Raw genomic sequence first — 144,179 nt, forward strand, 5'->3', positions numbered from 1 at the left:
GTATCACCAAGAATGCAGATATATACCTGATTATTGATAATCTGCAGTATCACCGATAATCAGATATATTGCTAACCTCTGGACACCCAGCAAAAGAAACACAGTAATATCACAGGAGTGTGGAAATATCCACTTCACGGTAATTTCTCAGAGGTGTGGTTACCTCTGAATGGGAACCCCGTGAGTGAGATCCTCTAACCAGGCTGAGTGAGGAATCTCGACCCCTAGCAGTAATCGTCTGCTTGGGGTAGGCGTCTCAGAGATGCAAGCCTCAGAGATAACCCTCCAGTGGGAGACGTTCCACTGAAAGGAGAAAGGTCAGACAGGCAAGGGTTCGGCAACAGAGATGACGGCAGCGGTACAGGAGCGGAAGACAGAAGAGTAATCGGTAAACGGGCAGAGGTCGGCAACAAGGATCAGATAGGCAAAGGCACAAGATCAGCAAGAGATAGAGTAGTCAGGGATAGCCAGAGTCAAAACACAGATCAATATACAATAATATTCCTAAGCTAAGGTGTGAAATCCTTAGTATCAACACTAGGGCACTGCACTAAGGTCTGAGCGCTAACACAGCAGTGTATTCACGACAGCAGACAACTTGCTACTGACAGGCAAGTTGTATTTGTAGCTAGAGAGCTACTCAGCGCCACCCCAGAGCCCCAACAAATCCAGACACCTCCTGAGGTCAGCTGACTAGTGAGTCAGCTGAGCCTCCTACGTAGGAGGTAAAAGTCCTGCCTCTTTGTGCGCGTGCGTGCGACCCTTTGCTTCTGGGTAATGGAGAGGCCAGGCCCCGGGTCCGCGTCCGCCTGCGGACTGAAATCCGCCTGCCGCCATGCGAGACCCGCCGCCGCGTCGCCCGTCGCGGCGGCGTCCCTAGCAGAGTGTGCCTGCTGCTCCGCATGAGTGACGGAGTCAGCCGGCTGGGAAGCGGAGGCCGCCGCCATGTCGCCCTGCGCGGCGGCGGCGGTCCCGCTATTCCTCACACCCAGTCACTAACAGACAGAGCTTCCCTATGACACCTTTTCCTCTTTCACACTGGAATGTTCCCAGTTATATGCACTAGTATGGGGGGAGGTGAGGTGTCAGCTTGAGAGGAGGAAGGAGTCTGCTATAATTAAAGATGAGAAGCAGTAAACAAGCCAGCAAGAAAGTATTCTGGTGCCAGCATTCATCACAGATTTTGGGAAGGCAAAAGATACAGAATTGTCTTATGCTTGTTTTGACTACCCGCGACCCGACCCACACGATCAGCACCCGCAACTCGCTACCCGCGACCCGACCCACACTACCCGCAATTCGGGTACCCGCACCCGACTCGCATTGCGGGTAACCCGCGGGTACCCGACCCCGCTGCAGGCCTCTACCCTAAGTACGATATTGTCACTGTTTAAAGCACATCTATGTCACCATATGTAGTTTTAGATCTTCTACTTACATGTTCTCTGTTTTGGATGAGCTTCTTTCAATAGTAAGTAAGCAATTGTCCAGGCTCCACACCATGAAATTTCCCATCAGATCGAAGGGTCCAATTAATCATTTCCATCATGTCTGCTTCTGATCAAGAATGAAATCAGTTTTCAGATTATTACTGCCTAAAGTTCATCCCATTTTCATTCAGGGGCAGATTGGACAGGGTGGAAATTATGGATTTGACCTGTCGATCTGTGGGGAAATTGCATGGTGTGTACCAGGTATAAGTGTTCATTTACAGGAACACTTTGGCACAGATTTCTCCAGCGGTTTACCTATTTATTTACTGTTAGGGAACCAAGTGTAATAGAACTCAATGGCCCTGATTCACTATGCTACTGCTACAGTAAAATAACTGTAGAGGTGTGCAAGAGTGAAAATTAAAGTGCTTCTTGGTATTCCTAAAGTGCATTATAGAAGCAGAGCATGCATTGTGGAAATAACGCGAGTTGCACTATGTGTGCAATGCGCGGTATGTAATGGCCATTTTACCGTAGTATAGTAAATCACTACCAATGAGACCACTGGGGACAGTATACTTGGGCATTTGGAAGCTACATTCTTTCAGGGGTAGTGAACACCTTCTAATCATGCACGGTTTATTCAGCAATTCAACAGCATTCAATGTTGTGCTAGTTCCTGCATCTGCATAGGACTTGTGACGGCCAGGTAAATGCTGTGTTTGCATTGTAGGACAAAATGTGAGTAGCATTTGTGATGGCAGCAGACCATGGATGCCAACACCATCATTTTTGTCAATGTTACTAACGCCTGGTACAGACTCTCAATTATGATTAGCCAATCAATGACTAATTTTACCACCTCCATGTAGCATGATGAGGGTTTACCTTCACTATCTACTCATAGGGCCTGATTCACAAAGCGGTGCTAACAGCACGCTGGTGAAAAGCCCTTTATAACGCCCTTAACTCAGTTTAGGCATGATAAGTTTAGGCGTGATAAGTTTAGGTGTGATAAGTTTAGGCGTGATAAGTTTAAGCACCAACTGGGTTAGCACCGCAGTGCACAGCTGATCAAAAGTTTTGCACTAGCAAAGTCTGGTGCACTTCGCATAGAGTTTAATGGCGCTGCTTTGTGTGCGGGACTTTGCGAGCGATCTAAACTTATCTAAACTTATCACGCCTAAACTTATCACGCCTAAACTTATCACACCTAAACTTATCATGACTAAACTGGCTTTTGAACAGCGTGGTGCAATGGTTATCACGCCTAAAGTCTCTAACTGGGTTAGCACCGCTTTGTGAATCGAAACCATAGTATTCAATATCTGTTGACCCTAATACTACATGAAGGTGGCAAAATTGGTCAGTGATTGGACAATCAAAATTGAAAGTGTGTACCAGGCTTAAAGGGACTCAGAGTTGACATTATTAAAAGGATTTAATACATACATGGGGCTGTTATAATTTAAGTAGGCCTCAGTTACTTGGCCTGAGTTTTATGTAAAAGGCTTGTCCGCAGTGTATGCCTTTAAAATAAATAGAGGTTTTGTGATGCAGGCAGAGGCATCTCAGGGTCTGCGTGTAGCAGAGGATACACGCAGATACTGAGAACATGTTCCTAAAAGAAGGCCATTGGACTACTCTGACCTTAACACTACACCACAGGAACATAAAACATTGGCAATATTTACTAAACATCCACGTTCCTGCATATGGGTCAAATGCCTCATTGATTATTAATCAAGTAGGTGTGTATGATGACACCACGAGTGGGTCCACCAATAATCTGGTCTAGGGGGTGGCGAAGATGATGTCATATTTAACTCTTTCCTAGTCAGTATTAAAGGCTGAGGGAGCTACGAGAGCTCACTTCTGCTTCTTCCTTCCGCACTAGCTAGCAAGGCTGACTGGGACGACTTCTAAGCATGTTCTTCCTTTCTGTAATCTGATATAATGTATGCTGTACATAGGTAGTTTAGTGTAACGTAGTTAGGAAGAAGGTACCTGATAGACTTCAGCAGGGAGTCTCATCACGAGCTTGTAACGCAACATGAAGATTGGCATAGCTAGGATATGATGACTGTATCTATCTGTCTTTCTGTGACTTGAATAAATAACGTAAACATTGAAGAAGCCTGAGAAAGTCTATATCCTGTTTGCGGTGTGGAGAGTCAAGTGATCTCACAGTCTGTGAGACGATGGTGTCGAAGCAAGGTGATAAGAACAGTTTATAACAATGGTGCCGATTTAAACCCTGATTGAACACTGTCTAGCAGTACAAGCAGACAGGGGCCGGGGGCCGAAGAAGGTGTTTTCAAGAAATTCCACAGCAAAACAAGCGGAATAGATGGACGCGGACTGTAAAGCTTATCAAGCTTATACTGATAAGCTGATGTGAGTGTGTGGGAGCCGAGCACACGGGCTGCAATTCGAGGAAACCAGCGGCGACACTCGTGGATGTTAAACTTTGACTGTAAGTGCACATCAGTCATAGCCTAAACCGGATCGCAGGTGACTGGAACGCTCCGAGGCCGGCTGGCAGCTGCCGCTGGATATCGATCCGCTGAGCCAGTGTGGGTACACAGAGATGACGCTCAGGAGTTCCAGGGATCCACTCAGTGTCGTGGAAAAGTTGCCAAAAGCTGGTCGAATTCGCAGGCTTACAAAGTCCTCTGCTCAGGCAAGTATGTTTTACATTGTTATGTTGCATTATCTTTATTGTATGAGAGGAGGATAATGTGTTCTGTGTTTTGTGTTAATTGCAGCGTGGAGGCTGCGGGTTTCGCATCTTGTAAATGCAGGGTGCGGTTTTCAGAGTTTATGTGCTTTGTTTGGTTTCTTCGGATTCAAGTTTCCTGTGTTGCATATTTATGTGATGGTTATTTCTGCATTTGTTTCAGGCATGTTTTTGCTGGAAAGAAGTCGATTGGGTTTTTTTTTTCTCTTCTCTTCTCTCCCCGTCTCTACAGAGGCTGGGAAGAATGTCCAGATAGAGTAGGGGGGGGTCCCCCGCAGCAGGAGATAAGCCAGCGGTGCTTCTGTTAGTACTGGATGGGAGGGAGAGGGGATAGAAGAGGAAAGCGAGTGTCTTTCTGTTTGTGAGATGTTCTGCAAGTTTCTCGTATTTCCAGTCAGAGCTGCTAACATGCTTGTACATATCTGTATCTGTTATGTTGTTTATCCAGTTTGTCTGTTGTGCGTTTCAGCAGTACTAGCTGTTATTATTGTTTAGAGTTACGCTGCGCGCTTGAGTAGGTTTGAGTCATGGCAGAGATAAACTGCAGATGATTTGTGAGGAGAGAGAGGTTTCTACGTTCCTGGGTGATGCTAGGAGGTAATATATTTAGCATTGCAGCTGTGACGCGGTTGGTCTCAAGTTTGGCAAGCATCCCAGAGAGTATAGGTGGCGGAAGGCTGACTCTCGGTAAAATGTATCGATGCTGTGTGTAACTATGCATAAAAATGTTTGTTCTGTGTGTATTTTGTTTTCTCTCCTAAGATATAGGAAACGAGAGGCTGCTATGGGAGCAGCCATCTTAGCTGGCAGTCCAGGACTCAAAATGGCGGCAGTGGAGAGAGCCCGCCCCTGAGAGTCATGGCCCCCACACGTCATGGCAGGGGGGAGGAGGGGCTGGGGGATCCACGTCACGTCAGGCTGTGCTCGCGGCTCCGGGCAGAGCAGCTGAAAGGGAGGGGGGTAGAAATACAGAGACAGTCTACTGAGTGTCTCGGTTCTCGAAGTATTTCCCCAGAGGCTTTTCCCTGAGTCCATGGAAAGGAATGCCAGGATACGTGCGCCAAGCTATTACTGTAAGATTAGCAGGAGCACGGATAAGAAAAGTGTCCCAGCTAGGTGCAGGGACACACGTAGCAGTGCAGGTCAGGAAAGTGTCTGTACTGAGTTGCTTACGGGATTATTCCTGTAAGTGGGGCACCGTAATGGGTGGTGCAACATGAGTTCCCAATAGAGTATAGGGGGGGACAGTGCATCAGGGGGGTGCCGGAGGTGGAAAAAAGGGCGTCGCCGCTGCTGCAGAGCGGTAACGTTTTTTTCCGGTTTTTGTCGTGGACAGGGCCAGAGCTTGACTGAGAGGTCTATGCTGGGCTGGGGCGGTTTTTTGTGCGTTTTTTTTCGTCCACTGATTGGTCAAATATGTTTTTTCCAGCTCCTATTAATTGTAGCACAAAGAACATAAAAACTGACCGCAGTTCATGGGGCAATTATACAGATGATAGAATTGCCATGTACAGAGTGACAGTGTACCAGTACGCTGTTTGCCATGTGACTACCTATCATGTGGGCATTCAGGGATCTGCATACAGGCATGTGACGCTGGTATGCTTAGCCCTGCACCCTGTGTAGTTTAAGTGCAAAGTGCTCCTTCCTACAGGGAGGCAGCCGTTTTTTTTGGTAGTCTAGGTAGTGGCACGGCAAACATTGATCAGAGGGTACAACACACAGAACTTCTAGCAGAGCTGGTATCGCGATGAAGTTCTAGATAAGTAAATGCGATAATGAGTAAGAGCATTGCAGGCTCACCTGCAAAGCAGCATCAGGTGTGGCATCCGTAATCTGTGCATGCGACGGCCGCGCATGGACAGATAAGGGGGGATGTGGAGTGAGCTGCAATGGGGTGAGAGCTTCCAAAGGTGAAGCGAGCTTCCAAAGGTGAAGTCCGCGGGAGCATATTTTAAACAGGTAAGTACTGAGGATAGTACTGAGGTAGGGGGGTGAAGTTTAACTCCAATCTACCAATAAGAGTAAACAGAGTTCATGAGAACCATAAAACAACGAGATCAATTACGGTATATATTGATCATTTTAAAGTGTACAGAGTACAAGCCGCAGGGCGAATCCCAAATCATTAATAAGAATTGATTTGTTTGTATTTCAATTTCAGGTGTTTGGCAATATGGAATGGAGACAGCTGCAGTGCTGGCAGCAAGGATGGAGATGTCAGTCGGATAAGCGAAAGGTTCCAGATGCCAATCTAAGCTTGGAGAACAGCGAGATTCCTGAAATCGGAAAGAGACTAAAACACGAGATTCCTGAAATCGGAAAGAGACTAAAACACGAGATTCCTGAGATTGGAAAGAGATTAAAACACGAGATTTCGGAGATCGGAAAGAGACTAACAAAACTGACTGAGCAAAGCATAATGCAAATTGCTAATGTTTTTCTTTCCCAAGGTAGTGCTGTTATAATGAAGAGTACCGTGCTGATGGTGATCCTAGGTTGCCATTCCGTCCTAGGAGAACGAAGAGAGGACATTCTCATGTATAATAAGGGGTTAATGAGAATGCAAGGCCCAAGCATGTTGATGTTGGGTGACAAAGGTACTGATCCTTTCACACCTCCCTCTGATTGGCACAGATGGACCAAGCAGGGATGGAGGGAAAAAGCACTTGTGCCAGGAGAAAACAAAGTTCATGGCACAATGTGGGTGAAAGGTCTGAAGGGTCAGGTGTGCGGGCAGTGGGGATTGAATGGCAGTGTAAATCTGCTATTTAATACCACACTCCCAGAATCGACGCACCGATCCAAAGGTTTGTTAAAAGGTATATTGCAGTACAATGGGTACGTGCAAAAGGTGGAGTGTGTGATTCAGGGGTACCTTGTCTTGGTTATGCAGAGTGAGATGGTTCCAGATTGGAGAGGAACCAGCAGGAGGCGTCAATTCTCTTACCAGAGAGACGCAGGGGACAACATCACACTCTGGAGCTACCAACAGAGAGTGCCTCTGAAACAACTATACACACGTAAAGGCTGGAAAGCCGAGGGTGGGTGGTTCTCGAAACAAGAAGTAAAAATCGAGATCAAGCCACATTTCCAGGTGACAAAGAGGGTGGGGAGAGCGGTCGCGGGGGAGGGAAAGCCCACACAGGGAACCCCATTCACACCACACGGGTCACAACAGGGGACGATATTACACAGTCCATATGCAACAGCTTATCCTCATGATAGTTGGGTAAGTGAAGCAGTCAAGACTGAACATATACAGTATATAATTCTGTATAAACACAGAAAGACATCAGGAGTAGTGTAGTCAGGTAAGTACAGTACTTGTACTTTACTGCCATCTGCTGATCATTTTTATTTACTATTGAAAAAGTTCTACACATAGTAGAGATAATCAGTGAGATGCTAATTTTCCAAGAGCATTTTTTTGAGCTTTTAGGGATCGCTTTAAATCGCTAGCGATTTCCATAAACGCTCTGCCAAAGTAAATGGATGGGACAGATTCCCGAGATTGCGATTAAGCTAATCGCAGTCGCAGGACATGCAGCATTTTGGGAGCCTTTCCATTCTAATGTATTGCATATGAGCAAGGAAAACGCTCCCAAAAATCGCTCGCAAAGCGCTGCCACAAATCGCTAGCGATTGTGACAGCGCTTGCACTTTGTAGTGGGTCCCAGGCCTTCGGCAAGTTTGTGTAATTAGATTGCAATTTGAAATCAAGTTAGTTGAAATCTGTAGTTGTAACTTTCCTTTCTTTACATTTCAAAGTGTATGTTATTCGCATTAACACTGAGAAATTCACTTCTTATGCTGAGTAATGTTGAGCAAAACTTTCAGGCCGGCTTCACACTGCAGATTGGCGGTGCGGTCACTGCTCTGCCAAAAACAAGCTTTCACTGATTACGGCGTTAGTACACGGTAATCCCCGCCTCTCATCCGGCAAGCAGGAAGTGACACTCACTTCCTGTTGGGCAATTGAGGACATGCTCAAAAGCGTATTGCTAAAATATGCTTCCGCACATGCACGACACTGAAAACTACGGCAGGTTTTTAAATACACGCGCGTTACAATAGACTTACATGACTTCTGGTCCAAAGCAGATCGCTGCATGGTAACGTAGGTATGGATCTGCATTAGGCCTCTTGCACACTGCAAGTGATTCCGATTCAGATTCCGCTTTTTAATCAGTTTTTACATCCGATTCAGATTCCGCTTTGCAGTGTGCAGGGAGCAAACTGCAAATCGGAATCGGAATCGGATGTGAAAACTGATTAAAAAGCGGAATCTAAATCTGAATCTCTTGCAGTGTGCAAGAGGCCTTAGATGAGGCACTTTCGACCGCTCATATCTGTCGGAAACATTATTTCACTGTATTTTACTCCAACTCTTCTCCACACCTGCTATCTGTTGGTATACCACAAGGCTCCATCCTCGGATCTCTTCTCTTCTCCATCTATACCTATGTGCTGGGACAGTTATTACACTCTTTTGGTTTCCACTATCACCTCTACGTTGATTATACCCAAAATCTATCTCTCAGCTTCTGACCTCTCCACACTATTATCTTGAGCACCTGACTGTCTATCTGTTGTTTTTGAATTCATGTCATCACATTTGCTCAAACTCAGCGTGAGTAAAACAGAGATTGTGTTATTTCCTCCCCCTCTCTCTGCTCCCCCACCTATAGTTACCATTCATGTAGAAAACACCCCAATAACCTTAAAGGGATACTTAAGTCAAAAGTAAAAAATGATTTTTACTGACCTGGGGCATCCCTCGGCCCCCTGAAGCTGTATGGTGCCCTCGCAGCCTCGCTGCGATCTTCCTGTCCCCGGCGGCGGCTACTTCCGGGTTCGGCGACAGCCGCTGACAGGCTGGGAACGCGAGTGATTCTCCGCGTTCCCAGCCGCTATGTCACCCTCTATGCTGCTATAGCGTATATGTTATACGCTATAGCAGCATAGAGGGTGATATAGCGGCTGGGAACGCGGAGAATCACTTGCGTTCCCAGCCTGTCGGCGGCTGTTGCCGAACCCGGAAGTAGCCGCCGGCGGGGACAGGAGGATCGGAGTGAGGCTGTGAGGGCACCATACAGCTTCAGGGGGCCGAGGAATGCCCAGGTGAGTAAAAATCATTTTTTATTTTTGACTTAAGTATCCCTTTAATGCCTAAAGCACGCTGTGTGGGGATAACGGAGCTCCAGGCATGGGCTTTTGAGTAGTAAACTACTCAAATTCCAAATTCAAATGAAGTGTAATGTCTTCACGTGTGACGGCGGCATGGGGGGGGGGGAGAGGCTTAACTTACCCATAAGTCTTCGGGATGTCTGCGTTCCATTAAGCATCACAGGCGTAATGAAAGCCGCGTTCCACCATTCACCTCCGCGCTTCCTCCTTCTGGCTTGAAAGAGGAAGCGCAGTATTGAGTCATGCAATGAGGCTTTCATTACATCTATGACGCATAATGGAACACAGACAGCAGGAAGACTTTTAGGTAATTTAACCCCCCTATCCTGCGGTCACACGTGAAGTCATTAGACTTCATTTAAATTTCAAATTCGAGTAGTTTACAACTGGAAAGCCCATCCCTGCTGAGCTCATTCAAACCACATACCAGTGGCGTAGCTAAGGAGCTGTGGGCCCTGATGCAAGTTTTACATGGGCCCCCCCAAGCACTCTATACATAACAATTGATACGGCGCACCAAAATCTGCCAATGGCAACTACAGTGTCTGAGGTGCAAGAAGGGGATAGGGAACAGTTTGTTAATGATTACCACTATTCAAAGCATCTATAGAAGTGATTATTATGAGCACAGGACCAATAGAGAGCTAATACTGCAGTTGAGGGAGGGCCCTTCGGGGCCCCACTGGCCCAAGGGCCCCGATGCGGTCGCAACCTCTGCAACCCCTATTGCTACGCCCCTGCCACATACAGTATGTGAACTTGCATTTTAGAGTAAAAAAACAAATGTAGTATGGAAGTGCCCTCTTGTGGCTATTGTATTAAACAGCAGCAACGTTAAAAACCTTCCTGAAGATAAGAGCATTTCTACTCATATTTCTGTTTTATTAGTCGTTTACATAATTAATATGGCTGGAGTAACTGCATGAGTAAAACAATATAGACACCTAACACAAGGAAAAGTAATTTTACTTTTAATACCTTTCAGGTTTCAAACAATTTTTATTGCGAGAAAGGCAATCAAAACAACAATGATTAACTTTCTAAAAAGTAAAAAGAACCTTATCCTTAGTAGTGGTATGGATTTATCCCCAATAGGTCCACGGCTTTGAATCTGCGTCGCCTATATGTCAACCTGCAAGCTAAACATAGTAATGTCGGGACTCGCGTTCTAGTGTCATTAGACACAGAAAAAGCTTTCGACACAATAGAATGGGACTTCCTTTATGCAGTTTTAAGTAAATTCGGTTTTGGAAATAAATTCTCCTCATGGGTTCGTCTGCTTTACAGTGGCCCTGTGGCTAAGGTCAAGGTGAATGGCTGGCTGTCATCCTCCTTTATATTACAACGAGGAACACGCCAAGGATGCCCCTTGTCTCCCCTGCTCTTTGACCTGGCCATAGAGCCACTGGCAGCATTAATCAGAAATGAAGGTAGAATCAGAGGATGGGAAAAGGGTAATATTGTGGAGAAAGTCAGTTTATATGCGGACGACATGCTCCTATATTTATCAGATCCAGGTGAGTCCCTTAGAGTGTCTCTCGCTGTTATTTCTACATTTGGTCTTTTTTCAGGGCTACGCATAAATTGGTCCAAATCCTCCATTCTACCAGTAGATACTTTTGCCCCGACGAAGGATCAGCTGGAATCCCCCTTGCAGTGGGTCAGTGTATTTCGCTACCTTGGTATAAATGTATCACGATCAATAATAGAATATGATAGCCTTAATCTAGCCCCTCTACTACAATTTACGATTGCAAAGCTCCGGGCATGGGAAAAGCTACCACTATCAACTCTGGGTCGAGCCAATATATTCAAAATGATACTGCTCCCCAAGATATTATATGTTACCTGGCATTCTCCTGAATACCTCCCTCCAGCTAAATTTGCAAAATTAAATGCACAACTTACACAATTTATATGGTCCAATCACAGACATAGACTATTCTTATCAGTGTTGCAACGTCCCAAGGATATGGGCGGAATAGCATTACCTGACTGCCACTCGTATTATTTAGCAGCTCAGTTGTCTTTACTCTATGATGGATGAATTGGGGTTGCAATACACTGATCCGCTGTACAATTTATTAAAGGGCAGGAGGGGCATCTCACACTTCCGAAGGCTTCCCCCAACGCTTAAACAAATGTTTATCGTCTGGGACAAGGCACATCAAAAATCACTCCATACCAACACAATTAAACATCTCCCGCTATGGGAAAACCAAACCCTAAAAGAATTCTGCAAACTTACTGATAACACTTTTTGGATAAATAAGGGGATAAAGTTCCTTTTCCAACTGATGCAGGGGAATATGGTCAAGTCGTTTGCCCAAGTGGCTGAGGAATTTCATTTGCAAAGTACCGCCTTCTATAAATATATGCAATTAACACATGCCCTTTACAAGCAATTTGACCTTCTCCCAGCGGAATTAAAAGATACAGTTATATATGACATATTGGGGGACAGCATCTCTAAGCATTTAATAACTATGTTATATAACGCAATTATCTCCCCTGAAGCTAGTGTCAAAGCTAATTCTCGCAAGCTACTATGGGAAATGGATGTTGGCACGATAGATGATCAGGAATGGGAAGACTCGCTTGATAGGGTTTTGTTAGTATCTCCGCACGCCCCTGATAGGTTGATTTACCTGTATATCCTCCATAGAGCATTTCTTACTCCAATTCGCCTTTCTAAATTTAAACCTGGAGTCTCTCCAAATTGCCCTAAATGTATGACAGACAGAGGCACCTTTTTCCACATGGTCTGGTCCTGTCCGGAGGTTAATATGTACTGGACCCAGATAGTCAAATTCTTAAATGATTATATGGGCTGCCCAATCACATGTGATCCAAAGATCTGCTTACTTCATATTTTTCCAACTACATTTTCAGATAAAAATGCCCAACGTTTCACTTTAGAAGTCCTGCATATAGCCCGAAAGCTCCTTACTCGATATTGGATACTTCCCACAGTCCCTACTCGCTCTGAATGGATCAGCTGTGTTAACAAAGTCATCCCACTTCGAAAGGCCATTTATGAAAAAAGAGGCACTCTAAACAAATTTAATACTATATGGAGATTATGGATAGACTCCCATCGCACCCGTAGATAAACCGCCTGGCTATTGTAATAACTCCACTACGTACACCTCTCAAGACTTCTTATCTCCCTCTTTGTAATAAATTGCCTCCCCAGAAATGCCTCCCACCTCCCGGGCCTCCTCCCTTCCCCCTCTTCCCCCCCCCCCCCCCCCCCCCCACGGGTCTAATTATTACTCTTTTAGGTCTTGCTACCTATTGCAAGCAACAGGCTATGTTATGGTTGTTAATGTTGTTCATGTTGGGATTCATGTTCTGAAGGCAGATCTGGTTAAGCAACTATCAAGATTGTATAATTGTACTCCTTCATAATCCTCATTGTCACTGTTTATACATATATTTTATGTTAACTTGGACGATGTATGTTTTACTATGATCAATAAACTTGATTTGCTTTCAAAAAAAAAAAATCCTACCGGAGCAGCAGCAATGTAAATATTTACCTCCGCGGCTCCAGCACAGACGCAGTATCTGCTCTCTGCACGGAGATAAGTGGAAAAAGCTGATCTCCGTCGGGCCGCTCTACTGCGCAGGCGCAAGTCTCCTGCGCAGTAGAGCAGACCCGATGGAGATCGGCTATTTTCGCCTATCTCTGTGGGAAGAGCCTCAACAGTGCCCCCGCTGGAGCCAGAAAAGGTAAATATTGCACAGCGCGACAAATTGTCGCCTGTGCGTTCCGGGGGCTGCAGCAAGACCGCCGTGGGACACAGGAGGACGGGGAAGCCTCAATAGGGTCCAGAGGCTTCCCCTACTGAGGTGAGTACCCCCCAGAGGAACTTTTTTTCAGTACAGGTTTTCTTTAAAGCAACAACAAAAAACAACAAAACAAATACTCACCTATGGAGAGGGAAAGCTCTCGGTCCTATAGAGCCTTCCCGTTTCTCTCACAGGGCCAGATTTATCAAAGCATTACTGACTGATCTTTCTTCTTAAAGGAATACTTAAGTCAGCTAAAAAAAATGACTTCTACTCACCCAGGGCTTTCCTCAGCCCCCTGCAGCTGAACGTTGCCCTCGCCGCGTCCCTCCGATGCGCCTGGACTCGCCGGCGGCCACTTCCGGTTTGCCCGTCACCGGCCGACAGGCTGGGAACGTGGCTGATTATCCGCGTCCGCGGCCGCAATAGCATTATAGAGGGCGCTATTGCGGCCGGGGACGCGGGTAATCAGCCGCGTTCCCAGCCTGTCGGCCAGTGACGGCCAAACCGGAAGTGGCCGCCGGCGAGTCCAGGCGCATCGGAGGGACACGGCGTGGGCACCGTTCAGCTGCAGGGGGCTGAGGAGAGCTCCGGGTGAGTAAAAGTCATTTTTTTTTGCTTAAGCTGACTTAAGTATTCCTTTAAACAGTTCTAACCAGCATAGGAACTGTTCTGCATGGTAATAAGAAACTTCTCAAATCCTACATAATAGCGGCAATTTAGCATGGATTTCTAGAACTGCACTACAGTTAAGAAAAGTGCAAATCCATCCCTAAATTGCTGCAGATTGAGAAGTGCTTAATAGCACTTCTACGGAGTGTGCAGCAGTGAAGGCTAGGCATGATTTGTGAAGTGCTCCTCCCCTATGCTTCCAGGTGTCCTGTAACCCTTCCAGTGCTGGACATTGATGCAATACAATACAGCAGATGTATTGTTTACCTCGGCAACACCAATTTCCCTCACACACTGCTCTGTGCTGCAACGAGGGGGCCTCAAGAGGAACAGGAAGGCTTTATAAGACCCAGAGCCTTCCCTTTCCATCAGTATCTGTTTTTTTTTCTGCTTCAGGCTTGCTTTAAGGAAGTTTAATTTCTTTCTTTCTTAAATATTTTGTCAGAGTAAGGACTGATATTTAACAAGACTGGGCAACAATCTAATGTATTTGTGGGCATACTGCACTGGTTAATTAGGGACTAATGACTGGCCTTAAATTGTTTTTACTGATGCCTGGATGCAGGAATTGACTGACAACTGAAAGCCTACAGAAAAGGGAGAAGGAGTAGAAAGTAGGACCTGCAGGCGAGAGCTGTAATAACAGCGCAGATTTGGGCGCAGCCATAGACCGTAATAGGAATTACAGCTATAGCAGTGCACAGTGAGTAACTTCGGCACCGTCAGAAGACAGAGCTTTAGTTACTTTTAAAACACTGTAATTCCCTACCATCCACATCGACCTGGAAGGGAAATAGTAATTAACGCCACCGGGACATGTGCAGGAGCAGGGTAAGCCGTATATCGGCTGTATCCTGCGCCCAAGTCTCCCAGCGGCTATTTCATACGTATGCCCTGCAGGGAGCTGAAGAAAAACATCCCTGCAGCTATATGTGATTGTTCATATTGCTCCGTGTCATGGCTCAGGAGCCATTTAGACAAGATGTGGTGCAATAAAAACATTGCATCTGGGTGCATTTTGAGCCAAAGGAGAGATCAGATCACATGACTACTATATTCAACTTGAAATTCAGGTATAAGGACAGTTATGTATGTACCATAAATAAAAACAAAAGTAAAGTCTGGGAAGAGTAAGAGCACTTAAAAAATAGACTTTCTATAGGCCTGATGCACCAACTTCATCAGAGGACCACCAGATTGTGCAAGAGTGCAAAAAATAGTAGACAAAGCATCTCCCCAACAAGTTATTATCTTTTGGCTTTGACCACAGCAGCATGCAAATACAGTGACGCACTTTACTCTTTTAGCTCGGTCTACTTATTTTTGCACAATCTGGTGGTCCTCTGATGAAGCCCTTCTTAGGGTTAAACATGTTATGAATTAGGGTTGTTTGCTGAGTGCATTTGCATCTACTCTGTACTGTCCTTGTGAATCAGTGCAATTTTCCTATCTGGCTATTCTAAATTGCATGCTGGGGGACTTTGAGGTGGTCTTGAGGCTCACTGATAAAAGGTACAGCATTTGCCTGATTGGCATGCCCTTATCCTAAAGTCCGCTTAGGGCCCAGTAACTAATACTTGGTGAACATCCCTTATTACACCGGCCTGTAGTGTCATTATCTTTTCCGTGTTACTTGTTCAGGCATTGTTTTAGCCATATTCTAATGCAGTGAAAAAGTTATTTTTTACCAGTACGAATAGGGCCTTCCCTTTTGGGAACGTGTTTGCAATTGATACTCCCTATGTACCTATTATTTTGTGTTTCATTGTATGTATAGTGACCAAGGTATTCAAGGCTTGGGCTCTAAAGCTGCCTATACACTAATGTCCCAACATAGCCATGCGATCATAATTTTGATTGATTTCTGTCCAGAATCAATTGAAATTATTGATCACTTCTGATGGAAAGATCCTGTTCGAAAGGGTAAGGCAGCATCACAATTCATTGGCAGCCAGCTGATGGGCCCTCAGGTCTCCGACCATCTAAGTGATCCCCCATGGTCTCTGCAGAGTGCTTACAGTGGAGCACATTCATCTGTCCATCGGCGTGCTCCCTCGTGTGTCCTTCTGCCTTCAATCATGCCAAGCAAAAAACCCCAAAAAGTTAAAACCTGTGTACTGTAGACAGCAGCTGCGTCTGGCTGCTCTCAAAGATCAAGGCATGTTCTGCTAAGGACTTAGTAGAAGATGTCACTCCCAATATTGCCCAAGGTGCATTCAGTACCAGCGAACGGTTGTAGTTGCATGTCTGACATCTTTTAAGCAATGTTTGTGTCACCCATTATCATGCTTTGACAAGATGACAGATACTGCAATTTACAAACCTGGTTATATATCATAGACAAGATTCTATTTTCTTCTACTTACAGCATTTAGAGAATTAACTTAATGATAGTTTATATCATTTATTAAAAAAAAAATGGTAACCATAGTTTATTTAAAATAAATAAATAAACGACCTGCATGGGAACCAAGCCAACAGTATTTTAAACCAGGTTGGTGTTAAAGCAAACCCGAACTGAAAATTAAAAGTCAAAATAAACATACACAAGTCATACTTACCACACGTGTAGTCTACTCATCAATCTGTTTCTCCTCTCCTGCGTCCTGTTTGTCCACTGTGATCAATGGAATTTTCCATCCTGGCCACTAACCCATAACTGTTTCCTGGTCAGCACACTGTTAAACTGTAATTTCGTCCACGTGAACCATAGTGAAACATGGACATTATCTTGCTCAACGGTTGCCCTTTTACTTATAACTGACAGCAACTGATATATTTCAGTTCTGACAAAATCTTGAAGGAATCGTAAGAAGAAAATGGTGAGCTTCTGAGAGGAACTGACGGCGGGGTAAGTATGTAATATTCATTTGCAGGTGCATAGTGTTTATTTAAAATAATTGTACTTGGTTCAGGTTCCCTTTATGTACAGTCACATAGCTCTCTCTGAGAAGATCCTCTCAGTAACCCATAGCACCATGATGGTGTAGGTGGAGAGATTCAGAGCCCATCGAATTACTGCAGGGGGGTTGGAGGTTGTGTGTAACTTTTCTACCATACTCTGTGTATATTATTTATACCTCAACAATTCAGGATAATCAATAGGTTTACCCACACACCCTTAGTATATAGGCCAATATAAGGCAACTGCTCAATTCCAATATTCAGGGGGATGATTGACCCTACCCCCTTTCATAGTCTATATACAATGCAACAATGCTGGCACTTCCTCAGTTATCATGTACTTTATTCATGCAAACACTAAGCCAACGTTTTGAGACACGCAAGTCTTTTCTTTAGGCAAATAGGTATGTCAAGTACATCTAAAAGACATGAATCAGGACTTATAGCCTATACACTCGCCTGCAAATAATGTGTCTAGTTCAGAGGCCACACCAGCAGTGCCCCAGGAGACACTCCTTGTGGGCCCTGGGGGAGTACATTTTAGATGGGGGACACCTGGGGGCCTCGGCAGTCGACCCTACACTGTGACGGTAGCTCCACTTATTGTTAATAGATTTCAAGGTGACATTTATAAAAAAAAATCTATTTGCAGTGTGTCACGGTAACAAGATTCCTGTGATTAGATTTCGATCAGGGAGGGATCTATCTGTGAGTCAAATCTATTAGCCATCTGCCAGTGTATGGCCACCTTCAGACATCTGGCTCTCCCTGCTAGCAAACCTCCCACTCAAATGTACTTCTTCACTTTTAAATCCCACACTACATGGCATTATTCTGCTATACAGTTTTAATAACTGTAATTAGGTGTGGAGGTAGGTATATCGCTTTTATCTAATTTCTCTGCTCTCTAGTTGTATAAGCAAGATTCATCAAACCCTTCCTATAAGAAATGCTTATTCACATCCTAAACTTAATGTAACAATATATAATTTTTCAGCCAGCTTTATGCATAGTTTGTGAAAATTATCTATGAAAAAAAATGACAGCCTCCATTTAAGATAACCATAGACAATTTATTTGTTTCAAAACGGAACAGCTGCATTTTTTTGGGTACAATTATGAGTACATAATTTAGGCACATGCATTACAATGCAGTCAATTTTTAATACAAAGTCAGAGAATGCCTGATTGCAAATTTAACTTCAAATAACAGGAAGATGTTTTCCAGGCATGTGCAAATAAGATCACCTAATTAGAACCAACAATTCCTGAGCAATACGATGAAAACACATTCAGAGTATGCAACTGAAGAATGTGGTTTTATAGAAAAGAAATCAAACTATGGTAACTTGCACTGTCCACAGTACAGTAAGTTTAAAATTCACCTTTCTACTTGAACATCCACACGGAATATGAGATCTAGAATTAGACTGACTTATACAAAAACAAAGACTTACCAATGCGTGCTTCTCGTTTGCACAAATTATTTCCTTCTCAGCCCAGGCTGGTTTTCCATAAAAGAAGAGACTCAAAACATTTCACTATCTTGGCCAGACCCCCTTCCCTAATGCTGGGAATACACGGTTCGTTTTTGCCTTCGTTTAAACCTTCGATTCGTTCGGTAAACGAATCGAGTGTTGAGAACGTATGTGAAAATAGTCATAATCTCATTATAGTTTCGATTAATAGACCCCAAAAACGAACGACTAGTGATCGAACATGTTTGATATTATCTCTCTTTATCTATCTAATCGAGCCATTGGTAGGCTTGATGGCTGTTCAGATCGATTATATATTCGTTTATGCTAGTCCGTCCCTGTAAAAAGGGATTTTCGTTTCGTTTCTTTGCAGCCTTCGATCATTGGAAAAACGAAACCATCAGAATCGAAAAAAAAACGAAACCGTGGGTGGTGATATTAACCGTATGACCGATTATTTCGGGATCGAAAAGGACAAAAGGCACAATCGAAACGAAGGTTTAAACGAAGGCAAAAACGAACCGTGTATTCCCAGCATTACAGGAACATGCTCAGACACTACAATAGTGCAGGGACCAAAGTATGATTTCAGGTTTGGAGACACGTTCTGTTCACCAGAAAGTGGAACAGCGCAGAGGCTAATCCAGAATCCCAAACAGCCAATCAATTAACCATCAGCTGTGTAAATATGTTGGACACTGGTCAACCAGTCAGCAGTTCAGGATTCATATCAGTCTCAGCACTTAGTGGTTTCCATTGAATAATAAATTAGCATATAACAAGAATGTTTTGCTTATCTCAACACTAGACCCACAGTTGGAGCACAGGTGTTGAACTCCAGACTTTAAGGGCCATATCCGTGTCAGTGTTTAGGATGGTCTGAGAAATGGAGAAATGTGTTCTACTTTATGACCCACACCTTTTTTGTTTTAGTCCCATCAATTAATTTAAGCTGTGCCAAAAATGTGAGAGGACCTATGCCCTTGAGGACTGTAGTTCGACATCCCTACCTTAGAGAAATACATTTTTAGCAAAACAAGAACACAAACTGGTAAGGTGGACTGCAAGTAATCTGCCCTACTGGGTCTTTGATTGTTTTGTCCACAGTTAAGCTCTTCTTTAATTTTATACAACATGAATATAAAATTAATATTTTATATTAATTATAAAATATAAGCACACAATCAAAACAATGTTTTGGACACATAAATAGATGAACACAACAAATACGAGACCATAATGGAGGACTTAAATATATTGTTCTTTCACAGACATAATGAAGTCATTATTGTTCCCCTGCATTACCATCAAGCATAGAAGCCATGTGTGGGTACTGCATAGAATAGATTCTTTTAAAAAATGATAATATGTGGTTGTTATAGTGACACTACTGGGTACAAAAGATGAACATAGTTTAATCTGAGGGTAAACCTTTCTTTGAGGCAGAACGCCAGGTTCAGTGGTTCAGGAATTAGAAGTTATAGAGCATATACCGACGATTGTAGCTCAATCCAAGTTACTAAGCTACAGATTTCCCATGTCTTACAGAAGAACAGTTTTGTGATGATGGTACTGTCGCCCATTGACTAGTTATATCACATCATTGAGGACTCCCTAGGAACATTTTTGCACTTAGTGAAGCTGGTAGCTAATTTGTAGTTTACTCTGAATCAAATTGGGGGCATGACTGCTTGCTTCCTGCTAACCCCAAATATAATGGACTGCTGAAGTGACCCCCTCCCCCCATCAAAGCTTACACATAACCTTCATGAGGTCCAGTGACTTACAAAAAGCAGTAAGTAAATATAAATTATTTATCTTAATGAAATAATGAGTGAAAGATTATATATAACTGAATAAACTCTCAAGAGAAGGTCATTTGTTATGATAATATGGCAAGTATCTGCTTTGCAGGCCATGTGCAAACTGAGGTGTCGACTAGGTCTAGCAGGGGAGAGGCAGGGCAAATGAAATTGTAGAGAATATTTAGATATACTACGGAACATGAAATCTCTGTAATACTTCTATCTGCTCTGAAGGAGATGTTTTTTATATTTCCCCAAACTACACTAGCAACACTCTGATGTTGCTTCCCATAAATGTGTGACATCAGTGGATTCCCCATATATAAGAATGTAATGGTAAGGCATGTTTAATCAATTTCTAAATCTTTGATTCAGTGACATCACAAAAGAGTTAGGTGTTGTCTGGAAGAAGGTGTGTGTGCGCGCACTAATATGTGCGCTGTGCTCTGCTAAATTTATTTCCCATCACTGGTTAAGAAACAAAACTTATCCTTTACATACCTACCACCTCTACCCATAAGTATTTATAGCTTTGTTTGACAGGTGATTCAAAAATGTGTGCATGAAACATACCTTCCAGTAGGGTTTTAACCCTGAAGGTTGTTTGCTGGAGTTCTCCCCGCACTTCTACTGCTACGGTACAACTAACTTCTTGTCAGTCAGTGGAAACAGCATAAACCTTCAAAACTGCTTTGGTAGCACAGAGACAAGGGGAAGCAGACTGAAGCAACTTAGAGGAATTTATTTTTAAAGTGGCAGAGTACTTACAACTAATGTGCTTAGCATAATCAGTAATGCAGTATATCATTTTACTTCCATTCCAGCATAAAATTATATCTACTGCTTCTGCTGACATAGCAGAAATGACTGGCAACACCCATTATCCATACATATGTTATCAGCACTTGGACAGAGATAACTGAGTGTGTAAAGTCATTCTGTTTCATAGTATAGTTTGAAGGGAACCTTAACTGAGAGGAATATGGATGTTTCCTTTTAAACAATACCAGTTGATTGTCAGTCCTGCTGATCTCTTTGGCTGTAGTAGTGGCTGAATCACATACCTGAAACAAGCATGCAGCTAATGCAGTCTGACTTCAGTCAGAGCACCTGGTCCGCATGCTTGTTCAGGGGCTGTGGCTAAAGGCGGATCGCTCAAGACCAGTCTTATCAGCTGAACGACGGACTGTACACACGCCCGATTTGGCGTCCGAACGACTGGACGTCCAATTGACCCGTCGTTTAAAAATATCCGACGTGTGTATGGGCCTTAAAGCTATTCGAGACACAGGATCAGCAGGAGAGTCAGGCAACTGGTAATATTTTAAAAAGGAAAAATCCATATCCTTCTCAGTTTAGGTTCCCTTTAAAGTCTATGCTGTGTATACTGTGGTTGACAGGTCTATATCATAAAATATCAATAAAATAAATGATGTATGTATATTACATTATTGATCATACCCTCTTTTATATTATATAAAAGCACACATCCTTATAAGTACACTGTAGAGTATTGTACTGTATTAACCATCAGTAAAAGCAGAAAGTTTTGAATCAGGATGATACCATATTATTTATTGGTTAGCCGATAAATGGTATCACCCTGATTCAAAACGTTCTGCTTATAAGTACGCTATCACTTTAAGGCAATAAATAAGTAACTGTGCACACCAAATCCTTTAATCACTGCATACAAAACTAAAATCATTTTAGGTGCAGTTCTTATTCAGTGAGTCTACAACATCACTGGGTTATATATTAGGTAAAAATTGTGCCTAAAAAACAACAGGGTAGACAAGTTTGCACAGTTTGTTTTAAACCCACAGCAAGGAAGACACATACAATGCATTGTACATTGTTGGAGAGTAACAAAGGCATTAAAAATGGAGGAGCTATGGTAGGACATCCATAGGATGTGGATCTCTTTGCCAAGCGAATTGTAGTAAGCAAGACAATTGTATTAAATAATTATGGAAGTATGCAAAAAGAATGAAAATGTGTGTAGCTGTACACTCTGGTTTGAAATCATGGCTGAGAGTCATGGTACGCATGTGTACATACACAAAGCTTGCAATTGCGGACGGAGGCTTAACCCATTTTTAGTACAGGCACAAAGTGTTGAAAAAATGCTGGTGTTTTGAAAACAAAATCTTCCGTTCAATAATACATACGTATCCGTACTGAAAAATCTGTTCAAAAGTTACAATCAGACAGAAGATCTGTAGATGACTTGAGAAAACATAGCACAGTAAGCCATAGCAATCAGTGAATTGCAGTCATACTGTTGTGGGGCGTTGTGGATTACAATGCATAAATGCATACTGCTAAAATAATATTTACTTTTTGGAGATTAAAGTGTACCTGAAGTGTTATATAACATGATGAGATACACATGTATGCTCACTCCCAACCCTACTTAGAACTAGACTATATTCTATTTTTTACTGTAAGGGTTATGAATCCAGGGCTCTAAACAGCGGTATTCTGGAGTCAGATTGCAACATAACTCTTGATAATAACAAAAAGTTCATGATTTGTTCATATGGGAACCGAGTAACATTACTAAAACCATCCTCATGTACCTGAGGCAGACAAAACTTTAATTGTAGGGTTTAACCTTTAAATATAAAATAAGACTGGGTGATTTTAGGAAAAAACTGTACAATCTATCCCATCAGTTTATTTTCACTTCAGGTTTCCTTTAATGATTAATAGTGAGCATCATGGCACTCTGAGAATAGGAGGAGGCTTATACACAACCATGCAGGAATCATACATCCTATTTCAAGATGTAAGAATGGGCAGACAATTATCTTAACATGCAGATCTCTAATGACCAAAGAAATGGAAGCTCTGCTAGCAAATGCAAGCCGCTCAAATGCTGCCAATCAATTGGCTGCTGTAGTAATTAGCTAAAAGGTCAGCAGCTAGTAGCCCTCACTTCTTGGACCACGGGAGATTTTCATGTTAGGAGAGTATTCCACCTATTTATACACATCAGATATAAATTAAGAGTGCACACAATTTGACAACGGTAGCAAATTGAAGGTTGTTTAGATAGTAAAACAATACAATTATAGAATTCTCTCACACTCTTCTTAAGAAGGGTACATGATGAGGGAAGAATCAGTAAGACTAAGATATTATGGCAGATCAGTTTAGTACTTGGAGCAATGGTCCTCATTCTCCATTCTCTAGAGCAGTGGTTCCCAACCTTTCCCGGCCCGGGAAACACTTTCTGACCAAATTTTTCTCCGGGGAACGGCCGGGGGGGGGGGGGGGAGGGGGTCGCCGGGTGTTTGCGCGGCCTAGTGGACAGTGCCGTGCGCAGCAGGCTATGGGGGGGGGGGGGGGGCTGGGGTGCGGCTGCATAGCTAGCATAGTTGCCCCAGTATAGGGAGTTTAGTTGCCTCAGTATAGCTAGTATAGTGCCCCAGTATAGCCAGTATAGTGCCCCAGTATAGTGCCCCAGTATAGCCAGTATAGTGCCCCAGTATAGCCAGAATAGTGCCCCAGTATAGCTAGCATAGTGCCCCAGTATAGTGCCCCAGTATAGCCAGTATAGTGCCCCAGTATAGCCAGTATAGTACCCCAGTATAGTGCCCCAGGATAGCTAGTATAGTGCCCCAGGATAGCTAGTATAGTGCCCCAGGATAGCTAGTATAGTGCCCCAGTATAGCCAGTATAGTGCCCCAGTATAGCCAGTATAGTGCCCCAGGATAGCCAGTATAGTGCCCCAGTATAGCTAGTATAGTGCCCCAGTATAGTGCCCCAGTATAGCCAGTATAGTGCCCCAGAATAGCCAGAATAGTGCCCCAGTATAGCCAGTATAGTGCCCCAGGATAGCGCCCCAGTATAGCTAGTATAGTGCCCAAGTATAGCTAGTATAGTGCCCCAGGATAGCCAGTATAGTGCCCCGGTATAGCTAGTATGGGTAGGTGGTGCCCCCGCCCGTCCCCCCGCTGTTATTACCTTAACAGCGGCCGCTCTCCCCTCTCCGGCGCGTGTATTTATTCAAGCAGCGTATCTCCCGGCTGCTCTGTGTGATGCGGCAGGAAGCAGAGCAGCGGCTTCCTGTAACGGCGATATGTATCGCCGTTACTATGGTAACCGAGCCCTGCTTCCTGCGCATCACACACAGAGCAGCCGGGAGATACGCTGCTTGAATAAATACATGCGCTGGAGAGAGGAGAGCGGCCGCTGCTAAGGTAATAAAAGCGGCGGCCGCGGGGACGGGCGGGAGGGGGGAGGAAGAGGACAGTCCTGCGTCCCGCGGACCACAGGTTGGGGATCCCCGCACGGCACACCAGGCAACATCCCGCGGCACACTAGTGTGCCGCGGAACAGTGGTTGGGAAACACTGCTATAGAGGACAAGTACATTACATGCCTGGTGTCAAATAAAAGCCACTTGAATGCATATTTAGATCATCTACTCAAAGACAAGATCAGACAGGTACTTAAAACTGCATATTATTATTTTCAGTGCCACATTTTCATTTTTTTTTTTAAAGCTCTCCAATCTAAGGGGTAGAACGGTCCTTTAATCAAATATCTCTTTAATGTAGCACAGTGTGTACATTTCAAAATTGTAATCAAAGAAATTCTCAGCACTGAAAGTACCTATGCGACTTTACCCTGAAGGAGGGCTTATTAATGGGCGAGTAAAGCCACAGTCCCTCCCTCAAAGGTTACAGTATCATAGAATACTATAAAAGAGAAGAGAGAGATCAAATTCACAAGGGTGACAAGGTTTCTAGAACACTAATGCGGATTGGTCAGAATGTTACAGTCTACTCTATACAGGGAGGCAAAGCTCAAGGTTTATTGGGGTAAGACAAAGTAGCAGTGTCTGCAGTGGACCCATACTGACTGTCTTGGATTGCAATATATGATTTAATGTGTTTTTATCATTTGTCTTTGTTAAAGCAAACCCGAGCCGGCTACAGAAAAAAAGTAAGGGACCTGGATAGTCTTGGGGGTATCCAGAGGTAAGTATGTAAAATTTTTTTCCTGCTGCCCCGGGTTCACTTTAAGTTTTTGAACTAGCTCAGTTGAATATACTCTTCTCAGGCTATACTCATAACAAGCTATCTCTCCTTCATACTATGCTCCTATGCTCCATGATGGGGAGTTGAAAAATTAAATGTATTGTAATACAAGTTTTAAGTCCATTTCCAGGAAAAATATTTTAGATTTCAATAGTGTGGAAAGTAGTTTGGAACTTTGGATGCGTTTGTTCCTATCTGTGTCCTCCCTGGACAGGCTTTCCCTCATTTCCTGTTCTTCAGCCATCAGTGGAGCTCTTTGGCTTTAATATGAAAACTGCTAAGGAAGGATGGTAATACAAACTAGATTGTAACTCTTCATTACTATACAAAATTTTGAGTGGCAGATTCTGTCACTTCTGGAAGGATTTCCCCACTTCCTTTCTGGACAGGAAGTGATGGGAATTCTCACAGATGGGGACACATGATAGCTACAAAGATTCAAATGAGGGTCTGACCCCTCACCTCTCTATCCCAATCTAAAATAAATGTTCTGCCCTTTAAATTGGCTTCAACTTGGTGAAATAAATGAAACACTCTATATGGTCTTTGATAACAGTATTCCTTGTAGTGTAGAAAAATTCCAGAATACAGCTATAAATAATTTTCCCCTTTAAAAACCCATCTGTCTGCTATGTCTAAGTTCATCCTGCAGCAATATAAGCCTTACAAAATCCAGTTTTATTTCAAAGTAATACAAAAAAAAAAAAAGATTTTAACTGTAATGAAGAGAAAAAAGTAGTTTATCTTAAGCGCAGGTTTTCCAAATGATCCGTCTGCATGCTACTACATATTAATTTAGCTAACAGACACTTCTGTATTAAAAGCTCTTAATGTAAAGATAGGGATATAAATCTAACAGTTATTACAAAACTGCTATAAGCTGACTCACTACTGCAAAATGATGTCTGTTCTGACCCTAGTCTACATGACAATACTCATTTTACCAAGACAGAAATACATTAATCTGTACTCTAATAGATTAGATGCTACATTTGATAAAAACATCAAACCTAACAAAAATCTATTGAAAATAAAGGTCCCTGTCAATCAATGAGGGGAACATGGTATAAGAGAGAGGCTGCATTAGTTTTGCACTGCAAAACAAAGCTTGTGGCTGTGGCAGGCTGCAATAATCCAGTCTCTGCTAAGAGCTCATCTAATATGGAATGGGCACTGTGGCAAGCAATCAATATCAGGTAGATATTGTTTTCCAAAACCTACCTTTGCTTGCTTCCAGCACTCAGTTTGGAGTTTGATCTTTGATCTGGACACGTGACCAGCACACCACAAGCTAACAAAGCTAAAATCCTTAGTTCATATCACACAACATACTTTATATACACTATGCAGGAGGTGCTAGCAGGAGCTTTGCAAGTCTTCCAAATGATTTCTCAGGACACTATTAATATCAGTTTCAAATACATGAAAATATGCATGTAAAGTTAAATGTCAAGCTCAGCTCTACTGACTGCTATGAAATGTCATTTAATTTTGAACTCTGCATTGCTCTACAGGAGCCCAGAACACCCTCAGACATTAATGGCACATATTTGAAATGTCATCTTTGGTCTAATGGGGTTATGAATATTTGATCTCTCCCCGCCTACTTCTAAAACATCTCCAAACTGCACATAACTGTAAAAATACATGAGGCAAATGGCTACCAACTACATGAGATGAAGACCTTATGGTAGCTTAAGTCCTGCTTATTGCCCACAGGGCTACAAACATAAACCAGGTAGAAATGTTGTTCATTCGTTGACACTGCACAGCATTCACAGAAAGAGAAAGGGGAAAATCCCAGAATGTCCTAAAAGTGTCTCTCAGTGCAGAAGTCTTTGCTTAAAGGAAAGTATCAGTCATAGAGACAGGTGGAAACCGCTGTCATCTTGGTCTTTTGCGGGTGACAAATAATAAAACTCGTCTGATGGCATGTAGACGATCTTTCAAAGAGGTCATGGCCAGGATTGTTAACTGTGCCTTGTTTTCGAGTGGAAGCACCGCCAGCATCCACCAACACCAAGCTGGGCCACTTGGACTGCTCTGCAAGAGAACACCATTTCTGTTTAGCTCTGTCACACACAGGTAAGTAAGCATGTACAGTACACACACGGCAAAGTATGTGCCTACAGACAAGACTTATAGATATAGCATTTTTTATGTCTTCAAAAATAAGAAAAGACATTAAAAGATAATCTAAAAGGGTGAATAATGCCAAACTAGGGCATACTATTCTATTCAGCGTATATGTACCTGTGGGTTAGGTTCTTTGTTTGGCATTGGCCCAAAATGATTAAGGATCTGTGCTTTGAGGTTGTCCTTCAAAGAAGCAAACCAGGCGAAGGCTTGATCATAGACAGAATTATGTAGCGCAAGCAGCTCTTCATATTCTGGTCCTTCCACCTATTTGGCAAAAGAAAGAACTGCTTCAACATTTTTTCTATATGGTATAAACTACAAACATCATAGAAAGTGATAGGCATTAAAATAGTATCTTACAATCTCTGTTGGGCACTTTAATTAGATTCAGTAATGTCAGGATCTCTCCTGTAGCATGTTCTGTCGGTTGCAGTGGAACTGCAACCGGGCAGTTCTGACTTATCTGCTTGCATTCGGTTGCGCATTCGCAATAAGTCTCATTGTCAATTGCAATCACTCTGCAGTTCAGAGCAGCTCAGGATGCTGTCATCATTCCTCCTATTGCTTGCTGCAGTCAAACTGCATCCAGATAGCCCTGGATTTCCTACATGCATGTTGTTGCATAATATTGCATGTATTTGTTATGAGAGTCCTTTTTCACAGTCAGCTAGCAGCTTGAAATCAAGACAGCTAAGGGTTGAGTAATTACCATTCAGCTGTGTGGGAATTTGCATGCCTGCATTCATTGGCTGACAGCGACATAAAAGTCTGCCTCCCATTTCAGACTCCGCCCAACATAGCGTACAGCTCCCTGAGTTGTTGTTGTGTCCATGTTGTGAAAGTACGTAACTAAAGCAGCGGTTGCCATTAGTTACGATCCTACCTGTTTGTCTTGTCTATGTCAGTGTGAATGTTTGCAGTGGCAGCGACTAGATTGGCAAAGCATTCCGTCTGTCTGACTGTTGTTTGTCTTGTTACTCAGCCTGAGGATTAGTGCGGCGTCACACTAAGCAGCCATTGGCCTTGATTCACTAACCAGCGCTAAACTGGTTAGTGTGCTTTAAGACCTAGTGGGTGCAAACAACGGAGGTAAGTGGTTTGCGCCCACACATCGCGCACAGCCCAGTGCAGTGCGCACGCAGCCGGTAAGGCCCGGTTCACATTAGCGTTCGCTGTCCGGATTCGCCTGATCGGATCCGGACCGTATACTGTACAAACGGAACGTACGCTCCGCATAGCAATGTAAAGTCTATGCGGACCTTCACACGCGTCCGTTCCGTACAGAACGGAGCCGGATCGGATCCGGACACTTTTCCAACATGCTCTATTTTTTGGGTCCGGATCATCCGGCCCACGCACCCGGACCGGAGCCTGACTGCACCATCCGGAAATAGAAACCAATGGGGAATGGAAAGCACAGAACACACTGGCTAATAAAACCGGACGTTCTACCCCACTTCCTATGCGTATTCTAGCGGCCATTTTGGATAGGGACACATGGGCCCAGCATTTCTGGAGTGGAGCAGCAGTGACTTTAGTGCTGGAGCTGTTGGCAGTATGTCGGACGTGGAGGTTAGGCCCGTAAACAGCGGAGGACCTGATTGTACAGGTGCACCTTCTGCTGACCTCCCACACCCCAACAATTTTAATAGTTTATTTATCTATTTTTACCAAACAGATCCGGATGGCAGCCGTATTCATGCCTGATGCAAACGGACCCAATCGGAACCGGTCCGGATCCGGTCCGTTTGCATCCCAGAACGCAAGTGTGAACGGGGCCTAATAGTGATAACATCGCACCCGCTGCCCTGTAAATGAAAACGGTGCATCGGGTTCCCCCGAAGCGGCGCACTGATGCGCCGTTTTCGTTTACAGGGCAGCGGGTGCGCCGTTATCGTCGCACCGTGCACTATTAATGGCTGTGTGCGCACTGCCCTGGGCTATGCCCAATGTAGCTTTGCACGGCTATTAGTGCCCTCAAAACTACATTTCGGGCACTAAGTGGCTTTTCACTCTGGCGCAAATACTTACCGCCGGTTAGTGAATCAAGCCCATTGTATATTAATGCGACTTTCATTACTCAATTAATGTATTTCAATGTGACTGCCAGACTGACTTAGATACGACCTTAGCTTTACTGACCATTCTCTCTCCTAGTCCTTTTTACCGCAGCCATCTGATCTAACGTGTATGACCTTAGCCTGTTACCGACTCTGATTCTGTCTAGTCCACTATACCACTGCCATCTGATCTATCGTGTATGACCCAAGCCTGTTACCGACTACGTCTGTTGTGTATTGTATCACATAGCATCTGGCGTGATAGGCGGCCCAGAGCTGCAGTTGCTCTGGGCAATTTTGCTCCCTTGTTCATTACTCCTGTGGCCACCTGTGAAGCCTCTTCCATTACCTAGCTACATAGTCTTGAGCACACACGCTGACTCAGAAAGTATACCCCCCAAGCATCACAAGTAAACAATATAACTAGTATTTAGCAGCCCTATTACCCCGATTTTTGCATCTGGTGCTGAAGTACCTTTTTATCTTCCAAATATTCAATATTTGCAGTGTTGTAGCCATCCCTTTGTCCATGGCTCAAAACTTTAAATCTGTTCAGGCCAACAGTGTCAACCACCGAGCGACCATCTGGAAAAAACTTCACATCTCTCACGTGTAACATACAGCCATAGTCAGCAAACCTGAAAAACACCAGAAAAATCTTAATGTAAACTGAAAAAGTCAGACTCAGTATAAAAGGCATAGGCAGTCAAAGTTACACTAGCATAGTCAGGGAAACTTTATGCGAAAAAATTGCAAATACTTTCTGTTTTAAGAAGGGAAATGTGTGTTTTGCATTGCATTTTTTTTTTGTAAAAGGGCTTTTTGGTCCTTTTTAGCCCCTTACACAGTCTTAGGAGTTCTGGTTCACCATAAGCTTGCTGGGTACCTTGTAACTCTGTGTGTTTCAAGCCCCTCCCCATAGAGCCACATTAATCCATGCCATGTACTGATGAGTGCCAACCAGTCTAAATCAGTCTGTACGCATGCATGTTGAATTAGTGTGGCTCTGTAAGAGGGCTTTTTGGTTACATCTGAGTGCTGGTTCACCATGAGCTTGCTGGACAATCTGCATATCTTATCAGCATAAACACAATCATAGACTGCACATACTCACCCTTTAAGCTCATCTGCTATGCACATTCCAAACTGTTTTGTTCCAGTTTCCATACTCCTTCTGATCATTAGGCGATAACGTGGCTCAAATACATGCAGTGGACAAGGGATTGTTGGAAAGGCCATGGTACAAACAAATATAGGGACATCTTTACTCAGGCTGTAGAAGAGAAATGAAAGCAAAATATATTTATAAGATCAACAGAATAACCAGATGGAATTATTTATAAATAGGCTAGGTATTATAAACAGGTTGAGAGAAGAACACCCAGAACTGACTTACTATATGCATAATTTACCAACATACAGTAGGTCTAGCCGATATACAGTACTTTATGGAAGTATACTCCCCTGCTCCCCACCCTACTTTTCCACATTGATGTATTACAGAAAATTAAATAATTCCTACTATAGTATTACCATGACATACTTAAAAAGGGACAAGTGAAACTCCACACATTGGAAATTGCTAAAAACATAACAGTGCTCCACAAGACTATTTGTAAGTTGAGGTTATTGAACAATATATTTTCATTTGCAGCAAGCTATACATTTCCAAAAGTGACTGAAGCTGAAACTGCACTAATTTGCCAGCCTTGAATCTGTACTCTGTTTGCTTAATTCATAATGAAGTATTATTAAAATGTGTCTGCACACCTAACCTACCTCACTGTTCTATGCCTGCATTTGTGTGCATGTAAAAAAGGCAGCAGGAAATTTGGGTGCAGGGTGAAACCGAAAGACAGCTCACCCTGCTCTTGCAAATTTTCCATATATTTCCAATACTGTTACCCTGCTGATAACCTAATTGGTAGGGGGGCATAATTGGGCTCTGGCTACTTCCGGCTCCTAAATTACTCAGTAAGCCCCGCTATAACCCCGATTCCTATTACGGCCTATGGTGGCGCCCAAATGACCTGTCTCACTGCAATCTTACACTCAACCTAATCCCTTCTATACAAAAACATAACCCAGCAACATTTATTGTGCCACACATTACTGCTAGTTCATATTTGGGATGAAGTATGATTTCCTCTGAAAAAAAATTGTTGCAAAAAGAGCCTTTTCCCTCCCTCCATTGCAAATACATGCAGTTATGTAATACTGATGGACCTCTGTGGAAGGAACATGTCAGAAAAGGCTCACATCTGAAATGAATCTTACCAGTGATGCATCTGGTGTGTATTAATGATGATAACCAGCTATTTATAGATTGCACAAGAGTGCACATATTCATTTCAGTTGTAAACCCCTGCAGAAGTCCGCGCTGCCCTATATTTCCAGGATTCTAGCCAACCTCTAAAAAATGCTGCTAAGATTTATGTGTGATTTTATGAGTAGTAATTGGAGTCTACCAGATCCTATAACTACGCACAAGTACTTCAGTGCTTCTGTATCTTTTCAGCCTGAGAATGGTCACAGGCAATCACCATTACCTGAATCCTTAAATCTAGTGTGTGTATATCGATGTATTCTACAAGATCCACTGTTATTACTAAATGTACTACTTACAGTACTGAATAAAAAAGTCCATTAGAGAAAATCAAAAGAGCTTACTTAAACATACTGGTTATTGAATTGTGCAACGCCCCCCCCGAAAAAAAAAAAGCCATAGACTATGTTAGGGATATTAGACTGACTATGTTAGGGATTAGATTATACGATTTTCCAATAAACACACAAGAATAATAATATTATTAATAATAAATACATGGTAGACATCTCTTTATTATTACTCATGTCTGTACATTCTGTACATTCATTTAACTGCCTCAAATTAACATTACTGGCACATTTGAAGAGGCACCAAAATAACATATAGGAAAATTTTATGTATATAGTTTTTATAATGGTAAACACTGTCTTTGTCATTTAGAAAGTAATACTGGAAAAAATATGCAATTTTATTCATTAAGTTATATTATGTTCCTCTTTAAATAAGATAGTTCATCTGTTGTTAGAACATAATCCAATTGCCTGCATCATGCTCTACATATTTACAGACTAGAAAAGCATCCCGGCACATGGACTTCCAAGTAGTAAAACTGCTTTACCAGGAACATACTCATTTGCATAATGTCAGGAGACAGTAGATTATCAGTACTGATAATCCATTTTCCATGTCCTGTCTTTAGCCAGGTTCAGCTTTACAACCTTTACAAAAGAACATACCCTGAACTGCAAAGCCACAATGGGGTTGATTCAGGAAACCATGGTAAAACTGCAGTACGTACAAAACACACGTCAATTTCACTGGTGTTTATGTAACATGCGTTGCGTACATACTGCGTAACCTGATAGTGTGCATGATGCGGCTTGCTCTATGCACACAACACACATAGGGCTTGATTCAGTAAACTGTGCTAACTGTTAGCACGCTTGTGAAAAGCCCCTCTTCAAGCCTAAAATCACTTTGTCCGCGCTAACTAGCATTCACGCGCAAAGTAGCATGGTGCGCGAAACGTCGCATCGCGGTGTGACGATAACGGCACACCCGATGCGCCTATAAGGTCGCATGGGGTGCGACCTTAATGTCGCATAGTGTGACGTTAAGGTCACACTAAATGCGACCTTATAGGCGCATCGGGTGCGCCGTTATCGTCGCACCGCAATACGCCGTTTCGTGCGTGCAAAGTTTTGCGGTAATTTCACTGGTGCGTGCTAAGTACTTAGCACCCTAGTTAGCATGCCCAAATCCTTTAGGCGTGCTAACTAGGTTAGCACCGCATATTGCATCAAGCCCCTTGTGTTTCTGGCATAATTTTACGGAGGTTTTGTGAATCATCCCCAATATGAGGAAAGCACAGACAGAAGTGACTATTGTCCACCTCTTCTGTATAGGATTATCAGAAGCACTGACTTCAGTGGCAGCTATTTTTGTAGTAATAGCCTACTGTTACTCTGAATTGGAGTGCATACTTTGTATGAAGCACATCTCTGCCATCTTAGTACTACAGACAGCAAAGGTGTTCAGTAAGCCACACCACCTAACCTTCACCAGCTTATAACAAGTAAAGCTAGTAAAAGTCAATTAATTTTTTATTTATGTATAATATGGATAATAAAGGTCATTTTCAGAAAACCTTTGGTTTCATTTTGGATATGAGGGTAAAGGAGATGACTCCCAATTTAGTCAATCAGAGAATATAGGACTGTGGCATGGGAGCAAACATATACACAGCAAGGAATATTCCATCAGCCAATGCTTTCACTTATGATTGATGTCACCTTCTCCTTTCTATCACCACTGGTCCTTAGAACGAGTGATGAACAAAAAGTAACGGGAGGACACCTCAGTCGGGTAAAAGCAAAAGTGGTTGTATATACATTCTTTTGTGTATAAAAACAGTATGCGTTTACTCACATTAAGGATCCTAAAACCAGTTTTTTAGGACCTGTTTCATATGCTTGCCTCACACTCAGACGTAGTACAGTGTTCTGTAATCAACCCGAGCAGTTTCCGTTATGGAGGTGAAACTAGAGCATCAGCTGGTGGAATATTCCTTGCTGTGTTATATTTCAGCCAGTTACAGTACTTTAAAGTCATGAAGATCCATGAAGGTTCCAGGAGCAGGAAGTGAGGGAAAAATCTTCCCAGATAGGGAAACAATCAGTAACTTTATCTCCCCAGTTCTATTAAAGGAATACTATCGATTCACATATTTTTTTCAATTGACACAGGAATTGTTTGGGAAGTGCTGCTAAGTACTGGTGTATACATTTTAGTAGCAACTTCTTTGTTTACAGTTATCAATATACATTAAAACTTTTTTTTTTGTAACACTGTTTTTATTGAACGTATATTGTATCATTCAAACTTTTGAAAATGTCAATATATGTCCATATTAGCATAGAGATACATATCTTGTTTACAATACAATAAAGTTGAAGATATGAAAAATGGTTTATCTTATGAATTTGTATTGTCCAACTTTTCCAATTATCCATAGAACCAAAACAAAATACTAGAAAAAGACAAAATAATAATAAAATATAAGCTTAATTAACATATGAGTATTTGTTCCTGTGGTCTGTACTTCAATGCGGATAAGAGAGCGTACCAATTATGAAGTGAGTTGTGCCACACTAAGGAGGGGAAGCAAGAAAAGTCATGGATCATTATAGTACATATTAGTTAGGCCATTCATAGTAGTCTGTAGAATCCCAGGTAAGAATTGTTTCCCGTCTAATGTCCCATAGGTCATTTCAATGGGGGTTAGGAGGCACGAACACAGATCAGGAAGGAATGTAATTGAGAAAGTATGTTTCCCATGGGTCCCATATTTGTTTAAATCTCTCTTCTGTATCTCTCAGAAGAGAAGTGAGATATTCCATAACCTTAGTCCAGCTGATTTTTGTAATAACTGCATAGATTGTAGGAGAGAGGTGTTTACGCCAATGAGATGCTATAGATATGCTCTAGAGAGCCTGTCTGATTACATCCCCTCCAACATTGATTGGATACATCAGGATATATTTTTGATAGTACTTCCGGTGTTCTATACCACCGAAAAATCACCTTATAAATATTTTCTTTTACTTGTGTGCATATAGATGTTTTTTTTTTCGCATTCTCTTATATTGAGACCCAGTCTTCCAGTTCTAGGGATTGTCCAAGAGCTTGTTCCCACTTGTTCATATATGAGTGTTTGGGTTTGATAGTACCAGAATTGTCTAGGAGTAGCACATAAATAGCCGAGATAAGCCCTTTTTGGTGACCGTTATTGTGACATAATGTTTCATGTAACATGGGAAGGAGATCTATTCCCCTAGTGAGAGTTCTAAGAAAATGACTAATTTGATTATACTCCATAGACAATTGTGGCGTGAAGGTTATCTTTTCCTCTAATGCAGTTTTGGTGAGGAGTTTTCTGGTTAGAACATTCGTCCAGTTATAAAGATTAGTATATTTAAGACTAAACCATCTGCCCATGAAACTTTCTATCATCCCCGGAATAAAAGCAGGGTTTCCTAGTATGGGATATAGAGGAGATATTGAAGATCTGAGATTCGCTTTCAGAACTGTTGAATGCCATATTTGGAGAGTAAATTTAATTGTAGGAAGGAGTTTAATATGGGGTAGTTTGGGAGGAGATGAAGACCAAATCAAGGAAGCTAAAGAGGTTGGGTAAATACTGAATGCCTCGATAAGGCCCTATTTAGTATATGTCTTCAGGTCCGACCATTCAGGGAGTTGGCGTAAGTGAGCGGCCTGGTAATACAATTTCAGATGAGGTAGACCTAAGCCTCCCTGTTCTCTAGAAGCTAATAGAACAGAGGAGTGGTATACATTAAAACTTTACTGACGCCAAAACTGACGGCTGACTGAGCCATGAGGAGAGGGGAAATTCCCCTCACACTTGATCAGTTAACTCTATGTGTAGCTCTGTGTGTGACAGAGAAGAGAGCTCCCAACAGCTGCAGCTCCTGTGTCCTGTGTTTCTGACTAACCTGTTTGAAGAGAGCAGAGGAAATGTAACTAATTGTCACAGCTTTTCACACTGTTTTTGCTTTCACAGTTTGATATGTTTGATATTTGCTTTCTGTAGTCTGATATGCAAGTCTGGCTGTGCATTGAAGCAAACACCCCTTCTGCAATTGATTTGTCCCAATATAGCTAAATCCTACCCTCAATAAAATTACAGCTTTTGCCTCTGATATTTAACATTAAAAGTAGGAAAATGTTTACACAGCTAGTTAGACATTATTTGCACACTGTCATTTTAGAACACTTGGGTATCGATAGTATTCCTTTAAGCAATAAGTGCACCTACAAAACTACACAAAATGAGTGTAGTCATAAGCACTAGTGATTTAGCCTTTTGTAGAGATTTAAAAAATCCCCTGGCTGACAATAGTGTACATGTCTTTCTTTCTACCAGCAGTTTGCATACAGACACCAGCAGGTCTGACAGCGTCACCTTTCCCCTCACTGCAAGCCTCATCCTCTCACATCTGTACAAGGCCATGTCATTCCTACACAAGGTCTAATCAAAATTCTTAGAACAGTCATGAAAGATATTTGATTAGTTTGCACTTGCTTGAAGTGTTAGCATACTTATACTTAAAGCACATCTAAAGGCAAAATGTCAAAATTTACAATAGGGCCAGTGCAGTGATTGTAGCACTGCCCTGGCTGTCTTACCTTAGAGAACAATCATTTTTCCTGATGTAGTTTTCTCCCAACTCCACTGTTTGCCTACAACTTTGAAGTTCACATCATACACAGCTTGCTACTCCAAGTTCTTTCTATAGGCAAGGAGATGCATGTGTGCAAACATGCCAACTTAGCATTAGTCTATGGAGAGCCCAAACTGGTCTGCAGCAGCAGTAGAGTGTGAGCTAAGCTCTGAAATTACAGGCAGGTGGTGTGGAAGGGATAATGCTACATACCATTATACCATGGAAAATCACTGTTCTAGCATGTAAGACAGTAAGGGAAATGCTATAGGGTGTTAAAGACCCATATGTTCACCGTTGCTTACCTGCCATCTTCATAGCTCCATCTCCCTTCCCTGGTTTTACACCCCACTACTCTTCACGGGTCCCTCTCCCCCACTCCTTAGATTGTAAACCTACAGTGGGTTGCAAAAGTATTCGGCCCCCTTGAAGTTTTCCACATTTTGTCATATTACTGCCACAAACATGAATCACTTTTATTGGAATTCCACATGAAAGACCAACACAAAGTGGTGTACACATGAGAAGTGGAACGAAATTCATACATGATTCCAAACATTTTTTTTTACAAATAAATAACGGCAAAGTGGTGTGTGCATAATTATTCGGCCCCCTTTGATCTGAGTGCAGTCAGTTGCCTATAGACATTGCCTGATGAGTGCTAATGACTAAATAGAGTGCCCTGTGTGTAATCTAATGTCAGTACAAATACAGCTGCTCTGTGAGGGCCTCAGAGGTTGTCTTAGAGAATATTGGGAGCAACAACACAGTGAAGTCCAAAGAACACACAAGACAGGTCAGGGATCAAGTTATCGAGAAATTTACAACAGGCTTAGGCTACAAAAAGATTTCCAAAGCCTTGAACATCCCACGAAACACTGTTCAAGCGATCATTCAGAAATGGAAGAAGTATGGCACAACAATAAACCTACAAGGCAAGATCTGAAAACTGCTGTTCACAAACGCTGTCCATCTAATCTGACTGAGCTGGAGCTGTTTTGCAAAGAAGAATGGGCAAGGATTTCAGTCTCTAGGTGTGCAAAGCTGGTAGAGACATACCCTAAAAAGACTGGCAGCTGTAATTGCAGCAAAAGGTGGTTCCACAAAGTATTGACTCAGGGGGCGAATAATTACGCACACCCCACTTTGCAGTTATTTGTAAAAAATGTTTGGAATGATGTATGATTTTCGATCCACTTCTCACATGTACACCACTTTGTATTGGTCTTTCACGTGGAATTCCAATAAAATTGATGCATGTTTGTGGCAGTAATGTGACAAAAATGTGGAAAATTCCAAGGGGGCCTTTTGCAACCCACTGTATATGGCAGGGCCCTCCTCCCTGTGTGCTCTTCTCCTTCACTACATGGAACCAGTGACTTGTATGCTATATTTATCCAATCAGAAAAGCATCACTATTTTAGAATTCTGACAGATCTCCAGTATGTGCAATATAGAACAGAATGCAAATCTCATATTCCTTAAAAAAGAGGCTCCAGTATGCCCACTGAACACATAACACAATACTTTAACCAGTTCAGGACCACAGGCGTTAAACCCCCTAAAGACCAGGCCATTTTTCACAAAAATGGCCACTGCAGCTTTAAGTGCTCGCTGTAGGGCCGCACAACTCAGCACACAAGTGATCCCCCCCCCCCCTTTTCTCCCCACCAACAGAGATCTGTTGGTGGGGTCAGATCGCCCCCTCGGATGTTTGTTTATTTATTTATGAATATTTGTTTATTTTTTAATAAATGACCTTTTTTAAAATTTATTTATGTATTCCCTCCCCCCGCCAGCCAATCAGCGTGATTGGCTGTCATAGGTTTCAGCCTACGACAGCCTATTACTTCTCTGCTTATGGAGGGGACAGCCGTGTCACACGGCTGTCCCCAGTACAGTGCTGCCTTAGATCGCAGCACTGTACAGGGCAATTAGATGGCAATTTCGCTGTCTAACAGTCTCAGGGTGGCGAGTGCCGCTGGGAGACTGAAGGCGGAACTGAGCTCCACCTACCAAACAGAGATGTGCGTGTAATCTTCTGCAAAAGCCAACCCCAGGACTTTACACCGATCAGCATTAGACAGTCCTGGGGCTGCTGCCGCGGTCACGCCCTTCGGGGTAACATGGTCCTGAGCTAGTTAAGATCACTCCTGACCAGAGCTCTACAAAAGGTGCTCCTGCTGCACTGACAAATTAATAAGGACAAACCTAAACAGGCCAGAATTAAGTATGGCCCTTTACTCCAGCTCCTATCTCACACTCACGCCAACTTAGGCTGTATATGGTATTGGAAGTGTAACTGAAAGTGATTGTACCGGATCTTCATTTTCTGCAACCTTGAAACCGTAACTCACTTTGATAATTCCTTTATTTCTTCATCATATATTTTCTTTCGCTCATTCACCTCTTCCGGTAGGTACCGAGTAATCAGTTCCTCTGTCAAAAGGGTCTTCTTATAGGCTCTGCTTGCCAGGTACTACATGAAAAACAATCAAAGTCACAATCATTTGGTTTTTGGATCCATTTTTAATTTCAAACTTTTTTTTCAGGTTGATCTGAAATGTACTGACCATCCAAGCTAGCTTCCTCCGCTTTTGGCTGATGCTGAATAATTGTATTTCTACTTTCTTTTGTTTACCAGGATTTCCCATTGGGGAGAGCCCTATGCAGAAGCTGTGTCTCCAATTAAAATGACGTATGTTTAACAGACTTGTATTGTCCAAAATTATCATTTAGGATAATTTCAGCCAACAGACTATTGAGTATACAGGTGTCCCTGGATGCTAAGAATGGCCGGAAAAAGCCGATACAAATGGAGGTTGAGGGAATCAATTGTAACCTATAAGAACAGACAGTGTCCATTCTCACTAGGCTGACCGCCACATTTCGAAAGGGAGCATTCTCATTGGTTCATTCTGTGGTGGTACTCAGGGAGGATTCCCATTGGTCTTTTGCAATATAATAGAAGTCTGATGCTTCTGTTGGGTACCCCTGAGATGTATACCAGCGTTTCTTCTGTCCAGAGGACTTGAGCAGCGGCGCCAGCAGTATGCTATGACATTATGCATGGCACATATGGTAATGCATAGAGAGAGACATAATTGTTAATAAATATTTTTTTTTAACAAACTGCAATAGCTTTCTGAATTACCTTAACCACTTCAGCACCACAGGGTTTTTTGCTTAAAAACCTGAGCAATTTTCACATTTCAGCGCTCCTCCCATTCATTCACCAATAACTTTATTGCTACTCATCAGATGTAAATGATCTATATCTTGTTTTTTTTGCCACAAATTATGCTTTTGTGAGGGTGATATTTGCTTTTAGTAATTATATTATCTGTGCATTTTAAAGGGAAAAATGGGGAAAAAAAGAAAAAACACACTATTTCTCCATTTCCATCCACTATAGTTTTCAAATAAACAAGGTTACCATAGGTAAAACCCACACATTGTATTTGCTAATTTGTCCTGGTTATCTCAACATTTAAATAATGTTCCTAGTACAATGTATGGCGATAATATATTAGTTTCTGGTTTGTGTTTTTTGTTTTCTCATTGTACTGTATCAGTAATTAAAAGCCCTTATCTTCATGATTAACAGTAATACACTCTCATGGCATACATATTTTAAAAGCTAAGTCCCTAGGGTAACTATGTATTCTCTTTTCAATGCTGTCACTTTTGTTTTTTTTTTTTTACAAGTATTTATTTAGGGGTATAGAGTATATGAAAATAACAGTTTTATTGCTTTTCATTCAGTTTTCCGGTAAAAAAAAAAAATCACATGACTTAGCTCTTAGTTGTCAAACAACACAAAATCTATTCTCTCACTTGTCACGGTTAAAATGATACCCTATATACATAATCAGATAGCTTATTGGGCATATAGCACACTGTTTACCACAAGTACGCCTATCTACTCCCCTGAGCTTCAGATGAAGTTTTGTGGGGAGTAGATAAGCGTAGCAAGGGATTCAAAGTGGTTAAAGCGGACCCAAATCAAACGTTTTTTTAAATTCAAAATATTTAGTTGCACCACTCGGACACATACAAAGATAAATAAACACTCCTTCAAGCCTATGAGCATTTCAGTGCATGCTTTTCACTCTTCTCTCTTCATAACTAGGGTTATACAGGTGGCAGCCATTAGCAATTCCTCCTTTGCCAGACACCACCTACTCCACCAGTTTGCCTGATTCTGTCCCGGCAATAAAAAAGGAAGGGAGGGGTTCCTCGAATAAATGTAAAATATTTTATATGTGTCATCTTGCGGCTGAAAAAAGGCTGCTATTATTTATTATAATTTAGAAAATAGATTTTCTTTCTGAAATCTTGTATTTTTAATTTGGGTCCACTTTAACTCCATACTGTCATGTCATATTAGAGCAAACATAAACAGTTTCTTCCTCAAGCTGCTTTAGTTACTATTTAATGACATTTTGTGTATCTGCTGAGCAAAAACACATTTGCCACCTCATCTTATGTAAATAATATCCTGAGAACAACAGTACTTGGAAATACCTGACGATCAGGGCGGAGCACTCCCGATTCAGGAAACAAGATTAAAAAAGATCTTAACGACATCCTGGAAAACTATAGGGTTACCTACTTAAAGCAGAATGTAGTTGTGCAGCATGGTAGTGAAGTTTGTTTCACAGCCTTAAAAATGTAATGACTGGGTGTACACAATCGCTTTAAGTTTTATGTATCAGTGATCTTAAAATCTTTACTAATTAATTATTTATGTTTTATAAATTTGGTATCATGAAAGAGCCTCTGCAAACGTCTGGCACTCCCTCAGAAAGTCATACATTATTATTATTTATATAGCACCAACATCTTCCGCAGCGATGTACTGAGCATATTGTCTTGCCACTTAATTGTCCTGCAGAGGGGGCTCACAATTTGATCCCTGCCATAGTCATATGTCTATATTATGTAGTGTATGTATCATAGTGTAAGGCCAATTTACAGGGAAGCCAATTAACTTATCTGTATGTTTTTAGGATGTGGGAGGAAACCCAGGCAGAACGGGAAGAACATACCAACTCCATGCAGATAGTGCCCAGGCTGGGATTCAAACCGGCACACCCAGCACAGCAAGGCAAGAGAGCTAACCTTTACACCACCATACTTTTTGAATAAGCAGGAGTCATTGTTGGTTAGCCCACCTGTGTACTGTTTTAGGGCCCCTGGTATCTGGTTGCCTTGTATATAAGTACACGAACATACTTTTTATCTATTAGACCCATTTTGTAGGCAGTCATTTTGTGGAAGTGTGCTGTATTTTCAGGTTTATGAGCATCCGGCTGTTATCATATGCACTTGACCCTATGTCATATGTGCTGCATAGCCCCTGGAATTGTTTATACATATGCATCTAATAATAGCATTGTGCAATGGGGAGGGGAGTCCAAGTCACAGATCCCTTGTTATGATAGTAGGAGTTATTTAGCTGTGGATGTCTGTGAAGGGTAGGCGGTGAAACACATTGTGACCATGTGATGTTAGCTATGTTTGTGCAAACATGTATGTCCATTTTTTATCAACAACACAATTTCTGCATACGATCATGGTGGTTCTTCATACAATAGTTACATAGTTACATAGTTATTTTGGTTGAAAAAAGACATACGTCCATCGAGTTCAACCAGTACAAAGTACAACTCCAGCCTGCTCCCTCACATATCCCTGTTGATCCAGAGGAAGGCGAAAAAACCCTTACAAGGCATGGTCCAATTAGCCCCAAAAGGGAAAAATTCCTTCCCGACTCCAGATGGCAATCAGATAAAATCTCTGGATCAACATCATTAGGCATAACCTAGTAATTGTAGCCATGGATGTCTTTCAACACAAGGAAAGCATCTAAGCCCTCTTTAAATGCAGGTATAGATTTTTGAATTATGTATTAGTATCTAGATTAGCTGATAGCGTCACATGTATCCCTGTTATATAAGGGGAACTTATATCACATAGATTATAACTGTGTTACTTGATGAATGGTGAATATCACCTGGCAGTTTTGCAGAATGTCATAGTTCCTGAATTAAAATGCACCTTTTTTTCAGCAAAAACAGCCCTCCTTGCCACTATACATCAAACAAGCAGAGGTTTTTGAATGACATTCTGCTGGGGCTGGACCAACTACAGTGTCACCCTGTGTCACCTAACCCATTAGACTAATTTTTGTGGGGAAAAGTCAGAGCAGTAACCTGCTCATCAAAGACACACTTTGTAGATGAGCTTACAGTCAGACTCATAAGAGCAAATCCAAGCAATTGCTGAGCAGCAACTGAAGAATGTTTTCAACAAGTTAGAAAACCGGTTTGTGAGATTTATCACAGAAGGTGGGGGTCATGTTGGAGGCTTGAAATGTGAGCTGTAGGCAGTGAAACCTTAGAACCGGTGCTTCCATATGCAGTTTACTGTCTATTTCTATCATGCGTACATCCAAGCTTATGTTTAAAGTTACACAAGGACTTTATAAACACCATAAAGGTGATCACTTCTGTTTATTCAAAATGCGACAATTATGATGCATAACTTCATGACAGAGGCAAGAGCCGTTCAAATTATTCCTCTGTAAGCTAGGCAAGCATATTACTATGTAATATATTATCAACAAAGAAGTTCCATTTGTAAGATAAGGAGCTTCTCTCTGTTTATATACAGGAACAACGCATGGGGACAGCAAGTAATTTATACACCATGTAGAGGTAAAAGATATACTACATATGCACTAGTAATATCTTCTCTATAATAACAACTTGCTGCCCGCATCTTCTGGTGTGGGGACAGGAGTGCATCCAAAACCACTGGTTTACAATACGTCTATAGCCCTTTATTACAAGTATTCATTAATCAAAATTATATGACGCTTTTTCAAGCTATTTGTCCCTCTTGTCCCTGCAAGGTATGGATTTTAAGAATTCTGTATTTGTATGGTTTGGCTAAAGTAGAAACACATGGGGCTTGATTCACAAAGACAAATAGCATGCCTTATCAAAGTTAGCACGCCTTATCAAAGTTAACATGCCTTATCAGAGTAGCATAGCGAGTGCTACAAACCCGCTGGGGCTCAGGGCAGGATGAGTGGAGCTCTCGTCATTGCCAATCAGCAGGCATAAGTTCGCTATGCCACTCTGATAAGGCAGGCTAACTTTGATAAGGCATGCTATTTGTCTTAGTGGATTAAGCCCATGGTACCCAATTGAGTTATGAAGATCCACAACCACTAGGAGTTTATGTAGTGTACGAATGATGCATTAATCAGTGTATTACCAAAAAACAATATCAAGTGTCTTTTTTATGCATATAAAACATAGCATTTAATTCAAAACAGTAGTTTGTAAAGTCCATTAACAACACATTTAAAATCAATTAGACAATGTCAACAATTGTCAAGATCATAGTAGTATTAATCACATTCTATTTTAAGAAGATAATACCAAACTTTGCAGTGGTTTAGTAGAAAGCTTTTAGGTTCATTTTAGTTTGCTACATTATGAGTCAAAGACTTCATATTAGTCCTTCCTAAACATTCACAAATGCTCTCACCTGAGACAAGTCTTCCTTGCAGAGGGGACAGTGGGGGTTGTGGTCCAGGCAGCGCTCAAGGCATTTGAGGCAGAATGTGTGCCCACATGGGGTGGCGACAGGCTCATAAAATAACCTGCAAAAGATGTGAAAGAAGCAGATGGTACAATTATAAAGACGGTTCCACTGGTATATTGGACAAATCTGGCAAACTGCAAAATATTCATGCAACTGGTCAATATTATCAAAGAGCGAAAGAGTGAATTCTTATTCAAACAAGACCGGTGGTTCCATGATGTCATCCAATAAGCTTCCATGATAGGGTTTAATATGAAAGAGAACATTGTTAGGTCCCAGATAACCACTTTCGTTCAGGTACATTTCATGATAAATGTAACCCACAATGGTTAATGAACCTGCAGTAAAGCCCATTAACTAGAATATTCATTAAGACAGCAGAAATTCTCACCAATTGAATCCTGCTTATATAAAACACAGCTGCCTCATGACACACTTTTGCTGTTGTAATGCTTACATATATGACTAATTTCCTTGAAATCAGAGGGTGGCACAGTTTCAAAACCACTGCAGAATAACACAACCACACCTCAGTTAGTGTGTCGGTGTTACATAAAAGTATGAACTGAACTGAACTTTAGGTGTTTGCAATTTTCACTGTAGAAAATATTGGGCAATCGTATTCTATTCTGTACATTAATGTGAGGCTTACAGCAGACTGCCATCTGAGTTTATTTCTGATCCCAAAACAAAGAATCCACCATGACCATTCCATCTCATTGAAACTTCTGAGGGGGGGGGGGGGGGGGGCGGGGTTCTTTACAGAACTAAACTGAAAATGTATTATAGCTTGAGACACTGTGATAACAATATAGTGCATTGTCAAATCACTAGGTTACCTTCTGCTTGGACTCCCCATACAAGTGTACATCTATGAGTGCATGCATGAGAGCTGTGGCATTATGTTCAGCTGCATGCAACATGGAACTGTAGACATATATGTCTTTATGCAGGCCTGCAAGCCCATGACTTCCTGTGTTGGGGTTATGCCCACAGTGCTTTAAAAGATCTGTTATGGCAGTAGGTTAGTGTGGGTAGTTCTGATCAGCCGTTGATAGTGTGATAATCTGTAGTTTTGCTCATCCTCACCTAACCTAGGTTTTGGCCATCAGCTCCTACCCCCCCCCCCCCCCCCTTAGATTGTAAGCCAGGCTTTCTTAACCCTGGGTTACCATGGAATTCCAGGGTTCCTTGAGTACTCTGCAGGGGTTCCTTGACATTTCCCCTCATCGTGGGGGAAGTATAATAGAGCACATTATAATAGGGGGTACTGTAAAAAGAAGCATTACATTTGGGGTGTGAATAATAATGAACACATTAATAAAAAGCACTAGGGTAAGGAGACAGTATAATGAGGGGCAGTGTAATGGGGGGTAGTGACATAAACAGCCACACATACTTTTAAAGACCTTGGCTCCTGCAAAATAAATTCAGGGGTTCCTTGAGATAAAAAAAATTGTTTGCAGGGGTTCCTTGAGATCCAAAAGTTATTTGCAGGGTTCCTCCAGTGTACAAAGGTTGAGAAAGGCTGTTGTAAACCTTTGGCAGGGTCCTCTCTTCCGTAGTGCAGTCTACATGATCTTGTGCTACTTTCCTATGACAGCCTGTACTTGTATTACTGGGCCTACCTAACCAGCCCAAAATCACATGATCATGTATCTTGGACCCTGTTTTCCTTGTATAACTTTGTCCTCTGTTGTATGAACTTTTTACGTCTGTCATCCTTGTATCATTGTACATATTTATTGTCCAGCTCTGCGTAATATGTTGGTGCTTTATAAATACAATACATAATAATAATATTTGATTCTGTCCTGACCTCGGTTTGATTCCCAATTCTGGTTACTGTAAAGGGGCCAATACACTTACACGATTTCCTGCCGATATACAGCAGATTCGATCACTGTGATTGAATCTTCTGTGAAATTGTTGCACAAACGCTGACAGAACGATCGATTTCTGTCCAAAATCGATTGTTCCCGTCAATCTGTCCGTGCGGAAGATTTTGCTCGATCGTCGGCGGGTCGGGAGTGCGTTGATAGCGGCGTTTGAATGTCCGACAACCGACGATAGCGGCAATACATTACCTGTTCAGGCAGTTTGAAAGCTCTTGCAAATGATATTTCCCTTCTCGTCCCTTAAGTTTTCCTGAGGAAAGAGTCATGGTGGGAACAATGATCTCCTCCAGTGAGATTCTCAGGCCTTAGCTCTCTAGTTTCTCAAGCAAATAAATCAGATGCAATACCACCTCCTTCACTGTAGCTTAGTGAACTCTAAACTGACTTCAGCCTCACCTCTACAGCATAATGAACAGTATGGAAAGAGGTCAGTGAAAGAGTATATTTCTGCTTTCCAGAGTTGAAGCAATAGCTTCTCTATGGCACCAACTTCATTCAGGGCTGCAAGAGAAGCTTAAAGCATACCTCCAGTGTAAAAATAAAAGCCTCACTATTAGTATAGTAGAAGTTATAAGAGAGTAGCAGGAAAAAATGTCTAAAAACGGATTACTTATGCCATAAAATCCAGGTTCTGTTGGTTAGCCAAGTCTTTCTGAAAAGCTGCCATGGAAGTAGCATCATAGTGTGGCCTAAAGTGTACTTTGCTTCTACTTGTGCCACTGAGCACGCCTATCTCAAAGAGAGGTGAAGAGAGATGTAGTGCAGTGCTGGCCACAGCAAGTTGCATTCCAGAACTGCCACAGTGCATCCCTGCTGCTTAATTAATAAGTCAGGTGTTCCAGCCCTAGGCAAAAAAAAAAAAAAAAAGACGGGAAGAGAGGAACAATTATAGTAAGACAAAGCCTGGCTCTTTTTCACTTTGAAATTTACAATGGAGGTCCACTTTAAGGATTAAACTGTTCCTAATAGGAACAGTATTTATTATCTTGGTGACAATAAAGAGCTAAATGCTCTGAGGAAAAGGATAGAAGGAAGAATCTGGGTTTGAACTGTCAGACTTGGTGTGGCTTGAAACATAGATTATCCTTCTAAAGCTAAGCCATAGGTTTATTGGCCCTTTTCCTTTCAAGTAGTGAGTAATTCAGTAGGCTTTAACCACTTGAGGACCAAAGGTTTATACCCCTCTAGTGACCAGGCCATTTTTTACAATTCGGCACTTCACAACTTTAACGGTTTATTGCTTGGTCATACAATTTAGAGAAAGGACCAGAACTGAGCTTATCAAAAAGATCACCACAAAGCAAACATCTTCTGACTATCAACAAAACCCGTTGCTACCTGTTGCAAAAACTGTTGCTACAAGTGACTTTAAGTTTCTTTTAAACCCATGATTAAGGTATTAATCCGCTTTCCTGATCAGAATGATTATTTTGACTAGACGAACACCAATAGGAATTTCTTTCTCGAATTATAAAATATCTGCCTTAATGTTTTGTACTACAGGCTTGCATGTTTTTCAAAGCATATTGTGTAGAATATATCATAATTTGCAATGCGCAAAGTTTCCCCTTACCTCACTCACCTCCTTGTGATGCTGATTATTATGAATTAATATAGCGCTGACATCTTCCTCAACGCTTTACAGACTCATGTCACTAACTGTATATATAATTATCTCCCACAGTCTTAACTGCTTAAAGCGGAACTGTAAATTCGTTAAAAGCAAACAGTTTCACAGTTTCACTTACCTGGGGCTTCCCGAAGCCCCCAGCAGCCGTCCTGTGCCCTCGCCGGTCCTTCCCGAGCTTCCATTCTCCCGTGGGAGCTACTTTCATTACTGCCGACTTGCAACTGCGCCTCCCGGGCAATGTGACGATTTCTTCGCGTTCCCGCCCGCTATAGCTGCTCTAGTGGGTGGGAACGCGAAGAAAGCGTTGCATTGCCCGGGGCGCGCAGGCGCAGTTGCCGTTGACTTGTAAGTCGGCGGTAATGAAAGCAGCTCACGCGGGAGAACGGAAGCTCGGGCAGGACTGGCGAGGGCACAGGACGGCTGCTGGGGGCATCGGGAAGCCCCAGGTAAGTGAAACTGTTTGCTTTTAACGAATTTACAGTTCCGCTTTAATACTATCAGCAGTTTGCTGGAGACGAAGTGCAAAAGCTACCACTCCTCGTAACACCACTGGCTCTCCAGTCTTCTGTCACTTGCATGGTTTGGGTCCCAGCTGCTGTATCTTTTGGGTCCTGTACTGCTGAAGTTCTAATGCCTGGTATACACCATGCATTCACCAACAGATAGACAGGTTGAATTGATTATATCCGACAGGTCCGATCTGATTTTTGATTGATTTTCTGATCCCTTCTATACAAAATCATTCAAAAACAAAACACGGGAAATCAGATTGGATGGATACATCGGAAATAATCGATTCGAAACGTCTATTTGATGGGAAATTGCATGGTGTGTACCAGGTATTAGGCCTTGTTCTAGAGACTCTGCCATCTATATTGACTTGATTGTCAACAAAAATGTAATAACTTTTAACATTAACAGTAACTCCTTGGCACCAGTACTGTAGCTAATGTTCAGTGGAGTGTTATCTTTATGTCCTTTCTGTCCATGTAAACAAATCCTGCACTTTCATCTCTTCATGGGTTCAAAATCAGTACTGCAGTATATCTGCTTTAGTTGTCAGTGACCTTTTCAGGCTTTTTTTATTGTAAAGCCAACAAAAGTCAAATCTTAGCACCCAAGTATTTTAAAGTATGCAAAACAGAGAGAAAAATATACAGTAAGAGTATGAAATACATGAGTGCTTAAATCTTTGCAATGCACTCAACACACCTTGAATAGATGTTTGTCAATTATAAAGAGGTGTCACCTGGGTAATGTGCTATTTCAGAGTAATGTAGTGTACAACCAGTATGAGAATGAAGGCAAGACTAGGATATTCTGAAAGCATACCTCATACAGAGCGAGCATTCAAAATCAGAAGCATCCACCAGATCCATGGGGATCACCCTCACTTGTGACTGGGAGACAGATTCTGCATACTGGGACTCATCATCTGGGGAATAAAATGTTAGGTTATCCTATTGCAAACATACGAACGTTCAAAATAAATAGGTCAGTTTGTGTTCTGTCAGCTTAGAAATGCAACTTTGGGGCAAGGACTTGTAGCTACATTTATTCTAAAGGCGCGCACACACACCTGATTTCTTCAAACGACGGGTCAAAAACGGCTGATCGGTCAAAACCAGCCTTATCAGCCTGCCGACAGACTGTACACACGGGGCAACTGTCGTCAGTACGGCCACCCTGTGGACGGGTCTGACGACCCGTCGTTTGAAGAGATTAGGCGGGTGTACGCAGCTTTAGGTATTGGTTGTGCAATTCGATTTACAGCTATGGTGCCTACTACATGGTGCTGCAGGACACACCAGCCACAATTACAATATAGAGCAGTTACTTTTCACACTAGGGGTTTTATTCACAAAAGCTTGATAACTGCTATCACAGCAGTTATCACGCGATCTGCCGCGCGCGTAAAGCATTACGTCGCATGAAGCAAACGGTTGTTTATCATGCGATGTAATGCTTTACGTGCGCAAACTTTCGCGCGTGGCAGATCGCGTGATAACTGCTGTGATAGCAGTTATCACGCTTTAGTGAAACAAGCCCCAGATGTGGCAGCCAGAAACTTCGAAGAACCACAAGCTCATGTTGCATTACCCCATCGAAACCAGTGGAGAAAGTTCAGGTACAAGAGAAGTAAGGAGAATGTGGCTTTAGCACCATCAATGCAATCTATTCATTTTCTCCACTGGGATTTTAAGATATTTACTACCTCCATAATATAGTGTTCTTCTGGTAGAATTATACTGCTCCTGCTGACTACAATTTGCATCTAAGCAGGGCTACTTTAGTCTGGCTGCCACCTATGGAAAGATCACAATCCACCTACATGCTTTAAACTGCTATTCTTTCTTCTTTGCCAGTCTAGCTCAATTGTGGTTGCATTCTAACAGCTATTTTTTTTTCTTTTTTTTTTTTTTTAACCTCAGTACTGTCCATTTTTTCTTGACCAATCCTGAGAGGTGCCAAGGCCAAATTTTGCAGTCAAGGAGGACGCTGCAAACAGCTGCACTCAAAAAAGGCTATTATTTACTACATTTCAACTTAGACTAAGGCACTTTCGCTTGCTAATTCAACTTCCTCCATCTACCAGAATTCTACCCAGTGTCACGGGGATATCTTCACTAAACCCAGATAAACCTATTGTGTACTACCTGCACACGTTTTGTGTAAAGGGAATTACGTAAATAACGCAACTAGTTATGTATCTTGCGTTACATATGCAACTCCTGTGTTACCTGTTACACAACATTAACGAAGGTACTGCATATTCAGGTAGTCCCAGACTTACGAATGACCAGCTGATATGAACAGCCTGAAAATGCTTCATTCTTTAGGAACAACTCAACATTTTTTTTTTCTCAAAAAGGTCTTGTCGTCTTTTTCTGTTATTTTAAATAATTCAAAGACACCTTTTATGTTACACAGGTATGCATCACTTGTAACAATTTTGTCACTTAAGGTTTACTTTAAACAATAGGAGCCCAGAGAGATTAATAGTGAACAATGATAATAAAGACATATCAGTCATTACAATCTTAAACTTCAGTAACAGATAGAGATGGTTAATGAGATGCAGGACCAATTGAATCCCACCAAGGTGTGGGCAGAATGTGGGCTATGGCAACAGCACTAAGAAGAGGCTGGGCAAAATAAGGTGCCATACATTCTCTGGACACCCTCTACATTATACAGGTAAGCATCATTTATAAACATGTTGTCACCTCAGGTTTACTTCAAGGAGGGTGCCTAGCATAGGTACGTCCAGACACTATACACTGTCTTGCTATTTGGCTGGTCATCTTTCTTACCAGTTGCAAATTCCCTTTTCATACATACATGTTTATGCTATAGGTTATAGGCTAAATCTTGGAGCAGTAGAATAATCATCAGCAATGAAAACAGAAGGTGAATGGTGGGGGGAGAAGAGTTCATAACACTGTTCAGTCTAGCATTGCCACAGCAGTCTCCTGAGCTCATATGTTTAGAAGTCTTTAGCCTTTTAGTAGCCTTGAGTATTGATTTATGAGCTAATACAAAGTGAATGGCAGAAGCAAGAGTCTAAGGCCTCATTCACACTATTTTATACGTTGCTGTATGCCAGGGATCTCAAACTCGCGGCCCTCGATACAATATTTTGTGGCCCTCGCTGGCAAAAGCTTCCTTATAGTTCGCTTCAGTGCTCCCAAGTAATCCGCCGCATCCCCGCCGCTAAACGAGGGCTGCAGAGCCCCCAAATCGCCCGGGGTGCAATCCGCCGGCATTTCCTGGAAGGGGCAGAGCTTCCAGCTGTAGCTCTACCCCTCCTGACGTCAATCGCCGCACGGATCGCCGCCTCTCCCTCTTCCTTATGCGGCCCAGCCTCATCCTGACTTTGCCTCCTGCGGCCCCCCAGGTAAATTGAGTTTGAGAGCCCTGCTGTATGCATTTCAGCAACATGTATAGTATGCAATAAGCAAGGACATTAGAAGTGCATAGACTGCACTGTCCGATGTTCTCACTTATGCGCTGCGTGGAAGTGCATTGCAATAATGCACTGCTGCATGCTTTTTTGGCAAAATGCAGTGCTGACCTTTTCATTGTCAGTGAATGGGAATGCATTGCTCTCTGTTCCTGTCCGTTTCAGGGCTGATCCCATTCACTGACAATAAAAAGATGTTGTGTTGGATATAAACTAAGCCTTACCGTTTTTCATGACTTTAGCAGGCATCTCATTGTTCTGTGAGTCCTCTGAGGTGCTGGAAAATTTCCGTTTCAGACCAACTCCCGGAAGGCAAGAGAGGACACTTCCCAGAGTCTTTGCAGCTTTTTCATCAGACAGTTCACATATGTCAGGGCAGTCAGTGGGATTTTTTATATGAAACCCATCAGGCTTTGGAAACGATGCTTTGGTTAGTTTGAATACGGAGTCCTACAGACAAAACACAGGACTGTCAAACACATGGCGGGTGAGTTCTGCTAACTGGGGATCAAACTAGGGATTCAAGAAGCAGGGTAGATGCAAAAGTCTCTACTGCCTATCACTTATCCTGGTTGATTTGGGAATATGCAGCAATCTGCAAAAAGTAATCCCAGAAGGCTCTCCCCTATAGTGTTGATGCATATGCTATATCAGAATAGGGTAGCCCTTCCCATTTGATAAGGAACATAGATGTTCTTTTATTCTTATCCTTAATGGTAGGATCATTTTACCAATATCGTATTGGCTGCAGGGGCACCACACAGCATAAACCACGAAAAGGGTGCGACAGGTGATGAAGGTGCGTACCAACTGCTGCAGGGGACCCATGCTAAACAATCAGCCCGATGACTTGTATCTGCATTATGCGCAATAGCCAAATCTGTGATTCCCCTGTGGTCAGATGGCTTTCACCCAATTCAGGGGCTTGCTACATTGAACTGACTGCAAGTCACACAATCTCCTATAGTAGGAGCCCTCCTGAAAGGGACTGTGGGGGAATCCGGTACAATCTCCCTCAGAGTAGGATCCTTTGTCAGCTGGTTCCAATTTCTGACCATGATCTTTTTTGATTGTGTTGACAAACAAGCAGTTCAGTTCTCCATGGAAAAGAGGCCTTAAAAATGTTGGGAATTATTAATGCTGTATGTGTGTTAATCTGGTAAATCTTCTCTTGCTTCCTGTCCTGACTTCAGGGATCACAACAAATAAACCCCCATCAATTAAAAAAAACCTGTACACAGGTCTTAACCACTTTCCAGGCTATTGGAAGTAAAACCTTCTTCCCTGGAGTTGGACTTAAAATTCATCCACACAACACAAGTTCTTACCTTTGAACATCCAGGCAGAGCATCTTCTAAAGGAGAACTAGTGGAGCTGTTTAAGAAGGCCGGCTTCAATCTGGTGTAAGGTGTTGCTGCACGGGCTGAGAAACTGGCCTGCACGTTCTCAAAGGCTGGAAACAGCATCTCGCACATTAGCTGGAGAAAGAAAGCAGTCGTCTGATCAATGGCGGGTTCAATAATTCTTTGATGACGGCAGTTCTTTGTCATGCATTATATATGATATTACTACAAAGCAATAGTACTAATAGTACTAAAAGTGCACTTGTATGCTTCTGTGTATGATGCACATAAATGCATAACACACAAGTGCATGACATTATTAGCCACTGTATGGCGTATGTGCATTGTACAATGCCACAGACCAAGTGACAAAAAAAAATAAATTTAAGAAGTGTCTTAGTAAGTGAAAAAAGACCTCAATCTCATTATGTACCCTCATGTATTTCCACCAGGCCCAGATTTACACCACAGGAGCCTATAGGCACAGATGTCCTGCCACCCTAGACTTTGCCCTCCGTGAACCTACAAACACCTGCTGAACCACACCGTAAGTGTGCTGGCTGGCCGGCCTAGCTGTCACTTTTCCCTTAGTTCTCTTACCTGTCATAAGTAGCACAGGTGCCCTACAGTATTAGGAAGCCAGAGCTATCCTCAGTGTTAAGTAGCTAGAGGCAGGACTTCAACTCCTTAGTCTAATTCTTACCAGGGTTGTGTATTTGGTACAAAAAAAAATAATCAAAAAATCATCTCCCAAATCCGACTCCTCAGTTTATGAAACCACCGACTCTGACTCCAACTTCAGGTACCTAAAATTGCTCCGACTCCACAGCCCTGGCTAGAGGTGCCCCTGACTGAAGGGAGATCTGGTCAGTGGAATGTTAAAACCCGGGTGAGTAACCTCTCATTTACACTCTGCTCAGGACACTGCATAGGTAAGTCAGGAGGGAGGCGCCTGGGAAAGTGAATGAGCCGCTTTTCCGTCATCAGGCGCCTGTGGGCATGTGCCTACAGTGCCTTATGGTAAATCCGGCCCTGATTTCCACTAATACTACCTGTTCACTTGGTAGATACAGAAGAATATGTAGTCAGTTTTCTGAAAGGAGGCAAGGATGTAGCATCTGTAGCAATACAGTACTTTGGATGCTAGAAAAACTTTCATGTTCTAATAGTAAAATGAGAGTTTACAATTATAGTATACAGTTGATGAACAGTATTATCAAAAAAATAAAATAAAATATATATATATATATATATATATATATATATATATATATATATATATATATATATATATATATATATATATATATATATCTTGTCACTAACTGTCCCTCAAAGGAGCTCACAATCTAATCCCTACCATTGCCATATGTCTATATTATGTAGTGTAAGTACTATAGTCTAGGGCCAATTTTAGGGGGAGCCAATTAACTTATCCGTATGTTTTTGGAATGTGGGAGGAAACCGGAGTGCCCGGAGGAAACCTATGCAGACACAGGGAGAACATACAAACTCTTTGCAGATAGTGCCCTGGCTGGGATTCGAACCAGGGACCCAGCGCTGCAAGGCAAGAAAGCTAACCACTACGCCACCGTGCTGCCCATATTGGACTGCACATTTATCTACATATTTATCTACATATAATAATGTATGCAGATCTAATAATGCAATGCAAATGAAAAGAAGAATACCTTTTGTGCTTCAGTCTTCACCGAGCTCCATTCAGGACTTAAGGCAACACAGTATAAAAACTCCTTCAGAGATTCCTCCGTCCTTCCTAGTACAGACAGAGCTTGTGCTTTCACATAATGTCCCTGCAGACACAGCAACGTGACAATGCTTTAGATGTGATTAACTAAACATCTCGTACCACGCTTTCTAAAAATAATCCTCTCTATTAAACTGGAACGCAGGATTACATTGATGGCAAAGGACATCTCCAGAGACAAGAAAACGTATTAGTGATATCTTGCTTTCTGCTGGGACAATGGATGAACATTGAGTGGCTGATGGTCCTCAGGCATCAGCTCAGGCCAAGTCACAGAAATGACCAATTGTTTACATACACTATCAGCCATGCAAGAATTACAGCTTACCGTAACTAGCTTTGTGAGTCATGTACATTGCAGTGAGAACTGAATTGCACTTATGGAATGCACTACATACAATTCTACGTCACCACCACTGACCCCTTTCCACAGTCTCATATCCAACACTATTCATTCTTCCTTTATTGTATAATGCTTATAGGAAATCCGTCTGACAAAACATGTTATGCAGTCATGCTACATAGTAGCAGAACTCCACCACAGCTATTTTATCACTTGCTGTCACTGCCCAAATTACCGGTTGTAGCCAGTAATTTCCTAATTTAAAATGGATGCCTGTGGCAGCTCACATTTCTTTGGGACGTAAAATAATCTGCTTCATATGCTGTACTCTCTGAGCTCTGTGGCTTGCACCACAATGGTAAGGCTGGCCGTCTGCACATTGTTATCAGTTCAGATTGTTCAAGGCTTGAGAATAGTGGATAATCCAAGTAATCCAGCAAACCTGACACAGATTAATTAGTCTGTTATTAGAAGGCAAACGTCTGCAGCCCTCGCCTTGGTCATAAGAGACCATACTGAGGATTGCTGAAATGTTTAGTGATACAATAGTGGCACAACTGGAGTGACCTGCATACACCCACAGTCATATTTTTTGTAATAAATTCAGGTTGATCTAGGTTCAATAGAAAAGCTAGATGTGCATGCATGGAACTTAAATCACATAGCTGTCATTCTACCATAACAATCCTCGCTATAGTCTGCTATAGTCAAGGGGAGGGTTGTAAACCTGTAACAGCCTAATAAGCCCTTAAAAGTCAAAGCAGGTTTGTTGGCTCACTTAGGCAGGCAACACACTTGCAGGGTAGTTTTTCCCTGCAATTCCCTGGTCACCGCCGCAGTGCTTTCTCTTTTGTGATCCGTGAATGTTTCTTTGTGTTTGTTCCGGGTTTTTTCATATGCGGTGGGTGGGAAAAATGTATCAGCGCGCAGGGAAAAAGCAGAAAGCTGTACGATTTAAAAAGGTGAATGCAAATGAACAATAACGACGTGCGTTTCCCGAGCGTGGCTATTCAATAGCCAGTGCAGAATGGTCTTGTAAAATACATTTGTATTTAGAATACATGTTTACAATTACATTGGATAAAGAAATGCAACATAGGCAGTGAACAAATAAGGGTGTTTTTTCAGCTTTTAATCTTCAAATAACAAGACGGCACACCACTGGCTGCAAATCACTTGCTGTTTATTGTGGAACAAGTACACTACATGTTATGGGCGGTAGTCCTTCTTCAGGTGTAAAAAAAAAAAACGTGTGGACTGTTCATTCAGCTTCACTGATCCTTTTGGAAATGGGATTCCAGAGTTAGCGAGAGAACATTTACTTTATCCTCAAGTAATGCCAGGGAATGTATAGACAACAATAACCCTGGAGTAAGGATGAGGAATAATGGTCTTGTGAAATGGACTTTAAAAGGAACCTGAGGTGTGAAACCTATGGAAGCTGCCATATTTATTTGTGTTTAAACAATACCAGTTGCCTGGCAGTCCTGCTGATCAGTAGGGTCAGTAAGGTCTAAGTCACACGCCTGAAACAAGCATGCAGCTAATCTTGTCAGATTTCTCATAGACATCTCATCTGCATGCCTGTTCAGGGTCTATGGCTTAAAGTATTACATGCAGAGGATCGCCAGGATAGCCAAGCAATGTGCATTATTTAAAAGGAAACAAACATGGCAGCCTCCATATCCCTCTCACCTCGGGCTCCCTTTAAATACAAGAATTTATAAATAAACAGGGTAATTGAATGGAACTGGTCAGATTACACTCACTGTGCTAGAGCCTTACTATATGTTTTCTATTTAGTATAAGGTTTTTAATTCTGTATAATTTTGAGCGGTAGCCCAGTACTAAGAATTTAGATTGGCTACATGGAAGATTATCAGAATTAGAGCGCTATTACTCATATAATTATCTGATAGTTTTACACATTTTAAAGAGTCATTAAATGCTGCAATACAATACTAATGCAATATGTCGATTTTACAGCCATACAATGACATTTACAAAGCTTTCAGTCGTAGTACTGAAATATAAGGTGAAGTCTTCAAATGCAGAATCGCTGGTAAACATCTGAAGGGCTTTAATGCACAGCAAAACATGTTTAAAGTATATAGAAGAATTTATACTTACCAGGGGCCTCCTCTAGCCCCATGAACTCCATGGGCTTCCTCACCGTGCAATCTTCCATGTTGCTAAGGCTTCAGTCGGGCTGCACTGTGGATGTGCGGCATGCACACACCCAACGCTCTACCCACGCTGGGAGCGTTCTGCACCTGCACAGGTAGTACTGTGCAAGCGCAGAATGCTCCCAGCAATGGGACTGCAATGGGGGTACACGTGGCCAGTCCGCAAATGTGCAGTGCAGCCTGACTGACAAGACTGAAGCCTTACTAACAGGGAAAAATGCAGACGAACGGATCCACCCAGGAGGAGAGTGAGGGAGCCCATGGAGTTCATGGGGCTAGAAGAAGAAGATTTTAAAACACTGCAAGTTTAAAAGGGCATGGGGGGGGGGGGGGGGGGAGATAATCATTCACATATCATACACTGCTCTTGCTGGGGGCACACATGGTGGGGGAGGGAAAATCACTGTCATAGTCACAGTAATATCCGCCATCTACACTGCATATGATGGGGAGGGGGACACGGACATCACCGTTAATCTCCGACTCAGCACCCTGACTCGAGTATAAGCCGAGACCCCCCACTTTTGGGCCACTTTTTTGGGCCCCAAAACTAAGGTTATACTAGCGTATATACAGTATTTTAAAATAAATACAGACTATGCTGAATTAATCAAATAAAGCTCTCACTACAAAAGCATGCAACCTTATTTATCTCACCTTTCAGTGGCTTTTTCATTTAGGTTTACCTCAATATGTGTGTTTTATTCCCCCCAAAAATAATCATCAAAATCTGCTGTGCTTTAATAATGTGATGTAGCATTAAAAAAACAATTGTACCTACAAATACCTTGCTTACTTGCCTAGGAGTGAGGTTTCAAACACTCAGCTGTTTCAGCTCACCCTGGACTACCTACTCAATAGATGACATAGCAAAAGACAAAGAAACACCTAAATGTAAAGGTTTATTATGCATCATAATTACCTTAGGCCAGAATGGATGGCGCCTGCAAACACTGTCTGCATCATTAAGGGCTTGCCTGAAGTTCTTCATGGACAAGTAGAGCTCAGCTCGTTGTATTGTCAGCAAGGAATTAGTAGGAGCTGCAAATAAAGACATAATAGCAAGTAAACCTTTGTTCTCAAAGATGGGTTTCTACATTTTTGGGGAGGGCACACATACAGTCAGCACCACTCAACCATACAACTCCAGATGATTAATCTTCTCTTCACTTTAATGTTACTTTTTTTTACAGGAAAAAATGTTTCATCATGACATTCTGTCTTCTTAAATAAAATGACTACATATTTAGTAACATGGCATAGCACTTGAATGAATAGACTGCTGTAGTCTCAGCAAGTAAAGAAGGTCTGCTTCCAAATGTCCCTGGCAATACAAAAATGTAGGTTGCAAGGTATACATATTATTTCAAATAAACAAATCAATGTAGAGAATAATGGACAACTGTTTTGTCTTTCTTATTGGTGTCGGTTACCATTAAAATGAGGACACCTGGCTAACCTATTTATAAAACGACTCTCTACAAACATAAATCCATAGAACAGTCTAAATGTAAGATTGTGCTTATAAAGCACAGTCACCATATTTGCCAGTTCACACACTTACCAGTCCAGCTAAAAATAGACTCACAATTCTCTATTATGTGACAGAAAGAAGGAGCAGAATGCAGCTATTCTCTATAATCAATACGCTCTCTACAGGGCCGACTGCCCTATATTTAGAACAATGAAGTAGGTACACCAAAGAAGTGTAAAGCCACATAGCTGCTTGCTAACAATTACCCTTGCTTCCATTTCAGAGGAGGCCAAGGTATTTAAAAGAAAATTGGTTGCAAAGTAGGGAACATTTTCAAATGGAACACGGTAGGAATAGATAGGTCATATGTTATTAAACAGAAGAAATGCAGTGTATCACACAGAACTCACACTGCCAAGACAGAAAATGGTTTCAACACCAGACCATAAAAAACAGTCTACACAGGCACTGCCATGGAAAGAATTCTAATTAAAACTAGAGCTCTTAGTCACTTGACAGTCTAAGTACAGGCAAAACTCTTATGAAGTGCAGGTCCGGTGAAAAAAATCTGCTTGAACATCTGTAAACAATGTGGCATGATTACAGTGGAGGCAGTCATACTTGCTTGATTTGAATCACAGCTGTGCTTCAATGCCAGTAATGTAACCGTCATACCAACCATAACAGCTGCTGTGGGGCCCAAGGATATATGAAATAAATTGTACAAAGTGCATGCTAGCTTTCATAGGTAATGAAGTAATGTTCAGGGGAGACATGTATGGATTATATTCCATGGTTTTGTTATAATTGATGCCACCCCTCTAAACCTGCAGTGCTGACGAAAAGTAAACTGTCCCCTGTGCAGCAGTATACAGAAGAGTGGAACTGCAATAAAGAGCAGATGTGAAAGCAGTTACATCAAATATGTTCAATGGGCTCCCTGATAAAGCCTTGTACACATGATAGGCGGTTATGGATGGGGCAGTGGCCCCGGTCCTCCTCAGTCAGACGTAGGCCAAGGACATAGTTCTCTTTCTTACAGGGCCTGCCCTACGTTGCTCTGTCATGCAACACCAGGGCTGTGGAGTCTGTACAAAAATCCACCGACTCCGACTCCTCTGGTTAGGATTCCACCAACTCCAATTCCTCCACTCTGACTCCTCTAATTTGCATATTACAATTTTGTTGATTGAAAGTATGTAACATGAAATGCATCTGTTAACTGCCAATGCTTAGGAGTTTTAAAATACAACTGAAATGAGAGGGATATGGAGGCCGCCATATTTATTCCCTTTTAAACAATACCAGTTACCTGGCTAGCTGGCTGATCTTCTGCCTCTAATACTTTTAGTCATAGACTAAAACTAGTCCTTGGTAAGGGTACTTGTAGAAGACAGAACAAAGAACATCCATCAGGCCCTAAGCAATGTAACTGTGGGTACATGTAAGGGTGATGTGCAGGTACTCTGCAGGTTAATGAGGAGATTCTTCCTCTATTACACATTCTTCATGCTCAATCTGAACCAGGTTTATGGGTGATAGACAAAACCTCTGTTCAATGTGCACAACATTCTCAGTGGATTCCCTGCAGCTCTGGGGAGAGTATAGTACTACTGTGTAACAAAGTAAACCTGAGACAGGTGAAATTAAAGTTTTATACATACATGGGGCTTCCTCCAGCCCCCTTCAGGCTAGTCAGTTCCTTGCTGTCCTCCTCCGCCACCTGGATCTTCTGCTATGGGTCCAGGTAATTGAGCCAGTCGGGCGTAGTGTGCATGCACCTGCACAGCACTATTGCGCAGGTGCAGAATGTTCATAGCTGTGGGAGCGGCACATGGCCGGACTGCGCTGACTGGCTGAATTACTGGGACTCATAGCAGAAGATCCAGGTGGCGGAGGAGGGCAGCAAGGGACTGATTGGCCTGAAGGGGGCATCTCTATTAGAGAGAGAGAGAGAGAGAGAGAGAGAGAGAGAGAGAGAGAGAGAGAGAGAGAAGAGAGAGAGAGAGAAGAGAGAAGAGAGAGAGAGAGAGAGAGAGAGAGAGAGAGAGAGAGAGAGAGAGAGAGAGAGAGAGAAGAGAGAAGAGAGAAGAGAGAAGAGAGAGAGAGAGAGAGAGAGAGAGAGAGAGAGAGAGAGAGAGAGAGAGACTTTAAAAATACGGGGACTGCTCTATTGAAGCAGCAAAAGTGTGGACTAAACAGAGCTATTACTGTATATATAAATTATTTATGATGACTATTATCTGAGAAATAGAACATCTTTATCATATTTTCTATTTTAATTACAGTTTAAATTCATTAGGAGTCAGAGTTGGTGCATTTTCTCCCGACTCAGACTCCAGGTACCCACAAATTGCCCCGACTCCGACTCCTCGACTCCGACTCCACAGCCCTGTGAACCACACAGTCGTCCTTCCACCTCCCAACATAAATGCGCTGAAAGCCTAGAGGCTAGCAACACGTCGGTGCACATCTTGTTCCCGAACTGTTGTCTGAGAAATCAAGCCCCAGTCCTTGCGGATTACAGAAATTGAGAGTGTACACACACCTTAAGGGTGGAAGGAGAGTTACTGAGATGAATCTGGAGGCAGGATAAGGGTCACCAATGTAAAAACTTCCCCTACTAAGCTGTGGCTTACAGCAGCCATTATTGAAAAATGGGGACATCACTGCAAAAGGTTTTCCTATTGGACAAAGAGCACTCAAGGACAATCATACAGGAGTTTTGCTATGAGAGTTAGTGATTTCAATTTTATTATCCTATCATAAAGGTCTGGTTATCCCACTTAGGGCTTATCATTCATCTGATTCAAAACAAGACTGTTTTTATGAGTTAATAATACAGAGATCGGAGGAGTGCTAAAATACTGTGATTTTCTATACAATATTTTGTCCTGGGTGGTCAACTCTTTAACTAGGGCAGACTGCAAGTGAAAAAAAGTCTTAGGGTGGCCACTAATGATCCAATCTTTTTCATCCAATCTTACCAAATATACTGTATGTAGTATAAGGGTAAATTGAGTGAATATATTGAATGGATACGTTACGCAGTTACCTTCTATTACATCGAAATTGTAAGATTGGATAAAAAAGATTGTACCATTAGTGGCCAGCTTAAAGGTGGCCATACATGGTACAGTTTTTCAATTAGATAATTTAGTTTGATTATTCCATTAGATCGAATATAAAGATTTTTCCAGCATGTCCGATCATTTTTCCAGAAAAAACGGGATAATCGTTCGAATTTCTTGATCGAAAAAAAAAACATTTTCAACTTTCATTCAATTCGACCATTTAGATCGAATAAACGGGAAAATCGAACATTTTTATTGTACCGTGTATGGCCACCATAAGACTCACTTATATACAACATCATCAGCAGAAATAAAAACTTACAATAAACTATGTACACAAGGTGAATTAAACTCAGTTGAAGTAGCTGATAAATACTGCCTCGGGCGAGTATATAGTGTGTGTATGGTAGCTCTTTGACATCACCTTAAAATGTACCTGAGGTAGCAGAAAAAAAAAAAAAAAAAGATACATACCTGGGGCTGCCTCCAGCCCCCTTTAGGCTAATCGTTCCCTCGCTGTCCTCCTCCGCCTCCTGTATCCTCCGTTGGAAGCCCCTGCAATTCATCGAGTCTGGTCCAGTTTACTTTAAGGTCTAGCATGATGGATCTTTAGAGATATCCAAGGCCCGAGCGACCCCTTGGCACATTGCTTTCCTATTCACCCTGCCCAACAGAAGCCACACCATTGTGCACCATGGGTTGTCCCTCCTTCCCTCTCTATAACAGCCAGTTTCCTCCAAGATTTCAAAAACATATAGATAAGTTGATTGGCTTCCCCCAAATAGGCCTTAGACTATGATAGGCTATAATATGCTATGACTATGAAAGGGTTTAAACTGAGAGCCCCTCTGAAGGACAGTTAGTGACAAGACTATATATTGTGGAACGCACTCGAAAAGATGTCAGCGCTATATTAAATACGAAGATTAAAAAAAAAAAAAAAAAAAAACATACTTGGTCTGCAAATATTACTGGATTACTGAGTATAAACCTACAGAATTACACAGCTCATATATGCAAAAATACTACAGTTTCCTAATCTAAATGTCTGAGTTATGTAATACTATTGTCACTCTCAGTCATCTAGCCATCACAATTTGACCATTGCCAAAGTTATTGAAATCCTCATGCTCGTCTATTCTTCCTGTTTACAGCCTTCAAGAACTGACTGTTCCCTTGCTGCATAATACTGTCTACCCCACCCTATTCATTTTAGCAGCGAGATACAGTAATTAATGGTTCTTCACTTTATTTGTTAGTGGCATGTTGTGGCTACATGGGTGTATACAAACGACATTCCTTTCCTCTTCAGAAACAAAGTGACAGTCACAGAGTATATTAACAAACAGGCTCCTGACTGAATATGCATGGACACATGACATGTAATCAATCTTGCTTTCCATATAAACTCCTCTGCGCAGTCCAGTACAATGAAAAGATTTTCTCCCACTCAGTGGAAGATGTAAGCATGTGCAAGCAATAGTCTAGATTACAATATTTGTTGAAAGTCCAGCAGCTCAGCCAAAGCCCTGACCCTCTTAAGAGCCTGTCTCTAGGTAACAGGGCTCAGCCACTTCTCCGGTTCTCAGGGCACGTGTGACAGATGGAACACTGGGATAAAAATCACGTTTCTAGGGAGAACGTGAACACCACACCATTTTCTGAAGTGGAAGAAGGGAAGAGGCACTTTATGTCAAGTGCCTCTTTTAGATATAAAATAGGCATAGCTAAGAACCTACAGAGAAGGTTTTACATCATAGTAGAAATGTATTGAATATCAGAGTGACCAAATCCTGTTAATATTTAAAGGTTATTATGCTGTTCCATATCTTTTAGAGCAGAGAGATAGTTCTGAGTTCAGGTCGGCTTTAAGGAATTTGCAGGGATATCATCTTACTCAATAATAATAACATCAGGTGCAAATGATCATGAAGATAACATGTAATATCACCATTAAACTTGAAACTGACAGAGGAGAAGCCATGCCAGCAAGGTCCTGCCACTGTGTAAGTTTTTGCATTTTTTTTCTTTTGGTTTTGTTCTTTTTTCTTTACATTTAACTCCCCAAATACAAGTAAAGAATAATTATTACAAATCAATAATAATAACAATGCTTTACTTGGAATTAAAAGTTAAATGTACATTTTTACGCATTCCCGCTGGTGCAGGAACATTAACACATACATTTTTACGTGTTAGTGGTTCAACGCGTAAAATGTTACGCGTTGAACCAGTAACGCGTAAAAATGTATGTGTTTATGTTCCTGCACCAGCGGGAATGCGTGAAAATGTACGCAATGCGGCCTGCCGACCCCGAGGTCGGCAAAAACTTAACGAGCTGATGGAGGGGGACCAGAGCAGCAGTGGGTGACTACGAGGGCACAGAATGGCTGCATGGGGCTGCTAGAAGCCCCAGGTAAGTGAAACTCTTTTTGTTTTTGTCTGATAACTCCTTTAACCTATCGCATACCGATGACTACAGCGTTTGTTAATAATTCTCCGCGCACGCTATGCAGTCATAGCGTGCGCTGCAAAATTACGCTCTTCATTACTACTTAAATGAGCAGCTCGTTAAACTTAACCACTTCACCCCAAAGGCGTTTTTACCCTAATGGACAAGAGCGATTTTCACCTTTTAGTGCTCATCCCTTTCATTTGCCAATAGCTTAATCACTACTAATCACAATGAAATGATCTATATCTTGTTTTTTTCACCACCAATTGGGCTTTTTCGGGTTGATATTAGTTTTCCATAATTACTTTATTTTCTATGCATTTTAAAGGGAAAAACAAGTAAAAAAATGAAAAAATACACTATTTCTCCAATTTCATCCCCTATAGTTTTAATATAAACACTGCTACTGTGCATAAAACCCACACATTTTATCTTCGTATTTGTTCTGGTTATCACATGTTAATTATGTCCCTAGTACAAAGTATGGTGAAAATATAGTATTTGGAAGTAAAAGGTGTATTTTTTCTTTGGTGTTTTTTTCCCCCACTATTTTCACGTGCACGGGGATGCACGTGCGGGAGCACGCGGGTGCACGCGCACAGTGGCAGCAGCACTGTCTGACTTATAAAAACATCCTGGAGCCATTAACAGGCTCTAGCAGGAGGTTTTTTATAAGTCAGCTTGTCATTAAGTGGCTAATGAGCGATCCACTGAACACGCCCGGAGCACGGCGGGTCCAGTAGCTTCAAAGAACAGTATTCCTGCACTTTGATTGGCCCAGTAGTGAGTAGGCTGCCTGTGCAAGTACGGTCACAATTCTTTCCAACCCGTGCATGTACAGAAATGGTTAGAGAATGCTCCGTAGCTGCAACTGAGCCCAGTCACAGATTTTTGAAATCATCAATGGAAGCACATCAAAGGGGAGGCCATAGGAAATGAGAAGCCAGATATTAAAGGCTTTGTGAACTAGCCAATATTAACTCCCGAATGGACAAAGGATCTAAATGAGGAGGGGTGCAAAATGGACACAGCAAGCTTGCTCAGTAGCTGCATGCACAGTAGCTGTGACTGAGCAAGCTTGCTGTGAGTGTTTTGAGTGCAGAGGGTTAAAGAAAACCTGAACTGAAAATTAAAAGTCGAAATAAATATAAACACGTCATACTTACCTCCCATGTAGTCTACTCCTCAATCTCTTTCTCCTCTCCCGCGTCCTGTTTGTCCACTGTGATCAATGGAATTCTCTGTCCTCCATTTTGAAAATGGCCATTACCCATAACAGCTTTCTGGTCAGAACACTGTTAAACTGTAACATCGACCACTTGAGCCATAGGGAAACATGAACATTACCGGGCACATCAGTTGTCCACTCATCTATAACTGACAGCAACTGATATATTTCAGTTCTGACAAAATGTTGTCAGAACTGGAAGGGATCATTGTCAGAAGAAAATGGTGAGCTTCTGAGAGGAACTGATGGCAAGGTAACTATTTCATGTTCATTTGAAGTTACCTCATGTGTTTATTTTAAATAATTTTACTCAGTACAGGTTCCCTTTAAGGACTGTTTGTATGATATAAATAATGTTACCGTCTGTTGCTACTCTGCAATCATAATCCTGAATACTGTCAGAGGAATGCCCTATGCCATATTACTATTCGTTATACTGACCTACTTCCATAATCCAGCTACCTGTGTCCAAGGAAACCCTGCATCTATAAAAAGGACACAGCCCATAATGATTACTGTAAATAGGTAGCACTTTGGTTTTACATGCCTGTTACAATCTATGGTATATAGTTCTGGCAGCAGAGCTGTTGAATGCACCAGTGCACAGCATTTGGGGGCTGAGCTTATATGGTATGATTTACCTCTGAGCTGACAAACATAAGTGATCGGCACACCTGGCCTGGCCTTACCTAAACAATGCCTGTTAGGCCACACTCACAGTGACCATTGAATTCCTTATGACAGCAGGAACACAACGCATCGCATGCAGTGAAGCATAGTAAAAAGTATGCTTCACTGTAACTGTCAACCAAGCATGATTAGCGGTAATGTAGTGCATTTACCATGCCGCATTCTGTTGTATTGCAACGCACTCACCGCACTGTCATATAGGTGGTGCATTGCAGTGCGACGAGACACATTACAGAGCAGCCATTATGCCGCAATGCACCACTGTGAACATGGCCTAAAGGTGTCCATTCACTTACAGACTTTTCCCACCGTGATCAAACCTGATCAGAAAGCTATAACCCAACATGTCAGATTGATCGTAATTTCAATCAAAATTATTGATTTGACCAGACAGAAGATCTCAATTGAACGGGGGCAGGGCAGGAGCAGTGGTAGATTGAGGACCCATAGCGCAGCACTGCAATGGTCTGACTGATTTTCAATAGATTTCCAGCTGAGATCCATTGAATATTTATGGGCAGTGTGTGGAAGGAATAGATTGCTCTTTGATCAGAATCAGATCAGAAAGGGATCTATCTTTTTTCCCCACTTAGTAACAATCTATAAATGTATGGGCACCTTAAAAGAAAATAATCCCAACTCTATTTATGGGCAATCTAACTCTAACCATTACCTGCATTTCACTGTCTTAGGTTTCAGGATGCATTCTCTAAACCACGCATGCGCACAACACACTTGGTGACTGGCATGATGACACGCCGGGTGCGTGCATGGCCGACTTCAGCTGAAGTCGCCGGATTACCAGAGCCGCCAGCGGGACCATGGAAGGGACTAAGAGGATGCTGGGAGACCTTACTGGCTACAGGGGACTGGAGGAAGCCCCAGGTAAGTCCAGATTTTCAATTTATGACTCTGCTCAGGATCCCTTTAAAAAGCTGTGACTTGGCTCAGTCGCAGCTATCGTGCATGCTCTGTCCCTTCCACATCCCTCCTCCATCACATTCCCAAGTGGCTGTGCATGGCAACCATGGCCAGGAGCATTTTGTACTTGTGCGGTTGCAATTCTTTCCAAACTGTGCATATAAAGAACTGATCAGAGAATGTGCCGTAGCTGCAACTGAGCCCAGTCACAGATTTTTGAAAGGGGCAATGGAAGCACATCAGAGGGGAGGCCAAAAGAACTGAGGAGCCAGGAAGACTATGGGGGCTGAAAGAAGCCTCAGGTATTGAAGACTGTGTGAATTAGCCAATATTTACTCCCGATGGACAAATTATCTAATCAAAGTGATCAAATTATCCTCTGATTAGGAGTTAATTCTTCTACTGAATTATTGGAAATGACTAAGAAATAACTGGTTTCTTGGTCAATAATGAGGTGGTAAATATCATTGCAAGTACCTGTGCAAATGAGTGATCAATCTCGCTGAAGCCTGATGGCACTTGCTGGTAACATTGGATAGGAGAGCCATCATTTACATGGACATTGTTTTGGCATCCCCATCTTATCATTCACTGATTGAGAAATAGAATACACAAAAGTCTGGCCACAGTTGCCATTATATGTACCAGGTGCCTGAGGTGCAAAGAAGAGTAAATCAGAACACAGGAAGAGTGCCAGTGTATCAACTGTGGGGCAGAGCAGTTCTTCCACACTGATATTGTTACAATACTAAAGTGATAAAAAATATTTGTGTGCTCTTCAGAATTGTGACACAGCTGTTTACATTTAGCTGTACAGTAGATAAAGACTCTGCACTTTGACTCTAGGCCTACTAGAAGGAAAACTGCTTTGCCCGAACTAGCTTGACTGAATCAGAAGAATGCGCAAGTTTCTGCTTATGGAGGGGGCCAAGATACACCCATGACACCAGACTACCAGAATAGTGGTCGTGTGGGATAATCCAATCCCAAAGCTCACCCGCAGTCTTCTAGGAAGTGTCACTGTACATGCACAGATCTATGATATGGTAATGGTCATCATGTGGCTGTGGGCCTGCTAAATCACAAGTATACTCATCCTTTCATCACAATTATGGCCTAATGGTTCACTGCTCATTAACCATCATGGGGCTAAGCTGCATTAATTACTAAAATGTCAAATTCAGTAGTAAACTAGAATAACATGGAACAGGCAAATTAAAAAGCTGCTACGCAAAACCCCTGAATCTGTAATTAACTCTAGTAGGTACTGTTTTGGATTAAAAACATCATGTGACCTACTTTTAAATACCATTCATGAAAAGCAGCAGACATTTACAAGGGATTAGTCAGGAAGCCTGGTTAGATAGGATAAAAAAAACACACACACACACACACACACACACACACACACACACACGATCCAGATTTAAACAGTTTAGTCTGTAAACATTACGTACAAAGAAGTTTAAGGCTAAATGTTTATTACAATACATAGAGTAATCCTAGTTTTAATTAAAAGAGTGCTAGATACACTCACTAGAAAGATGAAGCAATATTTGTATTTAGTGTTTTTTATCTGAAAGCTTTTTATGGGTTGACTGTGAATTTCCAAGAACACCAAGCCCAACAGAAGTATCTCCTAAAGTATGCATACTGCATGGTATGAACCTTCCATTCTATAGCTGTAGCTGGCTCTGTACAATATCCTATTATACACACATAGGCCTGTGCTAAAATCTTTTCTATAACTCTATTAGTTTGTGTACTAAATCTTATTCTGAACTAGTACAAGTTTCTCCATAAGCTGGTATGCACCACTCCTGTCATATCTTCACCTAAAAACTGAGACAACACACTTGGTTTGACAAAACAGCAGTTGACCATGTCCACATGACCAACATGCATATCTCCTCCTATCACCAGTCCTCTCTATCAATAACCTAATGAAGTGTAGTTATATATACAAGACTGCCTACTGTCTTCTGGCATGAGTGAGGCTAGGCTGCCACTTACCTCACCACATATTACAGGTCATAGAGGGGGTGTGGATATCAGAGGTTAAGGTGTGCTGTACAGTTTTTCCCCCAGGGAATACAGGAGGGAGCTTAGCTGTTTGCTCTTTTAAAGATTCTCTGCACTTGGCACAGGACTGTGCTGAACAGAAATAAAAAGTAAGGCCCCGTTCACACTTGCGGTTCTCTGCCAAACGGACCGGATGACCTGACCGGATCCGGATCGGAACCGTACGGTTCTGATCCGGATCTGGTCAGGTTGCATCAGGTGTTCATCAGGATGCGATCCGGATCCGTTTGGCAAAAGATAGTAGAAATAAAATAAAAATGTTGGGGTCTGGGAGGTCAGCAGAAGGTGGACCTGTGGAATCAGGCCCTCCGCTGTTTAGCACTCACCTCCACCTCCGACATACTGCCAACATCTCCAGCACGTTTAAAGTCACTGCTGCTCCACTCCAAAGTGCTTGCCCATGTGTCCCCATCCAAAATCGCCGCTACAATACGCATAGGAAGTGGGGTAGAACGTCCGTTTTTTATAGCCAGTGTGTTGTGCGCTCTCCGTTTCTCATTGGTTTCTATTGGCCGGATGCAACAGTCCGGCTCAGCTCCGGATACGTCAGCCGGAGGAGCCGGACCAAAAAATAGCGCATGTTGGGTCTTACGCCGGAGTCCGGATCCGGTCCGGCTCCGGTCCGGACGCATGTGAACAGACGCATAGACTTTCATTGCTATGCCGTCCGTCCGTTCCGCATGCGGTCCGGCTCCGGCACGGCGATTCCGGACGGCGACCGCCAATGTGAACCGGGCCATACTGGTATCTGTGCACTTGTTACAAAACATTGCTTATGTATTCTACAATACCGAACCAATATGCACAGCAGCTGTGGCCGGAAGCGTTCTGCGCATGCATGGTTTGGAAACATTTGTAATCGCACATGCCCAGGACACTCACACCTGAGGGTCCAGTACTAAGCCATGAGGGAGCGCGCATAAAGAGAGTATTCGAGTGGACAGAGCACATGCAGTTCAAGCAAAAATGGAGAGGCAAAAGCATCAAAATGGAGGGGAGGCTGGTGAAGCTGGGTGGCCACAGAGATTATGGTCTTACTGAAGAAGCCCTAAGTATGTACACCTTGCATGTATATTTTCAGTTCTGGCGTGCTCTGGCACAACTAAATTATTCAGTTTAAGGGTTTTCCAATACCCTCTCACCCCAGTCTTCTCTCCCACAGCCTCAGTGCGATTCCTCTGGAGCAAGGAGAACAAAGATCAAACAAAAAACGTAATTCTAAGATCTTAAAGGAAACCTGAGATGGGGCAGGAGAAAAAAAATATATATACCTGGGGCTTCCACCTGCCCCCTCCAAGCTAAATGTTCCTTCATCATCCTCCGCCGCCTCCTTGATCTTCTGCAATAGGCCCCAGTAAGTCCTCTGGTCTGGGGCATACTGCACATGCGCCCATTGTGCTCCCGTCGCTGGGAGTGTTCTGCGTTTCTGCAGTAGGAGCGAGCACGGGCAGATGGCACCTGCGTCGACTGGCCCATATTGGACCACTTACCGGGGTCTACTGAGGAAGATCCAGGAGAAGGCGGAATATGGGGAGGGGGTGATCATCCTGGAGGGGGCAGGAGGAAGCCTCCGGTAAGTATATTTTTTTTCTTCTGCCCGATCTCAGGTACATTGTAATGTTATCATTTTATGTATTCCAAGAAAGGTATATATAGACAAACAGTGAAATGCTGGACCAGCTGCTTAGGACAAACAAGATGACATACTAATTACAATGTGTAAGACATTGTAAATAGTCACTATTTACCTGACTACATGTCCTTATGCATTAACAGAAACTCATCAATTTAGCAGATATCTGTCAAAAAACACATTATCCTTCCAGTTTACACATTAAACAGAAACTCATATAGGTTAGCAGATAGTCATCTTACCAACACAGTCCCTGAAATTCCAGTTTACACATTACACATTTTGGCCTACAAGGTCAATAACTAAAAGGTATAATTCTGACATAAAACAATAAGGGAAAGATGACCAAAATAATTCATATAACTTACAGTACACCTTGTATGTTTATTTTCAGTTCTGACGTGCTTTAAGCGGTGCAGAAAAATGTAGAAGTACAGTCATCTAGGGGCCTTTTTCCACTATACAGTTGTATATCCCTGTATAATAAACTCCAAGGGACCAGGAAAAGTAATTTACTATATCAGAATTGGTCATACATTGTATATTTATACAGATGCATTTGCTGGGACCTTAGGACTATAGTTTATAGTTTACTATATCCAGAGGTTTACTATATCAGAGTTTACTATAACAAGATTCTACTGTATGTGGCTTTTCACTACATGCAAACACGCATTAGATGTTACAGCCCAGAGAATGGGAGCCTTTCTCTCTAATTATGCAGAGCAGTGTGCTTTGCAGACTACTTACAAAAGGTCTGATTGGTGGTTCTCTCCACTCCTGCAGCTGCCGGCTGCCCTGCTGCATCCTCGTACAGCTCCCGCATTGTGAACCATACAGCAAAGCAGCTGGGAGCTGCAGAAAGTAAAGAGGACCGGTGCCTGTTTTTTTTTCCAAGTAGTTTCTGCTGTGCGCTGCTCTGCATCTGATTTGTGGGGGGAGGTTAGTGTTTATTTTAGGCAAGAACACATATCCGGCATCAGGCAATCCCAACCTGGCTGTGCCGGATTCCATGGACTGTATATACTGTGGTAATATTTTTCCCATCTGAAAAAGAAAACTGACAGCATGCTGCTCTTTTTCCAACACGGTGCACAACTGTCCTATTAAATTACAGTGTACAGCTGTGGAAGACCGGGACATTATACTGCATACAATCATGCATGGAGTTTAGAAAAGCTGCACATGACAAGGGGGGTTGTGGAAATGAGACAACTCATCCTTCACCATCTGAGTTGAGACTGGCAAGTGCTAAAAATGTTTGTTGAGATTTATTGCTCTCCAGTAATAACATTATTTATATATAGCACAGTATTGACAGTTCTTACATGAGAACTCACAGCAGTCAATGTATACAATAGTAGGTATGGAAGTTTGAAACCAAGCTATTGGCTGCTCACATATCTCACATAAATATGGGTATTTAAAGCAAGCAGATAAAATAGATTTAACGTACTACATAGTTGCTTTTCTTACTGCATGGAGGTCAGTGGTTTATAAAAGATTACTATAAACAAACAAAACAGCCAAGTTTGGTCTGTGCTGCTGCATGTAAGGCAATGATGTGAAGAGCAGTGCTAGAATAGGCTGTCCATGTCCACCAAACAGAAGAACAGGTGGAAGCCTCCATAAAATAATGACGTGGCCTGTTACATATTGTGCCTGCAGGAATTCACTACAGACTGGAAAATAAAAGCATAAAAAGCAATTACTAATATAATCACGTTATGCCAAAATATGAAAAAATGGGCGGTGCATTAGAAACTGCCGGACGGTTTTAAAGAACAACTATTATGAACATTGTAAAAATTAAAATATATACATAAGAAATGCCCATTTCTCCCAGAGCAAAATACACTATACCTTATTTTTTAGTTATATAGCTGTCACTTACAGTAGGTGGTGACAATCTTACAAATTTTCCAGAGTTTGGACTAGTCCATATCTGCATGGGGATTCTCAGTTATTTCTTTATTTACAAAAGCACTTGCTGAATGGCAGTTGCTCAATCCAACTCCCAAAATGGAGTACAAATGAGTCAAGAGGGTGGCTAACATCTTTGTAAAGATCCATTCCAGGCAGAGCTTTTGTAAAGAATAAAGGTAATACTGAGACTCTGCCATGAGAGAGATGGACTAGTTCAAAATCTGTTAGATCTTTCAGCATTTTACTACCTATAGTAAGTGACAGCAAGATAGGAAAAAAGTAATTCATAGTGCATTTTACTCTGGGAGACATGTACATTTTATATGTATGTATTTAAATTTTAAATTTGTTTGCGATAGTGGCCCTTTAAGTACAAAGTAAAGAACATTAACCTTTGATTGTCCTGTAGCAACTAATCTTCTCAAGGCTGTCAATGGGTTAAAATAAGCTTGCAAAAGTATTCGGCCCCCTTGAAGTTTTCCAAATTTTGTCATATTACTGCCACAAACATGAATCAATTTTATTGGAATTCCACGTGAAAGACCAATACAAAGTGGTGTACACATGAGAAGTGGATCGAAAATCATACATGATTCCAAACATTAAAAAAAAAAAGTGGGGTTTGCGTAATTATTTAGCCCCCTGAGTCAATACTTTGTAGACCCACCTTTTGCTGCAATTACAGCTGCCAGTCTTTTTAGGGTATGTCTCTACCAGCTTTGCACATCTAGAGACTGACATCCTTGCCCATTCTTCTTTGCAAAACAGCTCCAGCTCAGTCAGATTAGATGAACAGCATTTGTGAACAGCAGTTTTCAGATCTTGCCACAGATTCTCGATTGGATTTAGATCTGCACTTTGACTGGGCCATTCTAACACATGGATATGTTTTGTTTTAAACCATTCCATTATTGCCCTGGCTTTATGTTTAGGGTTGTTGCTGGAAGGTGAACCTCCGCCCCAGTATCTAGTCTTTTTCTAGTCTTTTTCAGACTCCAAGAGGTTTTCTTCCAAGATTGCCCTGTATTTGGTTCCATCCATCTTTTTATTATTATTATTTAGTATTTATATAGCGCCGACATATTACGCAGCGCTGTACAGTGTATATATATCTTGTCACTAACTGTCCCTCAAAGGAGCTCACAATCTATTCCCTACCATTGCCATATGTCTATATTATGTAATGTAAGTACTGTAGTCTAGGGCCAATTTAGGGGGAGCCAATTAACTTATTTGTATGTTTTTGGAATGTGGGAGGAAACCGGAGTGCCTGGAGGAAACCCACGCAGACACGGAGAGAACATACAAACTCTTTGCAGATAGTGCCCTGGCTGGGATTCGAACCAGGGACCCAGCGCTGCAAGGCGAGAGCGCTAACCACTACGCCACCGTGCTGCCCAATCAATCATCTTCCCATCAACTCTCACCAGCTTCCCTGTCCCTGCTGAAGAGAAGCACCCCCAGAGCATGATGCTGCCACCACCATATTTGACAGTGGGTGTGGTGTGTTCAGAGTGATGTGCAGTGTTAGTTTTCCACCATACATAAGGCTTGATTCACAAAAGGGTGCTAACTTAGTTAGCATGCCTAAAGCCCCTTAGCACGCCTAAAGCTCTTTAGGACGTGCAAAGTTTAGCACTGTGCGATGCTCGCGAAATGTCGCCTCGAGTGCGCCCAAACAGTTGCACCAGGTGCACCTGAAACGTTGCATAGTGCGCAGTTTCGGGCGCACCCGGTGCGACATTTTAGACGCATCCGGTGCGACGATTTAGGCGCACCCGGTGCGAAGTTTCGTGCGCATTGCTAAAGTTTGTGCACGATCAATAAAAGCTTTTAGGCGTGCTAAGTTAGAACCCTTCTGTGAATCGAGCCCATAGCGTTTTGCATTTTGGCCAAAAGTACCATTTTGGTCTCATCTGACCAGAGCACCTTCTTCCACATGTTTGCTGTGTCCCCCACATGGCTTGTGGCGAACTGCAAACTGGACTTCTTATGCTTTTCTGTTAACAATGCCTTTCTTCTTGTCACTCTTCCATAAAGGCCAACTTTGTGCAGTGCACGACTAATAGTTGTCCTATGGACAGATTCCTCCACCTGAGCTGTAGATCTCTGCAGCTTGTCCAGAGTCACCATGGACCTCTTGACTGCATTTCTGATCAGAGCTCTCCTTGTTCGGCCTGTAAGTTTAGGTGGACGGCCTTGTCTTGGTAGGTTTACAGTTGTGCCATACTCCTTCCATTTCTGAATTATCGCTTGAACAGTGCTCCGTGGGATGTTCAAAGCTTTGGAAATCTTTTTGTAGCCTAAGCCTGCTTTAAATTTCTCAATAACTTTATCCCTGACCTGTCTGGTGTGTTCTTTGGACTTCATGGTGTTGTTGCTCCCAATATTCTCTTAGACAACCTCTGAGGCCGTCACAGAGCAGCTGTATTTGTACTGACATTAGATTACACACAAGTGCACTCTATTTAGTCATTAGCACTCATCAGGCAATGTCTATGGGCAACTGCACTCAAACCAAAGGGGGCTGAATAATTCCGCACACCCCACTTTGCAGTTTTTTTTTTAATGTTTAGAATCATGTATGATTTTCGTTCCACTTCTCGTGGAATTCCAATAAAATTGATTCATGTTTGTGGCAGTAATATGACAAAATGTGGAAAACTTCAAGGGGGCCGATTACTTTTGCAAACCACTGTAGCACTATTAGCTGCTGCAAGCTTGTATTTAAAATACTGCATGCTAAGTCTGTCCTTTGTTTAAGCATCACATAAGTGTCTCTCTGGCCACACACACACACACACACACACACGTTTGACATTACTTGAAGATGAGGGGAAATTAGGCAGGCTATTCTCTCTAAATACACACAGGGTGGATTTTTCTGCATTTTCCTTGTGTCCTGTGCAATAGTACAGGTCCACTTTAAAGTGGATCCGAGATAAACTTTTACTCATTGCATAAATGTGTTTCTTTCATATAGTTTATAGGGCATTCCTTAAAGAGAACCCGAGGTGGGTTTGAAGAATATTATCTGCATACAGAGGCTGGATCTGCCTATACAGCCCAGCCTCTGTTGCTATCCCAAACCCCCCTAAGGTCCCCCTGCACTCTGCAATCCCTCCATAAATCACAGCCACCCTGCTGACAAACAGCTTGTCAGAGCTGGCTGTGTTTATCTCTATAGTGTCAGTCTGCTGCTCTCCCCGCCTCCTGCAGAACTCCAGTCCCCGCCTGCATCCCTTCCCTCCCTGCTGATTGGAGGGAAGGGACGGGGGCAGGGACCGGAGCTATGCAGGAGGCGGGGGAGCAGCTGAGACTGACACTACAGATGTAAACACAGCCTCACAACACGGCTGTGATTTATGAGGGATTGCAGAGTGCAGGGGGACCTTAGTGGGGTTTGGGATAGCAACAGAGGCTGGGCTGTATAGGCAGATCCAGCCTCTGTATGCAGATAACATTCTTTAAACACACCTCAGGTTCTCTTTAAGCCAAATACTTTTTTGTTTTTGTTTTAATACTCTAATTCCCTATAAACTAAACAAGCCTCGCCTACAGAATTTCAGAGAGCCAAGGCACTTTCAGACAGTAGCAAGGGCTCATGGAAGCTCAGTCTGGACAAGAAGAGGGGGAGGTATTACTAGCCAGAGATTTCAGAGGCAGAGGGGAGGAGGGAGGAGGAGGGGGGATTTGGCTTTTTTCACAGGCTGAGTGCTGAAGATGCAGATAAGCCTGCTCTGTGTGTAATGTTTACAAACAACATGGCTGCTGTCATTGTATCACAGGAATAAATAATCATATTCTATTGAAGCTGTTTGCAGCTAGATTTGCTGTGTAAACTATCTAAACTTTAGATATGATATATAGACAAGTTACTTTTTATAGTTAGTTTTTCATCTCGGATCCGCTTTAAGCAGGGTCTTTGTTAAAATTAATTTGCAGTTTCCCATTGTGTATGTTTCTGATTACAGGATGGTGAATAAAGAAGCTGAAGAATTCTTGTTTATAAGCCAGACCTACTTTCCGTGATTGTGAAACTGTTTATCTTGCATGTACAATTTATGCTATGAACTGCTCATGTTGACTGACTTTCCATGCCAGCCCTGCACAGACTGCAAACAATTCGGTGATAAGCCGGTTTACCTTTCAGAAAGATAATAGTAAGAATGAGGGGAAAGGTTAAAAAATGTCAATGCACTGAATAATCCACTTGGCTATGAAAAGGAAGGCTTATAAATGGCAGACGTAATTCACATAATTGCCTAATATAAAACACAGTACAGTAAAATTTCTGACAAAAACCTACACCCATGCGCCACTTCATTACAACAGGCATAAGGTGTTATGGTACATTTAGCATCCCTTTCTATGCCTGCACTGCCTCCCTACAATCCCACAAAGTAAAAACTGGAGATCTAACTTCAAAGTTCAAAACTGGTGTAAAAATACATTGTTTCTGCACAAATTAAAATTGAATTGTAATTATCTAGATCATCCTTGTCTGAGACATTCATATCTCAGCCAAGAATGTGTACAGCTACCCCACTATATAATTTAGGCGTCTAGTGAAAAATGGCGCCGGCAAAATAATGACGCCCCCTTCTGCCCGATATATGTTTAAAACGATATTTATCGTTTTAAAGGTTAAAATAGTGCAGACCTTTAAAAACGAAAATTATCGTTTTAAAACTTTTTTTTTTCTCCTGCCTGAACGATATTTATCGTTTTAACCCCTGCTTTGCTGCCGTTTGGAAAATATCTGCCCGCCGGCTTTAATGTTTAATAGCAAAGCCCCCTTAAAAGCTAAAAACACCAAATTTGCAGGGAATGTTAAGAAGAAAATTGTGAACAAGAGGAAAAAAAAATCTTTTAAAAAGACCTTATAGTTTTTGAGAAAATCGATTTTGAATATTCTTCTTCTGACCGTGGGAAAATTAAACGCCCGCCGACTTTAGCGGTTAATAGCAAAGCCCCTTTAAATGCCAGAAACACCAAATGTGTAGGGAATGTTAAGAAAAATAGTGGGAACACGAAGAAAAAAAAATTGTTCAAAAAGACCTTATAGTTTTTGAGAAAATCGATTTTAAATCTTCAAAGGAAATGTATCCATTTAAATCGCGTACTGACATTTCGTGGAAACTTTTTCCGCCGACTTTAGCAGTTAATAGCAAAGTCCCCTTAAATCCTAGCAACACCAAATTTGCAGGATATGTTAAAAAGATACTGGGAAACAATATTTAAAAAAAAAAAATTGAAATTTTTTTTTTTTTTTAAATTAAATTTTTTGGGTTATGTTCAGAGTGTGGGAAAAGTTTTGAAAAAAATGACGTGGGGTCCCCCCTCCCGAGCCTCTGTAACCCCTTGTCTCCCATGCAGGCTGGGATAGCCAGAATGCGGAGCCCCGGCCGACTGGGGCTTTGCACCCTGAGCTATACCAGCCCGCATGGTCCATGGTATGGGGGGCTTCGGGGGGGAGGGGCGGCCAAGCCTTCCCCCCCCCCCCCCCCCCCCGGAGCCCTTGTCCAATCCATGGACAAGGGGCCCTTCCCCACCTCCGGTGCCCCAGGAGGAGGTGGGGGCGACGACTCCCTGGGGGGGGGGGGTTCATGGTGGCATCTGGGAGTCCCCTTTAAGAAGGGGACCCCAGATGCCTGCCCCCCCCTCCCAGGAGAAATGAGTATAGGGGTGCAGGAGTACCCCTTACCCATTTCCATAAAGGGTTAAATGAAATAAAAACACAACCACGAGAAAAGTCCTTTAATGTTCTAAATTAACCAGAAATACTTACCTGTACCTTTAAGAAAAAAATCCCACGTCAATTAGGTCCCACGACAGTATCCTCTGTCTTGCGACCTTCTGTTACATGTTGATTGAAGATCTCCGCCGCCCCGACGCCACACACGCCGCCTCCGCCACCGCACTGCTCTTAGCTATACTTAGTATAGCTAAGAGCAAAAAGCATCTTTAAATTTTAGCTCCAATGGTCCCCATTGGTTCCTTAACAGACCAATGGGGATCAGGAGGATCCCCATTGGTCGATAAGGAACCAATGGGGAGCCTTGGAGCCAAAATTTAAAGATGCTTTTTGTTCTCAGCTATACTTAGTATAGCTGAGAGTTGCGTCTATGCATCTATACAGACGCATTAGCGCTAGCTGCCACTGCCCTCCCTGCCTCCCCCCACCTGTCACCCTCACCCATGCTGGCACCCATGGGTGCATTGGGTGCCAGCATGGGCGAGGGTGACAGGTGGGGGGAGGCAGGGAGGGCAGCGGCAGCTAGCGCTAATGCGTCTGTATAGACGCATAGACGCAACTCTCAGCTATACTTAGTATAGCTGAGAGCAGTGTGGCGGAGGCGGCGTGTGTGGCGTCGGGGCGGCGGAGATCTTCAATCAACATGTATCAGAAGATCGCAAGATAGAGGATACTGTCGTGGGACCTGATTGGCGTGGGATTTTTTTCTTAAAGGTACAGGTAAGTATTTCTGGTTAATTTAGAACATTAAAGGACTTTTCTCATTGTTGCGTTTTTATTTCATTTAACCCTTTATGGAAATGGGTAAGGGGTACTCCTGCACTCCTATACTCATTTCTCCTGGGAGGGGGGGTGGGCATCTGGGGGACCCCTTTTTAAAGGGGACTCCCAGATGCCACCATGAACCCCCCCCCCAGGAAATCGCGGCCTCCACCTCCACCGCCCATCGGAGGTGGAGAAGAGCCCCTTGTCCATGGATTGGAGCCCCCCCATACCATGGACCATGCGGGCTGGTATAGCTCAGGGTGCGAAGCCCCAGTCGGCCGGGGCTCCGCATTCTGGCTATCCCAGCCTGCATGGGAGACCAGGGGTTACAGAGGCTCGGGAGGGGGGACCCCATGTCGTTTTTTTAAAAAAATTTATTTCCCCCACTCTGAACATTAAAAAAAAAAATTGATAGGAAATTCAAAAAAAAAAATGACGTGGGGTCCCCCCTCCCGAGCCTCTGTAACCCCTTGTCCCCCATGCAGGCTGGGATAGCCAGAATGCGGAGCCCCGGCGGACTGGAACTTCGCACCCTGAGCTATACCAGCCCGCATGGTCCATGGTATGGGGGGGCTCCGGGGGGGGAGGGGCGGCCAAGCCTCCCTCTCCCCCCACGGAGCCCCTTGTCCAATCCATGGACAAGGGGCTCTTCTCCACCTCCGATGGGCGGTGGAGGTGGAGGCTGCGATTTCCTGGGGGGGGGGGGTTCATGGTGGCATCTGGGAGTCCCCTTTAAAAAGGGGTCCCCCAGATGCCCACCCCCCCTCCCAGGAGAAATGAGTATAGGGGTGCAGGAGTACCCCTTACCCATTTCCATAAAGGGTTAAATGAAATAAAAACGCAACAACGAGAAAAGTCCTTTAATGTTCTAAATTAACCAGAAATACTTACCTGTACCTTTAAGAAAAAAATCCCACGCCAATCAGGTCCCACGACAGTATCCTCTATCTTGCGATCTTCTGATACATGTTGATTGAAGATCTCCGCCGCCCCGACGCCACACACGCCGCCTCCGCCGCACTGCTCTCAGCTATACTAAGTATAGCTGAGAGTTGCGTCTATGCGTCTATACAGACGCATTAGCGCTAGCTGCCGCTGCCCTCCCTGCCTCCCCCCACCTGTCACCCTCACCCATGCTGGCACCCAATGCACCCATAGGTGCCAGCATGGGTGAGGGTAACAGGTGGGGGGAGGCAGGGAGGGCAGTGGCAGCTAGCGCTAATGCGTCTGTATAGATGCATAGACGCAACTCTCAGCTATACTAAGTATAGCTGAGAACAAAAAGCATCTTTAAATTTTGGCTCCAAGGCTCCCCATTGGTTCCTTATCGACCAATGGGGATCCTCCTGATCCCCATTGGTCTGTTAAGGAACCAATGGGGACCATTGGAGCTAAAATTTAAAGATGCTTTTTGCTCTTAGCTATACTAAGTATAGCTAAGAGCAGTGCGGTGGCGGAGGCGGCGTGTGTGGCGTCGGGGCTGCGGAGATCTTCAATCAACATGTAACAGAAGGTCGCAAGATAGAGGATACTGTCGTGGGACCTAATTGACGTGGGATTTTTTTCTTAAAGGTACAGGTAAGTATTTCTGGTTAATTTACAACATTAAAGGACTTTTCTCGTGGTTGTGTTTTTATTTCATTTAACCCTTTATGGAAATGGGTAAGGGGTACTCCTGCACCCCTATACTCATTTCTCCTGGGAGGGGGGTGGGCATCTGGGGTCCCCTTCTTAAAGGGGACTCCCAGATGCCACCATGAACCCCCCCCCCCCCAGGGAGTCGTCGCCCCCACCTCCTCCTGGGGCACCGGAGGTGGGGGAAGAGCCACTTGTCCATGGATTGGACAAGGGCTCCGGGGGGGAGGGGAAGGCTTGGCCGCCCCTCCCCCCCGAAGCCCCCCCATACCATGGACCATGCGGGCTGGTATAGCTCAGGGTGCGAAGCCCCAGTCGGCTGGGGCTCCGCATTCTGGCTATCCCAGCCTGCATGGGAGACAAGGGGTTACAGAGGCTCGGGAGGGGGGACCCCACGTCATTTTTTTCAAAACTTTTCCCACACTCTGAACATAACCCAAAAAATTTAATTTAAAAAAAAAAAAAAATTTCAATTTTTTTTTTAAATATTGTTTCCCAGTATCTTTTTAACATATCCTGCAAATTTGGTGTTGCTAGGATTTAAGGGGACTTTGCTATTAACTGCTAAAGTCGGCGGAAAAAGTTTCCACGAAATGTCAGTACGCGATTTAAATGGATACATTTTCTTTGAAGATTTAAAATCGATTTTCTCAAAAACTATAAGGTCTTTTTGAACAATTTTTTTTTCTTCGTGTTCCCACTATTTTTCTTAACATTCCCTACACATTTGGTGTTTCTGGCATTTAAAGGGGCTTTGCTATTAACCGCTAAAGTCGGCGGGCGTTTAATTTTCCCACGGTCAGAAGAAGAATATTCAAAATCGATTTTCTCAAAAACTATAAGGTCTTTTTGAAAGATTTTTTTTCCTCTTGTTCACAATTTTCTTCTTAACATTCCCTGCAAATTTGGTGTTTTTAGCTTTTAAGGGGGCTTTGCTATTAAACATTAAAGCCGGCGGGCAGATATTTTCCAAACGGCAGCAAAGCAGGGGTTAAAACGATAAATATCGTTTGGGAGCAATACAAATATAAATATAAACGATAAATATCGTTTTTAAAGCCGGCACCATTTTTTTAGCTGTCAAAAACGGAAAATAACTAGTGATAATGGTTCTCTATGGGGCGCCGTTTTTTAACTACGATAACTGGCGCCATTTTTAACGGACCCCATAATTTAGGGCTAGATTTTTTTGGGGGGAGAGAGGTTTCCAGCACTTTGCTGAATGCCAAGGATCAGCAAAGCACTGTGTCAATGTAACACATTGTAAATATTCTCACTGCAGCGGTGCATGTAACATTTTCTGAGAGCAACTGCGCTTGCAGCAATGATGAAAAAATATGTTCCTTCAAAACTGCACAAACAAAAAAAAGGTTCAGTAACTGGGGACCTTAAAATATTAGCTAAATAGCATGCCCGCTTTGCCTGCACATCTAAATCCACCACCAACATTGTTTATAAAGATCAGACCTCAGATCTGACTTTGCTACAATAGCAGCTACACATCATCACTCTTTGCACAATGACTCACTCACACACTGTGTGTCACTGCTGTTCCAGCTGCTGTGCCTGTCTCCCCACTCTTACAAGATCTTGCAGGGTTTTCTGCTCTTGGCTAAGTCTTGATCACAACATGCCCCGAGGAAGATGTTGGCTGTGCAGCCAGCATTGCCTCTGGTGCTGCCAGCACTGAGTTCACTCTACTCCAGGCTGTCTTCAATCGGGAGGATCTATTGGCCCTGCATGGGGAAGGTGGTCTTGGGGCAAAGCGGTGTGGCACTAACTTTGCCCCTACTGGTCGTGTGGGAAAGGGGGTGGTTTTGGAGGCAGAGGCTGGAAGTAGAAGGGGAGGCTGGCTGTGGATCCAACTTGGAGAGCAATGTGAGCAGCTGGGAAACCAGACAATTGGCGCAGCTGCATAGTGAGTACTGTAATGTCTAAGGATGAAAATAGCCTTGGGGATACATAAGGTTTTCAACCAGGGTTCTTGTATTAGATCATATTCAGGAGCAGATTGTATGCAGAGGCTGAAAGTGGAATGACCTACAGTAAGTTAGATTGTAATCTTGTCTTTAACCACTTGCCGACCGCACACTCATAACGTGCGTCGGCAAAGTGGCAGCTGCAGGACCAGCGACGCAGTACTGCGTCGCCAGCTGCAGCCTAATTAATCAGGAAGCAGCCGCTCGTACGAGCGGCTGCTTCCTGTCAAATCACGGCGGGGGGCTCCGTGAATAGCCTGCGGGCCGCCGATGGCGGCTCGCAGGCTAGATGTAAACACAAGCGGAAATAATCCGCTTTGTTTACATTTGTACGGCGCTGCTGCGCAGCAGCGCCGTAAGGCAGATCGGCGATCCCCGGCCAATCAGCGGCCGGGGATCGCCGCCATGTGACAGGAGACAGCCTGTCACTGGCTGCACAGGACGGATAGCGTCCTGTGCAGCCCGGCTTACCAAAGGAGGCCAGGTAGGAGAGGGAGGGGGAGCATTTCGCCGCGGAGGGGGGCTTTGAGGTGCCCCCCCCGCCAGCCACTCGCAGGCAGCAGAGATCAGACCCCCCCAGCACATCATCCCCATAGGGGGGAAAAAAGGGGGGCAATCTGATCTCCCTGCCTGCACCCTGATCTGTGCTGGGGGCTGCAGAGCCCACCCAGCACAGATCAATCAAACTAGCGCTGGTCCTTAAGGGGGGGTAAAGGGTGGGTCCTCAAGTGGTTAAAAAGTGTGTTGATGGTTGCAAGGCTTGGAGCAATGAATGTGTTTAGGAAAGGAAGTCCAGAAAAAGGGTGAGGCTTGTGATAAATCTTGTATACATGAATGAGAAAAGGTGATTCTAGGGGAGGAGAGAAGAAGGGTATTTACAGAGCAGAATTTATGGTTTGGATGACATTTGGAGACTAGTGAGGAGATGACTGGAGAGAGCGACTGTGGGAAGCTTTGTAGGTTAGAGTTAAAACTTAGATGTGAATTGTCTGCTTAATTGGCAGCCAATAAAGAGCAAGTCTGTTAGTAGGTAGACTTCAGCACGGGATATTCAAGTAGTCAAGGCAAGATATTATAAGAGCATGCACTAGCATTTTAGAAGCGTAATTTTAGTAGTAATGGGTGGGAAAGGGTTGGATGCAAGATATTTGCCTTCAAGATGACAGAAGGTGGTTAGAAAATGAATGTGTGGGATGAATAAGAGAGAGGAATCTATTATTACCCCTAAGCAACGTGCTTGGGGAACTGAAGTTATAGAGGCATTACTTGACATTTATTATTATATCAGGCAGAGAAGTGGATAGAGACTGTGGAAAAATGATCAGTTCTGCTTTACTCATGTTAAGTTTTAAAAAGGGAGAGGTGATGAAAGAAGATACAGCAGACAGGCAGTCAGTCAGGAACGCGTGCAAGAAGGGAATTAAGGTCTGGGGCTGAGGGGTATAATTCTGTGTCAACAGAATATAAGTGGACATTCAAATTAAATGAATTTATGAAGTTGTAGAGACCATGCATATAAATAGAAAAAAAGAATTAGACCGAGGACAGAACCCTGAGGTACCCCCACAGATAGCATGCATGAAGAGGAGATAGAATTTGAATAAAAGACAGTGAAATACTTTCTAAAGAAAGGGGAAACTATCCAAGAAAGGATGAGGCTCTTAAAGGGACACTTAAGTCAAACAAAAAAAATGAGTTTTACTCACCTGGGGCTTCCAATAGCCCCCTGCAGCTGTCCGGTGCCCTCGCCGTCTTCCTCCGATCCTCCTGGCCCCACCGGCAGCCACTTCCTGTTTCGGTGACAGGAGCTGACGGGATGGGGACGCGAGTGGTTCTTCGCATTCCTGGCCACAATAGCGTCATCTATGCTGCTATAGCATATATCATATACCATATAGCAGCATAGAGGGTGCTAATGTGTCTGGGAACGTGAAGAATCACTCGCGTCCCCAGCCTGTCAGCTCCTGTCACCGAAACAGGAAGTGGCTGCCGGCGGGGCCAGGAGGATCGGAGGGAGACGGCGAGGGCACCGGACAGCTGCAGGGGGCTATTGGAAGCCCCAGGTGAGTAAAACTCATTTTTTTTGTTTGACTTAAGTGTCCCTTTAATACATAACAATAAAGGTGTCTGGAGGAGCACATTGTGGTCAACAGTGTAAAAAGCAGAAAATAGGTCAAAAAGGAAGGAGTAATGGTCTTTGTATTCAGATTTGGCTGTTAAAAAGTAATTGGCTACTTTGGTAAGGGCCAATTCTGTGGCATGGTTGGAGCAAAAGCCAGACTGGAGTTGATCAAGCCATGAGATTGAAGATAAGTAATTACTAATTCTGCATGGGCATTAATTTCCCTCGTCATTCTGCATGGATGTTAATTTCCCTTCACTAGGCAAGCCACAATGTAACGATTGGTGTCAACACGCAGAGAGAATCTGATTATTGGTGATCTGCAGATTCACCAGTAATGCAGATATACACCAGATTATGAATGATCTGCAGAATCACTAATAATCCAGGTATGTCTAACCTCTGGACACCTGAGATGTGAGTGTACAATGTAACAGTAGCACTTTGAGAGAGAACTGCCAGAGGAACTGGAGGTATGAAGAAGAAGGGATTTCACCTCAGACTGTGGGTGAATCCCTAGGCCAAAGGCTCCCTAGGAGAGGGGCCTAGGCTTGGTTGCAGGAAGCCCTGCTGCTAATATAAACAGGCTTGCCCTAACTAGGTGTGAGGGCCTATTCTCTATGCCCTGGAATCGGGTTAAGGTATAACATAGAACTGACACAGTATCCTAGTCTTGGGTGTGAGGTCCATAGTCACAACACCCTGGAACTGGTCTAAAGCATAACATAGAAGTGACACAGTATCCTAGTCTTGGGTGTGAGGTCCGTAGTCACAACACCCTGGAACTGGTCTAAAACATAACATAGAATAAGCATGAGAAAGTATTCTAGCTCAGTGTGGATTCCCAGGTCCTTCCGGGTTCAACCACACTGTAGGATCTGACTGAGGTCTGTGTGCTAACACATAAGCATTTGCAACGGCAGACGATGTGAGACTGAGGGACGAGTGGTTATATAGTGCAGCGCTGGCCAGTGCCGCCCAGTCCCTTCCAGCCAATCCGCATACAAACTTGGATCAGCTGACCAAGGGAGTCAGCTGATCCTTCTCTGCTTCCCATAAAGCTTCAGTCTCGCCGCGCGCGTGTATTCCTCAGCCTATGTGCACAGGAAGGCTGCACCAGGTCAGACACATGTCGCCGCGCGTAAACCGCCGGACTGGTACTGGGAAACGGCCACCACGCTGTCAGAGCACGCGGCGGCCATTCCGCAATCCTTTACACACAACCAATAAACTGCCCATGATGTGCATAATAACACGCCAGCTACATTACAATGCATGACCATTTCATTTTAAGTATAAGGCAGGGTATGTTTACAGGCTATCCACAAAGCTCATGTCTCTATGGCAATACTGGCCAATAATGCAGTTGGCTTTAGATTTGTTTTAGCAACACAGTAGCAAAAAGCAGCGTTGCTATGCAGGCAGCCATAGGGTCTCCCAATCTTACCTCTACATATTCAAACTACAGATCCACAAAGGATACATATAGTAGTGAGATATGTTGTAATACCTACAGCAACATTTTAGGCGATCTTCCCCCCTTTTTTTAAACCAAATGGAATCAAACGGGAAATCACTGCAGATTTCGATTCAACGGAACAGAGGTGACATAACAGTTGTCATGGAAACCACTTATAAACATGCAATTATTTAAACAGAGATTTGCATAAAGGATATACAGGGCATGATTTATTAAACCCTAGTAAAATTGCCATACGTAGATAGGCATGTTCTGTTACTATGGAGTGGGGAGGATAGACGACGCATGATGGAGTAGGAGGGGTAAGGAGGAGAACAAAGCACTCAGCCTGTGCTCAGCAGAGATGATCTGGCACTCTCGGTGATGCATTAGGGAGGAATGGGGCCACCATACACAAGCTAGATTCTCGGCAGAGATTGCCATGGCTGGCTGCCTTGCCCAAGAACGATGTAGAATGTATACAAGGCTTAAGCAGTTTAGTGGTTGGTATCAGCCAGCAAGAAGGTAAAACTGTATACACAGCTGGATTCATGCAAAAGTATTTCAGTAAGACACTAAGCCATCAAATCAGTGGCAGGATCCCCCACCCACAGTTCCCCTTGGGGCAGGCTCAGTGAGATCTCTGAGATAAACATTGTACTCTATTTAGAAATACCTGTGCAGTGAAGGAGCTAATGTCTCAGCTGACATTCACAATTTCACAGGTTGTCAAATGCTGGAAATATCGGAGCAAGCTGTTATGTAGTTTACTATCTCTTCACATGATGTTCAGGACTGAGAAAGTGTTATTTTCAGTTATCCGCTACAAATGAAGATATAGCAAGGTAAAAACTGAAACACATGTCAACACAGACAACTATTTAAAACTCACTTTAGTTTATCCCCGGGCCGTGTTTTTATTTAGTCAATCAGGAATCTGTATTTAATCTGCACATATTAAAATTGGTTCAGAGTCAAGACATTTGTTTTATCAGAAGCACATGACTGAAGCTATTTAGGCTGGTAGCTAAAAAATATCTCAGTGCTTGGGCTGTGCAATTTGCTGCTGCCAAGTCAGACATAATGACCTGCACGACTATTATGTCAGCCATACACCATTTGATTTTCACATGACACAGAATACAGCAACTCCCTGATTGGAAATTGATTAATCTATCAGCTTGCACCAGTAGATTTCACACAAATGTCAACAAAAATCTATTGAAACGGGGCCTCTGTGAGTTTTGCACCAATCAATGCAATGAATCTTGCTGCATAAAAATAACGGCCTTCCTCGTTCAACTTTAAATCAATATTAAAGGAAACCTAAAGTCGTTAAAAAATAACTTTAGGTTTGATTTAAAGCTTATATTTAATTGAGTATCTATTTGATTAAAGTAACACATAGTGAATAGCTGCAGTCCCTCGAGCAACAGTTAAAGAGACACTGAAGCGGAAAAAAAAATATATGATATAGTGAATTGGTTGTGTACTATGAATAATTACTAGAAGATTAGCAGCAAAGAAAATATTCTCATACTTTTATTTTCAGGTATATAGTGTTTTTTCTAACATTGCATCATTCTATAATATGTGCAGATTACACAACACTCAGCATTCAAAATGCTTCTTTCAGAGCAGTCTATGAAGTAATGACCTCTCCTCTAGCAGAGAAAAAGTAAATAGTCCAGGAACAGTTGAGATAATAAAAGTCAGATAACAGCCCTCTCCACGACTAACTTATGCTGGGAATACACGTTTCGTTTTTGCCTTCGATTCGTTCAGTAAACGAATCGAGTGTTGAAAACGTATGTGAAAATAGTCATAATCTCATTATAGTTTCGATTAATAGACCCCAAAAACGAACGACTAGTGATCGAACATGTTTGATATTATCTCTCTTTATCCATCTAATCGAGCCATTGGTAGGCTTGATGGCTGTTCAGATCGATTATATGTTCGTTTATGTTAGTCCGTCCCTGTAAAAAGGGATTTTCGTTTCGTTTCTTTGCAGCCTTCGATTATTGGAAAAACGAAACCATCAGAATCGAAAAAAAAAAACGAAACCGTGGGTGGTGATATTAACCGTACGTTCGATTATTTCGGGAACGAAAAGAACAAAAGGCACAATCGAAACGAAGGCTAAAAGAAGGCAAAAACGAAACGTGTATTCCCAGCATTAGTCGGAGAGCTTAATGGCTTGTTTGCATAGAGATAACAACTGAAGTTTCTCAACTCTTCCTGTACTGGAAACAATTACACTGATGTATCTGATCTAAAGGTGGCCATACACTGGCCCGATTCGCCGCCGTTTCGACAGCAGATTCGATCACTGGGATCGAATCTGCTGCCAATCGTTCGCGCTACACGCCGAATTTCGATCCTTTTCGTCCGATCCCGTCGATCGCTCCGTGCGGAAAATTAGCGTCGATCGCCCGCGGGTAGGGAGCGCGTCGGTAGCGGCGTTCGAGTGCCCGACGACCGACGCAATAGAGCCGCATACATTACCTGCTCCGCCGGCACGTCTACGCCCGGTCACCGCTGCTCCGTGTCCGCGCTGGTCTCCGGCATGCTTCAGTTCCTCTGGCCCGGCAGGAAGTTTAAACAGTAGAGGGCGCTCTACTGTTTAAACTTCCTGCCGGGCAGGAAGAAGTAAAGCATGCCGGGGCCGGAGACCAGAGCGGAGACGGAGCAGCGGTGACCTGGGGGACTGGAGTCGCGCCGGCGGAGCAGGTAATGTATGCGGGCATGCGGGCGGGGGGAGCGGCGGCAGCACCACCACCACCACAACAGATTGTGAACGGTTTCAGGCTGAAATCGGTTCACAATCTGTTTGCAGTAAAGGTAGCCATACTATCCCTCTCTGATCAGATAGGGAACTGTCAGTTGGTCGAATCTGATGGCAAATCGACCAGTGTATGGCTACCTTTAATGTTTTATTTCTTAGCTGTGCTACACATACACATCATAATATCATCATTTTTTTTTCGCTTCAGTGTCTCTTTAAGGGGAGTGCACTACAGCAGCATCACTAGCCTGCAGGCTAGAAATGCGATCTGTTGATATGGAGTGGGAGGAGGGATTATAGTGCGGCTGCATGACAGAACAGCATGAAGGGAAGGAGGGAAGAAGAACCATTGGAGTGGATGACATGACTAGTAACTCCAGATCTTTCTGCGACGCATTGTACTTAACTCACGCTAAATTCTCAACAAAGACGGCCTTTGACCAGCTGCCCGGCTGAGAACCATCTAATTTATGTACTAGGCTTTATTTCCCCTGACTGTAGACACAAAGTAAATGAGGAGCTTCTGCCTCCAAAGGTTCTTCCAATCCAGACAAACACAGCTAGACTAATCAACTGGCATCTCAAGTTTACCCAGCAAGGGTGAACCAAAAGTAAAAATATACTCATGAGAAACACAAACTATCTATGGAAATTTCGTTTTTAACTGCTAAAATCCCAGGCTTGCCAACTGAGCAGGCATCGGCTCCTGCACTTTATTTCCTCTGCTCCCAGATGAGTAATGATGACCTAATGAACGTCTTACGAGTTCATTGCTTTCAGGAATGTTTTTACAGCTTCTCACGTTTTAAACTCTTAATTAAACAATTATCACAATAATAATGCTGCAATCTGACTTCATTAAAATGCAAAAAGTGTAATTTACACGCCCAGCATTATTAACCCTTATAGGGCCATATGCAATTCACTTTTTCTCCTGAGTTTTCTCCTAGGAGAATTTAAATAAACTTTTTTAGCATTCTGCAATGGAAAAAGTACCAAAAAGAAGGTGGAAAAGTACTGCCCCTATTGTTTTGAGTATTTGTTTGCTTGCTGGTGGTATAAAAGGTATTTTATTTACAGGTTGTGAAAATATCACCTAGGAGAAAACTGAGGTGCAAAAGTGAATTGCATATGGCTGGAAAAAACAAACAAAAAAAACATACATACACAGTAATCTCATTATGCTACAAGTTACTTCAAGTATATTTTATAGTGAACCCATATCAAATTCAACACATTGCCACTTCAACACCCCAGTACAATCCAGACGTCTGCCAGAGAGGCACAAACAAATGTTTTGGCTGAGTAAGATCTTAGCACGTACACAACCTCCTTAGCGATAATCCCGAGTCAGGCTCGGGACGGAAATCCGCAGCTCAGAGCAATAATCCTGTGCCTGAGTGAGTTATATGCAGGAGCTGCTGCAGATCTCTCTGTGGTAGGTTTTTTCCTTCTTTCAGGGTATAAAAGCTTGTGAAAAAAATTGCACGGCTTTTACATCCTGAATCTGGAAATAATCATAACGCCAGGGAGGTTAAGAGTAAAAGGTGTATGCTCACATACAATTACTGTGGCCCACAGGGGCGCCTCTAGCCATTTTGTCACTTCAGACGAGAAAACCTGTCTATCAGATGCCACAAGCCAGTACATCACCGGCGGGGGGGACCGCAGTCCCCCCTCCCCCATGGCTGTGCTCCCATCCCACCCTGCACAGCATTCCAGGCGACTGCTTGGTGCATCAGGCGCCTCTGGTCGCCCACTCTAAGGGCCTGTTTGCACTACATGCATATTTGTATGCATTTTCTGCATACAAATCTTCACAGCAGTGTTGTCATTTTCTGCACACTACATGCGATTTTTCATCTATTTTTGTGGTCCAAATTTTTGTGTGTTTTTGCATGTGTTTATCGTCAATGAAAAACAACAAAAATGCATGTATGTGAATTTGCTTTCGTATTTCACTTGATTTCACTTCAGGAAAATAGAATGCGAATTCACATGCTTCTAATGCAAATGGGCCCTAAGCTTGTTTCCTCTAAAGACACACAAAAACTGTAACATTTTTAACCAATGACCAATGAGTTTGAGGAGTTTGAGCTTCTCTTTCAGTTGTTATGCATTTTTTATTATTATTTTAAGTTTATATGGCGTCAAGATCTTTTATAGTGCTGTACATAGTACAAGAACATACAGTAATGAGAATCATAGATATATGGGCAGTTCTACACTGTACAATCAGGACATCCAGCAGCACAAGCACAAATACATACAATTGAAATGCAGTTTCAAAACAGCACCAATACTGGTACATGTTCATTTGGTAAAGTGCAATGGAAACAGAAAACACTAGGGGGAGGTCCATGCACTTGCGAGCTTACAATCTAGAGGCTTGTGCAGACACTAGAGGTGTAGACTAGGTGGTTAGCAGATAATGCAGTAAGTCTCAAATGCTAGCTATATCAAATGATAAGCTTGTCTGAAGAGATGTGTCTTGAGGGTGTGTTTGAACATTTCCAGGCTTGGAGCATGTCAGACAGGCAGCGGGAGAGAGTTCCAAAAGAGAGAGGACACTTGTGAAAAGTCCTGTATGTGAAAGTGAGAAGAAGTGACCAAGCTGGATGACAAGAGGGTCTCATGGGAGGAGCGAAGGTTCCGGAAGGGATAGTATCAGGAGATTAATAAAGAAATGTATGGAAGGGATATCTTATGTAGAGTTGCGCATGATAGTGTCAAGAGTTTGAACTGAATCCTTTGGGTGATTGGCAGAGAGGCTGGCATCAGAGGAGAAAGAGGAGAGGCGGATGAGACTAGCAGCATAGGTCAGTAGGGACTGGAGAGGTGCCTGTCTGGTTTTTGGTGAGCCATAGAGTAGGGTGTTACAGCAGTCAAGACAGGAAATGATCAGAGCAAGAACAAGCATTTTAGTAGTGTAAGAATTGTGTATGTATTCCATGCAGCAGTGCATTGTAAAAAAAGTTGTCAAAAGCATAGATGTAAACTGACCTATAGGGAAACATGTAAAATTCCCTTTTCCCTGGCAACTCCATGGCGGCATTACATATGGGCAGTTTCCCGCCTCCAACTGCCAGATAGGACCCACCCTCTATATAAATTGAACCCCGCCCAAGCACCAGCATTCCTTTTTCCGTCCTCGCCGCCAGATCATATGGACCAGGTTTTTTTCTTCCTATTTTTGATGTTATATGAGAGATTCTCATTTAAAAGTTTTCCATATATTATAAATGTATGTTACATAATGAGTCCCTTACCTCCGCGTTGTTTGCGGTTCCAGGCAGTGTGGGCCCCTTCTGCCTGTTGTCCTGATGCCTAGGTCTCTAAATGAGCCAATAGGGTCAGATGTTTATGCTGGTTTTGGTCTCCAGCGTGTCGCCTTCTCAATACCTAAATGGTATTTTCGGCTGCTCAGCGCTCCCCTAATAAGTTCATTTTCTGCCTTCAGTACCTAATCGGTATTCTGGCTGCCCGGCGCTCCCCTCTTCTCATATTTGCCAGTTACGCCGCCGCTATGCAGCGCTGGGTATAGTAGTGGACCTGTCCTTGTCACTTCCTGTTTGCAGCCATATTAGGAATGGCTTAGTGCGGGGACAGGAAGTGCGGAGGCGGCCATCTTTGTTGTGGGCAAATCAGGGTCGGCCATAAAGGAAGCAATACTTTCTCTTCCGGCGTCCACATAACGGTGGATACGGCCAGGGCTAGAGGCTGCGACCTTGCAGAGCTGGGGGAACGCTATCCTGCTACCCAATAAGGTGTGTTTTGTTTGTTCATTCTGGGATAAGCAGGTAATCTCCTGCGTTATGCAGACATATTATCGCATGCACTATGATGCTGAGATTAGTATTCACTTTTCTTTCAGCTCTAGTGGAGTGTGCAAGATGGGGAAATCTTCTGAAAAAGACCGCTCTAAGAGCAAAAGGTAAGGGGGGTAAGTAAGCGTTAAAGGGGCCCTGTCTCGCTCTGGAGAGAGCTCTGACGTTAGTTTTTTCCTTTCAGGCATACAAAAGGAGACAAGTCGTCAAAACAGCGGAGCAATTCCCCTGCAGTCACAGAGAAAAGGAGAGCCTATTCCAAAAGAATTGCCTCAAGTTCCTCAAGCTCAGATCGGAACGAATCACCGCCAAGGAAGTGTACTAAAAAAACTGACAGACCCACAGAGGATCAGTGTTGGCTGTGCGGAGGCACCCGATTACCAGACAAGTTGGTCTGTCGGCTATGTTTTGGTGGAATAGCGGGAGAGAATCGTGACTTGACTGAAGTAATAAAACAAACTGTGAGGGACACACTTCAAGACCTCCATAAAGATGTTAGTCCAACGCCAACTCTTCCTTCATCAGCTAAACATCATAATGCAAATGATAAGTCAGGTTCAGAGTCAGATTCGTCCGAAGATTGGGATTCAGTGATAGATTTTGCATCGATTCCTGCATTTATTGCCCAAGTAAAGGAGTCTATTGCTTGGGAGGATTCGGATTCTGAAAATAAAAACAAAAAGAAATATTTCAGACAGCTGGATAAGTGCCATGAGACGTTCCCTTTGATGGACGAAGTTAAAGACATGTTCTCTGATGAATGGAGCAAAACTATTAAAAAGCCATCGGCCAAGAATAGACTGAGGAAACTATATCCTCTTCCGGCAGTGGGAGAGGCCTTAGTAGATACCTTTCCAATAGTGGACGCTTCGGTGGCTAGATTAGCTAAGAACTCTACGCTTCCGATGGAAGATGCCACTTCGTTCAAAGATCCTTTAGAGAGGCAGATGGATCAAGACATAAAGAGATCATACTTATCGGCAGGAGAAGCAGCAAGACCGGCAGTGGCACTAACGTCAGTATCAAAGGCCATGAAGTCATGGACTAATTGCCTGATGGATTCTATTGAGAAGGTAGAAGATAAGGAAACCTTAAAAGCATGGGTCAATGACTTGAAGTTTGCATCAGATTTTGTAGGGGAAGTAGCTCTAGATGTCATTAAAGGTTCGACCAAATCGATGCTTTTCTCGATTATGGCGAAACGTGCTCTATGGCTTAGGCCTTGGGTTGCAGACCCCTCTTCCAAATCTACTTGGACGAAGATTCCTTATGACGGGAAAAATTTATTCGGTCCCAAGATGGACTCTGCAATAGCCCGTGTTACGGGAGGTAGGTCGGGACTACTACCTCAGGACAGAAAATTCAGAACAAAATGGTGGTATTAACAGAGGCAATCTTTCCAGCAACGATTCAAGGATAACAGATCCTACAGACCTAACAGAAAATTTGATAGCTCTTGGAAATCTACTCAGCCAACTTTCTTTAGATCTTCCAAAAACAAGGCATCTACCTCTACCTCCCTCAATACTGGGAAGTCTTTCTGATATGAAACCCGCCCAAGTAGAAATAGTGGGGGCAAGACTCGCTCGCCATATTCCTATTTGGGCGGAAAAGGTGTCAGACCCTTGGGTCATTCAGGTGGTATCAGTAGGACACAAGTGGGCATTCCTCAAAAAGCCAATCCTACCTCGTATAGTAGAAACGACTGTCCCAGGCAACCTAGACAAGAGAAAAATTCTTTTCGACTATGTCGATTCTCTCGCAGCACAAGGAGCGGCGGTTGCAGTTCCAGAAAAGGAAAAGTTTTCAGGTTTCTATTCCCCAATTTTCTTAGTGAAGAAAAAGACAGGGGAGTGGAGACCAGTACTGGATCTAAAAGTCTTGAACAGGTTCATCAAGATCCCGAAATTCAAAATGGAGTCGTTGCAGACAGTCATAAGGGCGGTCAGAGCTGGAGATTGGATGGCCTCCCTCGACCTGAGGGACGCCTATTTTCATGTTCCCATCGATCCTTCTTATCAAAAGTATTTACGCTTTCTCGTGGGAGGCGTCCATCTCCAGTTCTGCTGTCTGCCCTTCGGGCTGTCCACTTCCCCAAGGACCTTCACGAAGGTACTTCTATCGGTGATAGCCATTCTCAGGCAACAGAACATAAGGATTCTCCACTATTTAGACGATGTTCTAATCTTGGCAAACTCAAGGGAGCAGCTATTAATTCATCGCGATACAGTGATCCAGACCTTGAAGGACTTCGGGTGGTTACTAAACCTCAAAAAAAGCAATCTGGTGCCTTCTCAAAATCTGGTCTTTTTAGGCGCCATGTTTTCCACAGACAAAGACGCAGTCTCTCTTCCACTGGAGAAAGTGGAACTGATCATACAGAAAGTGACCTCCATCAAACCCAATTCGACAATAACAGCAAGGCAATGCATGAGAGTTTTGGGATCCATGTCATCAACGATTCCACTTGTCAGATGGGCACATTGGAATCTACGAACATTTCAAATGAATTTTCTGAATCAGTGGAGTCACCACGATCTCAACTTTCCAATTTATATTCCAATGAAAGTATGGCTCAGTTTAAAATGGTGGAAATCCCGCTACAATCTAAGCAACGGCTTTACCATCTCTCCTCCTCACTGGGAGGTGATAACCTCAGACGCCAGTTTACTAGGATGGGGCGCAACATACAAAGACCTTGCAGTTCAGGGTACTTGGTCGAATCTCGACATACCAGTGGTGTCCAACATCATAGAGCTAAGAGCTGCCCACCAGGCATTACTGGCGTTCCTACCACTAATAAGGGGAGCTCCAGTGATGTTACGACTGGACAATACAGCGGCAGTGTCCTATGTAAAAAGGCAAGGGGGGACGCACAGCGGGAAATTGATGAAAGAAGTCGCTCCAATCTTCTCCCTTGCCCAGAAACACCTGAAAGATATCACAGCGATATATTTACCAGGAACCGAGAATGTCCAGGCGGACATGTTATCAAGAACATACCTGTCCAACAACGAGTGGTCCTTGAACCCCAAGGTATTTTATATGATAGTCCAGAAGTGGGGTCTTCCAGAAATAGACTTGTTCGCATCAGAATACAACAGCAAACTTCAGACCTATTATTCTCGTTTTCCGACGAAGGGAGCTCTGGCGACAGATGCGTTGGTCCAGGATTGGAACTTCCGCAAGGGATATGCGTTCCCTCCTACTCCCCTGATCTTCAGGTTCCTACAGAAAGTTCTAATATCAAGAGTAGAGGTCCTGGCGATCATTCCAAATTGGCCGAGGAGGCCTTGGTACACGTTGATGTTAAGTCTCCTGGTGGACCAACCTTTTATTCTCCCGGACATTCCGGACCTTCTCTCCCAGAGGGGATTTCTGCATCCCAACCTGAGCAAGCTGAGATTGACGGCTTGGAGATTGAGAAGCAAAGATTGCTGACTCAAGGATGTCCGAAAGCGGTGGTGGACACCTTACTTACAGCAAGGAAGCCCTCTACAATGCAGGTATATAATAGAACCTGGAGAAAATTTGCTGCAGTGGCACATGACGCGGGGTTCAATCCTTTATCTCCAGAGGTTCCACATATCCTTCTGTTCCTGCAAAGAGGACTTGATTTAGGGTTAGCTTATAACACCTTAAAGTCACAGTTATCAGCTATCTCGGCAGTTTTGGGGTTTCCTTGGTCAGCAAATTCACTTATTAAGCAATTCTTTAAAGCAGCAATGAGGATCCGTCCTCCTAGAAGACCGAGGTTTCCTCAATGGGATCTCCCGCTGGTTTTGGATTACCTTTCATCTTCCATGTTTGTTCCGTCTCACAAATGTTCTCTATACAACTTATCTCTCAAAACTGCTTTCATCATCGCAGTCACCTCTGGTAGAAGAGTATCGGAGATTCAGGCGCTAAGTTGGAAAGAGCCCTTTATATCTTTCTTCGAAGATCGGGTAGTACTCAATCCGGTGGAGTCCTTCATTCCGAAAGTTCCTACTTATTATCATTACAACCAGGAGTGGACGCTGCCCGCATTTAAAGATCCTTTGGATCCTGAGAAGGCGCATCCCTTAGATCCAGTATCAACTATTAAGGCCTATTTACAGGCTACTGAGAGTTTCAGATCTGGAGAAAGACTCTTTGTGGTTCCATGGGGAATCAATAAGGGTAAAGATGCCACAATAAGAACGATCGCAAGATGGATCGTCACTGCTATCCAAAGGGCGTATAAAGCAAAGAACCTATCACCTCCTCAGATTGTATCAGCTCACTCGACCAGAGGCATGTCGGCCTCGTGGGCATCTATGGGGAGAGTGTCAATTGAGACTATATGCAGAGCGGCCAACTGGTCGTCAAGCCACACATTTATCAGGCACTATAAAATAGAGCCAGCTACCCTGTCAACATCTGCCTTTGGTAGAAAAGTTATCTCCTTGGCTACTGACCAATCACTTTAATTTGTTTGTATGAATTTTTTTTCTTGCATTAAATCTATTCTTCAGCATACCCTCCCTTGTTTATTTTTTGGCTAGTTATTGCCCATATGTAATGCCGCCATGGAGTTGCCAGGGAAATCGGAAAATTGTATACTCACCTTTTCAGCAATTTTCCTTTCCTGGCATTACTCCATGGCGGCATACATTCCCACCCATTTCTAGGCGGCTCGTCCGTTACTAGGAATGCTGGTGCTTGGGCGGGGTTCAATTTATATAGAGGGTGGGTCCTATCTGGCAGTTGGAGGCGGGAAACTGCCCATATGTAATGCCGCCATGGAGTAATGCCAGGAAAGGAAAATTGCTGAAAAGGTGAGTATACAATTTTCCGATATCTGCATGTGCCTCACTTGTGCACTGTGCAAGATCACACTGGCTCCTTCCGTTATAAAGGACACTGGCCTCAAGTCACTAAGCTCATCTCCTGTCTTTAATAACGTTTCTATAATTATCAGTACATTAGCTCCAGAATTCTAAAGTTAAAGACAGGCTGTTAATGAACTGCGTATGAAAATAATTACAGAGGAGGTAACTTAAGGAATGAAGAGATAAGATAACTCTCACTGTGTGGTGGCAAGATATCTCTTGCTTGTTATCTCCAGCATGATCTTAGTGAATTGAGGCCACAGTTTTGCGCACTGGATTGTGGTGCTTTTCAAAGTCTATCAGCAGTTCACCTCTGAACCGTTATTATGACACAGTTCTAATGCATTGATAGAACTGCACATATTGAAAGCGCACTATCAAAGTCAATCAAGGTGCACATTGTTCAGCTGCATTTTTGCATTACATTACATCGGATGAAATGCAATATTTGGTTGCGTTTTGTTCACGTTATAACGTAACGCAATGCCCCAGTGGAAAACTAGGCTAAGAGGGATAGTAAGTGACATGAATTATTCAGTGTACTCTTTAAAGCATTAGGGAAAAGGTCAGTGTTATATAAAATGCATAGTAATAAAAGAGAGATACAATGGCAAAATATCCACCTTATGATCAATATTAACCCCTTGACTGATGTGTTCTACTTCCAAACTTAAAGGGGCACTATGACGAAAAATTGTAAAATTTAAGATATGTGCAAACATAGACAAATAAGAAGTACGTTTTTCCCAGAGTAAAATGAGCTATAAATTAATTTTCTCCTATGTCGCTGTCACTTACAGTAGGTATTAGAAATTTGTCAGAAGGTTTTGGGCTAGCCCATCTCTTCATGGGGGGATTGCCAGGGATTTATTTATTTTCAAAAGCACTTGGTAAATGGCAGTTGCTCTGTCCAACTGCCAAAAAACTGTGTAGCGAGCAGGGAAGCTAGCCAGCATCATTGTTTAAATCCTTTTTAGGGAATATCTTTATAAAGAATAAAAGCCTTGCTCAGAATCCCCTATGTTTCTTACATTCTGAATCTAACTCGTGCAAACACTAGGTGAAACGTTAGCAGCCAACCACCTCTGCTAGGAATCTAGCAGTGTTCAATAGCCTTGATGCTCCCCAACCAGCGATCACCCTGCCAGATACATTCAGGCAAGCGCTGGTTGGGAGCATTGTTCTTCCCACTCACCCTACCCCTCGCGTGACATCACTCCCATGCTGCTCCAAAGTCCCTACAACACCTACATAGCAACAGAACACTAGCCTACAGACTTATGCCTCTGTACATCCTCGGCCCTGCAATGTCCCCCGAGGAATCAGGTCGCTTGTGGATGATTGGTGGATGTGCACTGTGACACACACAGAGATCACTGATTGGCTGCAACCAACAGAAGCCTGGATTGAGGCTGAGGCAAGATTTACAGTGGTGCGCTGCATAACATAGGCGTTAAAATGTGTGTGAACTGCAATTGAGATTGGACATAGATGTTAATTTGGAACCTGCATGCTGCGAGTTAGAATAATGTGATCCGTTACAATGCAGAGGTGTGAACAGGCCCGTAGAACTGTGTAAGCAGTGAGCTGACATGCATAATTATTCTGCAATGTAACTGATGCGCTGTGAACTTACATTGAGCTCATTCCGAATAAGCATTTGTGATCATTTCACATAAAGAGTGTGTAAAGGTGTTTGGCATCTGTAGCCTCCTCTTCAGCATTTGGCCAAGCTAGAAAATCTTTGGCTGATGTTACCATTGTCCCCATAATGGGAACCCCCACTTATCACTCTCCCCTCCATAGAACAGGACAACGTCCATGAGATGAGCAGCGTGTCTCTAGAGGAATCATTCCTAAACTGTCACCCAAAACTCAGAAATGATTGTTTCAGAGAACAGACATCCAACAAGTGTATGTTACTTTTCATTGCGTAGTATCTTGGGGCAGAAACAGAATGAAAATCTTGAAACTGCAATACAGCCAGATTAGAAAAAAATCTTTGGCTAAGTTGTCACTATGGAGTTCAATTACTAACATTCATGCATCAAACAAACTTCTCGAAGAACTTATAACAAAGTAATGAAAGAAGTTAAAAATGAATAAGTTCATTGCAAAGAAGTTGCAAATTAGATCTGTAAGGAAAGAAAATAGGCAGAAGATTGGCCTCTTGTGTATTCTATAAACGAGGGTAAGCAAAAGGGTATTCTCCCTATAATAAGCAATCCGCTATGTGCTATAAGGCCTCTTTTCCACGGACTGTTTATAGGCAGTGAAATGCCTCTCAAATGCTCACAACTGCTTGCGGCTGCCTGGTAACTGCTCACTGCTGCCTGGCAACTGCTTGCTGAGCACACAACTCAACAGTCCATGGGAGAAAGAGGCCTTATGCAAGCAGCTACATTTAAAAAAAGATAACAAACACTTCCACTATTCCTTCTGTTGTTCAAAAAGTTAGTGCTCATTAATACAATTTTCTTCAGATTTTTTGACACAATTTTTACAATTGAATTGTACAGAAAACTGCAGTGTGTGGTGAAAGTCGATGTAAAAAGATTCTTTGGTTGATTGGAACAGAAAACGTAATCAATCCGAATGTTGCATTTTACGATCAAATTGGAAGGAACCAAGTGCCCTAATCGACCTGTTTATGGGAACAATCATGAATTACCTTCCGATTACTTTCAATCATAAAAACTGCATCAAAAGATTGAATCTGATTAAACAATTGTATCATTAATGGGCACCTCTAAAGAAAGGTTCCACTTACCCAGCTCCAAAGCAGTGTTGTATTTCTCTAATGCTTCTACGTGATTGCAGCTCTGCTGTAAGCAGTCACCTTCCACAGACAATCTCCGTACCTTGGTCTCTTGACTCAACCATCTTTCCAAAAGACTCCCAAGGATCACATTTACCTTCAAGTCCATACAAGGTGCATCATGCCCCTCTGCTTTACTTTTAGCTCTGTTGTTGCAGGCACTGCACTGTGGAGGTCTCTTGTCACCTAGGCATCTTTTACAAAAAGTGTGCCCACAGTTCAAGGTGACAGGGTCTACCAGTAAGAGCTTGCACACTGGGCAGGAAAAGAGGTCAGATTCGAGATTCCCTGGGGAGGCTTGTGCACCTTGGTACTGTTCATAACTATCAAAATGGTCACTTTTTGACTTGGCATGCGGCAGTTTCAGTTCTTTTTCTCTGATATTTTTAGCAATGCTTTGGATTAGTACTCCCAACTCATCTGGACATAGCGGATTTAACATTGCTGCCCTTGTGTAAGAGTCCAGTGAATCAGCTACTCGCCCTGCCAATGCCAAGGCATCCCCTTTCATCAGGTACAAACGCCTCTCAGGCTGGGGCAGCTCATCTAATTGAGAACTATAGATCTCTGCAGCCAGTTCAAAGTTACCAGACTTAAAGGCCTCTTCTGCCACCCCTAGCATCTCAGCGCAGATGCCAGAGAGGTTAGAAGAAAGTGGGTCCAAACATGGCAAACATCTTACCTCCATTATGGGAAAGCTTATATGAGACTTTCTACATCACCAGAGAAGAGACAGAAGTTTACTTGTGAATAAAGGAATGCCATAGTGTACCATAGTCCACACTTTGTTAGTCCGATCAATGACTCTGTCACATAATTATAGAGAGCCATGCTGATGTCAATAAAAGCAGTATAACTGTCACATTGCAGTACTATCCCCAGAGAGTGGTGTTTTTGTTCCATAAACCATTGTTATCGGTACCAAGCTTTGTGAATGTTACATAGCACAGCTACAGCGCTAGTTCTTTGTTCCCTGTGATAAGCTAGAAAATGGTTCTCTTTGTTAAACCGGTAAAGTTCACGAGTTGATGTTATGCCCCAAGTCCCTAAAATCCACTGCACAAAAGTGGTCACAGCCATCATACAGCAAACGCCGGTCTGAATATCCACGTTGGTCCCAAGCTGGCATTGTCTGTCTGAGAAGAAGGAATCTCCACAAAGAGGATGTGAAGGAGAACTGCTGCTGCGGTGTTCAGCCCAGGACGAGGGATTCCAGTGTCACAGGAGAGGAGACAATGTTGCTGCTGCTTCTCTGCCACTAGTTTCTGTAAACAGAATGAGACGTGTCATGTGTGGTGGGGTCAGAGTGCCATGCCTTCCTCTACAAATACGCTGTATCCAGGCCTCCAGTGCGCTCAGCTTCTGTCTCTGCTACTATATTATGCGTGTCTATAACCCACAGAGCGCTCCCCTTCCTCCCAATCATCTCCCAGCCGTGATCTCATCACATGAGGAGGCGAGCAGCCCGGACGTCACACACACAGCCTGCCTTTTAAAGGCACCACTACAAGCAGTGCATGTAACACTGGAGCTGTATGAGCAGCCTGACCTGAGAGGAAGAATGCTATGTAAAAGTACGAAGTCTGAGCTATTGCTGTCACTGGCGACCTACACAAGTTGCTTACAGGCAGCTGCCCTACAGTAGTAGTACAGTAATGACAGCTTATTATTTCTGTGCTGCCACTCTGACTCTGCTATTCTTGTGACAGGCACTGATGACAACCAGTACATCTGCTGATTTCAGAATAGTGCCTATTTAATTCTGTTTTAAAATGGGTGTTTCCCTGCACTCACTTGAAGTGTTAATAAAATATACAGTGCTATTGTGAAATAAATACATAAAGGATGTATGGAAGACAATGCAATCAGCTGTCAAGGTGCTCTTCATAAAATAAATTGATCAAATAGCAGATCTTAGGCCTCGTTCACACTATACAGGTTGCCATGCACATTTCGGCAGCACGTATAGCGTACGACACGCAAGAACATCAGCACTTCTGACGTTCAGACTATTTCGCTGCGCAGCAGTGCGATACACTATCGTACTGCTGCAGGCATTTTCGGCAAAGCTCAGCGCTGATCCGATTCGCTGTAGTGAATGGGATCAGCATCACACGGTTCCGAACGCACAGCCGTACCGTCGTTTACGCGAACGTGGTGTTCCAATCCCGATTTTCCCCGTCGTTCTAGGCGACCCTGGAAGCCGCATGCTTTATGCCGCACTGAAATTATGTAGTGATTTAAATGTCAGTAGGCGCCTCCATTTTATCGGTAGCCAGTGAAGGGAGTGCAGGACTGGTGTTATGTGGCAGTGACGGGGTTGGTTAACAGTCTGGCAGCAGTATTCTGTATCAGTTGTAGGCAGTACAAGTCCTTTTTTGGAAGGCCAGTGTAGAGAGCATTACAGTAGTCCAGTGATGTAGTGAAGGCATGAACTAAGGTTGGCAGATCTTCTGGGGGGATGAGATACTTGATTTTTGCGATGTTATGGAGAAGAGGGGGAAGAAGTGCAATTTATTGTTACTCATTGCACAACCTGTATGCATTCCTCCCATAATTGTTACAAATAAAGTAATTAGCCAGTAGGTTCACTTTTATATTCAAACCCTGTGGGGTCTAGGTACCTATATGGAAAAAAAAATTTGTTTCAATTGTAATGTTGATATTTTGTGAATGACATTACATACTCTCCTGGATTCCTGTAAGTTCTATATCCCATAGGCTTTTTATTCTGCAGGGTTACACCTGTGGCTGACTTTGAAATGTTATAAAACACTTTGATTAGCACGTCCATTTGTGATGTTATAAATAAATATGTTCTGTTACTCTGATTTCCCACATATACTAGGGTTGATTCACTATCCACTGGTAAAAATTGTCATGCCATATGCATTCATTTTACCAATATTTGTGCAAGCAACATAGCGTGTTACTAGGGGCTTCACGAATTGCTTAACACGTGTTATAGAAGTGAGGACTCTTTTCCACGAGCATCTGAAAGAAGTGAATTCATCGCCTGTCAGCTGCTCCCATCCACCGGCTGGCTTTTAGCGCTCAGTACAAGTGGTGGACAGGCTCAGGACCGGCCCGCTCATGAGGCGGGGTGAAACGTTTGCCTCAGGCGGCAAACTTCTAGGGGCGGCACCCGCCCGTCCGTGGGTGCGGGGGAGCCGGCCGCCGAGCCGGAGGGGTAGCGGGCAGGACGGGAGTATTGGGCGTAGCGGTGGGGAGGGGGGGGTCGGACCCCCGTCCCTCGCCTGGGTCCCCCGATCTGCGCTCCCCTCCAGCTGTAATAGGAAGCAGCCGATGCTCAATCGTAAGAGGCACGGGCGGGGAAGACTCACCTTATCCGCGTTCCAGCGTGCGCTCCACTGACGTCACTTCCTGCATCGCTGTCCACTTACAATACAGTGGGCGGCGATGCAGGAAGTGACGTCAGTGGAGCGCACGCTGGAACGCGGATAAGGTGAGTCCTCCCCGCCCGTGCCTCTTACTATTGGGCATCGGCAGCTTCCTATTACAGCTGGAGGGGAGCGCAGATCGGGGGACCCAGGCGAGGGAGGGGGGGGTCTGGCAGACCCACTCCTAGGCAGAATGCCACCAGATTCGACCAACAGATAAATCCTTCTCTGATTGAAATCTGATCAAAGAGGGATCTATTACTGCCACACAATGCAAATCACCTAGAAATCTATTAAATATCTATGGAACTGCAGGGCTGATTGGCCTCCCCATGTGGGGCTTCCCCAGGCCTGTGCAGTGTTGGCAGTGGAGCATACACTCACCTGCCCGCCGGTGCACTCCTCCCATGCCCTTCAACCCTCCCTGGGTGCCTGGAACCCATGATCCAGCGGGGATGGAGGAGGACACAAGAGGGACGCGCTGGCAGACAGGTGAGTGCGCGCCCCACCATCCACACTCTGTATGGGCCCAGGGGAGCACTATAGTAGATAGGGAGAGACTGGCTAAAGGTTTGTCAATCGGCTGCAAATTGGGCGGCATGTTGGGGCATCATTCTCCAGCTAATTTGATCATAGTCTGGTCAAATCTGCCTGGGAAATTCGACACGTGTCTAGGCACCTTTAGTCAGTGAGACTCACTTTGGAATATGTTCATTGGTGGATAACTGCCGACTTATTTTCTTTATTTACTGGATTCTTTACTACTCATAGTTGCAAACCTAAAGGACTAGTGTATTGTGGACGATAAAAGCATAATCGCAATATACTTATTCCCTGAATACAAGCACTGGCAGGATCTGCTTTTTGGTCCTGGTCTATTGTTTACAAGTGTTTTCCCAGCTCTACTGGCTAATATACATCATGGTGCTGCCTCCTACTGACCGCAGAGGGATATAAGCTCTCAGGGAATTTCTGGAGCCACGTGAGGCAGCTGAGTACTCTCCACCCCCCAGTCAGTATACCTTATATAACTAGCTCTGGGCTGTTATACAACGCTTGGGTCAGAGGCAGAGGGCGCGGCAGGGAGGGAAGCAGGGGGATGTATATCTGTCTCTGTCATGTCGTAGCTGGGAGGTGTTCTCTCACTTAGCTCCTCGTCCTCCCTGAGGGTAGCACGACTGACTGTATGCTATTGTGCAACATGCTGTGAGGGGAAGAGAACACATTCACCTCCAGGACAGGGAAAGTATCCAAAGCTTTTGATAATAAAAATAATACATAGATACAAAAGATAATGAGGATTTTTAAAACTTTCTGAAACGGGAGGATTTTAAAATATTTGGTTGAAAGATACTTCCCCAGACTTCGAGTCACGCATACCATGAAAAGGAATCAGGAGTGTGTGTGTGTGTGTGTGTGTGTGTGTGTGTGTGTGTGTGTGTGTGTGCGTGCGTGCGTGCGTGCGTGCGTGCGTGGGGGGGGGGGGGTACTTGGAGAAGCTGAAGATCAATGAAGTTATTCAGCAGGTAAAGGGTATTTTTCTTTTTCATTTTGGAAATGCTTACACAATCTTTTCATACATAATTCACTCACCATATATCAATACATATTAGAAAATATGCTCGAACTGGGACTTTGAGGGCTTGTTCACACTATGAGTGTTTGCGGGGGGGCTTTAAGTGTTAGCGATTTTAGAAATCGCCCCAAAAGCGATTGTGCGATGATTCCTTATGAGAGTACTCACATGTGCATGTTTCGCTTTTACTAAAATCGCAAACGCACTACATGTACCATTTTCTGAGAGCGTTGGCTCAGTGGAAGGTATAGGTAAATCGCAAAGCACTTGAAAAAGCGCTTTGTATGGCGATTTCCTGAGCGCTTTTATGAATAAATACATTGTATTTATTCATTTCCGGGTCAAAGAGTTCACTTCCTGACTGACGACAGGAAGTATAAAAACGAATGGCTCTGCAAAAGCACTTAGAAAAGCGCTTTTCTAAGCAAAAGTGCAGGGAAAAGTGTTTTAAAAACTCTCAGTAAATCTCTCAGCGATTGCGATAGCGCTGGCGATTTACTATGTGAACAAGGCCTTAGGGCACGTTTATACTTTGTGCACTGTGCAGCTGCATGAAAAACACACAGCCATATAATTGTATGATGGGCATGTTCACATCTCTTCGTTGTAACGGATCATGTTATCCTGATGCACTTTCTACAGTGTTCATGTTGCATATCAATTGCTAGTACTATGAAACTAACGTGCCTGGTATAATGTGCAGAGTGTGCATTGCATTATTCCTGCGTTGAAGTGTAATGGCCCATACTCACGGGCAACCAAACCTGCATGTCGCTAGCACACGGGAGCGTGTGCGCGACAGTTCGGCGACAGCTTGTCGCCACCTCCCTCCGCATACACACTGCGGAAGAGGGACTAGTGGCGCGACGGAAGCTGTCGCCAACGTTCCTCCTCCCCGCCAGAAACTCAGTGCGCCGGCTATGGGGTTGCTGTCGCTAGTCCGCATACACACGCGGACTAGCGACAGTTGCGGCGAAGTTGCGGCGGCAACTGTCGCTAGGCGTCCGAGTGGTTCAATCGCCTGGCGACATCAGCGACGGTTCGGGTTGCGCGCCCGTGCAACGCCTCATACTTACGGGCGACCAGTCGCCGCAACACGTGCGCGCCGCGTGTTGCAGCGACAATTGTAGCCCGTGAGTATGGGCCATTAGTCCTCTTTTCCACAGACTGTTGATAGGTAACTGCTGCCTGGTAACTGCTCACTGCTACCTGGTAACTGCTCACTGCTGCCTGGTAACTGCTTGCTGAGCACACAGTTCAACAGTCCGTGGAAAAAAGAGGCCTTAGGCTCCTTGCACACTGCAAATCCGTTTTCAGATTCCGTTTCCGATTCAGATTTTTAATTACGATTTTCCCTGAATACATTCAACAGAAAAAATGGATCAAAAAAATGCAGTGTGCAGTAAAGATAAAAAAATCGGAATCTGAATCGGATGTAAAAACCGGAATCTGAATCGGAATCGCATGCAGTGTGCAAGGAGCCTTAATGTTACACAACGCGCATAGTGTGAGCTTATCCTCAAAGTATGAATGGTCTTTTATTAACTAGCATCAAGGTACGGCATTCACAGTAACAGTTCATCAATCGGACAGAAAAACCTAATAGACGTACACATGTGTATGACAGATTTGATGTCCCACCATTTGAGCAAGATCATTTTCCTGTTATATTGGAGTTGATTCACTAAGGCTGGTTTCACAGTAGGACGTTAAAGTCCCACGTTACAGCAGCCAGTAACGCAGCCTAACTCACAGCACTGGAAAATCAATTGTGCTGTTCACAGTGCACACGTTGAGTTACATTGTAACGCAGCACGTTTAAACAAAGTGATGCATGTTGTTCGTTATACTGGGCTAAGCAGCGTTAGACTGCTTGCACATGCTCAGTAATGTTGGAGGAGGAGGTCTCCCCTCCTCCTCTGCGGCCAGCCACATGGCTAATTAATATTCACTGCACTGCAGAGACTGTGGTAGGACTGTAGTGTTGTCCGGATCATGAACGAATCGTTCATTTGATCCGGATCTTTTTTGTGAGTCGAATCATCCGGATCATCACAATGAAAGCTTCAGTTCACAATGGATGTCTGTCTGGAAGAAACAGGAACATACAGAATGTACAGTGCAGGGAATTTTTATTTAAAGGACTTACGAGCCCAAATAGTAAAAAAAAAGTTAAGTACCTTAATCATTTTTAAATGCACGGAGGACGCCGTCCGCGCCCTCCGTGCTGTTCCGCCGGGTCCCCGCAGTCTGATCGCCTCCCCTGCCGCTCCCGACCCCACGGACGGGGTCAGGCTCCCCTTCCTCTCCCAAGATGGCCGCCGGAGCCGGCCGCGGCTGCGCAGTCCGCATACGCGTTAGTGCGGCTGCGCAGCTCTAGGGCCTCCCCCCTCGATCCACGCTACTGTGCGTGGATCGGGGGGGAGGCCCTAGAGCTGCGCAGCCGCACTAACGCGTATGCGGACTGCGCAGCCGCGGCCGGCTCCGGCGGCCATCTTAAAAGAGGAAGGGGAGCCCGACCCCGTCCGTGGGGTCGGGAGCGGCACGGGGGGCGATCAGACTGCGGGGACCCGGCGGAACAGCACGGAGGGCGCGGACGGCGTCCTCCGTGCATTTAAAAATGATTAAGGTACTTAACTTTTTTTTACTATTTGGGCTCGTAAGTCCTTTAAGAATAACTAATGTATATAGCATAAAAAATGAAATAAATAAATTAAAAGTATGCATGAACAAAATAGTGCAAAACAAATATCAAATCATAAGCAAAGAAATGCAAATCAAAACTGTAATAGGATTCACAAGAACAATTCTATATACAGTATATACAATATATACATCACGCCAGAGAAACTTAATTTCATGAGCAGAGATAATCATAATTTAAAACAGCTGATGAGGAGGTACCATTCATCTCCATTCATGCCACTAAAAGACAAAAACAAAAAAACACACACACAACATGAACTACCACCAAAATACAATGACGACACCTACATTATAGCACTCATGCAACAACAAAAAAATAACAAAAAAAAAACACCATTGCCAAAAAAGTGATGACAATACCCACATTACATCAAACATACTATACAGTCATACCAAAAAATGATGGGTCTTTTATACCCAAAACAAAGGGAAGATCTTTTATGCCCATAACAAAATAAATAATACACAAGACTAAAGACAACAATAAAACCTCAGGACAAAACAAATTAACAAAAACAGGACAAAAAAAAAACACACCCTTTCACCTACAAATATATATAGAACACAAAGGGACGATTTTCACTGTGTCTGCAGCCAAACACTAAAAAAATTCAATTAAAAGTATGCAAAAAACTAGGGTGCAAAGAAAGTGACAGAAAAGCAGCACCCAGGAGAGATTTCACTAAGTCAAGAAGGCTTGATGTTCTGCCAAGCCAGAACCCAAGCTCCTCTTCCCAGCTTCTTTCTCTCCAAGAACCTGATAACCCCAACTTCACCAAGAATATCGTTCACCACCACCTGGACAGGCAAGATTTTTTTCCTAATCGATAGATCACACCGTGCAAGCCACATGTGTCTCCTAACCACTAAACTGACTATATATAATGTGCACAAATCAAAACCCTGGCGTTGATTGAATGCTCCATAAGCCCACTCAGCATAACGGAGATGCTCCAGAAAGGGAATACCTAGGGCCCCTCCCACCTGTTTACATACCTCTACATTAAAGGGACATGACATCAAAAAGTGGTCCATGTCACTCCTGTCGGGGACAAACACGTTCCTCCACCCTTCAACACTTCATGTTTCCTCCAACGTAAAGCTTGCCCTGGAAGGTAAGCCAGGCGATGTCCCACAATTTGTTCGGAATATGCGGCGAATTCAGTAAACGTAAGCCCTCCTCCAAAAATGTGCCTGGGCAATCCCTTAAGGCCAGTGGTTCAGAAAAGTAAGAGTCCATCACCCTAATCGAGAGGGCTTTCCTCTCGACCAACCTGATGTCCTCCACCATCAGTCCCCACTGCCGTAGTTTTTTCACACAGGGTATAACATAGGCCGGAAGATAGCCATGACGTGCATTCAGACTTTTCACTGAGCCACCGCTCTTCCAGTCTCTAAGAAAAGGTTCAAACCAGGTCTGAAAGATACCTACCCAAATAGGCGGGCTCTCTGCCAGATAACTACCAAAATTAAATTTGATAACAATCAGAGAGAAGAAAACAATTGGGTTGACCATTCCTAAGCCACCCTCTCGCCTAGTTCTGTAGGTAATATTTCTCCGCACATGGTTTAACCTGTTTCCCCATAACATCTGGAAAAACAAGGCATGGGTCCTGGTATACAGAGATGGTGGCAAAATTGTAACATAGCGAACGTATAACATGATTGGTACCAGATAGGGAAAGAGTTGACTTAATCAAAACCTAAGAGTCAACTTCCAACCCTTCCAGCGAGCCACTTTAGTGCTGACATCTTGCAGTTTGCTCTCCCAATTTCGCAGACCATAATCGCCTGGGCCAAATTTGATGCCAAGAATTTTGATCTCATCCTGAGGCACAGGAAAGAAACCGGGAAGTACAAAGGATTCTCCATCTTTACCCATCCAAAGAGTTTCACACTTATCTGGATTGATTTTTGAACCAGATGCCAATGAGTACCGGGCAATTTCTTCAGCAACCACCAACGCCTCCTCTGCTTTCGAGACTACCACAGTAACATCATCAGCATAAGCCACCACCTTTAGAGACGAGACACCAGTGATGCCCACCGGTACCCCACCAAACGTGCTGCCCTCTATCCTTCTCACGAAGGGGTCGATGGCGAGCACATACAGCAGAGAACTCAGAGGACAACCCTGGCGGACCCCCGAGCTCACCTCAAAAGGCTGGCCAACCCATTGATGAGCATGAAATTTCTCAGCCTCTTTGTACAATGTTCGTAACCAATCCACAAATCCGTCTTGCAAACCGTATACACTAAGCAACCGCCATAGGTACTCGTGGTTGACTATCAAGAGCCTTGGACTGGTCCAATGTTAGCAAAAACTTTCCCCAACCCTCAGCCCTGCACCGCTCCAGGACCTCCCGGACAGCTAATAGTGCTGAGAGTGTACTCCTGCCAGAGACAGAACAGTACTGATGGCAGGAAAGTATGTCTGTTACCTGGGACAAACGCCAGAATAAATTTTTTGCCAAGATCTTTGTCGACATTGAGAAGGCTGATGGGACACCAGTTCTCAATCATCTCAGGATCACGACCCTTTGACAGCAGAATCACTGTGGATTGTCTCATGGAGGGTGGTAACTGGCCCTCAGCGAGACAGTCATTAAAGGCACCAGCCAATTGAGGGGCCAAGATGGACACAAAAGCCTTATAAAATTCGTCCGTCATGCCATCCGGACCCGGGGTCTTTTTGGGTGCGAGATCAGCAATGGCTCTCTCGACTTCTTCCGCAGTAATTTCTGCCGTCAAATTTATAGAAGAAATATCAATATCTCCCAAACCTGGTATGGATGCCAGGAAGTCTTCCATCCTCGTCTGGTCAAGTGGTTTCCTCCCAAGCAGATCAGCATAAAAATCTCTAGCGATGGATAGAATCTCTGACCTGGACTTTGCCAGAGATCCCGAGCCATCCCTGAAACCACGGACCGTCTTAAGCGCTGAGCTTTGTTTGAAACTCTGGTAAGGATCAGGCGAGTGGTATTTGCCATGATCTCTCTCCAGAGTCAAAGAAGCCAGCCGGTCATACTGCTGCTGCCTGAGGTGAAGTTTAACCTCAGAGATCTCCCCCAGATCTCCGCCTTCCGAAACGAGAGTGTTCAACTCCCCCCTCAGACGCTGGTAAGCAATATTTTTATCAATACTTCTCCGGACCGCTAGACTCTTGAAAAGTCTGGCAGCACGTTTTTTGACCTCCTCCCACCACTCAGACCTATTGTTAAAACAGTCCAAGATGGTGACCTGCGCCTGAAAAAACTCCTGAAAGGATTGTCTTATCTCATCTTCCAGCAGCAGGGACGAATTCATTCTCCAGATACCCCTACCTCTGGGAGGAGCATCCGAAGCATTCAAACCCACCGATAGAATAAGGTGATCCGAGAACTCCACCGCCAACAACTTGGGGGTTGAAGTGATGAGGGTCTCTGAAAATAAAAACCTATCTATTCTAGATCTACTCTCGCCTTTATAAAAGGTGAACCCTGTGAGATCCGGTGAGTGGCGAATGTGCACATCCACCAGATCAGCCTCTCTAGCTAATTTATCTAAATACTTACCATCAACACTTATCCGGACCCTGGTACTTGACCTGTCCCTTGCCCTAGTGACGGTGTTAAAATCACCACCTAGGATCACAGGATAAATGGAAAAAAGTAATGGCCTGATCTGCGTAAAAAGGCGTTTCCTCTCCCCTTTAGACCCAGGGTGGGCATAGGTGTTAATAAGCCTGAGGTTCTGCCCTCCCACGCAGACGTCTAAGACCAGACACCTTCCCATCTCCACCTCAATTTCTCGCCAGCATGTTACCATATCGGCCCTAAACAGGACCACCACACCACTGCCAGGCTTTCCCGCAAGAGACCAAAAACTCGGACCAGCCAACCAGTCCCTCTCTGCCAAAGGTCGGACATTGAGGTGAGCCTGGTCTCCTGCAGGAAAAAGATGTCAACCTCCAATTCGGCCAGAATTGCATATGCCAATTTTCGAGCTCTAGATGTTTTGATGCTAGCAACATTGATTGTTGCCAACATTAGTGGTGGGGGAACTGCCCTCAGAATAATTTAAGGCTTCTCTTTGTGTTTTTTACACAAGGACAAAAAAGGAAACAAAAAACACAACATCAACAAAAATGAAAAAACGTAAACACAAAGGACAGTACCTCCTCATTCAGGAGCTGTACCACCTATCTCCATCTCCTCTTCCTCGGAAGAGAGAGGATTTCCTGACAAAATCTCATATCTGTTAGAGATTTTGAGTTCCTGCCTTTTTTGTAAAAAGGACTCACGTTTTTTTTCCGTGAGAGAAAAAGTTTTCCCTTTTTTTGTTTTTATATTCTTTTTCTCTCTGGTTATATGTTTTCTTTCTAGAAACTTTTTTTCCTCAGGTGTTAGATGCTCCCTGCCACGAGGTGTCAATGGAAAACACCCAAAACCCGGAAAGGACAAAAAGTAGGGATAATAAAAATTGCACCCTGCAGGAAGAAAACACAGAGACAACAGGAGCCCAAATGGTGCAGTATGTCACAGTACCAGAAGCCTGTAAAATATGTGAATGTATTATACTCACAAAGGTGGGTTGCAATAGGGCAACCGACCACTAGAAGCAGGTGGAGATGTATAACCCCGACTCCACTCGGGTGACTAGACAGAGCTGGTGATGGTCGCACTCTTGATAAAAAGCAAACCTCAAATGACCTAAACTGGTCAAAGAGGGTTGATCCCCCTCCAAAAGGAGGGTGAAGGCACAAGGTAAAGGGGGAAGAGGCGCCCAGAGCAGATAAAATACGTTAAAAACAAATAAAATGAAAAAAGTGAGGTGGCTTACCTCAATGAAGACAAATTCACGTATGAATAGAATTTTATTGCACTGGCAACGCGTTTTGTGGGTGCATACCCACTTCCTCAGGCCAAATAGCAGTGCCTAATAGTGCTTGTAGCCACAAATAAGGAGCCTTATTTGTGGCTACAAGCACTATTAGGCACTGCTATTTATCTGCTCTGGGCGCCTCTTCCCCCTTTACCTAAAACCCGGAAAAGGCTGTTTGAGGGGAAAGGGAGGCAGGGATAATATTTGGGTCAGGGGGATCGGGTTGAGAAGGAGGAGGAGGAGGGGAGGGGGATTTCTGGTATCAGGAGGGGGAAGGGGGTTATTAGTATCAGGATGGGGAGGGGGAGGAAGGGAAATGTTAGTATCAGGAGGAGGAGGGGGAGGATTAGAGGGTGGAAGGAAAAAAGGGTAAGGGGTAGAATTTTTGTGGGAGGCAGCAGAGGGAGGCTCTGTGGAACCTTCACCTCTTTTGCCCCTCTCAGACCTCTTTAGAGGTCTAGGTCTCTGAGGCTTGGGAGAAGAGCCTTCCCCACCTTGAGCAGCATCCCGGATGCGACCCGACTGCCCGAGTCCAGACTTCCCCTTAGAAGCCACGCCAGCCGTGAATATAACAGGAGAACCAGCGGGAGGGATAACAGAGGAAAGAGACACAGTAGACTCAGACACATTAGGGACTGGATTTGACTGTACGGAAACATCTGGAGTTGGCACAGATACAGGCTGGCTCTCCTCATCCATCTGGTCTAGCATGGCTCTCTTGAGATCCGCAGGCATAGCCAACCAGGAGGTCGGGCACTCCGTATAGGGATGGCCAAACTCAAAACAAAAGTTACATTTTATCTTGCGGCAACTACCTGAGGAGTGCCCGAACTCCTGGCACCGGCTACATCTGGGATCGGGGCAGTTACTGGCGAGATGACCCCTTTTGCCACACCTGTTGCAGGTTCTGGGCTGACCCGGGTAATACACTATGATTTTATCACGACCAATAAGAGCAGAACGGGGAATATGGGTGGCTACCCCTTCCTTTGCATGAAGTTTTATCGCTACCTCATATTCCCCCCACCAAATACCCAGGTCATCCAGAACCCGGTGCAGCGGGGACATCACGTCAGCAAAATGCTGGACCCAGGCCAACAAATCACGGACCGGGATACTCTTATTTTGTACCACGATGTGAGCTCTCTTCTCCAAAGATTGTCTAGATAATGGCGTGACAGAAAACCCATGCCACAGATTATTTTTTGAGTAATTTTGCCTTTCTTCAAGGAAAGATTCCATGCCATGTAAAAAGAGAAAGCTCACATCGTAGTACGTGGGAGGATCCCCTGGAGCCAGAATTGCAAATAAATCTACAGGCCTCACCCCCATGTCCAGAAGGAACTTAACAAAATCTTTTTTGTTGGGAACAGTGGAACTTTGCTCCCATTTAAGTCGTACCACGTTTCTCCTGTCGGGGGTGATAGCCTCCAATTCTGACTCCAGGGGAGCCTGGACTCTTCTCCCTGAAGCGTTGTTTCTCAGAGCCCTGGAGTATAACCTAGGCTGACTCGTACCAGTAGTCTGAGCAGGAGCCGCCATGGACGCAAGTGCACCCGGTTTGGAGACAGGACCCAGGGCAGGAAAATCAAAGCCCACCCTGGTCACGCTCTCCAATTCTGGCAACCCCTGCTCAGCACCAGCACCATCAGCCCTGGAAGCATCAATAATAGGTTTGGAAACCACTGTAGGCGCAGGAGGAGGAGCCTAATATTTAGGGGCATTCGGCCCTAGGCCAAAAATAGATTCTAGGCGTTCCATTTCACCACCAAAAGAATACCATTTTACTATTTCATTTTCAATGAGAACTCTCTTTCCATTTGCTCTAAACTCAATTTGTTTACCGACATCTGCTTTTCCTATGCCAATAAGGTAAAGACCATTATAATCTCCTCCTGGCTCAACAAAAAATGTCTTAAAGAAACACTGAAGCGAAAAAAAATATATGATATAATGAATTGGTTGTGTACTATGAATAATTGCTAGAAGATTAGCAGCAAAGAAAATATTCTCATACTTTTATTTTCTGGTATGTAGTGTTCTTTCTAACATTGCATCATTCTCTAATATGTGCAGATTACACAACACTCTGCATTCAAAATGATTCTTTCAGAGCAGTCTGTAAACTAATGACCTCTCCTCTGTCAGATAAAAAGGAATTTGTTTAGTAACAGTTGAGATAATAAAAGTCAGATAACAGCCCTCTCCACGACTTTGAAAGTCGCAGAGATTAATGGCTTTTTTCCATAGAGATAACAACTGGAGTTTCTTAACTCTTCCTGTACTGGAAACAATTAGACGGATGTATCTGATCTTAATGTTTTATTTCTTAGCTGTACTACACATACAAATCATAACATCATAATTTTTTTTTCTCAGTTAGGGAGATATCACTTGCAGAAACATTTACATTTGCATTTGCATGCCCCGCCCCTCCCTCCTGAACAACACCTTTCAACACATTGCTTTTATCAGGAGCTGGCTTTTCAACAACAATACTCTTATTTACATTAACTTTCCCACCTCCCTCCTTCACAATTTTCCTAACAGATTTTTTTTGACAAAGCAGATGCAAAATCCTCCTCCATAGAGGAACAGTCATTTTCAGTATAAACATTTTTCTTACTACCTCCATCTCCAACAAATAAATTCTTTGGTTTGTTAACCCTGTTTCTGACTTTTCTAATTTGTTTAGTATTAGAACTTGTTTTCTCACCTGTCTTGCACTTAACTACCAGCTCCTCCTCCAAGCAGTCCTGTCCATTCTTAGTGCTTTTGTTTGCAAAATCTGCTGCTTGAGGGCACTGTTCCTGGGCCCCTTGAGAGTCCATAAGCTCCACACCAACTTTTTGATCTACTGCAGCTTTGTCCTGACTTTTCTCCACCATATCTGAGGTGTTTTCCGCGTTACCATACACGGAATCTGCTTGCGGCTGGTCCTCCACAACCTTATGTTGAAATTCCGCCTGTACATGCGGTTGGTTTTCCGCGTCCTGACGGCTCTCCGAATCTCCACGCTCATCTGACCGGTTTTCCGCATCCACATCGCGGACCTCCGTTCCAGAACGCGGAACTTCACTTGCCGATGGCGGAAAAGGCACTTCCGCCCCCTCTGACGTCACAGGAAGCTTGCTTGGCGTCCTCTCCTCGCGGTCAGCACCATCTTGGGGCACATAATGCGGCTGAGGAGGACTTTCCCTTTCTGGACTCTGGGTGCATGGCTCACCCCCCAAATCCACCCCAGACACTACCAGGGAACCCGGCAAAGGACTACAGGCGTTATCCAGGGAAGACTCAGTGATAGTAAGGTTACCAGGGGGGGAGACCGTGCGGGCACCCAGGGAGGCCAATACAGCCTCAGCACAACCACCTCCAAATGGCGGGGAGGGGTACACGGCCACCGCGGCCTTGGTGCTTGCAGCACCCACACCACTACCAACCGCCACCCCAGGGGCCCCAGCGGCAGACACACCACCCAGTCCTGCAGTGGCATGCACACTACCCAGCACCCCCCCAGCAGCAGCAGCAGTGCAGGCACCACTCACACCTCCCCGGGCACCCACCACAGAGCAGGGTACTTGTTCCTCCTCACCTTTGACGGTAGTCACACTCCCCTCGGGCTGCACGGTTTTCACCCATGGGGTGGCCTCTTTGGATGTACTGTCACTCTCCACTATGGCGCACTTATCCGTGTTATCATCATCAGATTCCAGATCCGATATCGGCTGCAGCATTTTTTTAAACCGCTTTTTGTGCATTGTCTGTTCAGACAGGGGACCGCCAATACTTTCCAGATAAGCCAGTCTTTTCTTCCTGTCTTTAATTTCAGCTTTCAAGCATATTAAAGTTGAATCAGTCTTTAGGAGCTCTGGCTTCCAGCTGAGCCCATGTCTGTACCTGATGCTTTTAAAGTTCTTTTCCAACTCCCTCAGGCTTTCAGAGAGCTCCTTCACCTCCTGGAACCAGGCCACCACCTTATCAGCGTTTATCTCTCCTCCCCCCAGGTAAGGTGAAGTGATAGGGGGGTATGAGCCGGCCGCTCCATGCCTGGAGCGGCTGGTTAGAATAGGCAAGGCCCCTGCTAGGCCCAAGGCCTGGAGCAGGGACCTCAAGTTCACCACAAGCCCAAAAGGAAGCAGCAAAGTTGGCTACTAGCAATCCACCAGCAGACCTCTAGGAGCTCCTCACCACACGTCCTCACAGTGCAGGGAAAGTCCTGTCCTGCTAGACATTTCACCCAGTCTGCTTCCCTAGTAAAATGATTCGGTTCAAAGATCCGGATCTTTTCAATGATCCGATTCAAATGATCCGAATCCTTAAAAAGATCCGGACTTCCTATCACTAACCTGGAGCGGCTGCTTTGAGAGCTGCATAACGCAGCTCAATCTGACGTCCAACTTCAACACCACCATACGTTGCGTTAGGGGCACGCTATGCGACCATAACGTCCCCTAAAATGCAACGTCTTGGTGTGTAAGTAGCCTAAACAACAACAAAATTGGCAAACCGCGCATGGTGATTTTTCTATTATTTATGCAAATAGCATAGCGTGTTGTGCACATGGCACATCTCACATTATGTACACAACGTGCATGTTGCTAGTATAATGTCTGTTATGCAAATACTGTAGTGACAATTTTACCAATATTTAGTGAATAAATGCCATTGGCCTCAATTCACCAAGGGCTGGTCGGTAATTATTTTTTGGTCAGTGAAATACCGCATGCTTTATGTTAAGATTTTTTGTTTTTAAGTCATTATCTTTTACCTGCGTGTGGGAGTCTGCCAATAAAGTCACAGCCTATTTGTTTGGTAACAGTCTGGTGCAGTCCGCAGAACCTCTCCATCCCTGTCTCCAAGTATCACTTAGCTCCTCCCACCGCAATCAGCTCAGTGTAACCTGGTCCCTGGTGCAGCTTACCCCCTCCTGGCCAATGAGGATCGTATTACTGACTCTCAATGGTTAAGCTGCAGCATGTTAGGCCCAGGGCTGCAGAGGAATAAGTCCGGACTGCTGGGTGAGAAGCTGGTGGCAGTTCTTAAAGAGGAAGATGTGCAGCCTTTGGTATACCAAGCCATGCTTATCGGGCTGCTGATTACATTCCTGATGTCCCGCCGGGCAGAACATTGGCACCAGTAGAGTGAGTACTAGAACGAAGTGGCTCCTCCTATCCTCATATTGGCTATCTCCTTACAATTCTACCACATGCCTGTTTGCCCGTTACCGACGGCTGCTGGCTGGTCTTAGGCCTCGTTCACATCATTTAGCGCAGATGGCTGTGCGATCGGAACGCAACAAGTGCTATCGCATGGCATTTGTGCTACTATGCGCTGTGCTGCAGATCCCATTCACTACAGTGAATGGATCTGTGGTGCAATTCCCAAAAAATGCATGCAGCAGTGTGATAGGAACAGTAACAATAACAACAATAACAATAATATTTATATAGCGCTTTTCTCCCTGGGGACTCAAAGCGCTGTGACCCTGCATTATGCAGTCTCAAAGGCTCGGGAAAAGAGGTGAGTTTTTAGCCTTTTTTTAAAGCTGTCCAGAGAAGGAGCCTCTCGTACTGATTGTGGAAGTGAGTTCCATAGAGTAGGGGCTGCATAGGAAAAGGCCCGAGCACCAAATGTTAAGTGTATCCTGGGAATAACCAGCTTCATCTTGTTGGCAGAGCGGAGGGTGCGTGAAGGGGCATAAAGTTCCAATAGATCCGCTATGTATTTGGGTCCCATGTGGTGTAGAGCCTTGAATGTCAGCAGGCAGATCTTAAAATTGATTCTCCATTTTACTGGCAACCAGTGAAGAGTTTGCAGTACTAGGGTGATGTGTGAGCTGCGGGGGGCATTGGCTAGGAGTCTGGCTGCAGCATTCTGTACTAGCTGTAAGGGGCGCAGAGCCTTATCTGTAGATCCGATGAACAGGGCATTGCAGTAGTCTAGACGGGAGGATACAAATGCATGAACCAGGGCAGGTAGGTCTTCAGCTGGGATAAGGTGTTTGATTTTCGCTATATTTCTTAGATGGAAGAAGGAAGACTTGACGACAGCTGATACCTGCTGTCTGAGTTTTAGATTTCCATCCAGGATCACCCCAAGGTTTCGCACAGAGTCTTTATACTGTACAGTATCTCCCCCAATTGCTAGTTTGAGGTGGTGAGCGTTTTGAACTTTATCCATCATGTGTGGACCACCTACCACCAACACCTCTGTTTTGTCAGAGTTCAGCCTCAGCCAGCTGGTGTTCATCCAATTTTGTAAATCCACTAGACACGCATTTATGGATGCTGATGGGTCTTGGGTGCCAGGCTTGAAGGACAGATACAGTTGTGTGTCATCTGCATAACAATGGTATCCTAGGCCATAGTTCTGGATTATTTTGCCCAGTGGGAGCATATAGGCTGCAAAGAGTAATGGTGATAGTACAGAACCCTGTGGAACTCCATAGGCAAGTGGCACTGGATTAGAGTAGTGTGTGCCCAGACATACTTGCTGTGTCCTGCCAGATAGGAAGGTCTGAAACCATCTAAGAACAGTACCCCTTAGGCCACAGTAATTCTTCAGTCGCTGGATAAGAATTTCATGATCCACAGTATCAAATGCTGCTGACAAGTCAAGAAGAATCAGAATTGAGCAATCACCCTTGTCCCTTGCAGTAAGTAGATCATTCATTACTCGGACTAATGCTGTTTCAGTGCTGTGCCTTTTCCTGAATCCTGACTGAAAAGTATCAAAGATGTTGTTATCTGTAAGCCTGGCTTCTAGCTGGTTGGCGACTGCTTTCTCGATAACTTTTGATAGGAATGGTAAGTTCGCCACCGGTCTGTAGTTGGTTACAGAATCAGGATCTAGTGATGGTTTCTTCAGAAGGGCTGTCTATGCCCTTCTACCATTCTTGCATGTCGCACACTATACGCGCTGCCGAAATGCGCACGGCAGCGTGTATAGTCTGAACGAGGCCTTAAAGGAAACTTTAAAAGAAAAAAGTTTCACTTACCTGTAGCTTTTGCCAGCCCCCTGCAGCCGCCCTGTGCCTGCACCGCCCTGGATCGATCCTCTGGTCTCTTGATAAGTTTTGCTATTGCCGACTTGCAAGTCGACGGCCACTGCATCTGCACGGCCCTGGAGCACGAACAAGGACACGCAGGTGCAAATCAGCAGTGCAAATCAGCAATAACAAAACTTAGCTATGGCGGGGGATCAGAGGATCAATCCAGGATGGCGCAGACACAGGGCGGCTGCAGGGAAACAGAACTCTTTTTTTAAAAAGTAACTTCAGGTTTCCTTTCAATACCAAATGTTTTTTCTTGGTTTACTTTCTGAGGTATTTACTGCGCAAATCAGTAATTTACTTCACTAGTCAATTTAATTTTTCCATGCGGTAACAGCCTTAGTGAATTGCCCTAATGCATTGTGAATTGAGCCCACTGTGTTAATTGATCATACATACTGCTCACGAAGTAGTATGTATAATCAGTTAGTTATGTTCACATTATAAATCGCCAGCGCTTTTTCAAGCTCTGATCAATTTTTTTGTGATTTTTAAAATCGCTTTTCCCTACGCTCTTGCTTTTCTAAGCGGTTTTGCAGAGAACATTTTTTTTTTTCACTTCCTGACGTCAGTCAGGAAGTGAACTCTTTCACCCACAAATGAATAAATACAATGTATCTATTCATAGAAGCACTCGGAAAATCTTTATACGAGGCGCTTTTTAAACGCTTCACAATTTCCCTATACCTTAGGAAGGTATTAGCAAATCGCCCCAAAAATGGTACAGGCAGAGCTTTTTGGAGCGGATCGCAAGCGAACCGCTCATATGTGAACACTCTCATAGGGAATCATTGCACAAGCTCTTTTAGAGCGATTTTCAAAATCGCTAGCGCTTAAAAAATCCCGAAAAAGTTCTAGGTGTGAACAAGCCCTTAATAGCTGGGCTAATAGGTCTAGTCACTTAACGAGCAAATATGCTGACATTAAACCAACAAACGTTGATTCAGGTAATTCCGATGGCCATAAAAGGGCCATATATTAATCGATCCTCCACAAGATCGACCATTAAATAAACCCCTATCTGATCAGAGAGGGAGCTATTGCTTGCTCATACATTCCACACCGATTTCCAATAGATTCCAGCACAAAATGTATTGGAAATTGCCACTCCCCAAGTGTATATGTGTTGTCAATTTTACATGCGAAGCTGTGTTTTTTTCCTGCGTTTTTCTTTTTGTTTTGATAGCATTAAGGGAAAATCAGAATCACCAATCAGATTTGCAGTTTGCAGGGGGCCTTAGGGCTCTTGCACACTACATGTGATTCCATTTTGCGATTGTGACACGATTTTACATGCAATTCCGATTTGTGTTTTTTTTATCAGTACTACATGATGGGGGTTTTTTTTCTGCGTTTTCTTCTTATTTTTATAGCATCCAGGGAAAATCGGAATCACAAATCGGAAACACTAATCGGAATCGCAAATCGGATTTGGAGTGTGCAGGGGGCTACCTGGAGTTGGAGACGGGAAAAATGCAACAACTGCTAATACATAGAAATTGTAATTAAAAGAGAAAATATGATAAAATATTTTATTTTTCACGTAACAGTTATCATAAACCAATGAAAAAAAAAATTGTGCTGCTGCAATAAAACAGTCACTGTATATTTAAAATCAGATACTGTATACATATGTGATTGTTAAGGTAAGGAGGGGGAACACAGAGAGCCCAGTATAGTGTAGTATGCACGGTAACTTATGGGTATAGAAGGAGAAGTATAATGTTATACTCACAAATCTGGGTTACCGTGTCAGGCAACCACTTTGAAGGCAGGTGGGGAGACCTGTCCCCACTCAGGATTAAGAAGTTGCTCTCTGTAGATCGGAAAAAAGGGAACCAAGTCCCCTCCACCAGGGGTGGACACACTTATTGTACAGTTGTACAGAGGCGCCAAAAGTATAAAAGTAGGATAAAATGTCGCTAAGAGGTGCTAAGCTTGTACTGAGAAAAATGTCGCTAAGAGGCGCTAAGCTTGTACTGAGAAAAATGTCGCTAAGAGGCGCTAAGCTTGTACTGAGAAAAATGTCGCTAAGAGGCGCTAAGCTTGTACTGAGAAAAATGTCGCTAAGAGGCGCTAAGCTTGTACTGAGAAAAATGTCGCTAAGAGGCGCTAAGCTTGTACTGAGAAAAATGTCGCTAAGAGGCGCTAAGCTTGTACTGAGAAAAATGTCGCTAAGAGGCGCTAAGCTTGTACTGAGAACGTATGAGTTGATTGTACTCCAATTTTATTGCCTGATGAAGTGGGATGTGCCCATGAAACGCGTTGCATCTATCCGGAGTATGTAAATAAATCACTTTTGTTGAATTAAGCAACATTTTTCTCTGTCTATTTTGGGGTGGTAAGTCCACCACTAACCCCCCATTGTTCTCTTTTAAAACATTTTATCCTACTTTTATACTTTTGGCGCATCTGTACAACTGTACAACGTATTTGATTGTAACTGAATATCTGATGTGTACACAGGAACCTTTTATATATAATAAATAACATCTCTGCTGTAAGAATAAAGCCATATTTATCTCTTTTTTAAGAATACCAGTTTCCTGGCTGTCCTGCTGATCTCTCTGAATCGCACACCTGAAACAAGCATGTGGCTAATCCAGTCAGACTTCAGTCAGGTCACCTGAACTGCATGCTTGTTCAGGGACTCTGGCTAAGAAAATTGGAAATGGAGCCTCAGCAGAACTGCCAAGCAACAGGTATTGTTTAAAAGGAAATAAATATGGCAGCCTCCATATCCCTCTCACTTCAGGTGTACTTTAAAGGAGTACTGTAATGGAAAAAAAAACAAAAAGTTTAACTTACCTGGGGCTTCTACTGGCCTCCTGCAGGCGTTCTGTGCCCGCGCCTTGACAAAACGATCCTCCAGTCCCCCACCGCGGCTCCCTCCCGGTTTTTGCGACTTTAACCACTTCAGCCTTCAGTCGTTTTTCACCTTATGCATTCGAGCAATTTTCACCTCCCATTCATTCGCCAATAACTTTATCACAATGAATTGATCTATATCTTGTTTTTTCCCTCCCCCAATTAGGCTTTCTTTGGGTGGTACATTTTGCTAAGAATTATTTTTTTCTAAATGCATTTTAAAAGGAATATTAAGAAAAAAATGGAAAAAATTCATTATTTCTCAGTTTTCGGCCATTATAGTTTTAAAATAATACATGCTACCATAATTAAACCCTACGTATTTTATTTGCCCATTTGTCCTGGTTATTACACCATTTAATGCTGGAAATACACGGTTCGTTTTGTAGCCGATTAGATGGTTCGATAGATAATTTCCGACATGTCCGATCTCCCTTTCGATTGTGTTGCCGCTCGATTTCTCATAGAAGTGAATGGAAATAGATAAGAAAAACAAGAGGAAGATAAGAATCGAGAGCTGAATCGAGAGGCAAAAACGATCGGATGCAAAAACGCACGACAGAAACGAACTGTGTATTCCCAGCATAAAGGACAACTGAAAAGAGAAGTGAATGGTGGCTGCCATATTTATTTCCTTCTAAGCACTACCAGTTGCCTGACTGTCCTGCTGATCCTCTGCCTCTAATACTTTTAGCCATAGACCCTGAACAAGCATGCAGCAGATCAGGTGTTTCTGACATTAATGTCAGATCTGACAAGATTAGCTGCATGCTTGTTTCTGGTGTTATTATTGACACCCTGGCAGCCAAATAGATCAGCAGGGCTGCCAGGCAACTGGTATTGTTTAGAAGGAAATAAATATGGCAGCCTCCATATTCTTCTCACTTTAGTTATCATTTAAATTATGTCCCTATAACAATATTTTATTTGGAAATAAAGGTGCATTTTTTTAGTTTTGCGTCCATCACTATTTACAAGCTTTTAATTTAAAAAAATATTAGTTGTATACCCTCGTCACATGCATATTAAAAAAAAGTTCAGACCCTTAGGTAAGTATTTATGTTTTTTTTTTTTTATTGTAATTTTATTTTATTTTTTGTTAAAAAATTTATTTGGGAATTTTTTGGGTGTGGGAGGTAAACAGTTAATTTTAAATGTAATTTATTGTGTCTTTTTGTAATATTAATGTATGTGCATGTAGTTTAACTATTTGGCCACAAGATGGCCACAGTGATTTTATAAAAAAAATCATGTCCTCCTTGTAGTTCCTGTAAGCGAGCGTGCTCGCTCACAGGAACTACAAGGGGGACATGATTTTTTTTTTTTTTGCAGAAAGACCGCGGCCTCTGAAAAGAAGCTGTCGGTTTTTCTACCGGGGACTTAGATCAAAAAATGTGATCATAATGTTGCAGGCCACTGCGCCTGCGTGGCCCTGCGCGTCCTCGCTCCCACTTACGTCGTCGGTAGCGTCCTGTGCAGGCGCAGTACATATTCTGCGATTGCGCAGGTTGCTCCGGCGATGTGGCCCGCTAATTAAGGTTGCAAAAAACAGAAGGGAGCCGCGGCGGGGGACCGGAGTATCATTTTATCCCGGCATGGCCGGGCACAGGACATCTGCAGGGGGCCCTTAGAATATAACCTTAAAATTCCTAAGCTTTATGCCGTCCAGGCAGGTAGTTACACACTCAGGAAAAGTGTATACAGTGTTTCAATCCCTTCAGCTTCAGGCAGGGAACACACTTGACTGTTCTCGTGCACGTTTTCTGCACAGAAAAACTGAGAACTCATGTTACTCAATGGGCTAGTTCACACTTAATGGGTTTTTCGCGCGCAGAAAAAATGTGTATCAATTACATTAGCTGCTGTGAAAAAACGTGCGCGTTTTTCTGAATAGAAACACACTTGGTGTGCAGAAAAAGAAAAACGCACACAGAAAACTGAAAGACAAGTGTGTTCCCTGCCTCAGTGTCTCAGATTACAGCCTGAAATCTCTTTCAATGAAGGTGCTGTGGCTGTGCAGAATGAACACATTTAGGCCTTGTTCACATTATAAATCGCCAGCGCTATCACAAGCACTGAGCGATGTATAGGGCTATTTTTTAAGCGCTTTTCCAAGCGCTTTCTGAGCGATTTTCACTTAGAAAAGCACTTTTCGAAGCACTTTTTTGCAGCGATTTTTTTTTTCACTCGCTGACGTCAGTAAATGAATAAATACAATGGGCTTGACGCTTGTGAAACGGTCGTTTATCACGCAGCATAATCCTTTACGTGCGCAAACTTTAGCGTGATAACTGTCGTGATAGAAGCTATCACGCTTTTGTGAATCAAGCCCAATGTATTTATTCATGAAAGCGCTCGGGAAATCGCAATTCGAAGTGCTTTTCCAAGCGCTTTGCGATTTCCCTATACTTTCTGTTGGATCGCAAAAGCTCAGAAAATGGTGCAGGAGCCGCGTTTGCGATTGGATAGAAAGCTCATCACTCACATAAGCGGCCATTGCACTAGCACTTTTAAGGCGATTTTTAAAATCGCCAGCACTAAAAAAAGAGCGAAATCACTCTTAAGGTGGCCATACATGGTACAATTTTTTCATACAATCTTACCATTTCTATGTAGTATAAGAGTAAATTAAGTAAATATACTGAAAGGATAATTTAGGCAGTTCCCTTATACTACATAGAATTGGTAAGATTGGATGAAAAAATTGTACCATGTATGGCCACCATTAAGGTGCCCATACATGGTACAATTTTTCATTTTTTTTTCGATTAGATAATTTAGTTCGATTATTCCGTTAGATCGAATATAAGGATTTTTCCAGCATGTCCGATCTGATTTTTCTTGAAAAAACGGGATAATCGTTCAAATTTCTTGATCGAAAAAAAAAATAATTCAACTTTCATTCGATTCGATCATTTAGATCGAATAAACGGGATAATCGAACGTTTTTATTGTACCATATATGGCCACCATTAGTGTGAACAAGCCCTCACTTACATAATAAACTGCAGTACATAACTAAATTAACAAAGAGAAACTCCAATCAAGAATTTAACTTTATCCCAATCAGTAGCTGATACCCCCTTTTACATGAGAAATCTATACCTTTTCACAAAGACTATCAGGGGGCGCTGTATAACTGATATTGGGGTGAAACCCCTCCCACAAGAAACTCTGAGTACGTACTCCTGGCAGTTTCTTGTCTGTGAACCTTGTTGCATTGTGGGAAATAGCTGTTTACAGTTGTTTCCAACTGCCAAAAAAAGCATGCAGCAGCTACATCACCTGCCAACAGTAAAAATGTCACCATGTAATAAATGTCAGAATGTAAATCAGGCATTTAAAAGATTTTACAATGGGCAAACACTGACTAAATCATTTATACATAATTATTGTAAAAATTAAGCACTTTTTTTAATACGTTATTTTCACTGGAGTTCCTCTTTAAGCCCTAACCTTAACCCTTCACTTTCCCCCTCCTTAACTTCTAACCTTAACCCTAACCCTTAACTTCCATCTAACCTCCCCCCTTCCCCTCCTTAAAGGGAACCTGAACTTAGAATGTTTTTTTTTAAATAAACATATGAGGTAACTTCAAATGAACATTAGTTACCTTGCCATCAGTTCCTCTCAGAAGCTCACCATTTTCTTCTGACAATGATCCCTTCCAGTTCTGACAACATTTTGTCAGAACTGAAATATATCAGTTGCTGTCAGTTATTGGTGAGAGGACAACTGATGTGCCATGTATCACTATGGCTCAAGTGGTCGATGTTAGTTTAACAGTGTGCTAACCAGAAAGCTGTTATGGGGTGATGGCTATTTTCAAAATGGAGGATGGAGAATTCCCTTGATCACAGTGGACAAACAGGACGCAGGAGAGGAGAAAGAGATTGAGAAGTAGACTACATGGGAGGCAAGTATGACTTGTTTATGTTTATTTTGACTTAATTTTCAGTTCAGGTTTTCTTTTACTCCTACCCTTAACCCCCCTCCTCCTTAAACTAACACTTAACCCCTAACCATAACTCCTAACCCTTAAACCCTAACCTTAACCCTTAACCTCCCCCTTCTTAACCCCTAACCTTAACCCTTCACCCCCCCCCAAACTCCTAACCTTACCCCCCCCCCCCCTTAACTCCTAAGCTTAACCGTAACTCTTAACCTTCCCCTTCTTAACCCCTAACCTTAACCTCCTTGCCTCTCTCCTAACCCTAATCCTTAAGCTCTCATCCTTAACTCCAAACCCTTAACCCCCCCCCCCCTAACTTGGAGTTGCTTAAAGGTTAAGGTTAGTGGTTAAGGAGGGGGGGGGGAGAGGTTAAGGGTTAGGGCTAAGGTTAGGAGTTAAGGAGTGGGTTAAGGTTAAGGGTTGGGAGTTAAGGGTTAAAGGTTAAGGGGGGAGGTTAAGGGTTAGGACAAGGAGGAGGGAGGTTAAGGTTAGGAGGTAAGGGGGTGGTTAAGGTTAGGGGTTAAGGAGGGGGCATTAAGGGTTAGGGTTAAGGTTAGTAGTTAAGAATGGTGGAGGTAAAGGGTTAAGGTTAGGGGTTAAGGGTTACTACTTTTACTAAACTATTTTTTCCTGTGTTTTTAGTTATGTACTGTAATTTCTTATGTAAGTAAATGTGTCCATTCTACACCTACCTAACATCCACAGCACCTCTATTGAAAGAGATTCCAGGCTGTAATCTGAGACACTGATGCTGAAGGGATCGAAACATTGTATACACTTGCTGTTGCTGAAGGGATTGAAACATTGTAATTTTTCCTGAGTGTGTACTGCCTGGACTGCATAATACGCAAGTACCTAAATATGCGTACGTTAAAAAGGGGCGCTGGGAAAAAAGGGCGCTGGGTTTTAAACGATAAACATGAATAACGTTTAAAAATATAATGTACTATATTTCGTTTAAAAATAATGTTTTATAAAGTTATAAATCATTAAATAATGTGCATGAAATTGGCAATTGTGAAAACGTTAATCTTCCGTTTAAAAAGTGAAACGTATAATTACGTTTAAAATAAAATAGTAAGTAACCCTCCCTGTACCTACCCCTAACCCCTAGACCCCCGTGTTGGTGCCTAAACCTAAGACCCCCCTGGTGGTGCCTAAACCTAAGACTCCCCTGTTGGTGCCTAAACCTAAGACCCCCCTGTTGATGCCTAAACCTAAGACCCCCCTGGTGGTGCCTAAACCTAAGACCCCCCTGTTGGTGCCTAAACCTAAGACCCCCCTGGTGGTGCCTAAACCTAAGACCCCCCTGTGATAAGCATTAATAACGTGTGAAAAAAATATTGTGCTGTTTTTCGTTTAAAAATAATGTTTTAAAAAAGATTGTACTGTTTTTCGTTTAAAAATAATGTTTAAAAAATTATAAATCATAAAATAATGTGTAATCATGAGAAGCAGTTATAAAACAGTAAAAGTCTCCGGGCGCCGCTTATAAAACGTTATTTTTCTCCGGCGCCCTTTTTTCCTGTCGGGCGCCCATTAAACGATATTTATTATGGGAGTGAATGGCGGCGCCCGATTTGTCCACTTGCCTCAGGCGCCCGAATTTACTGTTACCCCTAAATATTAAATGCCACTTAAGTTACATACTTTTGAAAGACCAAGATTGTTATATGCAAATTGGAGGGGTCAATGGAATCATAAACTAAGGAGTGGGTGGAATCATAAACTGAGGAGTGGGTGGAATCATAAACTGAGGAGTCAGATTGGGAGTCAATAGATTTTTATACCGACTCCACAGCCCTGGTTGTTCCCCCACATATGCAGTGTTGAAGGCTCACCTGGCTGCTGGCCCAAATCTTGGCCACCTCCGGTGTCTGGCATCACTGCAAGCACCTGTACCATGTCACATCAGACACATGTAGTGACGTGCGCAAAAGCTTGCTTTAAACTATGTAGAGTTACAGCATTACCTGAATCAACACTTGTTGGTTTGATGTCGACATATCTGCTCCATGACTAGCACCAGACTATACTTCAGTTGCTCAACAAACAAAAACTTAAAGGACTTCCCAGGCCACAAAATAAATGTAGTTTTACTTACCTGGGGCTTGTTCCAGCCTCTAGAAGTCATTTGTGTGCCTCACCACAGTTATGCTACCAGATCTACTTACCCGAGGCTTTCTCCAGCCCTTTGCAGCCGATATGTCCCTCCCCGCATCTCCGCATAAAACGGCTGAAGCTTCCTTAACCACTTTGTCCTTTAATACAGTATATCTACGTCAGCTGTGGCTCTCTCCAAGCCACAGCGATGTAGATATACTGACCTGCTTGCAGCCCTGTTGTGCAGGAACAGGTGCGCTTCAGAGCGCACCTCCCGGCACTAACAGCTGCAATACTAATTGGTGAAAGGGAAAATGTTCCCTTGTAGCCAATTAGTGACCCTCCTGCGGATGAACGATCACCGCTGTAGCAAACAGCGTGATCATTCATCCCTCCCCTCCGTGGTCGGATCTGCTAAAAGAAAAGGATTAGAAAGCAGCCTGACTCACCTTTTCCTGTTCCAGCGACCAGCCTGCAGCCCAAGCCTCCGATCGCCGCTCTGCACGCAGCCCTGTGATGCTGAATAGCCGAGTCCCGGCTTGATGACGTCATCAAGCCGGGACCCGGTAACCGTCCGGCATCACAGGGCTGCGTGCAGAGCGGCAATCGGAGGCTTGGGCTGCAGGCTGGTCGCTGGAACGAGATAAGGTGAGTCAGGCTGCTTTCTAATCCTTTTTTTTTAACAGATCTGGCCACCGAGGGGGCTGCCTGGGTGGGGGGTGGGGCATCTGGCTGGCTCCTATGGGGGTGCGTGGACCCCTGGTGGGGGGTAAAATGTGCAGCTGGGGGGAGGGACAATAAAATAAGAGGGGGTACAATTTTATTTTATGTTTATAATTTTATACTGGGGGCAGATCTGGCTATAATGGTGGGGGGCCCTAATCCAGGGTGCACCCGCTAATCCTGAGGGTGCATCTGGCTATAATGGGGGACCACTATTCCTGGGGACACATATGGACACATGAGGGGCAGCAATCCTGGGGATACATCTATCTATCTATGCTGGGAGGTGCCAAACACAGAGGACACATTGGGCTATACTGGGGGTGACTGATATTGGGGACACATCTGGCTATAAGGGGGGGTCTGATACTCGGGACACATTTTGCTATTTATACTGGGGGACAGAATACTGGTGACATGTTTTTATCTTCTGTGGCACTTTTTATTTTTAAACTGGAATTGATAAAAACTGAGTAAAAATGCATTTTTTTAATTTTTCCCATCTTTTTCCCATTAAAATGCATAGAAAACTTTTTTGGTCTAGGGACAAAATACCCGCCAATGAAAGTCTAGTTTGTCCTGAAAAAAACAATACCTAGATCATTTAGGTGTCGTGAGTAGGGATAAAGTTATGGCTGATTAAAGAGGGACACCGCTAAAGCGTCAAAACTGCTCTGGTCAATAAGGGGAAAACAAGGTCTGGATGCGAAGTGGTTAATAAAGGGCAGAATATCAGTTTGCAAGTAAATACACCATGTTAGAGTTGAGTTACAAAATCCATGGCAATATTAATCATGGCAATATTAACACAATCAATGTAACGAGCGCTGCATACATAGCGCAACATGTTTTAAAATTCCTTTCCACCATTGTTTGTATTTTGAATAGTAACTGCTTGTGTATGTAATACACACAGAGGTAACAGCAGCTGTTCAGACTGTATTTGAACACGGGCGCAAGTGCAGAGAGGGCATCATCTCCTGTGTTACTATGGAGATTCTATAAACACCAGATGCCTGGAATGTCTGCTGATATTGTGAGCTTTATAAGCACAATAAATCTCATATGTCAATAAAAATCACTGGCCTCTGTCCAGGGAACCAATGTTACTATTGATTTCTGCACATTCACACTAGAAGCACTGAAAAAATTCTGGAAATGGGCTCAATTCACTAAGCTTATCGCCTGTCTTTAACCACTTAAGCCCTTGGTCGTTTTCACTTTATGCATCCGAGCAATGTTCACCTCCCATTAAAGAGAATCTGTATTGTTAAAATCGCACAAAAGTAAACATACCAGTGCGTTAGGGGACATCTCCTATTACCCTCTGTCACAATTTCGCCGCTCCTCGCCGCATTAAAAGTGGTTAAAAACAGTTTTAAAAAGTTTGTTTATTAACAAACAAAATGGCCACCAAAACAGGAAGTAGGTTGATGTACAGCATGTCCACACATAGAAAATACATCCATACACAAGCAGGCTGTATACACCCTTCCTTTTGAATCTCAAGAGATCATTTGCATGTTTCTTTCCCCCTGCAGCTATCTTCCACTGAAGTGTCAGACTGTTTCTTCCTGCAGAGTGCAGACAGCTCTGCCTGTATGTAATTCCTCAGTATGTGAAAGCCCAGCCAGCTCAGAGGAGGATTTATCCAGCTTGTAAAAGATAAGAGAGAAGCTGCTCTAATCTAAATAATACACAGGCAGTGTGCAGAGAGGGGCTTGGAGGGGGGAGATGCATCACAGAACCACAACACTGAAGAACTTGGCAGCCTTCCAGACACAGGCTGACAAGTCTGACAAGAGAGAGATAAGTTGATTTATTACAGAGATGGTGATAGTAGAACGTGCTGCAGTAAGCCAGAACACCTTAGAATAGCTTTTGGAACTTGTAGGATGATAAAAAACAGGATGCAATTTTTGTTACGGAGTCTCTTTAATGTTGCTGGGCATACACAGGTCGATCCCACCAGATCGACCCCCGCCGCATCCCTGCTCGTCCGCGCGTGCGCGCGGATCGATTACCGCTCATCCCTGCCGGCGCTCCTTATCAGCTGCTCGATTCCCCGCTATTGATCGAGCGGGGAATCTATCCAGCAGGTCATCGGACCTGTAGAATATTATCAATCGAGCCATCAGCGGCTCGTTTGATAAGGAGAAGGAGACTCCGTGTATGCCCAGCATAAGCCTATAACTTTATCACTACTTATCACAATGAACTGATCTATATCTTGTTTTTTCCACCACCAATTAGGCTTTCTTTGGGTGGTACATTTTACTAAGAGCTACCTTACTGTAAAAGCATTTTAACAGTAAGAAAAAGAAAAAAAACTGAAATCATTATTTCTCAGTTTTCGGCCATTATAGTTTTAAAATAATACATGCCTCCATAATTTAAACCCACGTATTGTATTTGCCCATTTGTCCCAGTTATTTCACCGTTTAAATTAAGTCCCTATCACAATTTATGGCGACAATATTTTATTTGGAAATAAAAGAGCACTTTTTCTGTTTTGCATCCATCACTATTTACAAGCTTATTAAAAAAAATAGAAATATTTCATCTTTACATAGATATTTAAAAAGTTTAGACCCTAAGGTAAATATTTATGTGTTGTTTTTTTTTATTGTAATGGATTTTTTTTTTTTTTTATTAAACATCTGATGTGGGTATTTTTGGGAGGGTGGGATGTAAATAGTGTTTGATTTTGGGAATTATATGTGTATTTTAATTTTTTTTTACTTTTAGATGTAGTTTTACTTTTTGGTCACAAGAGGGCAACCTTGAGTTTGTTTACTTTACGTCACTCTTAGCGTACAATGTATGCTTAGAGGGACATAGGGGTCAGAAAAAGCAAAGCTTCTGAGAGAAGCTGTCGCTTTTTCTGTGGGGGACAGGAATCAGTGATCAGGCACCATGGCCCGATTCATTGATTTCTGGGCTAACGAATCCGCGTCCGAGAGCGTGCGTGCTCACGCGCGATCGGCTGCGGGAGCGCACATGTCCTCCTTGACGTAGAACTACGTCAAGGAGGACAAAGTGGTTAATAACATTTCTATAGTTATCACTATGGTGAGGAGGCATGTAGTATTCAGGAAACATTTTACCTCAGGCAAATCTAAAGTTAACCCCACATAAACTAGTACTTAAATGTACATCCAAGCATATGCAACTCAAGTGGGCACAAGCACTGGTCAACAACAAAATCCCAGAAAACAACCCACTACCGGTATATGCTGTTCAACCACCTGTTTTTAATTTTTCAAAATTGGTAATATGATTGCAAAAAGCCAATCAATCAATTGTAATAGTTACATATAATTATATGCACATAAATCACATAGAACGGGCTGTTGCCCTAACTTGTCTCTGCTGAATACCTATCACGACCGTGCGCGAATAAAAGTGATAATTAATACAACATGTATTACTGTATCAAAGCTGCACATGGGGGAAAGTGGGCATGGACTCTTCTGTCTTTAAGTTAACTCTTCAATCCTTAAAATAACTCAAGAATTCTAAAGTTAAAGACAGGCTGTTAATTAACTGCGTGTGAAAATAACTACAGAGAAGGTAACCCAACTACAGAGGAGGTAACGTAAGGAATGAAGAGATAAGATAACTCTCTCACTGTGTGGAGGTAAGTTTTCTCTTGCCTTATTATCTCCAGCATGATCTTAGTGAATTGAGGCCATTGACTGGTGATTTTACTGTTGTTGCATAGCTGTAACTGGTGCTTGTAGAAAGGCATTGGCTGTTGATTTTCGCAGATGCTGCCAGGCACTGCTACGGTAGTAGCTAGCAGCTTTCTTGTGCATCATCTTTACAAGCGGTTTCCTTCTGAGATAATGGCTACACAGCCAAAATTTCATGCAGTGTGCAATGTATGGTCTGAGCAACAACAGGCTGTGCCCACCCAACTCCTTCATCCTGTACAGCAATGCTGCCAGCATTCATACATGGATTTGCAAAACAAATCTCTGGATTTGACACTGAGCATGTGCACTTAACTTCATTGGTTAACTATAGCGAACCCTGTACTGAATGGAACCTGTCCTGTTAATGCTCCCGAAGCATTTCCGAAGCCTCCCTTCGGCCGGGAGACAGCGGTATTTGACCGAAATGGTCGAATACCGCTAAGGGGGAGCCAGGACAGCACCGGGAGAGGAGAGGGAGTTGTTATGATCATGTCTGCAGCGTTTACTGCTGGCTGCAATGGTATTGTAACCCAAGCAGCTCTGATGTCATTACATACATTTTCTTGCATAGTTTGGTTTGCACTTAAACTAGTTGCTGATTCCATCTGCAGTCGCTCTGAAGTTAATGACAGTTTAATATGCTTTTGTGTAAACAAACATTGTCTGCTGCAATGGAGGGGCAATCCCTTTCCTGCAGGCTGCATATCATTGTCTGTCTTTTCCTGCTGTCAGCCTGTGATTAATTACCATTCACTTGTGTGGGAATCTGCAGGTCTGCTCCCATTGGATGACCTCAGTATAAAGAACTGCTTCCTGCAATGCTTGATGGGCTACCATAGTCTCAGATTCAGTCTGTTACTCTGCTCGTGCCCCACCTCGTTCCTGGTCCGTGTGGACTGCGCTGACTCCTGCGAAGGGGTCAGCGAGTCCTCCTAGTTCTGCTCTTGTTCTAGAAGTTGTTACTTTGCTTGTCTTGTGTCATATATTGGTTCATCGCCAATATATACGCATACTTGCACGTTTATTATTTTCCTTGTATTCGTGTTACGTTGATACATCAGTGTCGCTGATATATACGTACACGAACTGTTTATATCCTGTGTTCCGTTAGTCAGCGTTCCAGCACGCTGAGCTAGTTATCCTGTTCCTGGTCCTGTTTGTGGATTGCGTTTATCTCTGCGAAGAGATAGCGAATCCTTCTGAGTCCTGTCCCCTGTATTACTCCAGTCTTAGTCAGAGTTCCTGCTTATGTCATATATCGGTTCATTGCCGATATATACATATGTTAGTCAGACGTTACAAATAGTTTCATTGATAGCTGTAATTGTAATACGCTAGGAAATCATACTTATTGTATATTTATCTGTGTTACGTTCATCTATCTTGATCCTGCTATTTCCTGACTATCCTGTCCTGTCTTGGTGAGGCACGCCATTGCTGCAAACGCATTGGCTACCTCATTCCAGTCTGTTTTATTGTGGACGCTTGCTGTCACTAAGTAGTGGCTAGTTAAGCAAGCGTTCATTCTGTCTACCTGTCCTGATCTCCTCAGTCCTGGTTTATGCTCTCAGCGCTACTTTGCGCTGAGACGTTATTACGAAAGTGTTGTTTGTGGCTGTTCGGATCTGCACCGGCTCTGTGCACCACAATCTCCTATTGGAGTCAGTCCTCTCCTCCACTAAACTGGGGATATCCTGATTCCTTGTGCTGGTGTGTGTACCTCCTTCACGTCAGCTTATGTGTTGCATGCTGACTGTGGAGATTACACCTCCAAGCTTAACAGGAGTGCTCTATGGGACCCAGAGGCCAGAGCCTCCCTCTCCTTAGGTGAGTATCTGACTTTTTTTTTTTTTTAAACGGTTCCCATTAGCTTTATTTATTTATTATTTATTTATTTATTGTATTTATAAAGCGCCAACATATTACGCAGCGCTGTAGCTTTAACTCTTCCTGTACTGGAAACTATATTAGACTTATGTCTCTGTTCCCAATGTTTTATTTCTTAGCTGTACTACACATACAAATCATTATATCATACGTTTATTTTCACTTCTTTATTTTCACTTCAGTGTCTCTTTAAATGTAGGGCAACAGACACAGGCCTCAAGCTGTTTCAGGCAAAAACGCCCATTTTCTTTTTTAAAATGTTTATTAAAAAATATTGTATTGATCAAGAATAGCAGATCATAATGTCATCATGTATCACAACAGTGGAATAACATGGACTTGAGGAGCATTAAAACAAGAAACATACAACCATGGTATTCTTAAATACGATTTTTAAATAAATGAAAATACATTTTTAAATAAATTAAAAACACTAATTTTCGAGCGAGTTTGTGCACTCACTGTTGCAAAACTTTATGAATGAAGTAAAGCTGCTATTCAGCTGAAATCTATTTGAATGTGCCGGTCTCTACGAAACAAATATACTGCGGACGGAGACTCACCTGCTACCGAACGTGGGGGTTGACCTAAGACTAGGGGTGCATGTGGACCCAGTACTGGGGTAGACACATCTGCAACCAACATATACTGGTCTGACCCTTCTGTCAAATTTAAGCAGGGCCGGATTTAGGCCTTTTTCCTGTGGCCTAGGGCACCACAGGAAAAAGGGCACCGAAGCAGCAGCCTATACTGGAGCAGCATTTGCAAGCTTGCAAATGCTGCAGTGCAGAGAGATCAGATGAGCGCCTGACCTTAGTACTCTGCTGCCAGCCGCCTGTGTAGCGGCCGCCCTGCTCTCACTGCATGTTGACGATGTGGCTGGTGGCTATGGACTTGGGCAGCATTGCAGAGTTGCAAGCGGAGTATGTGGAATAGCAGCTGCCAGTCACTCACATCTCTGCTCGTCTCCAACGTAGAAGCTTCCTCTTCCCATCTGACTCGCTGGTAAGATGCTAAAAAGTCACAAGTGAGAGATGCTGGTTGGAGGGACAGATGTACAGCAGCAGCTGATGGAGATGGACAGGAAATGGAAGCTTCTGCGCTGGATAAAAGCGGAGAGGTGACACTGACGGCTACTGCGGTGTGGAGGTGAGCTGGCTACCTATACCAAAAGGTGGGAGTGGGAAAGGGAGGGATTAAGGGAGTCACCTAGCTACCTATAATTGAGGGGGAGGCGTCATCAGGCTACTTATACTAGAGGGAAAGAGGGAGGGGTCATCTGGCTATCTATACTAAAGGGGAGCGCCTGGTGACAGTGGCCTTGGGTGGTAAAAAGAACAGAAATCCAGCCCTGAATAGAAGACTTCGTTGTGGCCTACGAGTCAAAATGTTTGCCCACCCCTGCGATAGATGATTCTCGACCGAGGACAGGATGATGACCCCTCCTGCTCTATTGTGCAATATGCTGTCGGCTCTTCTCCTCTCTCCATAGCAACAGAATGTGTCGCCAGCCTGAAGGCTGTACAGAACTCTGCCCCGAACTGTTTCTGTAGGCTAAAACAGAAATTAAATATGATGACTGAGACCACCCATTAAGTCACCCCAATGAGAACGTATGTGGAATAAGTTGATCATGATCACCTTTAGTTACAGTGAAATACTGTCTAAATATTTTTGTGAACAAGAAATAACACTTCTCTGTGAAAGTGGCATCATTGCAGTGGCAAATACTACATCAGTAAACATAATCTTCATAATTCACAGATTCTATAGCATGGCTGCCTTTTATCGTCAAGTCAGTGTAAGGTGTTAACAATCATAGCAAACACATACAGAACTTTGTGCCTGGACTTCTACCTTTATCAGTGCATTTGCCAAACAAGTATGTACCGTATGTGCTTAGTAATAGCCAATTGTTAACCTATATATCACCGATCACCAATTCCGTTCATAGTACGTAAGGATTACAAATGTCTAACTGCAAATCTAAATCAACAGGAGTCAGCTATCACCAAAGCATTTCAGATAAATACTGTTCAATGAAGTGAGAACATTTGGTCCTAGAAAGCGGTAGAAAATAGCAGCACCCCTGCTCCTGTCAATCACTGGTTTTAAAATACCGCAGATCACAAGCCCTGTCCATTAGGAGCCATGAATTAATTTAGCAAAGTTAGTAATTAATGCACTCAGTGCTCACAACTTTACCAAATGAAAAGAGGTCATCTCTGTTTTATTTTTAATGTCTGTATTTTTCAAAATCCCCAGGAGGAGAGCAGGACATCCACTTGCCCATTTCACAGATGCAAGCATGTACTATACATTCTAAACACATGCTGGTTACCAATAGTCAAACAGGGGTCCGGACTTTCTGTCCACATTGTTGGAATAGTTTCAAGTAGAACTGGTATAGGCTTTGTCCTTGCTGCTGTCAAAAATATAACTACATTTTACCAGTGAAATCCCAATTCCAGGGACAATGCTTTCATAATTCTGTGAAAACATTCAGCATCAGAGCTAGCTTTTACTATGTTAACTATCCTTTATCAGGTGATGATAAAGAATTATTGTCTCAGTCAGTACCTGCTTCACAGATCTTCAGAGCTGCTGGCAGTGATCTTCTCAGGCAGTTTTGTTTGTGTCCTGCCCCATTCCAGTCTGATGCAGACTAAGCTACTGGATGGTGCATTTATAATCAGAAATAGTCAAGGTTTCTGTGTTTGCTCGCAAATAGTATTCAAGTTGAAAGTGAGCCAAACCAACTCAACGGGTACTGAGTTAAACTGGCTCAGTTTCAAGTTGCATGCTATTTGCTTGTTAACTTTGAAAAATAACATCTAAACAATCATCTCTATTTATAACTACACTTTTAAAGCGGACCTGAACTCAGAACTTCATCTTGGCAGTAAAAGATAAGCAACAGCATAATAACCTTTAAAGAAAAAGTTGATACAAATCCTACAATAAATCTGCAGTGTTTCTGCTTCCTGCTTTCATGGAAGCAGACATATTGTTAAAGGGAAGGTTCAGGGAGGGGATTCAAAAAATAAAAATAAATTTCCACTTACCTGGGGCTTCCTCCAGCCCGTGGCAGGCAGGAGGTGCCCTCGCCGCCGCTCCGCAGGCTCCCGGTGGTCTCCGGTGCCCGACCCGACCTGGCCAGGCCGGCTGCCAGGTCGGGCTCTTCTGCGCTCCATTTCCTGGGACTTCTGCGTCCCACGCCGGCGCGCTGACGTCATCGGACGTCCGCCGGGCTGTACTGCGCATGCGCAGAACTACTGCGCATGCGCAGTACAGCCCGGCGGACGTCCGATGACGTCAGCGCGCCGGCGTGGGACGCAGAAGTCCCAGGAAATGGAGCGCAGAAGAGCCCGACCTGGCAGCCGGCCTGGCCAGGTCGGGTCGGGCACCGGAGACCACCGGGAGCCTGCGGAGCGGCGGCGAGGGCACCTCCTGCCTGCCACGGGCTGGAGGAAGCCCCAGGTAAGTGGAAATTTATTTTTATTTTTTGAATCCCCTCCCTGAACCTTCCCTTTAACATCCTTATGCTTCCAAATGAGCTTACTTACCTTAACTGCTGTTGCAGTCAGCTGACACGGGAGAGATCAAATTACAACTTTTGATTAGACACAAATGAGGGGAAATTAGGCTAAACTCTCTAAATACATACAGGGTGCATTTATCTATGTTTTCCTTCCATCCTGTGCAAGAGTTCAGGTCCACTTTCAGCTATTCAGATTCATTTTTATATTAAAAGTGCAGCTATCCAAAATGACCCTATAGCCATAAATATGCATAAGTGTAAAGGAATACACTGGTTATCTATGAGGTTTTGCACGCATACCTGCAGAGCTGTAGTGCACTTATAGTGACCCTATCAACCCTCACTTAGGCCCTTATTCAATTCACTATTTCTCCTAAGTTTTCTCCAAGGAGATAATGTTATATCTACTGTTTAAAATAACTTGTTTTATACATTATGAAAATATCACCTGGGAGAAGACTTGGGAGAAAGAAAGGGAACTGAATAAGGGCCCTGGACTGGTTGAGACGTTTTTGAAGGCAAACTTTTGAATTAAGTGAAGCTGCCATTTAAACATTCGTTTCGGTGCAAGTCAGCTGCAGTTTGAAGTAACTTTCTCTCTTTTCACAGGTGTATAGCAATGTTTTTCTTAAATTTGACCTCAGGATAAAGTCATAAAGGGACCAGAATGAAATAAAACTCCATACTAAATTCTCTACAGTGATTTTGAGGTAATGAATACATTTTTTTACATTAAATACAGAATTTTACTTTATGCTTGAGAAAGGAGCATGTTGCAATGAAACATCGCAAAAATAAGTCATATACTGATGTAAATTTATGAAATATGATCAAGCTTATTGCCCCTTTATGAAATGGCAATAGCAGAAGTGAAGTAGAACAGGCAACAAAAACAGGTAGTGGCAGTAAGTGCTCAGGTGATCATCTCTTTTATAAATGTGATCATCAGCATAAGCATTATTTCTGCAGAAATAAGGGATAGGGAACTTTTATGGCAAACGGTTGGCTGTCATGCTTATTAATAATAGGGCACATGGTACGTGTAATTCATTTCTTCAAGTGGTGTCAACCCAAACGTGTATTATGATTGAAGTATAACATCATATTTACTGTAATCTGTGATATTGAGCTTTATCCTAAACACTTGCATTTCCAAGGATGTGCCCCCCCTCCCTTCAGTCTCAGCTGTGGTGGTCTGCTCTGTCCTGACCCTGCTGGTCTCCTCACCCTTGCAGTCCCCGCTATGGTGGTCTTCTCTGTCCTGGCCCCATGTTCCCTGGTGGTCTCCTCCCCCTTGCAGTTCTTGCTGTGGTGGACTCCTCTGCCCTGGCTCTTGCAGTCCCTGTGGTGGTCTTTTCTGTCCTGACCTTTGCAATCTCTGTGATGGTCTCATTATAAGACCTGCATAGGGACTGCAAGGGTGAGTATAATAGACCAGCACAAAGGCTATAATAGGGACAGAACAGTGTTGACCTCCACAGACACCTAAACCTTACTCCCAAGCAGCAGCAAGGGGCAGGACAGGGCCAGGGAAGAGAAACCACAACAGGCAATGGAAGGGCCAGGACAGAGGAGACCACCACAGGCACTGGTAGGGCCAGGACAGAGGGGACCACAACAAGCAATTGAAGGGTCAGGGCAGGAGGCCTTTGCAGTGACTGTGGTGGTCATCTCTGTCCTGGCCTTTGCAACCCTTGTTGTGGTCTCCTATTCTGACCCTTGCTGTCGCTTGGGGGGGGGGGGGTTGGGGATTAATTTACTTTTCAGTACATTTTTTGGTACGTGGGAGGAGCCTAAGTAGACTGAGAAAACCCATGCAAACAGGGAAAATATACACATGCCATGCACATGGTGTGTGGAAATGGAATTGAGCCTAGGACTCTGGTAAGAGGTTTGGTCAACATTAAAATCCTAGAGTGTGTGTATATAGGAAGGGGGAGAGTTAAAGAGGTCAGTTTGTTTGTGCATCAAATAGGTCAGAAACAGCTCTAAGTTCATTCATGCGAAATAAACCTTATGATCCTGATCATGTGGAATCATTATCAGGCGGGTTTTGCTAAGAAACCTTTCAGACGCAGCCTATCTGTCTGCATAATTTTTTTATGGCAGGTTCCCAGTAATATTGACAGCTATTATAATTGACAGAGACAGAGAGTGAAGTCTAGACATTCTTTCTTTTGTTTTGTGTACAGGTATATTGTACTGGCGTCTAATCTATGTACGGTAGGTTTTTATATAGGTTGTGCAGGGTCACGCAAAAGCACAGTAGTTTTTTGTTGTTGTTTTTTTTACTTGAACACCCCATTAGTGAAAGTTCCTCAGCAAGATGGAATCTCAGTGTAGGATTCAGTGAGAAACATTCTGACTATACCAGACATGCTGCATTCTCTGGTCTTGTCTGACAGGGTTGTAGAAGTGATCTCACAGGCATGGAAGGCGTTCCTTGCTGATCTCAGCTCACCCAACATGCTATAAGACACACACAGAAGCTCAGTTACTGTCACCAAAAGTGACAGTGATTATTTCAGGTGACAGTTTAGAAAAGATCATTGTACAGACACACTGCTCGGCTTTCTGCTGAGCAGCCTGTTCTCTACTGTAGCAATTGGATGGGAGGACGATCAGGAGATTACAAAAGCGATGGGGCAAGAGCAAACCAACAATGTCACAGAAAACCTGTACACAGGATAGGTTGTCACCTGGAAGGATCACAAACAACCTCATTGGATGAAGAAATTCTAGATTGTATACAATGCCACACCATACATTTTTTTATTTGATTCGAGCATTCCGATCCAATTTTCCGATTTATTGGAAGTTTCGATCAGAATCTTTGAGGTACCACACACACGTATTTGAGATTGCTGCGATTTCAGGATAAAAGATCGTAAACTCCGAAGAAATGTGTTGGTTAGAAAAATCAAGAGAAAAAAGTGAATAAATTAAGTTTGGTATGTACTGAATAGTTACATACATTTTTTTTCTGGTTGAATACAATTTCACAATCAAACACACACCATTCAATTCTTGATAAAATTGGTCTACATTTTCCAACATGTCCAAATGAAAAATATTGAAAAAAAAAACCCCTGGAAATTCAATCAGATTTCTCGATCGAAAACAAATAAAGGCTTTCGATCAACTTGGGACAACCAATCATGTTTATCAAATTGGTGAAAAATTGGATCTTTTAATTGTATGGTGTGTGGCCACCTTTATTCGGAACCATTGTTAATATATGATGGTGGTGAAATTCATTGGGAGGTCCCCTCATGTCTGTCACACAGCAGTTCCGCATGGGGAGTTTCTGTTTATACATTGGTATGCATTGTTCACCACTTTTACATAATGCTTGTAATCTACAAACTTAATGTAGGAAGTCATTAAAATGTACACTAACCTGTGTTTGAGCAGGTTCATTAGACCTGACCGTTTGTTCCTGTGAGCCTGTCCAAATAGCAAAGCTTACAGATGTTACCATTAAAGCACACAGACTTGTATTGTTTATTGGTTTATTTAATAAAATAGCTTTTATGACATATAAATACAACATTAGGATATCACAAAATAGATTTTAGTTCCTGTATATACATGCCATATCAACATCAACAAACATATGTTCTACTTTAATTAGTGCTGTATACACTGAATATTGAAAACATAATCTGTACAATTTATTTACTGATATATCAAAATGTTACTAGCACCAACTAGGAAAAAGCCAGGAGTGGTTTACTAAAGAGTGTCAGTTTCCCACAAACCTGTATAAGGGTATATGGATGCTAAAAAATAGACCAGCACTTTGAGGCTCGGTTCGCACTTGCAGTGCATCACGTGCGGCCAGTGGGAGCAGACAGTGTAGTGTTAGCTGCGATGGTGCGCTGTAGTCACAGAAGTGTAGTCCACTTACCACAATGGATCTGTTGCAGACTGACAAGGGTAAACAGCTCCTATATATAAAATAGGAGCCATTCACTGTCAGTTTTGCAACGAGTGGGGAATGGACTGCATTTGAAGCAAGTGATGACTGGCATCAAGTGGCATTAGCTAGCACAATATACTGGCTCTGTCATGCATCTTATATTAATGCTGTGAAGGATAAGATAGTTAGGCTTGGTTCATACATAAATCTGTACATTTCTGGTCCAGTCTAGTCCTGTCATTTTTGCATCAGTTTTCTATCAGTTTTACCTGACCAGATTGGAACTGTACACCTTTTATGTATGAACACACCCATAGAAAACAGATACAAAACTGACATAACTGGACTGAAAATGTGCAGATTTATGTGTGAAACAAGCCATAGAAAACTCATACAAAACTGTCATAAACTGACAGGACTGGACACCTTTTATGTGTGAACCAAGCCTTAGGGAGTATCTCCCAAAATACCTGCAGTGGGAGTTTTTAGCAGTTAAAGGGATACTGTAGGGGGGTCGGGGGAAAATGAGCTGAACTTACCCGGGGCTTCTAATGGTCCCCCGCAGACATCCTGTGCCCGCGCAGCCGCTCACCGATGCTCCGGCCCCCCCTGGACAGTGATGTTGATTTGAGCTTTGACTTTGGTTTAGTGGACAGACTCACACTCTTAAGTGAAGCATCCCACAATGTTGTCATGCAAATTATGTACTCTTGAATATACTACCTAAACTATCATGTAAACAGTGTACAGTACTGGCACTGGGTATACAGTCAAACTGGCTTCATTGACCGTTCTGTCTTATAATACTAGCTTTTCAACACGTGGTGCACATACCCCAGGAGGTACTTTCATTTGGTTCAGGCAGTACTTCTGCTAACTAAAATGAATAACAGCAAATCTAAGGCACAATTCCAGTAAAATAGTTTAGCGTGGAAAGGCACGAGAAACTTTTGGGGGTATTTTTAAGCCACTCCATTGTGTACCATGTCATCGTCCTTCCTCCCTCTCCATAGCAACAGACATATCACTTGTTTGTAGGCTAGCGTTGTTTGTGTACAGGACTCGGCCCACAACTGTAGCCTGAAGGATT

At 43.3% G+C, this 144,179-nt stretch overlaps 2 protein-coding genes and 1 non-coding gene across 6 annotated transcripts in view; all 3 read right to left on the reverse strand.

Annotated features, from left to right (window-relative positions):
* Positions 1 to 24,201: 24,201 nt before the first annotated feature.
* On the reverse strand, positions 24,202 to 102,356 carry LONRF2 (LON peptidase N-terminal domain and ring finger 2). Its single transcript, XM_068268211.1, has 12 exons — positions 100,751 to 102,356; positions 58,234 to 58,352; positions 54,706 to 54,828; positions 53,000 to 53,149; positions 51,896 to 52,121; positions 49,040 to 49,142; positions 44,123 to 44,237; positions 38,917 to 39,038; positions 30,381 to 30,539; positions 29,742 to 29,904; positions 27,321 to 27,470; positions 24,202 to 27,110 (listed from the first exon to the last, which is right to left on the reverse strand). The coding sequence occupies exons 1-12, from the start codon at positions 101,484 to 101,486 to the stop codon at positions 26,952 to 26,954; spliced, it is 2,325 nt and encodes a 774-aa protein (XP_068124312.1). The 5' UTR covers positions 101,487 to 102,356; the 3' UTR covers positions 24,202 to 26,951.
* Positions 56,382 to 56,511, reverse strand: LOC137555130 (small nucleolar RNA SNORA49). The gene has a single exon (XR_011027829.1). It is a non-coding gene; the product is annotated as a small nucleolar RNA SNORA49 (small nucleolar RNA).
* A 40,379-nt stretch (positions 102,357 to 142,735) lies between the features above and the next one.
* Positions 142,736 to 144,179, reverse strand: part of LOC137546148 (transcription factor 15-like) — an 11,066-nt gene continuing 9,622 nt past the window's right edge. For all 4 annotated transcript variants that reach the window (XR_011026185.1, XR_011026186.1, XR_011026184.1 and 1 more), the window contains one exon: positions 142,736 to 144,179. This exon is cut by the window's right edge. The gene's annotated coding sequence lies outside the window, so the exon portion shown is untranslated.

This window comes from Hyperolius riggenbachi, chromosome 2 (genome assembly GCF_040937935.1).
Source record: "Hyperolius riggenbachi isolate aHypRig1 chromosome 2, aHypRig1.pri, whole genome shotgun sequence".
Taxonomy (NCBI): Eukaryota; Metazoa; Chordata; class Amphibia; order Anura; family Hyperoliidae; genus Hyperolius; species Hyperolius riggenbachi.

Bases quoted from the DNA above. Each gene is read 5' to 3' on its own strand.
- LONRF2 (XM_068268211.1), bottom strand. From the start codon at position 101,486: ATGGAGGTAAGATGTTTGCCATGTTTGGACCCACTTTCTTCTAACCTC. The intron at 52,122-52,999 runs GTAAGAACTTGT...TTTTGTCTGTAG, and splicing joins CTCTGCCTGGATGTTCAAAG to GACTCCGTATTCAAACTAAC. The intron at 27,471-29,741 runs GTACTTCAGCAC...TTTGCCAAATAG, and splicing joins AATATTTGGAAGATAAAAAG to GTGGAAGGACCAGAATATGA.